The 142,478-nt window shown below is 39.8% G+C and overlaps 12 protein-coding genes, 2 long non-coding RNA genes and 1 pseudogene across 19 annotated transcripts; 6 read left to right on the top strand and 9 right to left on the bottom strand.

Annotated features, from left to right (window-relative positions):
- Positions 1-21,754: 21,754 nt before the first annotated feature.
- On the bottom strand, positions 21,755-30,138 carry LOC121794097. The gene is made up of 3 exons (XR_006049234.1): positions 30,005-30,138; positions 29,764-29,925; positions 21,755-22,004 (listed from the first exon to the last, which is right to left on the bottom strand). It is a non-coding gene; the product is annotated as an uncharacterized LOC121794097 (long non-coding RNA).
- An 11,635-nt stretch (positions 30,139-41,773) lies between these two features.
- On the top strand, positions 41,774-44,117 carry LOC121794807 (polyvinylalcohol dehydrogenase-like). The gene is made up of 4 exons (XM_042193152.1): positions 41,774-41,952; positions 42,040-42,485; positions 42,639-43,242; positions 43,428-44,117. The coding sequence occupies exons 1-4, from the start codon at positions 41,875-41,877 to the stop codon at positions 43,884-43,886; spliced, it is 1,587 nt and encodes a 528-aa protein (XP_042049086.1). The 5' UTR covers positions 41,774-41,874; the 3' UTR covers positions 43,887-44,117.
- A 120-nt stretch (positions 44,118-44,237) lies between these two features.
- LOC121794808 lies at positions 44,238-46,049 on the bottom strand. Of its 2 annotated transcripts, none has more exons than XR_006049361.1 (3): positions 45,911-46,049; positions 45,614-45,712; positions 44,238-45,387 (listed from the first exon to the last, which is right to left on the bottom strand). It is a non-coding gene; the product is annotated as an uncharacterized LOC121794808 (long non-coding RNA). The 2 variants fall into 2 exon arrangements; XR_006049360.1 differs by having other exon boundaries at positions 44,238-45,323.
- Positions 46,050-54,402: 8,353 nt separating this feature from the next.
- LOC121797222 (probable LRR receptor-like serine/threonine-protein kinase At1g14390) lies at positions 54,403-57,558 on the top strand. Its single transcript, XM_042195978.1, has 6 exons — positions 54,403-55,993; positions 56,079-56,203; positions 56,276-56,519; positions 56,619-56,803; positions 56,881-57,051; positions 57,127-57,558. The coding sequence occupies exons 1-6, from the start codon at positions 54,772-54,774 to the stop codon at positions 57,382-57,384; spliced, it is 2,205 nt and encodes a 734-aa protein (XP_042051912.1). The 5' UTR covers positions 54,403-54,771; the 3' UTR covers positions 57,385-57,558.
- A 516-nt stretch (positions 57,559-58,074) lies between these two features.
- On the top strand, positions 58,075-60,682 carry LOC121795602 (pentatricopeptide repeat-containing protein At2g02750-like). The gene is made up of 2 exons (XM_042194138.1): positions 58,075-60,178; positions 60,562-60,682. Exon 1 carries the CDS (start codon positions 58,196-58,198, stop codon positions 60,065-60,067), a length of 1,872 nt encoding a protein of 623 aa, XP_042050072.1. The 5' UTR covers positions 58,075-58,195; the 3' UTR covers positions 60,068-60,178; positions 60,562-60,682.
- LOC121795603 (probable WRKY transcription factor 72) lies at positions 60,399-62,956 on the bottom strand. Its single transcript, XM_042194139.1, has 4 exons — positions 62,842-62,956; positions 61,619-62,110; positions 61,422-61,535; positions 60,399-61,219 (listed from the first exon to the last, which is right to left on the bottom strand). The coding sequence occupies exons 1-4, from the start codon at positions 62,929-62,931 to the stop codon at positions 60,503-60,505; spliced, it is 1,413 nt and encodes a 470-aa protein (XP_042050073.1). The 5' UTR covers positions 62,932-62,956; the 3' UTR covers positions 60,399-60,502.
- A 1,315-nt stretch (positions 62,957-64,271) lies between these two features.
- LOC121797350 (single-stranded DNA-binding protein WHY1, chloroplastic-like) lies at positions 64,272-68,446 on the bottom strand. 2 transcript variants are annotated; one of them, XM_042196106.1, is made up of 8 exons: positions 68,115-68,446; positions 67,823-67,923; positions 67,646-67,738; positions 67,110-67,204; positions 66,910-66,983; positions 66,717-66,805; positions 66,414-66,571; positions 64,272-64,549 (listed from the first exon to the last, which is right to left on the bottom strand). In XM_042196106.1, exons 1-7 carry the CDS (start codon positions 68,374-68,376, stop codon positions 66,446-66,448), a joined length of 840 nt encoding a protein of 279 aa, XP_042052040.1. In that variant the 5' UTR covers positions 68,377-68,446; the 3' UTR covers positions 64,272-64,549; positions 66,414-66,445. The 2 variants fall into 2 exon arrangements, with proteins under 2 accessions (XP_042052040.1, XP_042052041.1); XM_042196107.1 differs by lacking the exon at positions 64,272-64,549 and having other exon boundaries at positions 66,453-66,587.
- A 2,758-nt stretch (positions 68,447-71,204) lies between these two features.
- On the bottom strand, positions 71,205-72,964 carry LOC121794805 (pectate lyase-like). Its single transcript, XM_042193151.1, has 4 exons — positions 72,658-72,964; positions 71,927-72,572; positions 71,606-71,848; positions 71,205-71,527 (listed from the first exon to the last, which is right to left on the bottom strand). The coding sequence occupies exons 1-4, from the start codon at positions 72,861-72,863 to the stop codon at positions 71,297-71,299; spliced, it is 1,326 nt and encodes a 441-aa protein (XP_042049085.1). The 5' UTR covers positions 72,864-72,964; the 3' UTR covers positions 71,205-71,296.
- A 2,595-nt stretch (positions 72,965-75,559) lies between these two features.
- Positions 75,560-77,640, bottom strand: LOC121794804 (splicing factor ESS-2 homolog). The gene has a single exon (XM_042193150.1). It carries the CDS (start codon positions 77,520-77,522, stop codon positions 75,966-75,968), a length of 1,557 nt encoding a protein of 518 aa, XP_042049084.1. The 5' UTR covers positions 77,523-77,640; the 3' UTR covers positions 75,560-75,965.
- A 6,799-nt stretch (positions 77,641-84,439) lies between these two features.
- On the top strand, positions 84,440-92,648 carry LOC121796533 (annotated as a pseudogene).
- A 60-nt stretch (positions 92,649-92,708) lies between these two features.
- Positions 92,709-98,666, bottom strand: LOC121794803 (alpha-amylase 3, chloroplastic-like). The gene is made up of 13 exons (XM_042193149.1): positions 98,290-98,666; positions 97,656-97,786; positions 97,509-97,563; positions 97,285-97,407; positions 97,059-97,164; positions 96,324-96,667; positions 95,213-95,907; positions 94,742-94,931; positions 94,378-94,484; positions 94,015-94,264; positions 93,785-93,907; positions 93,491-93,658; positions 92,709-93,283 (listed from the first exon to the last, which is right to left on the bottom strand). Exons 1-13 carry the CDS (start codon positions 98,572-98,574, stop codon positions 93,125-93,127), a joined length of 2,736 nt encoding a protein of 911 aa, XP_042049083.1. The 5' UTR covers positions 98,575-98,666; the 3' UTR covers positions 92,709-93,124.
- Positions 98,667-102,560: 3,894 nt separating this feature from the next.
- On the top strand, positions 102,561-105,514 carry LOC121794802 (mitochondrial outer membrane protein porin of 36 kDa-like). Its single transcript, XM_042193148.1, has 6 exons — positions 102,561-102,730; positions 102,863-102,930; positions 103,425-103,535; positions 104,272-104,358; positions 104,473-104,681; positions 104,985-105,514. The coding sequence occupies exons 1-6, from the start codon at positions 102,676-102,678 to the stop codon at positions 105,289-105,291; spliced, it is 837 nt and encodes a 278-aa protein (XP_042049082.1). The 5' UTR covers positions 102,561-102,675; the 3' UTR covers positions 105,292-105,514.
- A 380-nt stretch (positions 105,515-105,894) lies between these two features.
- On the top strand, positions 105,895-107,976 carry LOC121794801. The gene is made up of 7 exons (XM_042193147.1): positions 105,895-106,145; positions 106,300-106,449; positions 106,527-106,742; positions 106,869-106,990; positions 107,058-107,221; positions 107,369-107,523; positions 107,711-107,976. The coding sequence occupies exons 1-7, from the start codon at positions 105,951-105,953 to the stop codon at positions 107,807-107,809; spliced, it is 1,101 nt and encodes a 366-aa protein (XP_042049081.1). The 5' UTR covers positions 105,895-105,950; the 3' UTR covers positions 107,810-107,976.
- Positions 107,977-108,905: 929 nt separating this feature from the next.
- Positions 108,906-112,710, bottom strand: LOC121794800 (serine/threonine-protein kinase PBL34-like). The gene is made up of 6 exons (XM_042193146.1): positions 111,955-112,710; positions 110,707-111,041; positions 110,468-110,603; positions 110,067-110,203; positions 109,838-109,961; positions 108,906-109,704 (listed from the first exon to the last, which is right to left on the bottom strand). Exons 1-6 carry the CDS (start codon positions 112,148-112,150, stop codon positions 109,184-109,186), a joined length of 1,449 nt encoding a protein of 482 aa, XP_042049080.1. The 5' UTR covers positions 112,151-112,710; the 3' UTR covers positions 108,906-109,183.
- A 7,785-nt stretch (positions 112,711-120,495) lies between these two features.
- LOC121794799 lies at positions 120,496-128,306 on the bottom strand. 4 transcript variants are annotated; one of them, XM_042193142.1, is made up of 11 exons: positions 128,033-128,306; positions 127,280-127,571; positions 126,396-126,470; positions 125,704-126,278; positions 124,126-124,833; positions 123,802-123,956; positions 122,186-122,394; positions 121,962-122,089; positions 121,566-121,864; positions 121,387-121,490; positions 120,496-121,070 (listed from the first exon to the last, which is right to left on the bottom strand). In XM_042193142.1, exons 2-11 carry the CDS (start codon positions 127,551-127,553, stop codon positions 121,000-121,002), a joined length of 2,598 nt encoding a protein of 865 aa, XP_042049076.1. In that variant the 5' UTR covers positions 127,554-127,571; positions 128,033-128,306; the 3' UTR covers positions 120,496-120,999. The 4 variants fall into 4 exon arrangements, with proteins under 4 accessions (XP_042049076.1, XP_042049075.1, XP_042049077.1 ...); XM_042193141.1 differs by having other exon boundaries at positions 126,396-126,473; positions 128,033-128,305; XM_042193143.1 differs by lacking the exons at positions 127,280-127,571; positions 128,033-128,306 and adding an exon at positions 126,777-127,263 and having other exon boundaries at positions 126,396-126,473.
- Positions 128,307-142,478: the final 14,172 nt, after the last annotated feature.

The following is a 142,478-nucleotide window of genomic DNA, read 5'->3' as shown; positions in this document are numbered from 1 at the left end:
AGAAGACCGTTGCCCTAGGGATCCGAGCCATTCCTATAAATACCAGGAAAAAAAGGAGGAAAAAAACGAGGAAGACACTTAGTTAGAAATTTTCCTTGGTTATTTCGGCTCACTCTCTAAAATTCACTCACTTGGCTCACGCACTTGGTTCAATGGGAGATATGGGGTAGTTAGTTAGGTGTTTTTTTTTTGTTTTTTTATTTGAAAGGTGTAACACCACTCCGAGAAGGGGAGAAGAAACAATTTATTTTCTGCACGTACTCTTATTTGGAAGGTGTAACACCACTCCGATTTCCTTGCCGGAAATTTGGCGATTGTTTGTGACTCGTTTACAGTTTATGGTTAATCTAGTTTCGTTTTCAGTTTTCATTTGGTTCTGATGCTTACTGCTCTGATTTACTGTGTTGGATGCTTTTCGCAATTGATTTGTTGATCGGAGTTGAGATCGGTGTTGATCGGAGTTGATCTACTGAATTGAGATTGAATCGGAGTTGGAATGTTGTTGAAAGTTGTGGATCTGGTTTGTTTGGTGATGACTCTGGTGGATCTAGCTTAGATTTCTGTTAATTGTTCAACTCTGAAGTACGTGTGTTTGGATCTGCATGGAAAACTCTGTTGCTGTTTATTTACTTAGTCTAGTAGATTAGATCTGATAGCTGGTAGTTTAATTGAGGTATTTATCGTTCAATCTAAAGTATGCTCTGTTTTCATGTTCTGTTTATTTTCGTGCTTGCTTGTTGGAGAAGATGAAGTTGATCGGTAGTTATAATCGAGACGCTTTAGTTTGTTAATTGCTGCTTTCTGTCAGTAGCCAAATAGAGAAATCTGATCTTATCGTTTACTTTGCGCGTTATGTGTCTAACTATTTTAGGAAACTCTTTTACTTGACCCAGGAATTTGGTGAATACTCTCGAGTTGTTTTGGATACGAAACATGCATGCATTTAAGTTTTACGTACTTTCAGTTCTCCAGATCTGGTAGTTAGAATGGACTAGATTTCAATTCCCCGGCCTAGTAGTTAAAACTCAATCCTCGTGTTGCGTGGCAGCAGCCAACCATCCAAAAGTCCTCTCAATGCATTCCAATGCTTCCATCCTCGTGTATTCGATCCCGACTTCCCTATACTAGCCAATAGTGTAGAGGGTTGAGGTTTTGAAGCGGGATTTGCTGTGGCAACGACTGCATTATGAAAGTTCACGATCTCCTAGACCCTGTGCTCTAGCGAATTCTCTGGACCAACGAATTTGCATTAAAGAAAGAGATCTTAAAACACACATCCGATCTCAGCGAGCTTCAAATGGCGCCGTTGCCGGGGATGGATGACGTTGTTTATGTTTGCATCTAGAGATTTTTGGCGTACATAGTTTTAATTTGTTGTTTTTCATTTTCTTTTCAGTTTATGAGCAGAAGCTCAAGGTCTAGACACTGGAATAACTCATTTGGTTGGCAGATAAAGAAAATAGTCTCCCCTGTTACCACCCGATCTGGGTTTACAACAGGAGATCCGGTCCAGCTGAGTTCAGAAAGTGACGACGACCTAGTTCCACCCATCAAAGAGGAAGTTGAGTCTCCTGCAGACTCAGAAGAAGAAGAAACAGTTAGAATGGTGGCTGAACCAGACAATGATCCAGAGATCAGCTCGCTTAATGCTCATTTGAACGGCGAGCCGACACAAGCAATAGTGATCACCCCAACTCAGAGATTGATAGACATCAAGACCAATGTACTGGCGGTCATGCCACACTTCTACGGCCACAAGATAGAATGTCCCTACGAGTTCTTACACGAGTTTTGCAAACTCTGCAGCATTCAGAAGAGGCCACCTAACTCGACCGAAGAAGATTATAGGCTACGTGCTCTACCTTTCGCATTGAAGGGAGAGGCGATCACCTGGCTACTGAGGCTGCCGGCAAACTCTATAAGCTCATGGGCGGATTTCAGGCTACTATTCCTGGACTACTTTTTTCCGTCGAATAAGATAAATGCAATCAAGAAGGAGATTCTGGCGTGCCGCCAAGATTATGATGAGGCGCTGAGTCAATATTGGTCACGTTTCAAAGGATTGCTCGATTCATGCCCTAACAACCGGATGTGCGAAGCAGAGGTAGACAACATCTTCTATGAGGGGAAAAATCCGGAATCCAAGGATTTATTAAACTCTTCGAGCGGGGGAAATTTTAGCAAGAAACGAGTGAGCGAAGCCCGGGAAATTTTGGGCAGGCTAATCGATGCTAAGAAGGCCTATGACTCTCCTCGCACCATCCTTAAGAGGGGGAGTGTGGAGGCAGTAAATGCGCAGAGTGAAGACCGGATAGAAGCAAGGGTAGATAAGCTGGAGAAAGCAATTCTGATTACTTTAGGAAAGAATAATTCCTCAGACCCAGGAGAGAAGAGCAAACAAACGCCAGTTCCGGAGGAAGTGTACCAGTGTTATGGGCAGCAGAACGAGGGAGATATCCAAGCTCAGGCGAATGCCATAGGGAGTTGGAATCCTAATGGAAGTTGGAACCCGGGAAGGCAAAGGGATGCTCCCTGGAGGGATCACCCAAACTTCAGATGGTCTGACAATGATACGAATTTGCCACCTCAACAATAGAACAATAACTATTCAAACCCTCAGGAGAGACAACCGAACTGGGTAAACAGAAATCAGGAGGGGAACAGTTGGGGCAATCGGCAGCAAAATGGCTATCCCAACTGGGCGAACAGGAATCAGAACAACCCAACAAGTTCATACGTGCCGCCGCATCAGAGGAATTACCAAGGCAACACTCAGAACTCTCAGCCCATCAAGGTCAACAAGGACAGAATCCAAAGTACCACAACCTAGGAGGTCCAGGGAACTTCCGGCCGAATCAGGGACATGGCTCAAACCACCCTCAAGGGGCAAAACCAGCCAGTAGAGTTCCAGACAGCCGAAAAGCATTGACGAATTAGTGAATGATCTGGTGAACTCACAGCAGCACATTCAGAACAATATGCAATCCAATAATGACATGGTGCATAAGCTTCAAGATGCGCAAACTGAGCAGAAGGCAGCCATGGACATGTTAGCAAAACAGCTCTCTCAGATCGCAACTTCTTTGAGTGAGATGCTGGGGAACGAAGGAAGGATCCTTGCCTCGGTCAAACCACCAGATAGGGCGATCATCAGCCAGATAACCCTGAGATCGGGGCGAGAGTATGATGGTCCAAGTGTGAAGAAGGATGGAAAGTCCGCTCTAACTCCACTGGAGAAGGGAAATGGAACAGAGGAAACCGAAACAGGGGAAGTCAGAACAGAGGGTGATGACCAGAGTACAAACAGTGAGAAAGCAATACCCCGAGTAGTTGAGCAGCATTTCCCAAGTCCAGGAGTTGAGGCGGAGGTGGAAGAAATCAGGAGAGAAATGAGAGAATCTTCCAAGGGAAACGTTAGCAACAATGAAAGGCAAGTGAAACCCTTTCCTCACAGAGGTGAACCTAGGAAGAAAAAGGAGGATCCAACGGACTTCATGGAAATTTTTAGGAAGTTGGAAATAAATCTGCCGTTTCTCCAAGCTTTAAAGCTATCCATCTTCAGTAAGTTTATCAAAGAGTTCATCGTCGAGAAGACCAAACCCAACGGTAAAACTGTTATTGGGGAAACCGTATCGGCAGTGATTCAGAAAAGAAGAATGCCTTCTAAGCGTACTGATCCAGGTATGTTCACTCTCCTCATTTCAATTGGAACATTAAGGTCGAGCATGCCATGTGCGATCTAGGTGCATCAATAAATGGTTTACCGCTTTCGCTTTATAAGAAACTGGAAGGAGTAAGGATGGTTGATACGAAGGTGGTAATTCAATTAGCTGATAGGTCGTGCATCAGTCCTGAGGGCGTGTTGGAAAATATAATAGTTAAAGTGCATGATTTTTGGTACCCTGCTGATTTCCATGTTATTAAAATGAGTGAGTACCAGTCGGCTGAGTCAAGCAGAGTGCTTTTAGGAAGACCTTTTTGGTGCACCACTAAGACAATCAATGATGTGTTTGATGGAACCATTTGTTTAGATTATCATGGAGAGAAGTTTACTTTTAACATTGATGAGGCTATGAAGAAACCACTGGATATAGAAAATATGCATGCTATAGATGTGATTAACCCCCTGGTCCAAGAATTTCTTGGGACGGAATTAATGCAGGAACAAGTGGAAAATTCAGAATTGAGTCATTCCATCGACAAGGAAGTAGCCAATTGGTGTGAGGCAGTCAATACACTTGAAATGACAGATGCAGAGTTAGTAGAGACAATTCTGGAATTTTGTAAAGATCCTGAATCTGCCAGGTCTAAGGGATCAGCTTGTGTGGCCAAGATGGATAATTTGCCTGAACCTGAAGGATTAATCACCAAGGAGGTAAAGAAGAATCCATTGCCTCAGGAGACAAGCTCAGTGAAGAAGGAGTTGAAGACACTGCCCCCAGGCCTCAGATATGCTTATTTGGAAGAGAACGAAACGTTCTCAGTGATCGTGAACAGCAATCTGACCAGGGAGCAGGAAGAAGAACTACTGGAAGTGCTCAGAAAGAATAAGACAGCCATAGGATGGACTCTATCCGACCTGGTGAGAATAAGCCCTGACCTCTGCATGCATCACATTCGCTTAGAGGAAGGAGCAAAACCCCACCGAGACCCGCAGAGGAAGTTGAACCCGAATATGAGAGAAGAAGTCCTGAAGGAAGTGCTCAAGCTGCTGTCGTTGGGAATCATATACTCCATTCCCGACAGTAAATGGGTAAGCCCATCCATATGGTACCAAAGAAATAAAGATATATATATTATCAGGCCCAGAAAAAAAAAGAGAATGTAGAAAAATTTTAATGAAATTAAGTAAGGAAAATAAGGCTACGTAGACAAGAAACACCTCCATAAGGTTGGGAAAGATGAAATCATACACGGGAGGTTGTTACCAAGTTGTCCCTAAGTTCACATGTCCGCATCCTATTTTACCTATACTGTTGAACTTAGATCCCCTAGGATTCTCACCAGTATACACTGTAATCCCCTAGCCCCGTTACAACTCCAACGAAAGACCTTAAGGAACTATTCTGTGGCATCAATCTTAAGGCATCAATGATATGGCAGATTAAAGAGCGAATGATCCTTACGTCCCTGGTGAGGAATGAGTGATCGTGTGAATCTAACAGAGGCAAAATTTAGGCTATCTTGACGAACTGACAGCTTGACTGGATAGAAGAAGGAAGGGGGAAGAATCTGAGGCTGTAAATGCTTGGTTTGACCTTAAACTTGTGGGAATGACTGCTAGGAAAAAATACCAGTTTATGGGCTTATGTGTTTTCTTGTCTTTGTTTTGTGATTTCTGTGCGTTTGTGTCTAGGTCTAGGAGTTTTCAGTTTTTTTAGGATGGTTCAAAAGGGAGGATGTATTGAAACTTGCCTTATTTCTTTTTTTTTTCTTGTCTATCATACTTGAGGGCAAGTATAGTTTAAGTGTGAGCAGTTTGATAAGGCTCGTTTCATGCATCTATTTTATATATAAATTCTGTGTTTTCTACGGTGCTAACATGCATTTATAAGTCCAGGTGCGTGAATTATCTGCCAGACCCAAGAACAAAGAACAATTACTAGTGCAGAGGAATAGAAGAGAAAAAAGTGAAGAAAAATGAGCGAAATCCTCGAGGGCACAATCGTCAAATCAAGAAGACTGTTGCCCTCGGGATCCGAGCCACCCCTATAAATACCAGGAAAAAAGGAGGAAAAAAAAGAGGAAGACACTTAGTTAGAAATTTTCCTTGGTTATTTGGCTCACTCTCTAAAATTCACTCACTTAGCTCACGCACTTGGTTCAATGGGAGATCTGGGGTAGTTAGTTGGTGTTTTTTTTTGTTTTTTTTATTTGGAAGGTGTAACACCACTCCGAGAAGTGGTGAAGAAACAATTTATTTTCTGCACGTGCTCTTACCTCGCTGATTTCCTTGCCGAAAATTTGGCGATTGTTTGTGACTCGTTTAAAGTTTATGGTTAATCTAGTTTCGTTTTTAGTTTTCGTTTGATTTTTATGCTTACTGCTCTGATTTATTGTGTTGGATGCTTTTGACAATTGATTTATTGATCGGAGTTGAGATCGACGTTGATCGGAGTTGATCTACTGAATTGAGATTGAATCGGAGTTGGAATGTTGTTGAAAGTTGTGGATCTGGTTTGTTTGGTGATTACTCTGGTGGATCTAGCTTAGATTTCTGTTAATTGTTCAAATCTGAAGTATGTGTGTTTGGATCTGCATGGAAAACTATGTTGCTGTTTATTTACTTAGTCTAGTAGATTAGATCTGATAGCTGGTAGTTTAATTGAGGTGTTTATCGTTCAATCTAAAGTATGCTCTGTTTTCATGTTCTGTTCTGTTTATTTTCGTGCTTGCTTGTTGGAGAAGATGAAGTTGATCGGTAGTTATAGTCGAGACGCTTTAGTTTGTTAATTGCAGCTTTCTGTCAGTAGCCAAATAGAGAAATCCGATCTTGTCGTTTACTTTGCCTGCTGTGTGTCTAACTGTTTTAGGAAACTCTTTAACTTGACCCAGAAATTTGGTGAATACTCTCGAGTTGCTTTTGGATACGAAACATGCATGCATTTATGTTTTACGTACTTTCAGTTCTCCAGATTTGGTAGTTAAAATAGACTAGATTTCAATTCCCTAGCCTAGTAGTTAAAACTCAATCCTCGTGTTGCGTGGCAACAGCCAACCATCCAAAGTTCTCTCAATGCATTCCAATGCTTCCATCCTCGTGGATTCGATCCCGACTTCCCTATACTAGCCAATAGTGTAGAGGGTTGAGGTTTTGAAGCCGGATTTGCTGTGGAAACGACTGCATTCTGAAAGTTCATGATCTCCTAGACCATGTGCTCTAGAGAATCCTCTGGACCTAAGAATTTGCATTAAAGAAAGAGCTCTTAAAACACACATCTGATCTCAGCGAGCTTCAGAAAGCAACAAATTTGTTGCTAATTTTCTATCTGTCAAGAGCTCTTAAAACACTTTATTGTAAATATAAACACCAACTCAATCGATACAAATCAACATCTTGACTTGAATATTTTACCTAATCAACTGTGAAAATCACAAAAAAGCTTCAGCATTTTTGCATTATGGCTAACAATGAAAGTATTGCAGTCATTGTGTTGGCATTTTGTTTATTTTCATTTGTCGACAACTCAACTGCAGAGGTTCTTGTAGCTTAAAAATTTATATTTCCTGTTCATATATATTTTTAAAATTATTAATTTGCAGTGGTCAAACCATGGTGGAGGAGACCTGAGCAACAGAAGGAGTGAGATCGGAGGAACTATCAATCCCATCTTCGTTTGATTAGGGTTGTTGAGACAGAGATGGAAATTCTTGGCTGTATTCGACATAACGGCAACGCCGTCGGTTGCCAACGGAGTAGTATACTTCCAGTCGTAGAACGACAATCTTTATACCATTAATGCTGCCAACGGAGCACTGATATGGCAACGGAATATAGCGCAGTTGACATGGTTACCTCTACCAGGAACATTCGTCAACGTCACGGTGTCGCGGGCGACGCCTGTGGTGGCCTACGATCTTCTCATTGTTGGAATCTACTACCCGGCCTACATCATCGCTGTCACGCACTCGGCGGGAACACTTTTATGGTCTACTCGGCTGGATCCGGCCCCCTTGGGCCTTGTTACGGCGTCTGGAACGGTTTACAGAGGGTCAGAGGATTCCATGTTAAAACCAGTTGGTGATAGGAAAAATCATCTTAAAACTAATTGATGGATAGAAAAAAATAGTTATTTGAAATGTATATATTGTTTTTCGTTCTCTATTTATATTGACATTGAATTTTAATTCTATTTGCATATATGTATTCAGTGGATTCTATGTCGGGATAACGTCTCAGGAAGTGACAATACCGGCGACAAAATGTAGCACTTTCCGAGGAAGCATGGCGAAGATAGACGTAAAAATTGGAAAAATATTATGGCAAACGTATACCTTACCTGATAATGGCGGTAAACAGGGCAACTTTATATTGCTCCGACCGAGGTTCATCAGTGTCAGGATAGGCAGAACAATGGAACAAGGCCACCAAGCAAGCCCGACGAGTATTTCGGGCCGGATATACATTTTGATTCATTGTTGGCGTTTGATTTGAATAGTGGGAGAATTGTGTAGGCTAGGCATCTAGGTGGTTATGATGTTTTCTACTTCACTTGTTTGGTCCCCAATAACCCCGATTGTGCGACCGGCCCAACTTGAATGCCGACTTTGGTGAGGCTCCGATGTAGCTCACTATTTTCTCCAACGGAAGATTGCGTGACATTGTGGATGATACGCTTGGATTTTGCATTATTTTAAGGACATTTTTTGGTTCGTTTAATTGTCAAAGTTGCATTACATATCCATTATTTGCACATTTTATCCATTTTGGTATTTTGACGTGTTTTGTGAGAAATATGCAAAATAGAGCTGAAAAATGGCATAAAAATTTTAAATCTGGAAGCTGGAACTTAAGCGCAATCCAGCAGACGACTGGACCCATGCCAGCGGTCGCTGCAACGAGTCTAGAGGGTTCTGGAGCTGTCCAGCGGCCCGCTGGGCCCGGTCACGCACAACAGCCTGTGTTCAAACTCAATTTTCTGGAGATTTTGAAGTCTAATCAGAGCGTTCTATATATCATTCTCTTTGTCTTAGAAATAGCTTCATGGTGGTACCTTGATCATCTCAATCGGAGTTCTATGGAGATAGTTATGACTGTTCTACCAAAGTCGCGCAAAGCTGTCAAGTGCAGAATTTTAGGCGGAAATTCAAAGAAGGAAAGAAGACATTACCTTGTGAAGCCAAATTTTTTCCTTAACCTATGGGGCACAAAAATTCCATATTTATTATTACATGGAGGAAACTTTTTACCAAATTTAAATCATTTCCAAGCCTATATATACCCCATAACCTAATTCTTAATATTCACCAATTCATAGCCCCAAAAGGGGAGCCTTCATGGCTCCCCCTACATTCTCCAACCCTAATTCCTCCATCCATCATTCCATCACCATTCTTGGAGATTGGAGCAAGGAAAGAGAAGACTAAAGATTTCACAATAATTCATCCTTGGGTTTTATTTGCTTTTTCTTTATGTTTTGTACTTTAATTTGTAGTTTTTGCTATTTGTCTATAAGTAGCTAAACTATAAGATTTCTTTGGATGTGTTAGTAACTTTTATTGGTTTATATAATTCCGTTTTGTTCTTACTTCGTTTCTTCCCCAAGTTGTTCTATAATACTTCACGTTTGAGTGACACATTATGTGATGATTTAATATAACTTGCTACATAATCGTGAGAGGAGGTTGGCGAGTTAGATCCACTTAGTAGACACTACAATTAGCTTCCCTTAAAACGGCACTGTTAATTGAGAGTGAGGACTTTATAAGGGTTTTAGGAGCTTTTAGGAGTTACGGATCTAGGATTGACAACCCTAGTGTTAGTAATCCACGCTTGTGCCGCATGGGCAAAACTTATGTGACTCGTTCTATCGAAGTATGAACTGTGCTAGGGTGTTGTAGTTGGAATTTGTATAACCATATTTGTGAAACCACTATTCATGGAATTCCCCTATTTGCCTAAATTACATGCTTTATTTTATTTATTTTAATTATTTAAACCCAAAACTCTTGTTTCTCTAGATTGTATATGACACTTAGTACATGATAGTCAGTTGTAATTATATTCCCCGTGTTCGATATCCTGGTATTGACCTTTAGCTATATTAGATTTACTCCGTATACTTGCAGGTATTTATAGTGCTAATAAAAAGTGCATCAAGTTTTTGGCGTCGTTGCCAGGGAATATTCTTGCTTTAAGCTGATATTGTAGAAAGGTTGATAATATTAATTTAGAGTGTAACATTATTTAATTTTAGTTTTCTTTCTTTTGATTTTTTTGAGGAACTTGAGAAGAGAAAGGAGCGCAACAACGGAGGTGTTCCAATATTACTTTAATTTTTTTTAGGTTTTAGTTTTTGTTTTGGGGTTTCTAAAAAAAATTCTAATTTTTTTCTGTTTAGTTTATTTTTTTTTCTTTAAAAAAAATTACTGGAGCAGGGTCAGCGGTCCGCTAAGTTATTTTCAGCAGCCCGCCGAGAGAAGAACGATGAAGACACGACATTTTACTTGTATGTTTCCTCTTTTCCTTGTTTCATTCCTTTTCTTTCTAACCCTAGCATCCACTTCTCCTCTCTCTTTAAATTCTATATTTCCACATTATTCACACACCCACACTTCAAATTTTCTCACCTACTCAAATTCTTTGGATTATATCAAATTGTTCTTGTGCTCAACTGTCAACCAATGCAAGGTACGTTCATCTTGTACTTTCTGAGTATTGATCTTGAATTCTTCCATTGAATGACTTTGTTGTTGATATAAATTTTGGTAGTTTGAATTGGATTTGTTGGAATTAATCATTGTTGTGTATCATTGTTGGGTGTGCTTGAATTAGCTTCTTTTTGTAGATAAAAATTGAATACTCCATTGACTTGATTGTTGATACGCATAGTTCACGTTCATAGCATTGTGAGGCTATTTTATCTTGCATGACTTGTGTATATTTTTGAGCTTATATTGTTTTGCATGATCTTGGTCTATTATTGGAAATTCTTGTAAATTATTGGGGGATAGAGATCATGATGGGGGGATGATTGTTGAACCAAGGTAGATTGATTGGTCTTGCATGAGATTATTTTTACGCCTTGATTTGATTCGAGTTTGGGGGATTATCAAATATTGTGTTATATCCTACTATAATTTTTATTCTATGCTCACATTGCGAATTTGTAGGTACAAAGGCATCCCAACGGAATTCCCACGATGGGGGATAAGTCATGAACTTCAAAGAGCGTCAAACTAAAGACGAAAAATAAGCGCTTGTTGGGAGGCAACCCAACCATTTATTTCTAGTTTTTAAAGTACTTTTTGAGTATAATTTTCGTTTTTGTGTTGAATGAAAATTTTCACATGTTTCTGGACTCTCGCCAGTGACCGCTGCAGTGTTCGCAGCGGCCTGCTGGCCACCTTCTGGAAAGGTTCTGACATGTCGCAGCGACCGCTGGTGGACACCCAGTGACCGCTGCCCAATAACAGTTTTCCAGCGGCGATTTTTCAAATTTTCCGAATTTTCGCCCCGTCCAGCCACTTCGCGAAAAATTTCAAGGTATGTTTTCTTTTTAGTAGTTTACTCACGTCCCTACAGACTCTACAAACTTATTTTACACTTTGTTGTAAATAAGTTTGGGGGGATGAAGTGGTGGACCGTGAGTGTAGGTTTTTGTTTTAGGTTTTTTGTTTAAGTTTTTGTTTTTAAAAACCCGAAGGTGAATCCATGTCATAAACATAGCATGAAGAATTTAGAAACATGCATGTATATGGACACATTACACCGAGTTGCCAATGATATGAAGTTCTTTTCATCTTCGATTAAGTATGACTTGACGTTTTGATATGATGGTTTGGTGAAAAGGTGCATAATTAGTGAATTGGTTGTTCGCCTTGAATCATGCTTATACCTTGTGAGATTTGAGCCTAATTTCTTTCTTGTGTGATTTATCTGCATTCATGGATATGTTTCTAGAACTTGCTCCTAGTCTGCCTAAGTTTACATAATATTTAAGTTGATTTAGGAGGATGTTAAGCAATATTTTCTTAGTTACTTTTATACCTAAATTTTTGACCCTCTCTAAATTTAAATTTTTCCCTTTGGAGCCAATTTTGGGCCTTTAAGCCTATTCTTTGGAAGCCAAAATAAATGAGGACAATTCCTTGGGTTAGTATAGTTGTTATTATCTTTTGTAAATGAATTGGAGAGATAAGGAGAAAAGTTGCAAAAAAAAGTAGTGTGCTTAATGTAGAAAAAGTGTAAGTTGTGAAATAGAAAAATTCAAAATGTGTGTTTGATCTTAGAAATGATGCTTATGAAAAAGAAAGAAAAGAAAAAGAAAATAAAAGTTGTGAAAGGTTGTGAAAAGAAAAGAAAAAAATCAAAGGTTTGGAAAGTGAGACGAAGAAGAAAAATAAGCGTTAGAAGTGTCTTGAGTTTTTAGAAAAGTGGAGTCATTTTAACTCTACTTGGGATATTTTTTATTTTTAAGTCACTTCTTAGCTAAATTTTCTTCACCTACCAAAGCGCCTACATTACAACAAAAAATAAAGACCTTTCGGACTTTTGATGCTTAATTACATCTAGTAGAGGATGGATTAGACTTTGAGCAAGCCTATGGTAAACTTTGCATGATGCATGATTTGAGTGCTTATACACATTAACCTTATACACTTTCAGAGTGAGAGATAAATACACTTCCCATCTTTGGAAGTTTGCCACATGTGAGTGCATGAATTCAATGTGTTCCACGAGTTAGTAATGAAAGTGCACTAATACGTTTTGCTTGATTTGATTACGTTATTTCATGTTTAATCTATCTTTTCCATAATTTGAGGCAATTATGACGTCTAGCCTTTATGCCATCCGTGCGACTATTTATGTTTCTTTCTTATTTTGTTTGAGGACAAACAAATATTCAAGTTTGGGGGTATGATACGCTAAGATTTTGCACTATTTTAAGGCCATTTTTTGGTCCGTTTTGAGTGTCAAAGTTGCATTACATGTCCATTATTTGCATATTTTATCTATTTTGGTATTTTGACGTGTTTTGTGAGAAATGTGCAAAATAGAGCTGAAAAAGGGCGTAAAAACGTCAAATTTGGAAGCTGGAACTGAAGCGCTACCCAGCGGCCCGATGGACCCATGCCAGCGGTCGCTGCAACGAGTCCAGAGGGTTCTGGAGCTGTCCAGCGGCCCGCTGGGTCCGGTCGTGCATGACAGCCTGTGTTCAAACTCAATTTTCCAGAGACCATGAAGTCCGATCAGGGCGTTCTACATGTTATTCTCTTCGTCTTAGAAAGAGCTTCGCGGTGGGACCTTGATCATCTCAATCGAAGTTCTGTGAAGAAAGTTATTACTATTCTACCAAAGTCGCGCAAAGCTATCAAGTGTAGAATTTTAGGCGGAAATTCAAAGAAGGAAAGAAGACATTACCTTGTGAAGCCAAATCTTTTCCTTAACCTATAGGGCACGAAAATTCTATATTTACTATTACTTGGAGGAAACTTTTTACTAAATTTAAATCATTTTCAAGCATATATATACCACATAACCTAATTCTTAATATTCACCAATTCATAGCCCCAAAAGGGGAGCCTTCATGGCTCCCCCTCCATTCTCCAACTCTAATTCCTCCATCCATCATTCCATCACCATTCTTGGAGATTGGAGCAAGGCAAGAGAAGACTAAAGATTGCACAACAATTCATCCTTGGGTTTTGTTTGCTTTTTCTTTATGTTTTGTACTTTAATTTGCAGTTTTTGCTATTTGTCTATAAGTAGCTAAACTATAAGATTTCTTTGGATGTGTTAGTAACTTTTATTGGTTTATACAATTCTGTTTTGTTCTTACTTCGTTTCTTCCCTAAGTTGTTCTATAATACTTCACGTTTGAGTGACACATTCGGTGATGATTTAATATAACTTGCTACATAATCGTGAGAGGAGGTTGGCGAGTTAGATCCACTTACTAGACACTACAATTAGCTTCCCTTAAAACGACACTGTTAATTGAGAGTGGGGACTTTATAAGGGTTTTAGGAGCTTTTAGGAGTTACGGATCTAGAATTGACAACCCTAGTATCAGTAATCTACGCTTGTGCAGCATGGGAAAAACTTATGTGACTTGGTCTATCGAAGTATGAACTGCGCTAGGGTGTTGTAGTTGGAATTTGTATAACCATATTTGTGAAACCACAATTCTTGGAATTCCCTTATTTGCCTAATTTACTTGCTTTAATTTATTTATTTTAATTATTTAAACCCAAAACTCTTGTTTCTCAAGATAGTATATGACGCTTAGTACATGATAGTTAGTAGTAATTATATTTTCCCCGTGCTCGATATCCCGGTACTGACCTTTAGCTATACTAAATCTACTATGTATACTTGCAGGTATTTATAGTGCTAATAAAAAGTGCATTAGTGGCCGCAGTACAGAAAAGTGGCTTTGCTTGGGCTCTAGATCGCGACAATGGTGAGATAGTGTGGTCCACCGTGAGTCATTAATTGTGTTTGTGTTGATAAATGATTTTTGGTGTAAAATGATAACTGAAACTACGCGCTATAGATGTCTCATTATAGCTATTTCATTCATCACTGATATAGTACTACCTCCGTTCCTCAAATATTGTCTCATTTTGACCCGGCACAGATTTTAAGAAATGTAATGGAAGGTGAATTGAAAAATTAGTGGAATATGGGTCCTACTTTCATATATTATTTTTATAATAAAATGTGAGTAGGAATGAGTTAGAGGAATATGAGGTCAATTATAAAAAATGGTAAAAAGTGAAATATGACAAAATTTGGGGGACGGACGGAAATGAAAAAATGGGACAAACTTCCAGGCACGGAGGTAGTACTATTTTAAGATGGAACTAATAAACTTCTATAAGAGTGATGACCATATTTGTAATTTTTGCTTGTGTTTGGATATACAGAAAGCGGGTCCCGGAGGCCTAGAAGGAGGAGGGGTGTGGGGTGCAGCTAGTGATGGATTGCGTGTGTATACGAATATAGTGAATTCCAACAATGAGCCCTTCACTCTGAAGCCGTCTACCCGAAACACCACGGCTGGTGGATGGGTGGCGATGGACGCCAACACTGGGAAAATCTTGTGGACCACGGCTGACCCAAAGAACAAAACTGCCCACGGGCCGGTTACTATTGTCAACGGAGTCCTGTTTGCAGGGTCGGCGGTGCCAACATGCCCCGTTTATGCAATGGATGCAAGGACAGGGGCTATAATTTGGACATTCGAGACGGGAGCCACAGTGTATGGAGGAGTGTCATCGAGCTACGGATGCATCTTCATTGGGCAAGGCTATTCAATAGGTTTTGCGAAGTTCCACCCCACTTGGACCAGCGGCAAATATCTCTTTGCATTGTGCATTACCTAAAGAATCAGAATTAGATAGTAAACATAAAAAAGGAAATAGAAGGGTTAAGATATGTGTGAGGCGGCGCCCAAAGTTCCCCCAAACACTTCACTGTGAAAGGGAACTGTTTTAGTACTAGTGAAGTAGTTTGAGGAAACTTCAGTCGAAACCACACCAATCACCAATCACTAATCACAATGTATTATGTTGTAATAATAATTCAATAGCTTCTTGTTGCCTATATTTATATAGAGGGCCTACTAACTCCGTACCAAGAATCAGACATGTGAAGCATGATCTTTGTCCAAGACACCTAAATAAAATGGCAATTTCTGAACCTGGTCACAGATGTGGGTCAAATTATATGATTCAATAATCTTTGGAATTAGTCACTTTTCAAGCTTTGCTCTTACTATAATTATGTGTTCATCAAATTCAACTTCTTACACACTCTATTGATTTTACTCGGTTGATGCATGATATATTATGAATGTTAGTTAACTTAACAACATGATTAATTAATTCTTATGCGATTCAACAACATAATTCGTGTTAGATACAGAAGTTGATAATAAGGGAGCGAACCATAATAATAAGCCACAACACTTTCATTGATTCTTATGGACGACTTCTCAGGAAAACAAATGAAGAAATTACTAGTAAGGCATGTGGCATTTTAATTGCCCTGTGGAATACTACAATTATTAGCAAATTTGAATTGAAATCTTAAGTGATGAAAAAAAATACAAGTTTAGTAATCATTTTGAAACAAATTGAAGTTTAGTAATTTGGTAAAAATATCATAATTTAGCAATATTTTCTAAAATAAACCAAAAAACTAGTATAAATAAAACATTATATTACTATTAATTATCTTCCCATCCTAAAATAAAGCTTAAGATAGTGCGGAACTAAATAAAAGACTCGTTCTCCCTGTAAATAGGAAAACATTAGATTCCAACCAACCAAAACAGGGGCTGTTTTAATCAACACATGACATATATTGTCCACAAAATGAATTCAATCTTACCATTATTTAATGTACTGATAAGTTTCTCCCCCTTTTTAATTTCAGTAGTAGTACTAATTTGTTTATACAGAGTATCCAGTAAAGTAGTAGTGAGAGTCAGAACCTGGTCGAGAAAGTAGCCCATATACAAAAAAGGGTATCACCTTTTCCATCGTCCATGGAATCAAAAGACATTCTCCATTTCTTACAGTTTCACTTGGTATCTTTTCTTTTAGTCCAACATGGAAAAACACTTGAAATAAATTGCAAGTTTAGATAATTAATGTTGTGATATATGGTGTAAAATATTCGGGCCGGGCTGGGCTGCCAGCGCAGTACTACCGACCCAAAATGGTTATCATCTACAATTTACATGCAACAAACATTTCAAGAACAGTTCAACAAAGGAATTTGGCGGTGGGATTTACATCGAAAATAAAGCCTGAAAGAGCATTTTAGAGATGAAAAAATAAAGCCCAGATCAAGCAACTACAAATTTAAGTTCGTTGTTGGAATCGTGCTTGGTCAAATAATTTTTTACTAATAATAAATATTACAAGACATTTAATTTTATGAAATTAAATACAATAACGTCGATCTACGTTCCGAGTAGATGACCGTAGTATATTCATTTTCTCAAATCCGATTCCCGGTGAGTGAGAAATAATATATTAAAGTTGGTCACAATAAAACTAGAAATGAGCTATGTGAAAAGACTAAGGGATTAATTAACTAAGTGTTAATTATCCCACATTGGGGATGATAGACTTCTTTGATGAAGTATTTAATCAGAGGAATTATTATGTGTAATAATTATCGTGGAATAAGACGGGTAACAGAGCCCACACGCGCGCGCCGCCGCCCGCCCGCGAGCTGAGCACCGCGCACCGTGACCCGTGTCCCATGCCCCGTGCCCCGTGCCCCGTGCACCGGGTGCCTGGTGCCTTGTGCCTTGTGCCTTTCCACGTCATGGTCCCGTTGGACCCCGACGCATGACGGGAGACCAAAGGTTCCCGCTGGACCCCGACGCATGACGGGAAACAAAAGATCCCCGCTGGACCCCGACTCACACCGGGAGTCAAAAGGTCCCTGCTGGACCCCGATGTATAACGGGAGACAAAAGGTCCCCGATGGACCCCGACGGTCCATGGTGTATCCCGTCGTGTAGCATGTCCAGGTGCGTCGTGTCTCTTCAGCTCCCATTGGCTAGTGCACCAGTCAATAACCCTCGACGGTTACGGTCAAGCCATCATGGCACACATAATGGCTGTTGACTCCATCAATGCCCTGCAGGTGGACTTGGCCTATAAATAGGCATGCATCCATTGCATTCTAGACATAGAATACACAAGCATTCCTGCATACACGCTCTCTCCCTCTCTGCATATCTTCCCGTCGAAGCTCTGCCCCCGCCTTACTTCCGTTCACCGGAGCTCTGTTGCTAGCGGTGCTGCTACTTCAGAGACGAAACCGTTTTATCTTTGGGGACGACACACCAAACCGAGAGCACTACCGGGGCATATCTCGTCTTGCGGAAAGAGGACTCATCGACTCGGCTTACCACTTTCCACAGATATTTTCTCGTGTAATGGTTTCAGTTTTTTCGTGTAATTTTCCTTTGTTTATTTTCATTGTAATTTTCGCCCGGCAAGACTTGTATCTCATTTCGACAACAATCGCAAGACGAGATATTCCTGCCACTAAAGGACTTTACACACACCAACTAAACTGAAATCAACACCTTTGCTTGGAGATGTCGACTGACCCGTCTACCGCCGCTGCCACCTAGTGTTGCCCACGGTTCCAAAACCGGCGGTTCCGGTTCGGAACCGCCGGTTCCGGTTTATAGGAATTCGGAACCGGAACCGGACCGTGAGGCTATTTCACGGTTCCGGTTCCGGTTCGAAAACCGGCGGTTCCGGTTCCGGTTCGGAACCGCCGGTTTTCGGACGGTTTACACGGTTCCGGTTCGAAAACCGGCGGTTTCACGGTTCGGTTTTTTTTTCTATGTAATTTGAAATTTGGACTTATACAATAAATTGGAACAAGACAATGGATAATTTAAATTGAAATAAGACGAATAAGGTGAAAATGATATCAATTTTATTGAATTTGAGTTGTAACGGACAACTATACATTACAATTTACAATACATATACAACATACAACAATGTAATATAATTTACAAGTGTCGTCGGAACGTAAATAAAAAAAACATGAAATGAGGGATAATGGATGAATTTGAATTCAAAATCAAAATTTTAAAAAATTTGAATTTCGGAAAACCGGCGGTTTTGGCGGAAAACCGTCGGAACCGCCGGTTTCACCGCCAAAACCGCCGGTTCGGTCAACAAACCGTCTGCATCGTGTTCCGCACCGAAACCGAAAACCGCCGGTTTCACGGTTAACCGTCGGTTTTCGCGGTTAACCACCGGTTTTGGCCGACAAAACCGGCTGAAAAACTGCCCCCGCTGCCGCCTCGGTTTTCTCACCGGAACCGTAAAACTGCCGGTGAACCGGCGGTTCGGTGACGGTTCCGGTTCGAAAAATCTTGAACCAGAACCGGACCGCGGTTCCAAATGCGACGGTTCCGGTTCAAAAAAATTAACACAGTTCCGGTTCAGCGGTTAACCGCCGGAACCGGAACCGGTGGGCATCTCTACATCCACCGTTCCATCCACCGTGTCCCCCTTCGCTCCCGACAACACGTCGTCGGACATAACGATGATTCCGACTCCTGGCTTCTCAACCTCTCCATCAACAGCCCCTTGGGTGTTTGACAACCCATTTGGGACGGTTTCTAGATTCACCTCGAGTGGGTCGGTCGGTTCCACTTTCAGTGGTTCCATTGGATCCTTCATTGGGTCAAGTGTCGGGGCCTTCGGGCACGGCACGGTTGCTTGACCCTCCGGGGTCGGCACGGGTGCTGGACCCTTCGGGGGCAGCACGGGTGTTGGACCCTTTGGGGTCGGCACGGGTGCTGGATCCATCGGGGTCGGCACGGGAGCTGGATCCTTCGGGGTCGGCACAAATGCGGGGGCCTCCATGCTCCACGCAACTGTGGGGGGTACTGTGCCCCAACCAATTGTTAGCTCCTACGGGGGCAACGGATTTGGTCCATTCCATGGGACAAGCTCGACACCAATGGCACCAAGGATGATGCCACCCGCTGAGAAGCCGTCGAAGTTCACTGGAACGAACTTCAAGAGATGGCAACAGAAAATGTTGTTCTACCTAACAATGTTGGGCGTCGTTAACTTCCTCAAGGAGAACGAGCCAACCCCGCCAAGCGAGGATGAGGCACGTGTCGAGATGTACGTCGAGTATGACGCTTGGCGCAAAGGAGACTATCATTGTAAAAACTTTATTTTAAGTGCTTTAGATGATAGTCTCTATAACGTGTATTGTACTATTCCCACATCAAAACAAGTGTGGGAAATGCTAGATAAGAAGTACCGTAGTGATGATGCGGGTACTAAGAAATTTGTAATAGCTAAGTACTTGGACTACAAAATGGTCGACTCCCGACCAATCATGGACCAAGTGCAAGAGTTCCAGCTCATCATCCACGACCTCGCCGGCGAGGGAATGGCCCTGCCTGAAGCTTTCACGGCGGGCACGGTCATTGAAAAACTTCCACCTGGCTGGAAGGACTTCAAGAGCTACCTTAAGCACAAGCGAAAGGAGATGAATCTTGAAGACTTGATCGTGAAGTTGCGCATCGAGTCAGATGTGTGCAAACGCGATGGTTTGGCTAAGGGCCATGGCCCACCTGTTGCAAAGGCCAATCTGTTGGAGCGGGGCGGTTCCTCCAACAAACGCTCCCGTCCAATTGCAAAGGACAAGGGCAAGAAGAAGCAGCCTGCTAGGAAGGTTGAAGGCAACTGCTACAACTGTGGCAAACCTGGCCACTTTTCCAAGGACTGCCGCAAGCCGAAGAAGAAGCCGGCTGCCCACGTTGTTGAAAAAGAATTCAAGGACTGGGATGAAAGTGACCTTGTTGTTGTGGTCACGGAAGAAGTCAACCTTGTTGATAACAAAGGTGGCTGGTATATCGACACTGGAGCTACTGCCCACGTTTGTGCCGATAAGAGCAAGTTTACCTCCTACACCGCTGTTGAAGGGAGGAAGATCAATATGGGGAATCAAGCCTCGTCTCAAGTCCTCGGCATTGGAGACGTGATTCTCATGATGACGTCCGACGTCACCATCACTTTGAAAGATGTGTTGCACGTCCCGGACATCCGGAAGAACCTAGTGTCAGGATCAATACTAGTGAATAAGGGGTTTAAACTTGTATTTGAATTTGATAGGTTTTCTTTGTACAAGTTTGGGAAGTCACTCGGAAAAGGCTTTGTAACCGACAGACTTTTCAAGCTTAGTGTAGCTGTACGCCATATCCCTAAGTCGTTGGCTAATAATAAGAATGCATCTACTTCTTCTTACTTGGCTGAGTGTTCTAACTTGTGGCACAATAGATTGGGACATGTAAATCAAAATGCCATTAAAAGATTAGTAAGTTTAGATTTACTAAAGGCAAATGAAGTAGAAACTCAAAACAAATGTGAAACTTGTCTTGAGGCAAAAATGACAAAGTTACCGTTTCATTCGGTTGAACGGAACACGAAACCCCTTGAATTAATTCACACGGACGTATGTGACTTAAAATTGGTGCAAACGAGAGGTGGTAAAAATACTTTATCACATTCATAGATGATTGCACAAGATATTGTTATGTCTATCTTTTAAGAAGTAAAGATGAAGCAATAGAAGCGTTCAAAAATTATAAGAACGAAGTCGAGAATCAACTTGGATGTAAAATCAAAATGATTCGAAGTGATAGAGGAGGTGAATACGTAGCCCCATTTGAGGAAGTATGCAACACAAGTGGTATAATTCACCAAATGACTGCACCATATTCACCACAATCTAATGGTGTTGCAGAACGCAAGAATCGAACTCTCAAAGAGATAATGAATGCGTTACTGATCAGTTAGGGGATGCCCCAGAACATGTGGGGGAAGTTGTTTTGACAGCCAACTACATCCTAAATAAAATCACACTCAAAGGTAAGGACGTTACTCCTTATGAGTTGTGGAAGGGAAGGAAGCCATCCTATAAATACCTCAAAGTGTGGGGGTGTTTGGCTAAGGTGATGGTTCCTCCGCCCAAAGAAGTTACAATCGGTCCTAAAACGGTTGACTGCATCTTCATTGGGTATGCACTTAATAGTAGTGCATATCGATTTGTTGTCCACAAGTCTGAAATACCGACTGTGACCGTGGGAACAACAATCGAGTCAAGAAATGCTGTATTTCTTGAAAACATATTTCCTCGCAAAGATAAGGAAAATATTGTACCCAATTCTGAGACGAGAATTGAGGATGAAGCCACTAGTTCTAAATCAGCGGATGAAGAGCCAGAATCGCAAGCGAACAATGCCTGATCCAAACGATGCGGTACCAAGACGTGGTAGCAGGGTCAGAACATGTCATGACCGCCCATACTAGGGGTACTACAAATGCGGCGATTGTGATACAACATGCAAGGATAGCCTTTTATGAAAACTTAATCAACTTAAAGGATGAAAAACTTTTTTTTTCTTTTTTAAAGAAGCTTAAAGTTATAATTTTACTATTAAATAAAAACGACTTATGATAAACACTTTTAAAAGAAGCAGCGGAGAAACAATAAATATTAAAACTCAATCAACTCCTAAGAAAACATTTAGTTTAAAGAGCGGGAGACATCATTTTCAAGTAACATTGTAAATACTCGTTTCAAGCCTGACACAACCAAAACATACTCAAACATAGTACGGAAAAGATTGACGTAGTGAAACATAGTTCAAAAAAAAACATAGCAGCGGAAATAAGGTTTAAAGAGAGTCAAGGATAACGCCTATGTATGAAGACACAACGCATCCTAAGGCCAACTCAACATCCTCCGCAACATCCCGCTCAACCTGCACATAAGAAAAATAATATGCAGGGCTGAGTACTTGTTGTACTCAATGGGCTCATGCTGAAAACATTTTATATTAGTTATGTCATCCATACCAGTGATCTCGAGTTTTATATGTAGTAAGAAATATCACGAAAACACAAAAACATTTCAAGTCTGGCCAGACAATTTATCTCCCCACTTTTCACATCATTCCATCAATCACAATCATCATATCACAGTGCGACGAAAGTGTGGCCACACTATTCGCCCACAAGACCTGCCGACTAGCAAGGACGGCTCACGATCCCACCAGTGTACACAGCCTGATAGGGTTTGCGGCCCTACTCAGACTCGAATTCGTTTCACAACACAGCCCTATAGCCTAACGGAGCAAGCTCAGACGAACTAGGCATCAGGCAACAATCTCACAAACAAAAACATGGCATGACATAACAGTTAAACCACCCTTATAACACCACGTAATATTTTCGAAAAATAAAGAGGTTTGAAAAGAAAGCCCACCTCGATTGCTTAACAACACAATTCCAACTTATGCAACTCTCGTTCCTCGAGCTCACGTATACTCAATCACCCTTGCCAACGACAACACAATCAGCTTTCCATAAACTTATGTTATCATGCATGCCCTATTGTTCCTTTTTATCGTTTCCCTTAAATTACCCATCTCATCATTCATCGACATAAGGAAAAACATGCCATAATATTTCTCAACGTGTCACATATAATCACGTCATAGGATACTTTCCCAAATCATACATGCATCATATAGTTCATCAAACTTAGCAACAAGTGATATTTTCACATAACAACAAAACTGGCAGAACTGCGCGGTTGATTTGTAAAAAATCACCAAAAAATCATACGACCTCATTTGAAGCTAAAATTTTGTCACAACACAGTAGACACATTCAAGTTCATTCAGTTAAAGTTTCACACTCAAATCATGGCATTTGGTCAGTCAAAACATTTATACAACTCTCTGGTCAGAACATAAAAATTCTGGCAGCATTGCGCAGTTCATTTGAAAACTTCACCATAAATTCATCCGATGTCCAATGAGGCTGAAATTTTTACACGACTCAGAAGACACTTCAAATGTTCATTTAGTTCAAGAATCCCATCAAACGGTGGTCATTTGTTAGGTCAAACAGAATACGAAACTTTCTGGGCGAGAACACAAGTTTCTGGCAGAATTGCGCAGTCAACTTCAAACATTTATTAAAAATCCATTTTTTGACAAAAAGGGCTGGAATTCACACGAGACACAGAAAACACCTTGAAATTTACTAAGTAAAATTTTCACATCAAAATTCGATCGTTTGATAGGTCAATTACACATCAGAAACTGCTGTTCGAATGTCACAGATTTCAGGCTCACAAATTCGAAATTAGGGTTTCTTCCTCAATCATCCAAATACAATTTTTCATGCTTATAACACAAAATCATGCTCAAAAAGGTTCTCATAATCATGTTTGCACATAAACTCACATCATTCACCGAAGATTCAAATCAAACTTCACATAAACTCAATCAAAATAGCATAATTATCAAAGTTCTCATGCAAACACACTTTCCCACCGATTAATTTTGCGATCTATCATTCCTACACTCACTATATGCATGTAGGGTTCAAGAACAAGGATTATATGAAAAGATTGAGGGAAAGTGAATCAAATATACCTTTCTTGATGTAAACGAATCAGTAGAAACAAGAATTGATGCGATTCGTCGGAGACTCTTGAAAATTAACTTCAACGGATGCAAGAACAAGGATTGAATGGATAATTTTTGGAGAGAATGTGTGTGGGAGAGGAGAGGCACGAAAATTTTGAGGGAGAATGGGGGCTAGGGTTTAGTTTAGGTGATTATATAGTCCTAGGTTTAATCCCATAAATAAATTAATTAATAAATTGTGGAGGAATAAAATAGAGGCCAATAAATAAAATCCCTCAATTAAAAAGCCAAGAATTTCGAAATTGTGGCTGGAAAAATAATGAATTTATTTGGTATTTACTTGGAGAGAAATAGATTCACAATTTAGGAAATAAAATAATGAATATTCCATAAACAAGGGAACAAAATAAATTAAATCTCCAAGTAAGAAAAATAATGAGGGGGCCGAAAATTCCATGGAGTGTGCACAAGAAAATTATTTAAATCCTCAATTAAATAGAATAGGATTTAAATTTTGTAGTTTCTTTATAGGAAAAGATTCTCATAAATTAGGTAACAATTATAATCTCCTCTGCAAAATAGAGGGGGGGTGAAAATTGGCTTAATTAGCCACAAGGAATAATTCAACTCTTAATTTAATTTGGGTGAAGAAATAAAATGTGACATGATTTAATTGGATTTAATTAAAAAGAAGGGAATCAATAAGGCACCAATTAAATCAAGGAAAAATAATTCATCCTCCTATTAAATAGGGGATTTTTCGAAAACTCCAAAAGAATAGGTTAGAGTTCGGATTCCATGTTGTACAAATTAGGGATAATTTGGTTTGGATTTAATTTGGATAAATATCCCAAAATAATTAATTAAATCCAAGAAATGTAATACTATTTCCAAAAATTAGGAAGGGCCGAAAATTCCAAAGAATTGGCTCGGAAAAATATATGCATGATCCTATTAAATTATTTCCCCCCATTGGAAAATATAAAAAAAAATATCAACCACTTCATTCCACATCACCCACGACAATTATTTCACATAATTCACTTAATCGCATAGAAACAAAAGTTTCATAATTGAAATTTCAAATCAACTTATTAAATAAACATCACAAATTTTTGGGATGTTACCGAACACCAAAGACATTTGGTCCTGACTACATTGCATTCATGTTGGATGAAGAACTGTGACATCCCTAACCCGAAACATGCATTATTTTGCATATTAGCATAGTTGATTATCTTTGCATATGTATATTGTTATTTGTATTATAGAAATATTTATTTGTGCTACAAAGTATATATTTAATTTTTTTAATATGACTCAATATAGTCTAATGCTACAAATAGTCTTGATTCACGAGAGATTTTAAAATAAATCCATTCATACATATTTTGCATAGTATAAATTATATATATATATATGCAATAATCTATTTTATATGTGTGTCATTGTATACAATATAGTACTAGTTATATACTCCAACGTTATTATATGTATAAATATAATATTTATATGTGTATTTGGATAAATTAAAAGTTACATGCATTGAAGGAATTGATATATGTACGTTACTTATCAAATAAGCATTTATATACCATGCATTATTTTGCAGCTCAAGTTTTTCTATAAAATTACACGTTTCTAGTTTTACTATTTTACGTGTTTTTCTTTTAAAGTGGGTAAAGTGAGTCAACAAAGTTTTAACCGACATATATATAATAAGAGATTACACGGAGTGTATTTTTGCATAGTACATTTTTGCATTGGAAAAATTAGGGAGAAGAGGCTATGGTGAAGAATAAAATTTTACATAGTGATAAGTGAAGAAATCACTCTCTCGGACTCAAGTAGAAGCATAAGTGGTAGATTAGGAGACAATTTGGGAGTTTGGCTAGATTATTTATCATAATCAGGTGTGTGTATAAATCACACTTTTAATTTTACATGTTTTATGTGCTTCTTTGCTATGCATTTATATAAAGTGAATAGTTGGATTATATGATGTGACTCTGATATGATTATGTGTTATTTGATATCAATGGTTGAATGTGATAGGAATATGTAATTGTTGCAATTGATAAGTTTGCACCAGGTTTGGAATTATTTGAATCATTGGATTAAAGTGGATCTGTGACAGTCATGCCATGTGTCTGATATCAATGGCAATAGACCTACGGGTCATATATATGTATACAATAGCAATGAGACCTACGGGTCATATATACAATGGCAATGGACCTTTGGGTCATTTACAATGGAATCCCGGGCAGATACTAGGCTTGGTTTGTCACAGAATAATAAACTGAACAAAGTGGCATGTGCATATGTATATGAATTTGGATTGAATATTTGCTGGTTATTGCTATATATTTTGGTTTAAGAATATGGCTGACTATTGGACTGTGGAATTAAAGGTAAGGTTTATATACACAGAGTTGTGGCTCATATAAACCACTAATATTTTTTAGGAATAAGATATCAGTGAAGTTTTGGTTGACGTGGGTCATAGGAATTGCACGTGTTATCAGGTCGGCGGCTAACGCGTTTAGGCAACCTTCTCCTCCTCATCATTTTTGCATGTAGATAAACGTGTAGTATATAGAGTGGTGAGAGGGTCCCACTACAGTTCATAATGTTTTAAATTGTGTACTTGAATAATGTTGGTTTTGAAGTTATATGATATTTGTGTTTCATTTACTTGATAGATGGATTGACTATTTTGAATTTTTGAATTTATTAATTGTAAGTAACTACGTCAGCAAGGGTTGGGTGTGACAAGAACCAACATCGATAAAAGTAGCCTTTGCTGGCCAAGACGGGTTGCATTGGAAAGAAGCTGATCAAAGCGAAATTGAGTCAATTTTGCTAAACCACACGTGGGTGTTGGTTGATCTACCTGAAGGTGTTAAACCTTTAGGATGCAAATGGGTCCTTAAAAGAAAGTTTAAGGCCGATGGAACAGTGGACAAGTATAAAGCTCGAAGGCTTTAAACAAAAGGAATGGTACGATTTCTTCGATACATACTCACCTGTAACGAGGATTACATCAATTCGAGTGCTTCTCGCGATTGCTGTTGTGCACAATCTTGAGATTCATCAAATGGATGTTAAGACTGTGTTTCTAAATGGTGACCTTGAAGATGAAATTTATATGGAACAACCTGAAGGTTTTGTAGTACCTGGACAAGAGAAAAAGGTATGCACGCTGGTTAAATCCCTCTATGGATTGAAACAAGCGTCATTGCAGTGGCACTTGAAATTTGATAACGTGATGTTATCAAATGGATTTAAAATCAACAAATGTGACAAATGTGTCTACATTAAGAACACTGATAATGGATACGTTATAGTGTGTCTATACGTTGATGATATGTTAATCATGGGTAGTAACACTCAAGTGATTAACGACACGAAAGCCATGTTGAAGAAAAACTTCGACATGAAGGATATGAGTCTAGCCGATGTAATTCTTGGAATGAAAATTCTAAGAACATCCGAATGAATCACCTTAACACAATCTTATTATGTTGAGAAAGTATTAAAGATATTCAATGCCTATGATGGCATCCCGGCTAAGACGCCTATAGAGCTCAATGTTCACTTGAGCAAGAACAGGGGTGAGCCCGTTGCACAAGAAGATTATGCACGGGTCATTGGATGCATTATGTATCTTACTAATTGCACTCGACCTAACATTGCTTGCGCCGTGAACAAGTTGAGTCGTTATACGAACAATCCAAGCAAAGAGCATTGGAAAGCTCTTGTAAGAGTTTTGAGATATCTCAAGTATACTCAAAATCATTGGCTACATTTTTCGAGATACCCTCCGGTACTTGAAGGGTACTGCGATGCAAATTGGATATCCGATAACAAAGACTCACTTTCAACAAGTGGATATGTCTTTACTATTGGGGGTGGTGCTGTCTCGTGGAAATCCACGAAACAGACATGTATAGCCCGATCCACCATGGAATCTGAATTCATATCTTTAGATAAAGCCGCGGAAGAAGCCAAATGGCTTAAAAACTTCCTTGAAGATATTCCATGTTTGTCAAAGCCCGTGCCTCCAGTGTTAATTCACTGTGATAGCCAAGCCGCTATTGGGAGGGCAAACAGTGGCTTGTACAATGGTGTCTCGACACATTCGTCGACGACACAATACCGTGAGACATTTGATCACAACAGGGGTGATTACAATTGACTACGTGAAGTCATTGGATAATCTAGCGGATCCGCTAACCAAAGGGTTAAATCGTGATCAAATGAATAAATTGCTAGAGGGAATGGGTTTGAAATCCACAAACTAAAGAATTGTCATAGTGGTAACCCAACCATGATGACTGGAGATCCCAAAAACTTGGTTCAATGGGAAAACTAAGCTATGAGAGTTCGTGTGAAACACTCATCTATATATATTCCCTAGAGAGCAATAGAGTGTTTGAAAAACTTGCCTAGTGGTGAGGTTAAGTCTATGACTTTTAATGATTCCTAAAGGATCTCGTTGAGATGAAGTTCTCAAGGAGACTAAGTATGGCAAGATACTTAACGAGGAATCACCTATGTAAGTGTGAAGTGGGGCCGCTTCAAACTATACACTTATGAATCCAAAGTGGTGTCCAAGGCCTGAAATGGACACAAAACGTGAGAACGGATGAGGTTGAGGTGTTTAAGTGTTAACATCATTGTCTCGGTGCACGCCGTGGAGGAATAGTTCAAAGCATCGCGCTACTAGTCCGCCTGTGTATCCGATGGTGTTAACTATGGATGGTTCAAAGCAAAAACCGAGAGCTCTGCCCCCGCCTTACTCCCGTTCAAAGCATATCTTCCCGTCGAAGCTCTCTCCCTCTCTGCATATCTTCCCGCCCTACTATGGATAGTTCAAAGCATCACGCTCTCTCCCTCTCTGCATATCTTCCCGTCGAAGCTCTGCCCCCGCCTTACTCCCGTTCGCCGGAGCTCTGTTGCTAGCGGTGCTGCTACTTCAGAGACGAAGCCGTTTTATCTTTGGGGACGACACGCCAAACTGAGAGCACTACCGGGGCGTATCTCGTCTTGCGGAAAGAGGACTCCTCGACTCGGCTTACCGCTTTCCACAGATATTTTCCCGTGTAATTGTTTCTGTTTTTCCGTATAATTTTCCTTTGTTTATTTTCATTGTAATTTTCGTCCGGCAAGACTTGTATCTCATTTCGACAACATTCGTCATATCGAAAGTCAACTCATGTAGCAATCAGTCAAATTCTTTACATGGTTTTCTTGAAATCTGACGCCTCATGATTCCAATGCATAAGCTGGCAAAAATGGCCCTTCGCTTAAGCCTATGGTTGGTTCATTTGGATTGAAGGACTTGATCGTGTAGTTTTAGGGATGAATCCTACGATAGCATAGGACCACTTGTCAACCATGAAAACAAGGTAAATACATGGGAGATATTGAACCTGGTTAACAATGTAGGTTATGTTATGTTATGCCATGGAATCTTTTTCACAACTGAATCTGCATAATTGATCCTATCATCCTTTTCCAACTTACTTTCACCAAAACTAAATCATATTCCGAGGACTGATACTCTGATTCACCAAGTGTCTGATTTTATCATAAAAACATTTTGCAGCATTTGATGATTCGGAAACGCATGGAATCGTAATATTCTGACCTTTTATGATACCGAATATGATCTGAATGGTTTACACTTACTACAAAGACTATGCTCCTCTGTTCCATTTCCCACTATATATATATAGGTGTCAGTTTGAGTTTAGTTATCAAGCAAGTGGAAACTAATCATCGGTTTTTTCCCCTAGAGTTCCCTCCAACGCTTCATTGCATAGTTTCTCAAGAAAGGATAGGCACTGAAGTGTTTGGGGGAACTCCTGGGGCAATCTGATATATATAAGACAACAGCATCAGTGCCACAATGGAAACGACTAATAAATCATCAGCTCTCGACCGGAGTCCTCCCAATCACTTCATTGAGTATGTTTGTGGGATGAGTAATGCTCGCTGAAGTGTTTGGGGGAACTCCGGGGGCGATCTGATATCAGGAATGAAGAGTGCACAGATTTTATGCATTTGGGGATACCTGAAAAGGGTCATCTTAGGAAAAAAAGAAAGAAAACAGGCAATTCAAGTCCGATGCATCAGCATAGTAATAATGCCGGTGCCGGAATGGACTCAGCTTCAAACAACTGATAAATCATCAGGTCTCGACCAGAGTCCTCCCAATCGCTTCATTGAGTATTTTCTGGGAGGAGTAAAAACAAGAATTTATGCTAAGAAAACAAGAGAAATAATTGAAGCTTATTAGGGGAAATGGGACAAACCCTTCTTAGCAAGGGAAACCAAGGACTTGCCCAAAAGAGGCAAGTCAAACCTGTCATTTTTCCCCTCCTGCAACAGCCACCACACTCTCTTCATACTCCATGCAAGAACAAGACAAGAAGCTTAAATGCCAAGTACCAAGTACTACAACATAACACCAAAACAATTGAATGTAAAGTGCTGCAAATCATAGAAAAGGAGATATGTTATGGCATAAAAACAAAGAAGATCAGCTTTCATTTAATTCCCCTAAGGTACACCAAGTTTTGCCTATATAAACCCATTTGCACCTATCAAATTTCTCTCCTGCACACCCTAAGTTTCTCCAGCCACTATAGCAAGGTGATTAGAGAGATAGAGAGCTCGAGTGAAGCTGCTGCAAGGTCTGGCAGGCAGCTCCTACACTCATAGCTCTTGAGAATGAAATTCTGGGGAAGAAGAGGCAGCGAGCAAGCAAGAAGAACCTCCTTTCTTTTTCTCTTCACCACAAAGTATGAGGAGGCTAGCATGAGGAGCAAGGAGTAACAACAAGCTTAGGATCAGCCACAATCATCAAGGATTCACCCAAGTCAAGGTAAAACACTAGCACACCCTCTGCTTTTGTTTCAAGACATCATGCTAGGCTCTAGAACTTAGTTGGCCGTCGAGAGGGAGAAAGGAGAAGAGGTGGATTGCCCTGATTTTGATAGTGAGGGAGAAAGGGGCGATGGAGTAGTATACTAGTATGTACTACACTCTTTCCACTTGTTGGCCATACCTTAATTTATTTGTTTGGCCACCATTTAATTAGTTGGTGATTTGGCCAGTGAGCATAATTAAAATCTTGGGTCAAGGGAATTATTTTTAGCTGGGTCAGATTAATTAGAAGCTTGGATCATTTAATTCAGTGAGAATGAGAAGTGAATTTCAGCTGTGGTAATTGATCAGTGTGCCAAGATAAATCAAAGAAGGAGAAGAGAAGTTGGGCTTAGAATTAATTCTAGTTTGGATCCGTTATTTTGCGATGGGTCGGAGATAGAATTAATTAGTTCTCTTGGGCCGGGATTTAAATTGTGGAAATTTTGGAGACGCAAGAAAAGGGAAACGGCGTTCTCTAAGTCACGAAAATAATCAAGTTTATGAAAGAATTGTTGTTAATTAAATTTCCGATTGAAATTTAATTAATATGCAAGTTTATGAAAAAAATCTCTAAAAGGGAACAAATGATAAATAATTTATTAGGGGCATGCATTCCTATAAGTATAAGAATTTCTCGAGTCTTATTAGTACGTTGTTGTTTTCAAAAGGCTATCTCCGCGAGTTAAGGGTGGAGTCAGGAGAATTCAAGTTAAGGAGTTTAAGCAAACGAGGTGGGCATTCTTTTCAAAACGTGATTTTAGTATGGAAATGTAAATCGTTTCTAAACATGTTCGTCATGTCATGTTTTGCTTTTATGATTACCTATCTGCTTGGCTATGCCAATCATGTTAAATCGAATTCGGGTCCCAGTAGGGCCGCAATCCCTACTCGGACTAGTGTACACATATAGGGATCGTGAGCTAGCTTTCGAGTTGGCCGATCCAGTGACCGTCGTGGAATATGGCCACATTCCCGGTTCACATACGTTCAGATATGGTATCTATGTTTATGTGATTGCGCAATCAATTTTATGAAATGAAAGGAATTTAGTGACTCGGGTCTTTTAAGATGAAAACCCCGTGTTCACTCAATTGTGGCTGACAAATTAAAAGGAACTTATTTTTGGCATTATGCTCATTGAGTATATCAAGTACTCAGCCTTGCATGTTTCTTTTTTTTAACATGCAGGTTGAACGTGAACGAGGAGGCGAAGGTGTTGGGAAATGACTATTAATAAGTAGTTAGGTAACTTAAAGTAGTATGTCTTCATACATATTATTTTGTCTAGGACTCTTCAGCTGCAGTAGAACTATGTTCTAGAAATTTGTGAATTTAGTCTTGACGCTCTGATTCTCTTTTGACTATGTACCCTTTCGCCTTCGAAACTATTACCTCGAGTTGATTTAATGCTCTTATGTTTATTTCATGATCGATGAGATTATTTTAGTCACGAAATAGCTATGCTCACTAGTATTAGGGAGTTGTGGTCGTGACAACTCCTGTGGCGATATGATATAAAACAAAACGGAGAATTAGCATCATACCTTGCTGAGCCTAAAAAATCAGGTATTCAGCTATTGATTTGAGTTTACATTAACTGCATTTGACTGTATGGGATTGCATATTTAATCCAGATCATCAACCAAGCACTTTGAGCAGATGGATTGGGAACAGAAAGATGAATACAATCATGTGTTGCAGCAAAGCAAAAAATAAACAAATAAAGGTTTAGCAAGACTAAAATTGACTACAGAGTCCCCTCCACCATCAGTGATCATCACCAGATGTCCAGAAGTCCAGAACTATTTGAAAAGAATATAAGCAAGAAAATTCTAACTTACAAACAATAGCTTCAATCATTTGTGGAGCCACTTTAGTAGGATGTCCACTGAGAGAGATCCCAAAATTTTACATCTACAAATAAACATGTCGAAACCGTTCTCCGCGTACCAAGATTTTAATGTATAATTTATTAACACATTAATTAATCACAAAACTCTCATATTTAAGTCACAAACTTTAATTCCATAATTCCCACTCATAGATAGTCGACATAGAGATAATGGATATATCATGATTATCTGATTATCTAATTGAAATGTAGATTGATACTATATGTTATAAAATCAAGACGTATCAGGAATGAACAAGCCACAATTACAAGAATGAATGAAGAACTTGATTTGTGATAAGTATGGAGTAACACACGATATTGAGAAAACAATGAAAAACTCTTATTGAATATTGATCTTGATACAATGGATTACTCTCTCTTCAAGTAGAAGTAGAGTATATGTAGCTGAGCTAGACTACTACAAAAAACCGCGCTCAACAGCTCACTAACTACACACTGCAGTTACAAACTAACTCTAACCGAAAATTAACTAATACTTCAACGGCTATGACTGAGCAACGGCTACTTCACAACGGCTACTTCGCCGATCTTGATTAAGCTCGGCTAATCACCGAACTCGATGAAGCTCGGCTAATCACCGAACTCGATTCAGTTCGGCTAACAACCGATATGTAATACCGAACTTGTCATGCAGCGCCGAGCTCGTGGATTCCATCTTCACAATTCTCCACCTGAATCCACAGCTCCTCCACTGCTCAAACTTATAAGATCCTTGCAATACTCAAACTTGTCTTTGCCAAGACATTTTGTTAGCATATCAGCCGGGTTGTCCAAAGTGCTTATCTTCAACACTTTCACTCTTCCTCTCTCAACCTCGTCTCTGATGAAGTGAAGACGAACGTCTATATGTTTGCTACGCTCATGGAAATACTGATGCCGAGCTAAGCAAATTGCAGAACTACTATCACAGAAAATTACCATAGTTCTTTGATTTATCCCAAAATCAGAGATCACACCTTGTATCCAAAAACTCTCTTGCACAGCTGATGTGAGTGCAATGTACTCTGCTTCGGTCGTGGATAAAGCCACAACACTTTGTAAGCCGGACTTCCAACTTATAACAGAACCATACAAAGTAAACAAATATCCAGACTGAGACTTGCGGTTGTCCAGATTAGTCGCATAATCAGAGTCGCAATACCCTTGAACAGCTTCCTCACCCTCCTTATGACTTCCCTTGAACAAGATCCCACAGCTCCTAGAACTCTTCAAGTACCTGAGAGTCCACTTGAGTGCATTCCAGTGCTCCTTTCCCGGATCAGCCATGTATCTACTTGTGACTGAGATGGCATGTGCAAGGTCTGGCCTTGTACAAATCATGGTATACATGACGCTTCCAACAATATTCGAGTAAGGAATTTGCTTCATCTCCAAAACTTCTTGCTCAGTTCTCGGAGACTGCTCCTTTGACAGTTTGAAGCTTTGTGACAGAGGAGTGGAGGCTGCCTTAGTATTTTCCATGTTAAACTTCTTCAAGATCTTCTCAATATACTCTGACTGAGATAGCAACAGTAACTTCTTGCTCCTATCTCTCAAGATATTCATCCCCAAAATCCTTCTAGCTTCACCCAAGTCTTTCATTTCAAAACTTTTCTGTAAATCAGCTTTGATCTTCTGGATTTCAGCCACAGATGGACCAGCTAGTAACATGTCATCTACGTAGAGCAAGAGGTATGCTACAGGAGTATCTCCAGCCTTCTTGATGTATATACAATCATCATACTCAGACCTGAGAAAACCATGAATAACCATCTGCTCATTGAACTTCTTGTTCCACTGCCTTGGGCTTTGTTTCAAGCCATATAAACTCTTCTTCAACAAGCAGACTTTGTTCTCCTCTCCCTTCTTTATAAATCCCTCAGGCTGACTCATGAAGACGGTTTCCTCAAGGTCCCCATTAAGGAATGCAGTCTTGACATCAAGCTGCTGCAATTCCCAGTTTCTGTGGTTCACAACAGCAAGTAAAATCCTTATTGAGGTGTGCTTTACCACTGGAGCAAATACTTCTGTGAAATCAATACCTTCTTCTTGTGTAAAGCCTCTAGCTACCAACCGAGCCTTAAACCTGATCCTACCTTTATCTGTTGTCTCCACCTTTTTCTTGAAGATCCACTTACAACTTATGAGTTTTCTATCCTTAGATTCTTGCTTCAAGCTGCTTTTATCCACAAGAACCCAAGTGTTATTCTTGAGTAAAGAGTTCATCTCCTCATTCATAGCCTCTATCCATCTTTCTCTGTCCTTGCTCACCATTGCTTCTTTGTAAGACTGAGGATCCGCATACTCCAGATTTTCAGCAGCACACAATGCATAGTATACCACATCTGCTTCAGCATACCGAGCTGGCTTCCTTATATTTTCTCTCCTTACTCTGTCTCTAGCAAGTTGGTAATTCCTTAGGTTGCCATCAGCAGACTGCGGATTTACTCCACCTTGATCAGAAATGGAGTCTCCTTGTTGCTCATCACTGAGCTCATCACTCTCTGAATCACTGTCACGCGCAGATGGATTCAGGCTTAGCTTCCCTAGCTCCACCTCAAACATATCATAGGGAATTTGATCTTTCTGTTTTCCCTTGCTCAAGTAAGGCATCTGGTCTTCAATGAAAACCACATCCCTACTCAATACAACCTTCTGATTACCAGGCTCAACACTCCATAGCCTATAACCTTTCACCCCCTTCTGATACCCCAGCATCACACACTTTATTGCCCGAGGCTCAAGCTTACTCTTTCTGTCATGTGCATATGCTGCACATCCGAAAACCCTGAACTTTGAGTAGTCACCATGAGTCCCATACCACCTATAATCTGGTGTATCTGACTTTAGGCTAGAAGAGGGACATTTGTTGATAAGATATGCAGCAGTACAAACTGCTTCTCCCCAGAATTTACTGCTCAGACCAGAAGCGAAAAGGAGACACCGAACTCTTTCCAAGATTGTTCGATTCATTCTTTCAACAACCCCATTTTGTTGGGGATTTGTGGGTACTGTCCTATGACGCTTGATCCCTTTCTCCTTACAAAACTCATCAAAATCTCTAGAAAGAAACTCCATTCCATTGTCTGTTCTAAGACACTTCACCTTGCTGTCTTTCTCAAGCTCTACCTCCAAGCACCAATTCTTGAACTTAGAGAAAGTGTCTGATTTTTCTTTTAGGATATAAACCCATAGCTTCCTTGAATAATCATCTACAATTGCCAGATAGTACTTCCCTCCACCAAGAGTGGTTACTGGAGCTGGCCCCCATAAGTCAGCATGGATATACTCTAAAGGAGATGTAGATAAATGCATACCAGATGGATATGGCTTCTTCTTTGATTTGCTCAAGATGCACTGTTCACAGGAACCAAGGTTGCTTGATGTGTTTCCAGAAATAAGACCTTTCTTGGCTAGTTCTTTGAGGCTTCCTTCAGCTGGATGTCCCATCCGTAGATGCCATAGATTCAAGTTTTCAGCAGCCACAGCATTTGAATCACCAATCACAACCTCTCCAATCAGATAGTACAGGCTGTTTCTCCTTTCTGCAGTCATAACCATCTGATCTCCTTTCTTGATCATCATCTTGCCTTCATGAGATGAGAATGAAAACCCCTTTACTTCCAACAAGCCTAATGATATGAGATTCCTCTTAATCTCAGGAATGTACCTCACATCACTGAGCAATTTCACAGATCCATCCATCATTTTGAATTTTATCTTTCCTATTCCTCTAACATTGCAGACTTGGTTGTTCCCTAAGAGCACCGTTCCAGTAGCAGGACTTAGATCTTGGAACCAATGTTCATGTGGGCACATATGAAAACTACACCCCGAATCCATTATCCAAGATCCGCTAACTCCACCATCCATTACATTCATGATTTCTGGAAGCTCTACTCGCTCAACACAATCCGCATTGTTCAGTTTCTTCCCCTCAGATGCTTGCTTCTTTTTCCAAGCAAAGCAATCGTTCTTGAGGTGTCCTGGTTTCTTACACCAGAAACAGGATCTTGACTCCTTTACTTCAGAGCTTGAAGGCTTAGAAATCTCAAATTTCTTCTTGAATTTTGGCTTCTTGAACTTCTTGATGTGTAGGCTCTCAGCTGCACTCTCTTGAGATCTTGAAGCACCTTTCTGCAATTCCTTTGCTCTCAATGCGGCCTTTACTTCAGATAAGGTGATGGTTTTCTCCCTCCCATACACCATCGCATCTCGAAGATGATCAAAATTCTTTGGCAACGCGTTGAGCAGCAGGATAGCTTGGTCTTCATCTCCTATAGTGACATCTATGTTTTCAAGATCATCAGTCATCTTCGAAAACTCCTCCATTTGTTCACAAATGCCTTTATCTTCCTGGAATCTATAGGCGTATAACCTCTGCTTCATGCACAACCTGTTAGCAAGAGAGCGAGTCAAATAAAGACTCTCCAATTTTGCTATCACGCCTGCTGCAGTGGTTTCTTTTGCCACTTCTCGTAGCACCTTATCGCCTAAACAAAGGATCACAACACTGTGAGCCTTAGCTTGAATTTCTGCCAACTTGGCCGCAGCCTTCTCATCCAACTCGGCCTTCCCTTCATCACCTTCCTTTTTCTTTTCAAGGGCAGCAGACAACCCCTGCTGGATCAACATTGCACGAATCTTCATTCGCCAAAGTCCAAAGTCGTTGGAACCGGTGAATTTTTCAGCCTCTAGCCTTGCAGTAGCCATTCTTCAAACGGATGATGTGCAGTAGCAGAAATAACCTCAAAACAGCCAGGAAACAATTTCAATTGCCTAAGCTTTGTTCTTCGTTCCCACAGACGGCGCCACTTGTTATAAAATCAAGACGTATCAGGAATGAACAAGCCACAATTGCAAGAATGAATGAAGAACTTGATTTGTGATAAGTATGGAGTAACACACGATATTGAGAAAACAATGAAAAACTCTTATTGAATATTGATCTTGATACAATGGATTACTCTCTCTTCAAGTAGAAGTAGAGTATATGTAGCTGAGCTAGACTACTACAAAAAACCGCGCTCAACAGCTCACTAACTACACACTGCAGTTACAAACTAACTCTAACCGAAAATTAACTAATACTTCAACGGCTATGACTGAGCAACGGCTACTTCACAACGGCTACTTCGCCGATCTTGATTAAGCTCGGCTAATCACCGAACTCGATGAAGCTCGGCTAATCACCGAACTCGATTCAGTTCGGCTAACAACCGATATGTAATACCGAACTTGTCATGCAGCGCCGAGCTCGTGGATTCCATCTTCACACTATATATAGTACTAGTATTTTATTTCACAAAATTAAACATTTTGTCACTCGTGGTGTTAACCGGGCACGTTTACAACACGCAGTTCTCCACCAAGAAAATCAAGCGAATTTTCAAAATGAAGTGTATACGAGCAAAGATCCATTGTATACCACCAACAAAAAAGCAAAGACATTTTTGAAGAAATTAAAGTTGGAACGAGATATGCTCGGAAGGCACTTCAAAGTGCACATGTATAATCTTTTAATCCCATTTCAACTAGGTAAGTCCAAAAAATCTAAACACTCTCTAGAAGTCGATAATTTAATTAGATAATTTTGTTATTTTTATTATATAAATTATTGATTTTAACGAAATTTGTACTTTTCTTGTGTATGAATTTAATTAGATAATTTTGTATGCATTATATTATTGAATAGTGCCAAGTAAAAAATAAATAAAAATTGAAGTCTGTGATTTATAAATATTTATAGACTCCCTGTATCCCACAATAAGAGTCTTGTTTTGTCATTTCGGTCCGTCCCATAATAAGAGTCATATTTCACTTTTAGCATAAATGATAAGTAGACCTTATATTCCACCAATTTATTCTATATAAATGAGACTCATGATTCACTAACTTTTCTTTACATTTCTTAAATTCGTGCCATAATTAAATAGTACCCCCTCCGTCCCGCACTACTCGCACTTATTTCCTTTTTGGGCGTCCCAAGTTACTTGCACTCTTTCCATTTTTAGTAAAAATTTTCACATACAGCCGTAATTTTTGACTTTCCTATACACTCATTCCTTAATCTCCGTGCCGAAGTGAAAAGGGGCGAGTAGCCCGGGACGGAGGGAGTACTTCTATTAAGACGGATAGAGTACTTAGATAAAAAAAAAAGGTGACGTGTGATTAATAAATCTTTAAAGTCGCAAGTCAGATTTATTTATGTCAACTTTTTAGGCTTGGGAGAAAGTAGGCTTTCATAGGAGCTGTATTTTTTAACAATTAATAATTCAATTTTTCCCATTAGAAAACTTCAACATTATACAAAAAAATACTCCCCCGTATCATAATAATTATCACTCTTTTTGTGGATACGAGTTTTAAGAAATGTAAAGAAAAGTTAGTGGAATATGAGACCCATTTTTTTATATTGATTTTATAATAAAATGTGAGTGAAATGAGTTAGTGGAATGTGAGACCTACTTACCATTTATAGTAAAAATGAAGTGTGACAATTATTGTAGGACAGATCAAAATGAAAAATAATGATAATTATTGAGGGACGGAGGGAGTTGATCAAGCGACGAAAGAGTACACGTTTGTACTGTACTTTCCCTAATCAAAGAGGCAAAGAACAGTAGTCAAAGGCCGAAAGCCATTAGGTCATCTGCAACGTTGTCTCTTATCCGTCCCTTAACCGTCCTTTAAATTACTATTCATGGGCCCCACTGTACTTGTTTACTCCATCTCTTAACTAAGGGACGGAACCTGCAACCCTCCATCTCTTATCCGTCCCTTAACCGTCTCTTAAATTACTATTCATTCAATTTCATTTTTTATTTTTATTTCCAACCAAATTCAATTAATAAAAACACACTTCATTAAATAAAATAAAATTACAACATAAAATAAAAATACAGTACAACTTAAAATTCAAAAAAACAGAAAAAATACATAATTAAAATCCTAAAAAATAAAAATTACATAATTTAAAATACAATTTTATAGAAAATAAAAAACTACTCCGCCGGTGAATCATCCCTCGAAGACGGTGGAGGTGCACTGAAGCCACCTGGAGGCGAAATACCAAGTTGTCTTGCCATAAACTCAATTCCGGCAAGATAGGCTTGGTATTGGGGAGGCGTCATGCGGGAAGTGTCCGTCATTGTGGCGGTCATGTACATGGACATTAGGAAGTTCGAGGGTGCCCCCGAGCCCGAGCCGCCCTGGCTTGATTCGGCTCAACCCCTCCTCCCTCTAGCCGCCTTCGCCGCATTTCTCCCTTGCGGCCGACGGCGCCCACGGGAGGACCCCCCGGCATCGTCTGTCGTGCCCTCAACCTCCTGCAGGCAAACTCTTGTGCGGCGCTGCCCGAACCGCCCTCACTAGACGAGTATTGGCCACCAGCCGTGTGCTTCGTGCGCTTCGAGGTCGAGCCCGAGCTGGACCAGACACCGCCGGCCCACCTTTCCTCGTCTTTGACGACCTCTCAAACATCGACATGTTTGAATTGTTTGGCGGTGTCGTCGAAGTAGACTCACAAAGCCGACCTCAGAATGTCGGCTCTCGTGGCTCCGCTTTGGTAATGAGACGTTTCACTCTTGTAGATGGCGCAGAATTTTTTGACCTCTCTATCGACTCGGTCAAAGTGAGCCCGGAGCATCTTATATGTGCGGCGGCAGGACCCCTTCGGCTTAATCTCGTGGTAGGCCTCAGTGGCCTTTTCCCAGAAGCACTTTCGGGATTGTTGATTCCCGACGATGGGATCGTACGAGACGTTGGTCCAGGTGTTGTACACCGCCAACGTTTCTTTGGGACTGCACGGATGCCGGCCTAGATCCTCCTCCTCCTCCTCGTCCGCCTCCGCCCTGGAGCTTCCACCGCCTCGGCCTTCTTCCAGAGTGGGTTCAACAGAATAATCCTCCCTAATCTGGGATAATCCCTGCGAATACCTCGGGGCGGAGGGACGGGCGTATGCATCCACATCAAAATGGGGTGGTTGGTATCCCCCTGCGTCGACGAACCCTGGGTGTCCGGCGTCGACGAACCGGAACCACCACCCAGGACATTGTACATGCCCCCAGTCGCCGAACGCGTTGATGTCGAACCCGCCGGAGCTGCCACCGCCAAAGTTTTCGTCGCCGGACATTTTGTGATGAGAGGTTAGATGAAAATTGGAGAGGAAATGGAGATGATTTGGGAAGAATAGATGTGTATTTGTGTGTGAAATGAGGAGAAATTATGAGTATTTATAGAGTAAAAAATAAATAAAAAATAAAAAGAAAAAACGGTAATATTATCGTTTTTCGTTTTTAAATTTTTTTTTTATTCGAATTTTTAAAAAAATGATTTATTGCGTCAGCGTGACGATGTCCACTCGCGGGCCGACGAGTGGGCGTCACACATGGCGCCGGAGCGCGCCACGTCGTGTTGGCGCGTGGCGAGACGTCTCGCCATCCGTCTCGGCGGGACGGAACGCTCGGCGGGCTGGGGACGAGACGGGGCGCTGCAACTCGTCACGCCGTCGTCTCGTCCCCACGTGACGGATTACGGGCCACCCGCGTGACGCGTTGTGGGTGGCCTTAATTACTTTGTCAACTTTGAGAGATGAAAACTTTTTAGTATTTATTGTTTTTAAAATAATCAGCACATTAACATGAAAAAAAAACTAATTTGACTAAAGAAAATTGATGCTAAATCTCGAGTAATAATTTGCCTCAAATAATTTTTCTTGACGTTCTCTATGATATCCATGAAGGATTTCTGTTTGTTTTGCGACTTTATCACAAATTATGAGGCGAAATCTCGCTGGTTTTCTCAAGATTACATCACAATATTTTACTCATCCGTCCGTGAATAGGGGTCTCATTCTCTTCCGGCATGGATTTTAATAAATGATAAAAAAAATGGGTGGAAGAAAGTTAGTAAAATATGAGTCACACTTGTATATATTAGTTTTAAATGATATGTGAATGAAATGAGTTGGTGAATGTGATGTTTTTTTTTCATTTATGGTAATTATGAAACGAGACTCCTATTCTTAGATGGAACAAAATGGAAAAATGAGATTTCTATTCGCAGATTGAGTGAGTATAATTTTAAAGTTCTTACTTCGGTCACTTTCTCAATTGAAACAAGTTTTGCCGTTTCGTTCTAAAGATAGCAACTAATCTGTTGGTGAGTTGCTATCTAGCAAGAAAAACACTTTATTAGAAAGAAAATTTTCCTGTATATTTATCAAAAATAGTATATAAACACCAACTCAATTGGGAAAATCAACTTCTTGACTTGAATATTTCACCTAATTATTTATCAACTGTATTAATTGCAAAAAAAAAAACTTCTAACATTGTAGGCCTTTCCAGTCGCCAAATTATGGCTAACCATGGAAGGAATGCAATTTTTGTGTTGGCATTGTGTTTCATTTCATTTGCCGACAACTCAACTGCGGAGGTTATTATAGCTAACTTTTAAATTTTATTGTTTTAATATGTATACTTCGTTTTTTTTGAAAGTGAAGCTTTGGCAAATTATTTGCAGTGGTTAACCCATGGAAGAGACATCAGCAACAGAAGGAGTGAGATTGGAGGAAGTATCAATCCCATCTCCGTTCGATTAGGGCTGTTGAGACAGAGATGGAAATTCTTGGCCGGATTCGACATAACGGCAACGCCGTCGGTGGCCAACGGAGTAGTCTACTTCCCGTCGTGGAACGGAAATCTTTACGCCGTTAACGCTGCCAACGGAGTGCTGATATGGCAACGGAGTTTAGGGCAGTTGACAGGGATACCTCCGACAGGAACATACGTCAACGTCACGGTGTCGCGGTCGACGCCTGTGGTGGCCGACGATCTCCTCATTGTTGGAATCTATGGCCCGGCCTACGTAGTCGCCGTCACGCGCTCTACGGGAACACTTGTCTGGTCTACTCGGGTCGATCCGGCCCCCTTGGGCCTTGTTACGGCGTCTGGAACGGTTTATAAAGGGTTTGTTCAATTCCAACTCCATTTCACGGATTTCTATCTTAAAACCAATTAGTGATAGATTGATAGTAAGAATAGCTTGGAATTTATATATTGGTTTCATTTCTTTGTTTGTATTGATAGAGGATTTTTTTTATATTTACGTACATATTTCAGTGGATTTTATGTGGGGGTATCGTCTCTGGAAGTAACATTACCGGCATCGAGGTGTTGCACTTTCCGAGGAAGCCTAGTGAAGATAGATGTAAAAAGTGGAAAAATATTATGGCAAACGTATACCTTACCTGACAACGGCGGGAAACTAGGAGGATATGCCGGCGCTGCCATTTGGGGCAGCAGCCCCTCCATTGACACAAGGCGTGGCCTCGTGTACGTGGGAACCGGGCAACTGTATATTGCTCCGACTGAGGTTCTTCAGTGTCAAGCTAGGCAGAACAACAGAACAACACCGCCAAGCAAGCCCGATGAGTGTTTCGGGCCGGATATACATTTTGATTCATTGATGGCGTTTGATTTGAATAGTGGGAGAATCGTGTGGGCTAGGCAATTGGGTGGTTATGATGTTTTCTACTTCACATGTTTGGTCCCCAATAACCCGGATTGTCCGACTGGCCCCAACTTGGATGCCGACTTTGGAGAGGCTCCGATGCAGCTCACCATTTTGTCCAATGGAAGATTGCGTGATGTTGTGGTCGCAGTACAAAAAAGCGGCTTTGCTTGGGCTCTAGATCGCGACAATGGTGACATAGTGTGGTCCATTGTAAGTCATTATTGAGTATTTGTGTTGATAAATGATAATTGGTGTAAAAAGATAACTGAAACTACTATATACTCGAGTCTCATGAGTTACTTCATTCATCACCTACTGATTTTAAGATGAAACCTCATAAGCTTCTATCAAAGTGACTATATTTATAATTTTTGCTTGTATTTTTAAATATACAGAGAGCTGGACCCGGAGGACTAGAAGGAGGAGGGGTGTGGGGTGCAGCTAGTGATGGATTGCGCGTGTATACGAATATAGTGAATTCCAACAATGAGCCCTTCACCCTGAAGCCGTCTACCCGAAACACCACGGCGGGTGGATGGGTAGCGATGGATGCCAACACTGGGAAAATCCTATGGACCACAGCTAATCCGAGCAACGAAACTGCCCATGGGCCAGTCACCATTGTCAACGGAGTCCTATTTGCAGGGTCGGTGGCACCAACAGGGCCCGTCTATGCAATGGATGCAAGGACAGGGGCTATAATCTGGACATTCGAGACGGGAGCCACTGTGTATGGAGGAGCGTCGTCGAGCTACGGCTGCATCTTCATCGGGCACGGCTATACAATAGGTCTCGCGAGGTTCCACCCCACTTGGACCAGCGGCAAGTATCTCTTTGCCTTGTGCATTCCCTAAAGAATTAGAATTAGATAATAAAGAATAAAAAAGAAAATAAATACTCAAACTATATGTGTGGTGGCGCCCAAAGTTCCCCAAACACTTCACTTGGAAATGGAACTGTTTTATTACTAGTGAAGTAGTTTGAGGAGACTTCAGTCGAAACCTCACCAATCACCAATCACCAATCACAATGTATGTGTTGTTATAATAGTAATACAAAGGCCTCTTGTTGCCTATATTTATATATATAGATGGCCTAACTCCGTACCAAGAATCAAACATGTGAAGCTTTTTTCTTTGTCCTAATTAAAATGGCAGTTTCTGAACCTGGTCACAAATATGGGTCAAATTATAGTATGATTTAACAATCTATTTGAATTAGTCCCTTCAAAGAATCTTCGATCCTTCAGTTTTCTAGCTCTGTCGCCAACTATTTCCATGTGTTCATCAAACTCAACATCATACACACTCTACTGAGGAACGATGCACGCTTTTACTCGATCGTGTGATGCATGATTATAAATTATACTAGTAAACCTTTCAACATCATTAATTCTCATACTACTACAATTTAACAATGGTTCCCCATCTAAACCCGTGATGACTCGAATCATTGACCTCTTAGAGGAGAAACGTCTTACCAACTAAGCCGGACTTCATCGTCCATTAGTTTAGTACTCCACTTTAGTTCATAATATAATGGAACTTTGACGTAAGGGGTTTCCATGAATAGAATGCTAGTACTATAAGTATTACTCAGTAACATAGTAGACATGATACTAAAAGGAATTCAATCTTACCATTATTTAATGTACTGATAAGTTTCTCCCCCTTTTTAATTTCAGTAGTAGTACTAATTTGTTTATACAGAGTATCCAGTAAAGTAGTAGTGAGAGTCAGAACCTGGTCGAGAAAGTAGCCCATATACAAAAAAGGGTATCACCTTTTCCATCGTCCATGGAATCAAAAGACATTCTCCATTTCTTACAGTTTCACTTGGTATCTTTTCTTTTAGTCCAACATGGAAAAACACTTGAAATAAATTGCAAGTTTAGATAATTAATGTTGTGATTTATGGTGTAAAATATTCGGGCTGGGCTGCCAGCGCAGTACTACCGACCCAAAATGGTTATCATCTACAATTTACATGCAACAAACATTTCAAGAACAGTTCAACAAAGGAATTTGGCGGTGGGATTTACATCGAAAATAAAGCCTGAAAGAGCATTTTAGAGATGAAAAAATGAAGCCCAGATCAAGTAACTACAAATATAAGTTGGTCATATCGAAAGTCAACTCATGTAGCAATCAGTCAAATTCTTTACATGGTTTTCTTGAAATCTGACGCCTCATGATTCCAAAGCATAAGCTGGCAAAAATGGCCCTTCGCTTAAGCCTATGGCTGGTTCATTTCGATTGAAGGACTTGATCGTGTAGTTTTAGGGATGAATCCTACGATAGCATAGGACCACTTGTCAACCATGAAAACAAGGTAAATACATAGGAGATATTGAACCTGGTTAACAATGTAGGTTATGTTATGTTATGCCATGGAATCATTTTCACAACTGAATCTGCATAATTGATCCTATCATCCTTTTCCAACTTACTTTCACCAAAACTAAATCATATTCCGAGGACTGATACTCTGATTCACCAAGTGTCTGATTTTATCATAAAAACATTTTGCGCATTTGATGATATTACAAGTTGGGAGATGCAAGGAATCATAATATTCTGACCTTTTGTGATACCAACCAAATATGCTCTGGACCTTCTGGGTACTTCTGTGTCTGATATGCATTTCCTACAAAGACTCCGCTCCTCTGCTCCATTGCCAACTATATATAGAGGTATCAGTTTTGAGTTCAGTCATCAAACAACTAGAAAGTACTCATCAGTTTTCCCCTAGAGTTCCCTTCAATGCTTCATTGCATAGTTTCTTGAGAAAGGATGGGCACTGAAGTGTTTGGGGGAACTCCGGGGGCGATCTGATATCAGGAATGAAGAGTGCACAGATTTTATGCATTTGGGGATACCTGAAAAGGGTCATCTTAGGAAAAAAGAAAGAAAACAGGCAATTCAAGTCCGATGCATCAGCATAGTAATAATGCCGGTGCCAGAATGGACTCAGCTTCAAACAACTGATAAATCATCAGGTCTCGACCAGAGTCCTCCCAATCGCTTCATTGAGTATTTTCTGGGAGGAGTTATGCTCGCTGAAGTGTTTGGGGGAACTCTTGTGGCGATCTGATATAAGACAACATAGAATTAGCATTATACCTTGTCGAGCCTCAAGGTGCACTAAAATCAGGTATTCGGCTTGTGATTTTACATTAACTGCATTTGACTGTTGCACAGTTTCTCACTGTCTAAATGAGATTGCGTATATATCCCACCTTTATCAGGTCATCTACCAAGCACTTTGAGCCGAAAGATTGGGAGCAGAAAGAAGGTAACCACAGATGCAGTGTAACATGTGAGTCGTGACATTGCCAAAAATGGTTAACTCCCTTGTCATGGTCAAATTTGTTCTCAAGTCCAACAGACAAAATCTCAAATAGATCGCTCAGGTAAAAAAATTCAGTTAAAGCACAACTGACGGATAAGTTTGTCTTGTAGAGACGCTACCGTTTTCAATCTACATGATTTGCCATACTTGATAAACAAGAGAACTATGAGAAGCTATTAAATGCAAAATGTGTATAATGTTAGACAACGGTCAAACATGAGAAAAGAAAACCAAAGGAAAGGATATGTAGAAAAAAAGCACCTAAAAATGCTATGATTGCTCTTACTTCAGAGGCACTTATTATAATGAGAGAAATCCAAGAAATAAAATAAAAAATACTAAAGCTAGTGTAAGCTGGGAATGTCTCATTGTATGAATTTGTCCTGTTTGCAGCAAAGGTTATTGTCAAAAAATATGGATTTCTGGAAAAATGCTAGTATTTCATACTGTCGAAACAGTAACTACTCAGCATCGTATGTTGAGCTAAATCTTCAAATAGAGGTAAACAAAGTAATGGGATGGAACAAAGTAATGTAGATCTTAAAGGCTTCCTTTAATGTCTTCTGGTTTTGCTTACGTAAGTTTCTTCAATACATATATCACCTATGGTTTCTTGAACTTTGACACCGCGCTTAGCTCTTCTGTTGTCAAATTGTGGATGCTCCTGAGCACAAACTTTAGCTGGCTTCTTTCTACAAGTACAATTTACAGCAGAAACACCTTCCACACTTAAAATAGAAAACATAGTAAGATTCTTATATTATGTTAATATACAGAGGTACTACTACATATACCTCAAAAATGTTATTCAGAACCAAAAATACACACAACATAGACAGTGCAGAGTTTAAGATTCTTTCAATAGAGGAAACAAAAGCTGATGCATCTGGTTTGTATAATCAGATCCTCCAAAACCCAAATGATCACACCTAGGAACATTACTGTACACATATATGTCTCACAAATGATATGTGAGATTAGGGGGAGTGGGAACGCGAATATACATATTGAAATTTACAGGAAGCTCTCTTCCTGTCAACAGACTAGAATTGGATCCTTTTTTTACCAATAGTAATGCCCTTAATCCATGTTCCAGGAGACTTTCCCATCTTGAGGAGGCTGATATCCTCTGTACTAATTCAAAATTTTGAGCTATAAAACATGTACTTCATTGATTACGGATTTACACGGAACGTAGCCATAATAAATTGCATCCTATTGCACATGATGTAGAAAATGAAGGTTTAGCAAAACCAAAACTGACTACGGAGGCCACCACCATCAGAGAACATAATTAACAAAGCATGATCATATAAGCAAGAATATTACTCCACTTAACAGTTCAAATATTGCAAGAAAATCCCTAACTAACAAACAAAAGCTTCAATCAGTTGTGGAGCTACTTTAGTAACATGTCAACTGAGACTAGAGAGATCCCAAGATTTTACGTCTACAAATGAGTTCATGTTGATGAAACATTTCTCCATATAGCCGACAAAATATGTTCTCCTTTAATCATACAAGCACCCACCAAATAAAAACGAAAAAGGAAGTGGGGAAAGTGAAAGCAAATTACATCCCACCAAAATTGTACATGAAGAATCAAGCTACATTCACTATTCCTAGTAACCCATGCAGGCATTTAACTCCAATTTTCAATTTAAACATCAAACTTGCAAAATATCCGAGCTAAACACAATAATTGCCACAAATTACCATTTAAATTGATCTTCAACACACCTCAAACCTCAAGGAGAAATAAATAAACTTGCCATAAAAATAAATTAATAGTAATAAAATGAATGAGAGAATAGGAAGACCATGGCCCAAATCAATGGCACACATTATTTATTTTTCGACCAAATAAATCCAAGTTCAACTATATTTGATGAGAATTGGGTTATAAAAATATGAAATCAAACAATAAATACCTAATTACGTGCTAGTATTTGTTAAATTTCGGATTAGAAAAAAACTAATTTATAAGTGTAGGATTAAAACATCAATAAAAAGTACACAACTATCGATTTGAGAGAACATGTTTGATCAACTAAGGTATATTTTATCGTCAAAATGCATTACTCCATCCATCCGCGAATAGGAGTCCCGTTTTGTCATTTTAGTCTGTCCGTGAATAGGAGTCACGGTTCACTTTTACCATAAATGATAATAGGGTCTCACCTTCTACTAACTCACTTCACTCACATTTCATTTAAAACTAATATATATAAGTGGGACCCTTATTCCACAAACTTTTTTCCACCCACTTTTCTTAACATTTCTTAAAACTCGTACCGCCAAGAAAAGAGACTCCTAATAGCGGACGGGGGAGTACATGTGATTAGAACTTGCAATTAATCCTAAGAATGGGTATTAGGTTGCTCTTTCGTAACTCGAACACTGCGTAGGAGCGATAGATTAATTTAGATCCAATCGTGAAATTACTTCCGACTAAGTTGTGTTTTAATGCCCACTAACTACAAAGTACATAAATTTATATTGCCAGCTGCGTTTCATATTCATTGTAGGTTTTATTAGGCATATAGTATATATTTTTAGACAGACATATAGCTGAGATTTTTATATCTAGGTATCCATATACATGGAAAATTCATTTCCAGGGAAAAATCGTTCATATTTTTTTCCTTGAAAGCAAACCGATAGTGGTGGTACAGGTACACTATATCAAAACCTTTGTTTTTTAGAAAGATAACCTCACATTAATTTACTACGTTTTAATCTTTTATGTCATATAATTTGATTATAATTGAAGCATTAGAGCATTTGAGAACGCCTCAGAAATTTAAATCTTTAAAATTTGATTTGTGAATTTTAGAACGTCGTTCCTAATCATAAAGTTTGACTGGCTTCAACAAGTAGTAGCAAAGCTACCCTGCTATTTAAAGAAAGAACAAAATAGTCTGCTTAATTAATTTAATAAGAAAATTACCTGAGAAATCAAAAAATAAATTAACAAATTGTCAATAAGATACGGAATCCATATGCACGACAATTTAAGCTTAATTGACTTGGTCAATGACTAATTTTTAAGCAATAAATTGACAACTCATTTTCCAAATCCATACCAAATTCTATACAAACAAAGCGACGAAGATTAAACAATAGTATAATTATAACGAAATTTCCACATTAATAAAAAAAGAAGTTTAATACCGAAAAACAATATGATATTCAGCTACTAGATATATATGCAAGTATTTCAAATGGTTTAAATTTTGCTTTATATTGTTTGATAATATAAAGAATAATTGCAGCTATAACAAAACAGAGAGACAAAAACAAATAGCCATGCATATTCGAAATTAGGTGAGACTAACACATCAAACCAAGATCTGTGAGGTTGATATATTAGGCCATCCGCAACGCTCTCACTTAACCGTCTCATCCATTAACTACTTATGGGCTCCTTTGTACTTTTCACTCCATCTTTTAACTAAGAGACAGAACCTGCAACCCTCCATCTCCTATCCGTCTCTTAACCATCTCTTAACTTACTATTCATTCAATTTCATTTTTTATTTTTTTTTCAACAAATTCAATTAATAAAACACACACTTCATTAAATAAAATAAAAATAACTTAAAATCCTAAAAAAATACATAATTAAATTTGTGGCAAAATAAAAAAATATAATTTAAAATACAATTTTATAGAAATTAAAAAAACTACTCCGTCGGCGAATCATCTCCCGAAAGCGGTGGCGGTGCACTCAAGCTACCTGGAGGCGGAATACCAATTTGTCTTGCCATATACTCAATTCTGGCAAGATGGGCTTGGTATTGTGGAGTCGACATGCGGGAAGTGTCTGCCATCGTGGCGGTCAAGTACATGGACAATGGGGTGTTCGAGCCCGAGCCCGCCTGGCTTGATTCGCCTCGGCCCCTCCTCCCTCTAGGCGCCTTCGCCGCCTTGGTCCCTTGCGGCCGACGGCGCACACGGGAGGACCCCCCGACATCGTCTGCCCTGCCCTCAACCTCCTGCGAGGCAGCCTCTTGTGCGGCGATGCCCGAACCGCTCCTACTAGACGAGTATTGGCCACCCGCCGTGTGCTTCGTGCGCTTTGAGGTCGAGCCCGAGCTGGACCGCACACCGCTGGCCCACCTTTCCTCGTCTTTGACGGCCTCCCAGACATCGACATGTCTGAATTCTTTGCCGGTGTCGTCGAAGTAGACTCGCAAAGCCGATCTCAGAATGTCGGCTCTCGTGGCTCCACTTTGGTAATGAGGCGTTTCGTTCTTGTAGATGCCGCAGAATTTTTTGACCTCCCTGTCGACTCGGTCAAAGTGAGCGCGGAGCATCTTCAATGTGCGGCGGCGGGACCCTCTTGGCTTGATCTCGTTGTAGGCCTCGGTGACCTTTTCCCAGAAGCACTTCCGGGATTGTTGATTCCCGACGATGGGATCGTACGAGACGTTGATCCAGGCGTTGTACACCACCATCGTGTCCTTGCGGCTGTACGGATGCCGACCTACATCCTCATCCTCCTCGGCCGCCTCCACCACTTCTTCCACGGCGTCGAATGCCCTGGAGCTACCACCACCTCGTCCTCCTTCCGGATGGGGTTCATCCAGATAATCCTCCCGAATTTGGGATAATCCCTGTGAATACCTCGGTGCGGAGGAACGAGCGTATGCATCCACATCAAAATAGGGTGGTTGGTACCCCCGGCGTCGACGAGCCCTGGGTGCTCGACGTAGACGAACCGGAACCGGAACCACCAAACACGTTGTACATGCCTCCCCCAGTCGCCAAACGCGTTGATGTCAAACCCGCCGGAGCCTCCACAGTCAGAGTTTCCGTCACCGGACATTTTGTGATGAGAGGGTTAGATGAAAATTGGAGAGGAAATGGAGATGATTTGGAGGATTTGATGTGTATTTGTTTGTGAAATGAGGATGAAATAGGAGTATTTATAGAGTAAAAAAAATAAAAATAAAATAAAAATAAAGGAAAACGGTCGAAAAACGGCAATATTACCGTTTTTGATTTTTTTTATTTATTTATTTTAATTAAATTCTAATTTTTAAAAAAATGATTTATTGCGTCAGCGTGACGAAGCCCACTCGTGGGCCGGCGAGTGGGCGTCACGCATGGCGAGACAGCCCGCGAGGTGTCTCGGTGGGACGGGCGTCTCGGCGAGACCGGGACGAGACGAGGCGCTGCAACGCGTCTCGCCGCCGTTTCGTCTCGGCGGGATGAGATACGAGCCACCCGCGAGACGCGTTGCGGGTGGCCTTATACTCTTTCGGTCTTTTGCCTTTTGATTTTAGACACCACCGACAAAATTTTAAATATGAAATTATACAAATTTCACATGGGAATTAGGTAACATGGATTGCTTACTTAGTTCTACTTCTAGTAACTATTGTATCAATCGGGATATTAACTACTCCATATTTTAAAGGATCCGCAATTAATGCTTAAGGCTGATAAATTTTATTTCTAGCGGTGTTAATTCAGGGATTAATTTGATAATATTATTATCATCATGAATTAACTGTTATAACTAAATACGAGTATTATATAGTACTATGTGAAATTGTGATTAGTGTTTCATTGACAAAGACTAGTACTCCTACTACACACAAAAAAAAAAGCAAGAAAAGTTACTTTTCACTTGTAATTATTGTGGAAATCCACTGGACAATATGAAAAATATGCAGAATTATAGTAAGATTTGGAGGTTTTAGACTTCAAAAATATGACATTTACTTCTAAAAATCATTTTAAAATATGTCACTTGGTCTCGAATATCATTGAATACGATCAGCGTTGAATTTATTGTGTAAATGAAATACACGAGTGCTAATTACTATTTACTACTGTACTATCCAAATGCAAAGAAAAAAACTCCAAATATAGTTTTTAAGTTTAAGATTTTACTCGTTGCGTGTATATACATACATACATTATTGCCATTATTTCCATTTATCATTTATGTACTTAGTAGAATATGCAGTCCTAGAATCACTAGAATTATTGAATTTTGTAACTTGCATATTTAACTACATGACATCATATAACATCTAGAATCACTGAAATTCGGCCCTTTTTTCCTATGTTTCTCAGTGTGCAGCATTAATTGTTGTCTCGATGAATCTGTCACATTATTCTGTAATCAATAGTTAGGATTTAAGAGTTTAGTATACTGTTAGGACTTAGAAAGTCAGAATTAAGTATGTCTATTGATTTAAGTTGAAATTTACCATGTTGATCAAAATTCACTCCGTTGTCACCTCTGCCCAAGTCAAAAGAACAAAAATCATGTACGCAAATACTTTAGGATGTGGTACTAAAAATTGGAAAAGCATATACAACCGAGCTTTCTTTGAAGCACTTATTGATAATGATTAGAACGCATATATAATAATGATAGAAAATCATGCACAATCACTAAATGTAATTATGCACATAGAACTCGGCACGGATTTTAAAAAATTATTTGATTCTGTAAAGAAGAGTAAATAGAGAAAGTGAGTGGAATGTAGGGCCTATTTAAAGTACTCTATCTGTCTCTGAAATTTTGTCACATTTTACTTTTTACCATTTTTTACAGTAGACCTCACATTTCACTAACTTATTTACATTCAAATTTTATTATAAAACTACTAATACTTTAAAAGCAGGACCCACACTCTACGAGCTTTTTCAACCCACTTTCCATTACATTTCTTAAAACCCGTGCCCAGTCAAACTGTGACAAAATTTGGGGGACGGAGGAGTATTAGTTTTATACTCCCTCCGTCCCCAAAGAATATGCACTTTGGGTTCGACAAGAGTTTTAATGTAAAAATTGATAAAGTAAGAGAAAGGTAGAGAGAAAAAGTAATTAAAGTATTGTTATTGGAGAATGAGATAGACTAAAAAAGAAAGAGTGCATATTTTTATGGAACGGAAGGAGTATTAGATTGTGAGTGTAAAAAGTTGGTAGAATGTGGGTTCCACATACTAAAAGTAGAATAAAGCAAATGGTTTTATAAATTGTGGATGAATCAAAATGACATAAGGGCTCTTTAAATGGTGAACGGGGAGCAATAATACTCTTCCTCTAACATAGTAGGTGACTTAAGGTATATATACCAATAATCCAGCTAGCTATAAATCTATGTTATAAATCATTATTTTATGTTTTCATGTAGTGCGAGTAATCAACAAATTTATGTGAATTATTATGGAAAATTCTCCTTCAATTATTACATCAATTTGTAAATAAATTACTATAACTTTTAAAATTTTGAAACTTTACACTTATAAGTTACTACTCCATCCGTCCCACTTTAAAAGTCCTAGATGAATTTGATACGAGTTTTAAGAAATATAAAGGAAAGGTGGTGAAAAAATATTGAAATGTGGGTCCTACTTTTTTATATTAGTTTTATAATAAAATGTGAGTAGAAAAATATTAGTGAAATGTGGGCCTAATACTATTTATAGAATATTCCAATCGGAACATCCAAAAATAGTAAATCGAGACTTCTAAAGTGAGACGGAGGAGGGAGTATAACTTATACTACAAGTCCTTTTGTGTTGAATGGTCGTGTCGGTCACGAAGCCTAGAGGGCGACAATTTAATCTTATTACAAATAAATCACCCACATACTATAATTTAGAATGGACGTAAAGATCTACTAATTGAAATTGAAAACGACAATTTGAGATCTCGACATCTCTAACTAATTGTTCTTCTATCACATTCCCACCCACCCTAAAACCTTCCACGCCAGCCCCCACCCCCACCCATCACGAGAAGCCCACGTGCCCTGTCCCATTCGACGGCGAATACTCTTCCCCTGCATGCAGCTCCACCAAACCCCGCAGTCAAACCCCACCAACGACGCCGTTTAATTCCGAGCTCCCTTGACTTCCACATTACTTCACGGCTGCGCTTCCTTATCGTAGCCCGCGCCGCGCTGGACCACCGAATATATACTCATATAGTTAAATTAAATGCATGGCCTCCTCTATATTTTTATAACCAATACGAAAAAACTAAATAAAAAATGAAATTACTGAATCTTGTGTGAAATTGAAGACATCTGACTTGACTTTGGCTTACTTTAGGAAATTGTCAGCTTCAGATCTCAAGACTGAACATGAATTTAATTCTAAATCCTTTGCATTGAATCATCCTCAACTTCCACCAGTTTCCTGACATTTTTCCCTCTCATAGTCACTTTTCTCTTTTCATTGTACAACTAGCACCCAAAAAAGGGAAGTCACTTTATTACAAAGCTCTTTCTTGAATCTAATTGCACACTTTTTCCAACTTTTATGAGATGTTCAGGTGAAATCGCAGCCACCCTTTTCCTTTTATGATTGTTTCATCCCCTCATTTGTGATTGATTTGATAGAGAGAGTGATTCAACAATGGAGAAGTATTCATGGATTCCACTCTGTTTCTTGATCCTCGCCACATTCCCTTTTTCGAATGCTCAATTAGTCCCAACAGAGAGCAGAATCCTGTTCCAAATCCAGCAGCTTCTAGAATACCCACAATCTCTACAGACATGGAACAACTGGACCAACTTCTGCTTCCTCCCTCCCACCCCAACCCTCACAATCGTCTGTTCCGACAATCACATCACTGAGCTCACCATTGTCGGAAACAGAACCTCCCCTTCCCACATCCCCAACCTATCCCCTTTAAGCACCGCCGCCGCTTCTCAGCACACTCTCTCCCCCAGATTCTCCACCGATTCATTCTTCACCGTCTTGACAAAGCTCTCAAACCTCAAGAAACTCTCTCTAGTCTCACTAGGCCTGTGGGGCCCGCTTCCCCCCAAAGTCAACCGCTTCCGCTCTCTTGAACTTCTCAACATCAGCTCCAACTTCATCTCCGGCGAACTGCCCACCTCTGTTTCGACTTATCTGACGTTGAAAAGCCTAGTCTTGAGTGATAATCTGCTCAATGGGAGTGTTCCTGATCTAGCTACTTTATCCTCTCTTGAAGAGCTTGATTTGAGAAACAACTATTTTGGGCCTAAGTTTCCATCACTAGGAAGCAATCTTGCATTCATCAATCTTGCTAACAACTCTCTGAGATCTGAAATCCCTCAAGATTTGAAGAAGTTGAGCAAGCTTGAATATCTCGATGCTTCGTCTAATAAGCTCGTTGGCCCGATTCCTTTGTTTTTGTTTTCATTGCCATTGATTGAGTACATTGGCCTTGCCAAGAATCAGTTGAGTGGGGCATTCCCACCCAATGCTTCTTGCAGTAGCAATCTTAGTTTTGTGGATGTTTCGAGTAATCTTTTGATTGGGAGGTTGCCTTCTTGTCTTGCTGCCAATGTCCGGAACAGAACGGTTGTGATAATGTGGAACTGTCTGTCGAATACGACGTCCAAGTATCAGAGACCGACTGCTTTCTGCCGAAAAGATGCACTTGCAGTTATGCCTACTTTGAAGAGGAAGGAAGAGGAAGAATCTACCTTGAAATTAGGCATTGTGCTTGGAGTGATTGGTGCAATTGTAGCGATATTGGGTGTTTTGGGGCTGTTGATTATTGTTATTTACAGAAGGCTGCAGAGGAAAGGGCTTAATGAATTCAGAAGTGAGAGTTTTGTGATGGAGAAAGGCTCTCCTTTGGGAAGTAAGCATCAATTATAGTAAAATGAATTGTGTTTTAGGCCTTTTTTTATCTATGAAATGAGTTTGGTGTTTGCACCTTTGATCAGGGCATGTTCCGCAGCCGATGAGGATGACTTCGATAGGGCTACCCCCGTACCACGTGTTCACACTCGAGGATATGGAGGAGGCGACGAATGACTTCGATCCATCCAATCTAGTGGGAGAAGGACAGGTATGTGTATATATTGCTCTGTTTCTATCTGTTTTTGTGTTGATTAATAGTGTTTGAAATGTGGGTGATCAGCTATACAAAGGAAGGCTGAGAGATGGGTCTGTGGTGCTTGTGAAATGCCTGAAGCTGAAACAGAAGCATTCTCCTCAAGCTCTGCAGCACCACATGGAGGTGATATCCAAGCTGAGGCACCGGCATTTGGTGAGCGTGCTAGGCCACTGCATCGTCCCTTACCACGACCATCCCAGCTCAGCCACCACTGTCTTCATCGTGCTTGAAAACATGTCCAATGCCTCACTACGAGACCACCTCATCGGTACACCATCTATAATTGCCACTATGTGCCCTACCACGAGACTTATACAGTGGTTCCAGTTCTTGCTCATCAACTAACTTCGTTTTTTCTCAATAACAGATTGGAGAAAGAGAGAAGCGCTGACATGGCCACAGAGAATGGGCATCACGATGGGAGTAGCGAGAGGTATACAATACCTGCACACGGGCGGGATTGTTGGGAACGACATCAAAATCGACACCATTCTGTTAGACGAGAGCCTCACTGCAAGAATCAGTAGCTACAACATAACCATACCATCTAAGGTAAAAAAGACAGAATGATGCATCATGCATTATACAAATTCAAGAATCAAACTAACACAACTTCTTGCTTTCATCAGGTGGGCGCGGAAAGCCCTCTGCATGGATCAGATGAGTCGAACACGAACACAGAAAGCAGCAGCCAAAATCCAGAAAAGGAAGATATATATAGGCTGGGAGCTATTCTTGTTGCGGTCATCACCGGTAGACCTATAGACTCTCAGAGTGAACTACAAGACCTTAAATTTCAGGTATACATATTTAGCATTCTTACTACATTACCTTAAACTGAACACAATGTTACTTACATAAATTGATGGTTGCAGTTGGAGAGGAGCCTGGCAGAGTCACCATCGAAGCTACGAGACCTGATCGATCCGTCGATGAGGGGAACCTTTGCGTATGAATCATTGAAAACAGTGGTGCAGATAACAGTAAACTGCTTGAGCAAAGACGCGATGGGGCGACCGACGGTGGAGGATGTGCTGTGGCATATGCAGTATTCTGTGCAGGTTCAAGATGGATGGACTAACAGTGGCAACCTTAGTGGCAATCTTAGTGGAAACCTTACGAACAGAATCTGATTTATGCCAATCATTGCTTTGATGCTTCTCATAATCAGATCTCAACTAGCAACTTTGATGATCAAACTTTGTAAAAATTTCTCTGTTTTTCCCATCATGAGTTCATGACTAAAACTTACTAGTATAATGCAAAATTGAGGGGTAAATTGTCACCTCTCTATATATACTGCACAATTAGCTTGCTGAGACTAAACTCAATTCACAACTTCGGGAAATTTTAACTTATTTAATCTCATTACTTGAATTTCCACCTTCAAGCATTATGTTTCGATGTTGCATACATAAAAACACAACTTTTGTCTGAACGCATTTTGGATGCGATTATAGTAGCTGCTGAGAGTATGTATAAATATATATAGAAAAGATTATGAACGAATTGTCTTTTTTTAAGTACTTGACAAAATAATTTGGGCATTAATAAGGGTAAAATAGTTCGATTTGCCTATATTTCAATTTTCACTTTGAAACTGTTTTAATCATATTTAGCTACTTTAATACTCTTCTGTGTACTCCTAAATGTAAAGAGAATAATATCTACATTTTGAATTATATAAGGGATTAATTAAGTTAAAATATATTGGCATAACAAATTTTATGTACATCTTGATCTTGTTATTTGTTTTACATTGATCTCACACTAAATACAACTGTATTTATTTTACCAAAACTTTTAAATTCGGAGACCAAGTCAATTTACCACGGATAATAATTAAGTTCACCCTACACTAAATCGCTACTTCAAAAACACAAAAAGATCCGATTTTGGAGCTCTTAGCAATTTCCGTCTTACAAAGGACTAGTTTTTCCGGCAATGCAGTGGATGGCCGCCGGCAAGCAAAAAATAGCACACCTAGTAAAAGATGGGCTGTACAAAGAAGCCATTGCGCTCTACGCGCATAACCACGCCGCCTCCATCCCGCCGACGAATTTCACCTTTCCCTACATCCTCAAAGCCTGCGCCGCTCTCAAGGCTGTTTCCGGCTGCCAAATGCTCCACGCTAACCTCCTCAAATTTGGGTTTATGAATAAGCACACGACTACCGACCTCACCAACATGTATATGAAACTGGGCTCAGTCGACAGTGCAGCCAAACTGTTCGACGTAATTCCCCATCCAAGTATGTCTATACTTAACGTTGTTATTTCCGGTTTTTTACAAAATGGGCTTTCAGAAGAAGTTTTTAGAGTGTTTCGACAATTTAGTGTCCCTAACCTTAGTATCGATTCCTTTACGGTAGCGAGCGTGTTGTCTGCATGTGAGAATGTTGCGGTTGGGATGCAATTGCATTGTTTAGCCGTCAAGATTGGCTTAGAAAGCGATGATTATGCAGCAACATCACTTATGTCGATGTATTTAGATTGTGGGGAGTTGGGTTTTGCTTCGAGTTTGTTTAAGTGGATTGAGAAGAAAGGCGTGGTTTTCTACAATGCTTATATATCAGGGCTTGCGGAGAAAGGGATTGTGGAAATGGTCTTGTGTGTGTTTAAGGAAATGAAGCTGTTATCTGTGAAACTTACTATAGCTACCATGGTTTCTGTGCTGTCTGCTTGTGGAACTGGTAGGTGTGTGAGATTTGGTAGGCAGCTTCATGGGCTTACAGTTAAAATTGGATTAGAGTTCGACACTAACGTTGGGACTGCCCTTGTAGATATGTATTCAAAATGCGGTTCTTGGCAATGTGCATATGGTGTATTCAGTGACATGGGTGGTAACAGAAATCTGATAACATGGAATTCGATGATATCTGGAATGATGCTAAATGGTGAATGTGAACAGGCTGTAGATCTTTTTTCCCAATTAGAGACTGAAGGAGGAGGGTTAGAAGCTGACTCTGCGACATGGAATTCTATGATCAGTGGTTTCACTCAGCTAGGCAAGGCTGATGAAGCTTTTCTCTTGTTCAGAAAGATGCTATCTTGCGGTGCAATACCTAGTGTGCGATGCATCACTAGCTTGCTAGCAGCTTGTTCATCCCTATCGATGCAAAGCTATGGAAAGGAGATTCATGCATTTGCTGCAAGAAGGGAAGTCACTGGTGATGCATTCTTGGCAACTGCAGTCATCGACATGTATATGAAGTGTGGACAACCTGGTTTAGCCTGCAACGTTTTTAATCAGTTTGATGTAAAGCCAAACGATCCAGCGTTCTGGAATGCCATGATTTCTGGGCATGGAAAACATGGGCAGAGTGAAGCAGCATTTGATGTTTTCAATCAAATGGTTGAGCAAGATGTTGAGCCAAATTTAGTTACTCTGAGTTGCCTTTTGTCTGTATGCAGCCACAGTGGCCATGTCGACAAGGGCTTCCAGATTTTTAGATTATTCACTGTGGGATATGGTTTTTATCCTACTTCGAAGCATATGAGTATCTTGATTGATCTCCTTAGTCGTTCTGGAAGGCTAGATGAAGCCTTGGAACTTCTAAGAGCAACAGATGAAACGTTTGCTTTCGTTTCAGCTTCTCTGCTTGGCGCTTCCGAGCAACATATGGATAATAGGTTAAGAGAAGAGATGGCTCGGAGAGTTGTAGAATTAGAGCCTGAAAACCCGATTCCGTTTGTGGTTTTGTCCAACATATATGCCAGACAAGATAGGTGGAAAGATGTCCACAAGATAAGAAAGTTGATGGACAAGAAGGGACTGAGAAAACTGCCTGGGCTTAGTTCAGTTGCAAGCGCCTAGAAAAAGGATTATTTGCTTAGAGTCAATGTTATAGTATCAAAATTTGTAGCGCTCTTCAACACCACAAATCTGCTCACAAACAGTCAACTTCTGTATTAGTCACATGTAAAAGTAAAACCTCCATTTCTTTTTTTCTTTTACTTTTTGATAATAAATTACACATGGTTTGTGACTATCCATGCATTCACATCCATATGATTTTATGACATTTGTATACTTGATTTGTTAATTTGTATATTGAGTTTTAGCTAGCTAGGCCTTGAGGCAGGATGATAGAAAATGAAGGTTACACTTGGCAATTAATATATATTATCCATTCCTTAATTTACACTGTATGTGAGAATTCTTTCCTACTCGAAATCAATGAAAAAAGAGTAAACTGTGTTTAAAACAATGGAAATATAATCTGGGTTTCAGTTCTGGAACTTGGAAACCTCATAAGCTGAGGTGTTCTCCCTCATCTGCCAATGACATAGCTCGGGTTTTTGATGCAGCCAATGTCAAGTTATGCTGTTGGGAATTCATTGGTTGCCCAAATCTGCTCATGAAGCTCGCTGCGCAACCTACGCTTGCATTACTCGTTGTCTGCGCGAAATTCTGATGATGAAAATTCATTCCAGAACTTCTAGCTCCATTCACATTGTTGTTCTTCGCAACAATTGATGCGAAAGCGGCAGCCAACGCTGACTGGAAACTCAGATCGTGGGCGATCGCTGCAGCAATATTCTGATCATTCCCGGCTTGCTTTTGGACACCAGAGAACAAGGGATGCTGAGAATGAGGTGGCGCCATCGTGGTGGTGGTGTTTATGGTGGGAAAATTGGATGAGAAGTTGAGGGAAGTTGGGGAAGAGCGAGTGTTGGAAAATAGGGTTGATGATAATCTGTTGCTGTGGTGATTTGGTGGGGTGAGGTCGAGTACGACTGTGGGGTGTGATTGTGATGAGGAGAAGGTGGCTCGTGGGAAATTTGAAGCGGTGCTGAAATTGTATCCGGTTAGACAGCTGGTGCTTGTGGTGGAGCCGCAGCTGAGCATGGCCACGGCTGAGGAGGTGGTGGAAGCCATGGCAGCGGCCGAAGGCTGGAGAGGGTGGTTGTGAGCTCCTTTGTAGGTGGTGATCAGAACGCTCATGTCATCTATACATCTTTGCACCTGCATATTGTAAGACCATTTATTAGTTCCATTTCTTTATTTAGGTGAATGTTGAAAGAAAAAATCAGTACTTCCTTCGTCCCATGTTAGTAGTCCTTTCTTTTAAGCTCGAGAAATGTGACAATTATGTTTCTTGAGAGATTATATTGGAATACAACTCAAGTAACTTGGAACTGCATAAGTACTAATTAATAGCACAAACCTGTTTTCTGACCGGGCAGGACGGGGAGACAGTGCAACGGTAGTAAGCCCGGGGGCATGGATTTCCTTTAGCTATTTTTTGTCCATATTTCCTCCATTGACACCCATCATGCATCTAATCAAGAGAGTATTATTCAGACTAATGAAATTAATGATGCAAAGATTCAAACAAAATAGAATATAATGTAGTATTAGTACCGTTTGAGTGTTGCATTGAGCTCTTACAGAAACCCTAGGTTTCTTCATAGGGTTGTTCTGCTGCAAAATCTCATCATCTCCGATTCTAGAATGTTTGGTGGATGATCGGACGTCGTTGCTCCCTTCTTCCTTAGATTCATCTAAGTTGTTTCTCGAAACTTCGATAGAATTGTCCGGGTGACATGAGTTGAGCCCTAGTTCGATTCCGTCAAGTTTATTTCCATTTTCTAGGGTTTTTCTTTTGTTCATCATCTTCTTCTCCTCCCTAGGGCCTGAGAATCTCCCTAGACTCAAACAAACCAGCTCCGATTCCTCATCAGAACCGGCCATCGAAGCGAGATTTGTTGCTTTCTTAGATTGATCAGTTATGCCGTTGAACTGATTTTTAAGAAAACTGTAATCTTCCATAATTTGTGACAATGTGACTTTTAATCTCTCATTTTCTTTTCTAACTTCCTCCATCTTCACTTTTGCTCTAGTCACATATGCCTCCTGCATGCAAATATATATAAATGATTAAATCTTGAATTACTATTAGTTACCAATTATTTATTCAGCAGATCTGGTGACCAATGCATGTTTACTAGCTGAAGCTAACTTTTCTTCTTCTTTTTTCCCCTTAATTTCATGCTTGGATTTGTTTCACATTTGTCTTGTTTTATTTGTTTTGATAAGATGCATTATCTATTGTTGATAAAATATATGATGATGAACTAACAGGAGACATCTAGCTGCATGCATTAATTTAATTAACCAATTAATGACAGGGTACTAACGCAACTCATGGAAAATAAATAATTGTATGTAATATATATCTCCAAATTTATATAAATAATTAATGACAGTATTAACAGCTGGATTAATTATTGGGATGATGCATCAAATGATAGATCACATATCACATATATTTACCCAATTAAATTGAGTTTGACCAGATCTATACAACAAAGAATTATCTATATTATATTACCAACTGCAGTTCAAGAATTTATTCACGATAAGATAGAGAAAAGGGGGAATTTTTTTCCTAGAGCTTTAATTTCTACTTTTATTATATATCCATATTTAATCAATCGATGATCTTCTTAAAACTTCGGATGATATCTTAAACTAAACAGATGGCAACTAATTTTCTCTTTAATTTCAAGAACGATCAAAATGAAATTAGAGTAGTACTACAAAAAGGATCCAAAATAAAGATATTAAAAAATAAAAATGGTTACCTCCATCGATAACGTTTCTGTATTTAGGGTTTCTTCAATTTCATCATTATTTGAAGACATATTTATCATCGCTTCTCCCTCAAAAATCATGCTTCTAGTTCTAGCTTTAGAAACTTTCTTTATCTGAATTTCGTTTGTGATTTTTTCTTCTTCTTAAAATTGATTTCATTAGTCTTCTATTTATAGACAAGCCCAAAAGATTTGACTTGTATATTAAAAAACTATGCATTATGAGGAAATGAAGGATTCAGAGCTGACCTCTTCCATGTTACGAAATTAAATGTCAACTGTCAAGTGTGTCAACTTTCCTAGCTATATACTTATGATCTATTCACTGCATATTGATAAATATTTATCAACTGTAGGAATTAATTTTATTTCAAAATTAAATGTATATGCACTTTGTAAATTAGTATTACATGGTGGAAATAAAATTGACAACGAAGCAGCATGAAACTGGGTCCTCCGCCGCCGCCCTTTGAACACAATTACGGCGTACGTACGAACACCGGCAGTTCTACGTTTGACCGTTTGACTATGTTGACCATAATAATTTGATTTTTTTTATCTTAATTCATTTTAAGCAACAAATATAATTTATTAAGGGTTTGAATCCCATTAAAACACCCTATCTACATACATAATCCGTTTGTAAAAATAAAGAAATAGTATGATTAGGACTTACAAGTAGAGGATTCCTAATTTTACCGTTAATTCAGAGGTAGATATCCGCCTCTTTTATTTAATTCACGGTAGATCTTGTTTTATTTTGGTTTTTTTCTACTTTCGTCAACCTTATCATAAATATTTTAAACACTGACCAAAATTTTTTTCAACCTTATCATAATCATAAATATTTTTAAAACACACCATTTTGCAGAATGGTCGCTATAATTAGAAATATAATGAAAAAATACAATCTCATCCAAAAATAGTTATTTTTACATTTTTGTTTGTCTAGTTTACTAAATCTAGTATCTATCTATTTATAGTAAGTATATATTTATTTATAATAAACTTCTCTCTTAAGATAAATTTCATTTTTCTATTAAGAATACTTTAACTATTTTTAATTCTTATCTTTTATTTTACTAATTTTGTGTTAATAATATCAATAGTATTTTATTTACAAGAAATATAGTTTGCACATCCATGTTTTGAGGTGTCCCACAGTAGTAAATGCGTCTTGACTTTTCTCTTTTGACATCTTTCATTTGTACTTCGCCCTCATTTTACACTTCTATTTATAGAAAATCACACATGGTACAGTATGAAATACATAAAAGTGGGAAATTTGTCAACCCACATAATCCAATATCTAGCTTTATTACAACTCATGCAACACCAAGATGTACACTACATTTTTTATGTAGAGGGAAGTGTATAATACTTGATGAAAAAATATAAAAACCCAAAATCATGCATAGTAGTTATGCCAACCATAATATAATTCTCATTTCTCAACAACGTTTTAGAGACATAAATCAAGATTGGCCAAATTGAAAATGGTCACAATATACAATGAAACAAGATCCTAGTCAACTTCAGTAGCAGCAAAGCAATACTAGATGAGTAGCAAAAAACACAAACTATGCAACTCAAACTATGCAACTCAAACCCTAAAATAAGCGATGCATGAAACAACCCCCTCTCAGAAAGATCTAGAACATCGATATCTGCTCAGAGCTTACTCCCTGCTTTCAGGAACCTGCATTCAAACATGTGCAGATTCAGCTTAAAATAAGTCTTCAGAGATCTCAAATTCTACAAATGCGATTTGAATATGCACACATTTTGCCAGTCATTGACTATGATACCAACTTGTCACATTTCTTAAGCATTATGGCAGGAAGAAAGAAAAAAAAGAGTTAAATATACATAATAAGATCACCAACTCATCAATCAAGCAACAACTAAGAATTGACAGCTTTGATCAAGTACATTCCTAACTTATTTAATCATAAATATATAGGATTCTTTAGTAGATGAAAGCAACTACTTGTTAATCTATTGAAACAGGTCAATGGATGCAGATTAAGTACAAGAACCGACTACTATGAGGTGCTGATGCTGCCGATTTAAAATTGGCTTGACCCGAGAATGTACCTTTGGGAACCTAAACGGCGACTTGATGAATGTGAACGGATATGTTTCTTAAATTATCACCTACTTGTGCTGCATGACTTCATTTGATTATTTATACACCGATTTCCAACTAGTCGACAGATATTCATGCATAACATGCGATAAAGTCATAAAACTAAACCCTCCAGCCACCTTCCTACAGGTCAATGAAAATAATTAATAAATGCTAATTGAGCGATTGATTAATACAAATAAATCAAATAAAAAAGCAATGCTTGTCCTTTCCTCTAAGTTGCTACAGAACTACTAAATGTTTCCTTGTCCCTTCAGAGAACTTTTAACTAAATGGCCATTTGAGGAGATTCAATATGATAGATTGAAGCAGCAAGTGCAGACATCAATTTTGGTAAACAAAGGCAATAAGCTCAGTGCCAACTTGGCTTTTAACATGCTGTTCTTGGCACTTCCATGAAACTTGGTCAAAGAATATAGTATAAATTTCAGAAATGCAGAAATGCAGAATTAATTTAGTCATTGCTGAATACATATAGATAGACAAGTAGACCTAAAAACACAACTCCTAACGAACTTTTGATGAAGTCTAACCTACTCAGCTGCTCCTGGCGAACACACATTATCTTTCATAAATAAAGAGAAATAGAAGTTTTCATGACAACCTAATGACAGTGAGGAGACGGATAGATGTCGACTTATCTATAGGTTAATATAGGGCGTAAAACATTAATAATTCTGTTATTGGAAAGTTGATTACTAACTGACTTCTTCAATGATTTTTCAGCCTCATGATAAATTCATCCAAACCGTGAGAATCATAATATCTACCCATTAGTGAAGTAAGTACCAGCTAGATCTTCACTACTACGTTGTTTCTCCAAGATAAGTTCTCAGATTAGTTGAAAGTTGAAACTAATCACTTTCTAATCTATGTAAGAAACTAAAGCAGCTAACTTGATTGACTAAATCCATGACATAATTCCAAATTCAAAAATCATCCAAGATTATGGCCTATGGAGTATTAAAGGTTATATTCCATAATCAAAGCTTGACTTCTCAATTGTATTCCATCACTACGTTGATCTAAAATATAGCAATTAATACTACTCACTCAGAGATAATATGAGATGGATATCATATCATTATAATCTGTCAACTAAACAAAGGACTTTCCAACCATTTTATTTTTTAGATTCTCTGGTCGGGGTTTTCTTTGAATATATAAGAAGGTGGGACTTAAAATACAATAGACATCTGCAATGAGGAGGGAATTTCCAAAGTTATATCAATATTATCATACATGCATCTCAAAAGTGTTAATACATCGATGCTTCTTCCTCCCAATGACAAGGAAGTAATAGATTTATATGACAAAAACAATTCTTATCAATATAACAGAGAGCATACATAAAGCAAATAAACCGTGACAGTATATAAGCATTCTTAGGAAGAAAGCCAAATCAGTTTCTTACCCAGGAAATGGGAAACCTCAAAAATCTTTATGCTATCTGGTCCATTCGAAGTCTGCAGATCTGGGGTTAGTGGCATTAGAGCTGTTTTGACAATTTGCATCTTCAGGCTTTATGGAGTTCGCAAAGGTATGCCAGCCCAATAGATATGGTAGAACAAACTGTAATTTAAATAGGCTACCATGACCATCTTAGCAGGATTTAAAAAGAAAGTATTTTCTTATTATTCCTTCTCCATCACTAGAAGAAACATAAATATTGCAACAAAATCTCACATTTCTTGCATTGAATTGAATTGTGGCTTACATTAAAAGATGATACAAGAACAGTAAACTCCGCCTTTGTGATGGGGATATAAATGTTCTCGTCCACGTTGGTGATCTTGTTTTGAACACCTTCAAGAATCCCATAACCCAAGCATTAAAAAGATTTAAAGTATATAGTATATACCTGCCCCAAAAAGCTACAATCAAAATCTTATGAGGCTTGAAGGGGTTACTTAGATTGAAGAAGTGGCCAGAACCATCAGGCAGTGGCTCCACCTTCAACACTTTCCTCACTCTGCCTTCATCGCTGCACGAGTCAAACTCAATAGTTTAGGGATAAAAATCTCTCCCCACGGCTAAGGAAACCTAACACTATCCCACAATATGAACAATGACAGGATCTGCTAACAAGCTCACTAAAAAGTGAGAGTACCTCTTTCCTTTATTTGGGTCATGGAAAAACTCACAAGAGCCTCTTGCACCAAGGCTGATTATGTGTCCAATTTCAGTCACTGATAACGAGAATACCTGGAGACACAATCAAATACGATTATATGACATTAGGAGAAAATTGAGGTTGAGGGGGAGTCACATGCCAAGCTTAATGGCACGCTTACTTCCAGTTTCTATCTCAACAATGGCTCAACAATGAAGGCAACTATCATATTCATTTGCCTCAAAAAGATGGCTTTATATGAGCCACGTTTCAGAAATTTCCATAATCTTTGAGAATGAAAATATCAATATCCAGATCTAGTGTACTTAATACTTATTTGTTAAATCTAGCGCACGAACTTTTCCACCATGCAAATACCTTTCATATTCATTAATCCATATCAAATCAAGACTGAAATCTAGCTACAGGGATCAAATACACTCAAACATCTCAATTCTCACACATACAATTGTTATACAGAAAAATAATTCCTTGTGCATCAGAAAACTGAATAGAGCAAAAGGAAGATTAACCTGTTTCCGACTCCAATCATATTGACGAACACCAGATGCCGGAGCAAACTGGAGCAGAATATAGCCCTCTTTCGACAGCTTAAAGGCCCCAGACTGATCCACAAAACAAACATACAATCACCATTGTGTAATTCAATTCCCCAAGACCAACCCAAACGCATTCTACAACAAACATACCTCTAAAGGAGAGAACTCCGGTGCACGAGGTTCCACTGTAAGAGCAGCTTTTCCTTTATACACAGAGTATCCCACATAAACCCTTGGTGGAAACTGCCCTCCTATACAACCAATTGGAGATTAAATGCTTCCATTGTCGATTGGGACATTAATTCTCATTAAAATATACCAAAACGGATTCATTAGACGCTAGCTATAATCTCCTTATTTCCGAAGTTAACAAAAAGAAACTGACAGCTGCACTAAAATGTTTTTGATAATCCAAGAACCACACAGTCAGAGGAGAACTAACCAGGCTGCGATTGGGAAGGAGAGTCATAAGGGGAAAACTTCTGCTGCTGGTGACTTTGTTCTTGAGGAGTCGAGTACTGATTTTTCACACAAAATGTTGCATTTTTAGAGCGATATCGAAGTGGGGAGCGGAAAAGTGAAGAACTTTTCCTTGTGGAAACAAAATTGGTGGGTATAGCGAAATTAAAAGCGGACAATTTCTGGGGTTGTTGAGTTGAAATCGCCACGCCTCCTCTGGGTGGAAATAAACTGTGGATTACCATACTGGGTGGCCTTTTTTTCTTTTTCCTTGAAGATAGAATTCCGTTTGAGGGTTTAGCAAAGGTTTTTACTTTTTCGAGTGGTGTAAGCATGAGGGAATCAGAGCATGGTTCTGATGCAATAGCCCTCTCATAGCCTTGCCACTGCCACATCATCAGTACTAAAATCCTCCTGCCACATCATCTGGACATGCAACTGGACAAGCAACTGGACATGCAATAGCCCTCCCATAGCCTATCCACATCACTAATAACAATTATATAATTTAATTTACAATCGTAGCAACATACGGAATTTAATTTACGAGACAAATACAGGAAAATTGAATAATACTATTAAAATTTTAAAAAGTACATTAATTTATAAAAAAGTACAAAAATTTAAAAGTACAATAAAAAAAATTACATAAAAAATCACTCCTCGCCGTCGTCCTCGCCCAGCCCTTCGTCGTCGCCGCCGCCGCCGCCTCCGTCGCCACCAACCCCGCGGCTACTCCCTCCGGTATCCCTCTGCAACCCCTCCAATTCTTCACTCATGCTCCGGAGCAATACGCGAAGATAAGCCTTCTCCCCGGGGTCCACCGCCGTCCGGAAGTCGGCTAACGTCTTCACCATTTGAGCGCGCGTTTGTTGACGCGCGAAGAATTTGAGCTACTCGGTGGACCTGCCGAGGGGGGATGCCGACTGGACCTCCTGGGAACTCGGGGTGCCCCCCTCGCATCCCGTTGCGCCCGCCTTTGGCCAACCGGGCGAGGTCGGCGACCGAACGAACGAGGGGTCGGGACCTCCTGGGCCGTCTCGGGGAGGTCGTGGGAACCACCGCTGCTGCCGCTATAATCACCGGTATAGTTCAGTTTCTACTTCTTCGTCCAGCCAGCGTCGACACCTGCCCGGAATTTCTCCGACTCGTTGAGCACAAGGTAGCAGTTCCAGTAGGTGAACTCATAGTACTTCCCGGGATCCGGGTAGGCTATCTCCGCAATCCTCCTACAATCTTCCTCTGTTTGGCCACTGGTCCGCATGCGGAGGGCGTTGGCGTACAAACCCGAAAATCGAGAGACGATAGACCTGATTCGGTCCCAGCACTTTCGGCACTCCTCCCCGGTGCGCGGTCTCCATTCAGGGCAAAATGCCTGTAGGCTGCGGCTATCTTGGCCCACAAGTTGACGATCCTCTGGTTGTTCGAAACGAGAGGATCATCGCAGACACTCACCCACGCCTTGGCCACCGCAACGTTCTCAGCGTCCGTCCACTTCCTCCGGACCCGGCTATCCTCACCCGGCTGCGACGACTCGCCGACCTTCTTGGCCTTGCCCTTCTTCTTTGGGACGCTCCGACCTCGCCCTACTCCCCGGCTTTGAATGGGAGTTTCCGGAACCTCGTTAATATCAAAACCTAACTCCTCTAAGGAGAAGGTCTCATACTGCGTGTACTATGCATCCGTTGGGGTCGATGTGTGCGAAGAACTGGTGGAAAAATCAAAAGCCGGCCGATAGACGTTTTCCCCCCCGGGCGTCCCCTGCGGCGGTGGCATCATCAGCTGCGCCGGTGGCTGCATCCCGGGTGCCCACCCCGGCATCATCTGCATAGGGGGTTGCATCGGCGGTACCCCTGCCAAGCAGCACACTTCCCCCGACGGCCATCGGTGGCATCATCTGCTGCCACGAGTGCATGTTGTAGTACCCGGTCATCGGAGGCCAACCACCTCCCACGGGAGCCGGGGGAGTCTGAGACCCGGTCGTCACTGGAGTACCTTCGTATTGTTCTCCATTTCTCGTTGTTGATCTTGTACAGAAATTAAGATAGAGAGAGTACTCGTCAAAACAAGTGGTGCGAATGAAAATGACGTCCAAAGCGCGTATGTATAGTGTTTCGAAAAATTAAAAAAAAATAAAAATCTGACGTCGGTCTGACGCTGATCCGGGGCCTACAATGGCGCCGTGAGGATCGGCGTGAGAATCGCCGTCAGCCCAAGAATCGGCGTGGGCACGCCGATTTCGCCGACGCCGCTCGCAATGGTTCGGCGTCAGCACCGGTGTCCGTGAAAAATCGGCGTGCCGGTGACGACGCCGCCATTGGAGATGCTCTCAATAAGGGATGTGTTTGGCAGTAGAAAGGGTCAATAATCCACACAATCTTCAACTCGATATAATAATAATATTATTAGAATCAATAAAATCAATTACTAGTATTATAATTCCACGTGTTAATATTGTTGGTCGGGTTTCGACCATGCCTCTTTGTGCGATTTGGAGTACTCAATTTTATGAATTTGAGATGTGAACTTAATAAAGTTGCCATCTTTTTGCTTGATTAACTTGGCTGATTTTGTGGGAAAACTTCTGAAAAAAATCATAATCATAATGTTAAAAAGAGTTTTTTGGTAGGGGATGCTTGAGCTCACCCAATGACAAAATGTGCCTAAAAGTAAGACGCTATAGGGAAATAAGGAGGAGAGCAGATCCTATGCTTGCTGCAATAACAAAGTCTTTTTATTGTAGGTTTGAGTGTTCTATCCTAAAACCTCGATTTCAAAATCATAAATGCGTTTGATTGCAGAAAACCAAAGGAACTACTGCTGCAGCAAGGAATCATGCTTCTGCGGTTATGAAGAACTACTTCTCGGATCCACCGCAAGAGAAGCATTGCTATGAAAGGTTTATCCAAATTCTAATTGTTGTTTCAGTCAAGTCGCTTAGTTTGTTAACGAAAAAGGTGTTGCTGCTGCAATGTTTGCGTTTAAAGGGCATAACAGAAGGACTTTCCCATCAAGTTTTTGATTATTAGTAATCCGTGACAGATCATATTGTAGTATTAAAAGTGTACCATTGTTTGATAAACAAAGTTAGCGTTTATTGAAATATTTTTCAGACGTCATACATGTGATGGATGCAGATGTACAATTCTCCTACTACCTCCCCGATCAACACAGTTTCCCTGCAACGCACTTGAGGACACCTGCATATCGCGATAGCCTGCCTGCATATGAGCCTGGCCTGAACTTCATCATGTGCCTCTTTGTAGCAACACTCCAATGGTTGTGTTTGATCTTCGGACCAGAAGCTTTGAAGTAGGCTCCGTTGACAAACACGTCCCCTTCGGATTGCCATTGCCAATTCTGCCACTCCTCAGAAGAGTACTCCCTCTTGGTCACCTGCAAGCAACAAGTTAATCGTCTTGCTCAATACTCTGCATATATATACAAATGTGCTTGCGCATTTGTGTTTCGTACCTGCTTGGTGTTGGAGTCGTCTGAAGCCTTGTATCGATTGCCCTGGCTGATAATAGTGGGGTTTGCGCTGCCACCGATGGCATACATTTGCCAGTGGGAATAGTAGTTGTTGATGATGTGGAATAGACCCCATCTGCACCTCGGCATTCTCTGCACCAAACCTTCACCAAAACGGTTGAATGCAATTGTTGTTTGCATCAGTTTGTCTTCAGTAGTACTATCATGTGCTCCAAGAAGCATCACCTGTACCAGTTTTAGCAAACAATCTTCAATTCTTGTTCTTGTTCTTGATAGTGATTAGTGATGATGTCCAAAACTTACAGCATTATGGTTGTTGAATTTGCAGTTGGAGATGGTGATGGCAGTGGATCCCTCGATGGCGTCGATGAGGCCGTCGGTGGCTTTGGAGAGGGAGACGTGGTCGATCCAGATGTTGTTGGAGCCGTAGATGGAGATGGCGTCGCCGTCGCTTATGGTGCGGAGGCCGATGTGGTCGACAGCGTCCCTGATCAGACCTCCGAAGGCTGGGACGATGTTGTGCATCCGGATGTTGTGGATGATCACATTGTGGACGAACTGGATCGTGAAGCCGGCCCCGTACGCGATGCGGACTTTGGCGCCACGGCCGTCGATGGTCTTGTCGCTGGCGAAGATGAGCTCCTGCTTGAGGCTGATGAGCATGTCGCGTTCGAAGATGATCCACAGGGGCTCCATCTGGATGACCGCGTGCCGGAGGGTGCCCGGCCTAGGGTTGTCCACGTCGTCGTCGGAGCTGTCGGTAACGACGTAGAAATCCCCAGCCTTTCCTCCCGTGGTGTGGCGGCCGAAGCCGAGGACGCAGTCCACAAGCCTCTTCCGGTTCTGGTCCCAGTTGCGGTCGCCGCGCCAGCAACGGTCGATGGGGTTTGTAGCCTTGTTGCCATCTTCCAGGAGGTGCCTCCTCTTGGCGATATGGTGCACCATTGTCCTATGCAAATGCAAAACAAACATGCATGAGAAAGAGAAAGGGAGGAGGAGATATATATATATATATAGAGAGAGAGAGGAATTACTCGCCAACTTCTTTACTGATTTCTTCAGCAACAGCCTCAGGGTTGGGAACATAAGCCTTGATATATTCAACATGGGATTGCTCAGCCTTTTTTCTGAGATAATCATCCATTTCTGCAATTTTTGCGTTGGATTTAGGCAGCAATGCAACTAAATATAACAGAGAGAGGAGGAGAATTGACATCTTGATGCTATAAATGGACGCCATGAAAGATGTATGTATTCCAACAAGGAATGGAAAACAAGAATCACTGGAGGACCAGTGATTCGGTTTTCGTTTCCTTGAAAAGATATGAATGTACAGAGTCTGAGAGAGACTTGTACATGGAAAAAGATGAAAATGAAGTGGATAAATAAACATATGTAGCCAGGAGAGGACGATGGATGTTTGTGCGACAAGAATGGATTACCAGTGAGGATGGAGGTACTAAAATTGACGTTTGTATTAATGAGAGGTGAATCTATTTAAAGAAAAGTGTGAAATAGATCGCCCATTTATTAGGAATATGTTTTCCCCTTTACATTGCCAAGTAGTCAGGTATTTGCACCACCGCAAACTAGTACTATTATTCTATTCAACTCTTAGCATCTTTGACATATAGAACTAACAAATTCAGACATTGGATTCCAAAATTTAAATATTTTCTTGCGTACACCGAATCTTAAAAGAAAATTGGATAAATAAACTTAGGACCTAGGGTATTAAGCTTCAATATCAAACAAAAGGTAACACAGGAGCTGTTTATATTCAAATGTAATTTTTATCTCAATGAGGAAGAAGAGCTTCATTATAATGGCAGATTGAATGACCCTTTAGAGCATCTCCAGTGGTCGGCGAGCGAGCGGCTCGCCGATTTTTGGCGCTCGCCAAAGTATTGCAGCCTGCGAGCGCCAAATCGGCGAGGCTACGCCGATTCCCGGGCGCTCGCCGATTCTCTCGCCGATCGGCTAGCCGCTATTGCAGCCTCCCGATCAGCGAGGAACCGGCGAGCGAATTTTTTTTTTATTTTCGAAACACTATATATACGCGATTTGCACGACATTTTCATTCGCACCACTTATTTTAACGAGTACTCTCTCTATCTTAATTTTTGTACAAGATCAACAACAACGCGAAATGAGTAACGCGGGCGGTAGTAGTAGTGGTAGTGGTGGGGATGCTGAGGAGTACGAACGGCGTTTGAACGAACATTTGGATGCCTATACGTCCCGAGAGATAGACCGGCTGCTACAACGGGCCTCGCAGCCGGCGGTACCTCAACCTCGACCCATTGTCCACCGCCGAGCAGTGATTGACCGGGATCACGTAGCTGCACATCAGCGGTTATACGAAGACTACTTCGCACCGGAGCCGCGGTTTAACGCCAACCTTTTCAGGTGGCGTTTTAGGATGAGCAGGGCACTGTTTATGCGTATTGTCGACGCTTTGGAGCGTCGATATCTGTGTTTCCGCTTCAGGCACGATGCGGCTGGCAGACCCGGCCACACACCTATTCAAAAGTGCACTGCGGCAGACATGTGGGACGAGTACCTCCACATCGGCGAGACGACTGCCCTTGAATGTATGAAGTATTTTTCTCAGGGCGTGGTTGAAATATTCGGTGAGCAGTACCTTCGAAGCCCAACCCCCGAAGACTGCCAGGAGCTGATGCAGATGCACGGGGAGAAGCATGGGCTCTCGGGTATGTTAGGCAGCATAGATTGTATGCATTGGGAGTGAAAGAACTGCCCTGCTACCTGGAAAGGGTTCTACACGACCGGCTACAAGGGAAAGAATCCCACGATGATCCTCGAGGCCGTAGCTGATTACCGGCTGTGGATTTGGCATGCGTATTTTGGGGTAGCCTGTTCGAACAACGACCTCAACTCGTCGGTCCAACGAGCAGTGCCTGGGCGTCGGTCCGGCCATCAGTTTTGTCGCCAACGACAACCAACATGATATGGGCTACTACTTGGCGGATGGGATATACCCTAGGTGGCCCGTCTTAGTGAAGACGATCCGATGCGCATCAGATGAGAGGAAGGCCTACTTTGCGGCACGACAGGAGTCGGCCCGCAAGGACGTGGAGCGCGCATTTGGTGTGCTCCAGTCTCGATGGGCGGCAGTTAGGGGTCCAACGCGTTTGTGGCATGTCGACTGCATTGCTGATATAATGTACGTCTGTATTATCATGCACAACATGATTGTCGAAGATGAAGGTGTACAACTGACTAGTTGGGCCAACGACGATAATGAAGCCGGTCCAAGCCACGGCGCGGTCGCCCCCAACGTACGAAGCGGGGTACCTCACGATGAAGCCGACCGCCTCCAGGAACATGCCGACATGCGCCAAGTGGATGCTCATATTCGACTCCAAAAGGATTTAATTGAAGAGTTGTGGGCGCGGAGGATTGCACGACGATAGGTTTTTTTTAATTATGTAATTTTGTTAAATTATGTAATTTTTTTTATTATGTAATTTTGTTAAATTAGGTACCTTTTTTAAATTTAAATGAAATTTTCGAATTTTCCCGTATATGTGGCGTGAATTTAATTCTGTATTTTGTGTGATTGTTAATTATTTATTTTTAGTGATGATGATGTGGCAAGGCTGTGGCTGGGCTATTGCTTGTCCAGTTGCTTGTCCAGTTACTTGTCCTGGCTGGGCTATTGCTTGTCCGCGACCACGGTGGATGCTCTTATACAATAATAAACCCAGTGAATATAGAACTCCGGCAGAATGGTGCTTGTGATTATTATAAGTATATTATACTATAGAACTAAAAACAAGATCTCATGAGCTCTATCATTCCTTTATGACAGCAAGCACCTTATAGGCTTTCGATCATTCCTTGGATATAATGCATTTGTTTCCCATGAATCTATGGGAATATCATACTAGTATAAATCAATAATAAAGCAAATACCCACAACAAGAATAATAGTAGTCCTAAACAATAAATAAATGCTTCAAAGGACCTTGTACACTCAATCTCAATCTCAATCTCAATCTCAATCTCAATCTCAATCTCAATCTCAATCTCAATCTCAATCTCAATCTCAATCTCAATCTCAATCTCAATCTCAATCTCAATCTCAATCTCATTTTGGCAATCAAGGTTATTGCATTGCATAACATTCACCATTTTACAACATGAAAGGCAATAATAGTAAAGACAGAAACTTATGAAATAAACATAGAGAAAGAACTATATCTTCTTCGCCATCTGAACATTCTGAAATGAATGCCCCATAAATTTGTAGACAACAACTGGATGATTGCCTCTGGTAAGGATAGAATAACTCAAGAACTGACAATGTAGAGACCGATCACCAAGGTAGATCAGAGCCTTCTCTCACAGAAGGCGACTTGGAACCTACGCTGCCATCTCTTCCCAACCGAGACATACTCCTCCCAGCTTTTGGAGTGCTCAGTCCGGGGCTCCCACTGCGATAACTTGCTCTGAGGGATTCATTAATAGAATTTGAAGACTTGGCAATTGCTTTCCTCATAAACTTCTGGGCAGCAGGTGAAAGTATCTGTCGACTTGGACTTGCGCTTCCTCCTCTAACTGGCGAATGCAGTGGTGGTTTCTGAAACATCTTTGACCTCTCCCTGAGCTTCCTTGCAGCCTCCCTCGACAAAGAATGCGCCTTCATATCCCTTGAAGGAGGCATCGGAATTTTAAACTGTGGCCCATTCCCACTGCCGCCAATATCAATTGGTGTATCCTCTGCCTCCAACCTCAGCGGAGTCCCCTCAATTTCACCCCAGGTTATTAAAGGTGACTCATCAACCCCAGGAGCAGGGGAAGGCGTCTTCACAAAACTATATCCATTATCTGCCTTCTTCTCAGACTCTGCATAGAATTTATTTGGGGTCTTCCTCAAATCCTCCAAATCATATCTCTTCACCTTATCAATATCTCTACTGCTTATTGCAATAGGAGTAGCCCCAGCAACAGGTGGATAGAGCAAAACAGCAGAGTCATCATCCTGCGCTTCATCAGCATCCAAAGCTTTGGCATGGAATCTCGTATTAGGTCTGCTAATTTCCTTTGTCATTGCTTTCAACCTCAACGTTCTCTCCTCCTCAGTCAAAGGCACTTCGCCATTATCAGCAGGATGATACATCAGGAAGTTCTTGGCTGTATATTTCCACCCGTCCAATGTACTCACCGGCTGATCCGATGTTCCATAGCCGTCGGTACTACTTTTCTCCCGTTTATTCCCTTCCTCAATCAAATTGTTCCCGGAATTCCCCTCAGCTGAATCAGCTCCCAGCAAATACCCATACTTTTCCTTCTTCTTCCGATTCACTTTCTCTACAAGCTTCGAAAAGCTCTCATTATCCTCACTCGTGTACCTTCTAAAAAACTCATCAAGCGACAACGAAACATCCACTTGCCCTTCCCGTCCGTCATCACCGCCGTCAATTTTATCGCCAACAAAATTCTCTTTATGCTCATTGTAAAACGACGGAGTAACCGAACTATTTCGTAAAAAGGACGAACCAGGGGTTGCAGTGGCGGAGCGGAGCGAAGCATCAGCAGCGGACTTTTCACCCTTCCGGATGCGGCGGCGCTCGAGAATCTTGAGCTGGGCGTCGCGGATAAGCACGGGATCATGGCTGCGAATTGCCTGCAGCCAATCGAGACGATCGCGCAGCTTGGGGATGTCAGGGAAAAAGTCTCGCTCGATTATCTTCTCGATTGCGGCCACGTAGGCGTCTTCGTCCAGAACATCGGGCCCACGACGGCGCTTTCGGTTGGCGAAATCGGGAGTTGAAGAGGTGGCATGGGAGGAATTAGGGTTATCGGAGGAAGCGGAAGGGGCGGGCGAAGGCGTAGAGAGGTGGCGGGGTGAGTGGCCTGGGGATAACAACATGATTTTGGGAGGGAGGAGAAGCAGCAGAAATTGAAGGAATTAGGGTTTCAGAATTTGGGTGAAATCAGATCAGAATTCTGGTCTTCAGTTGTGGAACACGTCGATGACTAACCCTTTTAAGGGAAAATTTACCACTGACTTTTGGCAATATTTCGATCGATCTAACAACAGTAAAACATACTGTAAATAAATCCAATTTGAGACAAAAATAATTCTAGAATAATAATTAAAATGGATAAACTATTGTTATTTGTTATATTATTAATTCAATATCTAATGACTAGCTATAATTAAATAATAATAATTAGATATTTAAATCAAGGGCCTAGATCATCCCCGAAATGTCAATACGATCAACAAAAAAGTCAATAGGGGTATTAAAGTCAATTTACAACAAATTAGTTGTACATAACTTTTGAAAAATATCTCATAACTTTAAAACATATATAACTTTCTCGATTTAAATTATTTTTTCACACAATATATATCAAATTAAAGATAATTTCATAAGGATTGTAACGAGATCTCACTTGCATATGTTTCGATGTCAAAATTTGAAAAAAATTTCAAAAAATTTTCATAAATTTCGTTAACAGATTTATGTCAACACACGTCATTTAATATGTCAATACAATACTTGTACAATGTCAATATGAAATTGTATTGACATTGTCATGTCTTTGTATTGATGTATTTCATACACTATATTGACATTGTATTTCTAAACCCTAAATTTGATAGTTATTATTATCTTTTTAATATTAAAAAATGAAAAACAAAATTACACATGGCAAATTGTAGATCACAAGATTTCTAAAATCTTATGATCTTAAATTAGCTGTAGTTAGCAATTAAATGATGAGTTAGCAATTCATCACTTCTCTTACTCATTATCGATGGAATTTAATTTTTTTTTAACAACATAAATGAGCGTGAAACTATTTTATTGGTGAAAAGACATAAAAGGAACTCAAATAAAATCAAGAGGTTGTTCTTTTTTTTTTGCTTTGCTGATCCTCTGAATTCATACACAAAATAAGAATGGGATTAATAATAGAATCATGTCCTTGATCAGTATCTCATTAAATCAAGTGTATTAATACCTCACTGTATAGTAGTACTACTAATTTTTCTATCTGCATAAATAGTTTTATGCTATTCTTGGCTGCAAAAATATACTCCCTCCGTTCCATAGTAATAGAGTCATTTTGCCATTTTGGTACGTTCCATAGTAATAGAGTCATTTCCTTTTTTAGTAAAAGTCAACACATTTTTCCACACCTACTTTACTCTCTCTTACTTTTTTCTCTCTTCATCTCTCTACCTTTTTCATTTTCCACTTTATTCTCTCTTTACTTAACTCACCTAACACAATTTTTCTTAATCTCCGTGCCGAAAAGAAACGCCTCCATTACTATGGAACGGAGGGAGTAGTATATGTTGGGATTTACGCACACAAGGCTTTCACACACTCAATAAGATCACACACACACTCACTGTTGTATGAGATCACACAATGCAGAAAACACACACACTCACACTTTGAGTATTGAAGATGATAATCTTGGAGAGAAAACTGGAAAACTCTTTATTGATTAAACTCTACTCTAAACTACATACACGGTGAGCTATTTAAAGCTCCATAATCACGTAGCAACTGCTACTAACTAACTACAAGAAGAATCAAGAAAGCAAGAAGAATAACCGCTACATCTCAGCTAACTAACTGCTGCTCCAACGGCTAGTTCGGCTAGGTTGCTTCTACCTTCTCGGTTCAAGACCGAACTCCTTCTTCGGCTCAATACCGAACTCCTTCTCGGCTTACAACCGAACTCTTCCTTCTCGGCTCATTCCAGCTCAACGCCGAGCTTCCTTACCGAGCTTCCATACCGAGCTTCCATACCGAGCTTCTTTACCGCTGAGCTTACCGACTTCTGCCTTCTTCTTCTTCTCGGCTAGTTCCAGGCTAGTTCCAGCTCGGTAAGCCGAGCTTACCGAACTCCTTTCTAACCGAGCTTCTTCCAACTGAAATGAGCACTCCATTATTACAATTCTCCACCTGAGGGCTCATCTCAGTTCTTGCACAAACATTGATCCATTTCTTGCAATGATCAAACTTGTCTCTACCTAGAGACTTTGTTAGCATGTCAGCCGGATTGTGCAAGGTGTTAATCTTAATCACCTTCACTCTCCCCTTTTCAATCTCATCTCTAATGAAATGCAACTTTATGTCTATGTGCTTGCTCCTTTCATGAAAACCCGGATGTTTAGCCAAGCACATAGCTGAGCTGCTGTCACAATGAATCACCATTGTCTTTTGGTCAAAACCAAAGTCAGAAATCACTCCCTGAATCCAAAAACTCTCCTGTACAGCTGCAGTGAGAGCTATATACTCTGATTCTGTTGTTGAGAGAGCAACAACACTTTGCAACCCTGACTTCCAGCTGATTACAGTTCCAAACATGGTGAAAAGATAACCTGTTTGGGACTTTCTGTTGTCCAGGTTTGCAGCATAGTCTGCATCACAATAGCCCTGCACAACCTCCTCAGATTCACCTTCCCAGCCATTGAACACAATCCCCCAGTCCTTAGTTGACTTCATGTACCTCAATATCCACTTAAGAGCATTCCAATGCTCCTTCCCCGGGTCTGCCATGTATCTGCTAGTCACTGAGATAGCATGAGCCAAATCTGGTCTTGTACAAATCATAGTGTACATAACACTTCCAACCACACTAGCATAAGGGATAGCCTCCATCTCACCAGCCTCTTGCTTAGTTTTAGGGGCTTGTTCCTTTGATAGCTTAAAACTCTGGGACAGAGGAGTTGATGCAGCTTTTGCATTTTCCATTTTGAATCTCTGCAAAACTTTCTCAATATAGTCAGCTTGCAGCATCCACAGCTTCTTGCAGCCTCTATCTCTCTGAATATGTATGCCTAGGATCTTCCTTGACTCTCCTAGATCCTTCATTTCAAAGCTTGACTTCAGATCTTGTTTAACTTTCTGAATTTCTGTCATAGAAGGCCCTGCAAGTAGCATATCATCCACATAGAGTAATAGGTAGGCAATGGGAGTCTTGCCTGCCTTCTTGATGTAGATGCAATCATCATATTCTGACTTGGAGAAGCCAATCTTCTTCATCTGTGCATCAAACTTCTTATTCCACTGTCTAGGACTTTGCTTAAGTCCATAAAGACTTTTCTGTAACAGGCACACCTTGCCTTCTTCTCCAATCTTCACATAGCCCTCTGGCTGTTCCATGAAGATAGTTTCCTCTAGATCTCCATTGAGGAAGGCTGTCTTCACATCAAGCTGTTGTAGCTCCCAGTCAAGCTGATTCACCACAGCCAATAGAATCCTAATCGAAGTGTGCTTCACAACAGGTGCAAACACTTCATTTAAATCGATTCCCTCCTGCTGTGTAAAGCCTCTAGCCACCAGCCTTGCCTTGAACCTGATTCTGTCTTTATCAGTGGTTTCTACCTTCTTTTTAAACAACCACTTGCAACTGATCAGCTTCCTCTCCTTTCCATCTGTATTCAGCTTGGATTTGTCCACCAAAATCCATGTTTTGTTCTTGAGTAAAGACTCTATTTCCTCATTCATGGCTTCAATCCATCTTTCTCTATCTTTACTCTGCATAGCTTCTTTATATGTGAGTGGATCTGCACCATCAATACCTTCAGCTGCACACAGAGCATAATACACAACATCAGAGAACTTTGTTGGTGGCCTTGTTTCTCTTCTAACTCTGTCCCTTGCAAGCTGATAGTCCCTGATAGAGTCTGATATAGACTCACCAGCCTGGTTGCCCTGAGTTGGAGCCTCTTCTTTATCTGAATCAGACTCACTCCCCGAGTCAATGACTCCACCTGCTCCTAGGCCAACCCCCACAGGCTCCACCTTGAAGAAATCACCCTCATCTTCATTGGAGTCCGACTTATCTTTCAGGAATGGCATCTGATCCTCCAAGAACACCACATCCCTACTCACCAAGACCTTCTGCTTACCGGGCTCAATACACCAGAGCCTATACCCCTTAACACCTCTCTGATACCCCAGCAAGATACATTTCAGAGCCCTAGCTTCAAGCTTACTTTGCCTAGCATGAGCATAGGCTGCACACCCAAACACCTTGTATTTTGAGTAGTCACTGTGAGCTCCATACCACATGTAATCAGGAGTTTCAGATTTCAGGGCAGTAGATGGGCATTTATTGATGAGATAGGCTGCTGTATACACAGCCTCACCCCAGAATCTGCTGCTCAAACCAGACCCAAGAAGTAGGCACCTCACCCTCTCTAGGATTGTCCTATTCATCCTCTCCACAACACCATTTTGCTGAGGATTACCAGGAACAGTCCGGTGCCTCTTCATACCCTTCTCTTTACAAAACAGATCAAACTCAGCAGACAAGAACTCTAGGCCATTGTCTGTCCTTAAGCATTTAACACTTCTACCCTTCTCTAGCTCAACCTCCTTACACCATATCTTGAACTTTGTGAGTGTTTCAGATTTTTCTTTAAGAATATATACCCACAACTTTCTTGTATAGTCATCAATGATAGCTAGATAATACTTTCCTCCACCAATTGAACACACCGGTGAAGGCCCCCAAAGATCACTATGTATGTAGTCTAAAGGGGCTGTAGAAGAGTGAATACCTGTAGGATAGGGTGCCTTCTTAGCCTTTCCAAGTATACATTGCTCACAGGGGTCCATCTTGTTGAAATCTCCAGAGATCAGACCCTTCTTGATGAGTTCTTTCAAGCTTCCTTCGGCTGGGTGGCCCAATCTCTTGTGCCATAGCATTATGGAATCATCTGACACTGCATTGCTTTCTCCATCAACAGCCCTAGCCTTCAGATAATAGAGAATATGCTCTCTGTCAGCCTCCATCATCACTGCATCTCCAGATTTCACAAACAATTTTCCTTGACTCATCAATATGGTGAACCCTTTCTGTTCCAGCATTCCCAATGAGATGAGGTTCCTCTTTACTTCTGGAATATACCTCACCCCAGTTAGGATCTTTATAGAGCCATCTTGTAGGCTTAGCTTTACCTTCCCTATTCCTTTGATCTGACAAATGTGGTTATTACCAAGAACAACCGTATCCGATGCTTCTTGAAGATCATGAAACCAGCTTCTATTGGGGCACATATGGAAGCTGCACCCCGAATCCATAATCCACCTATGACTGACCCCACTATCACTGATATTCATGAGTTGAGCCGGGGGATCAGCACTCTCCACACAATCAGATTGATTGTGTCCCTCTGAGGCCATCTTTCTCTTCCATGCATGACAATCTTTCTTCAAATGTCTAGGTTTCTTGCACCAATAGCAAGCTCTGGTTTCCTTCTGAGCATCTGAACTTGAGGGTTTAGGGCCCTCAAACTTCTTCTTGAAGTTTTTTTTTTTTTTTTTTTTTTTTTTTTTTTTAAATTAACTTCATATATTTATATCATATATATGAAGGAGGAAATTACAAATCAACTCCTATAACAAGGAGGAAAGACAAATTACGCCACCCAGGGTTCGAACTCGAGACCTCCAGGATGGACGCGGTATCCAGCACCCTTTACCGCTAGGCCAAGGGGCTTGGATAAACTTCTTCTTGAAGTTCTGCTTCTTGAACTTCTTCACATTCAAGGCCTCTGCAGCTTGAACATTGGAGCTTGCAGAGCCTCTGTTGGCTGTCTTCTGGAGTTCTTTGGCCATCAAGGCTGAATAGACTTCTGCATAGGTGATAGGTTTATCTCTTCCATAGATAATTGCATCACTTAGCTGGTCATACGAGCTAGGTAAGGCATTCAATGTGAGAATGGCCTTATCCTCATCTGAGATCTTGACATCAACAGATCCCAGGTCATCAATGATCTTGTTGAACTCCTCTAGCTGCTCAATGATGGACCTATCTCCAAAAAAACTATAGGCATACAGCCTCTTCTTGAGATACAGCCGGTTAGCCAAGGATTTGGCCAAGTAAACTTCATCTAACTTGTCCAAGATCTCCACCGCAGTCTTGGCTTCTTGAACTTCCCTCAAGACCTTATCTCCAAGGCACAGAATCACTGCAGAATGTGCCTTGAGCTGCATCTCCTCCATCTTTGCCTGAGCTTTTTCATCAAGCACTGGAGCCTTTCCTTTCTCATCTGGTTTTGCAAGAACTGCCGCCAAGCCTTGTTGAATTAAAACCGCCTTCATCTTCATCTTCCACAGGCCATAATCATTCTTGCCTGTGAACTTCTCTGCATCAAGCCTTGCTGCCATCTCTGAAACCGTTTGATCCTCTGCAAATCAGCTTCAATATCCCTTTCCCACAGACGGCGCCACTTGTTGGGATTTACGCACACAAGGCTTTCACACACTCAATAAGATCACACACACACTCACTGTTGTATGAGATCACACAATGCAGAAAACACACACACTCACACTTTGAGTATTGAAGATGATAATCTTGGAGAGAAAACTGGAAAACTCTTTATTGATTAAACTCTACTCTAAACTACATACACGGTGAGCTATTTAAAGCTCCATAATCACGTAGCAACTGCTACTAACTAACTACAAGAAGAATCAAGAAAGCAAGAAGAATAACCGCTACATCTCAGCTAACTAACTGCTGCTCCAACGGCTAGTTCGGCTAGGTTGCTTCTACCTTCTCGGTTCAAGACCGAACTCCTTCTTCGGCTCAATACCGAACTCCTTCTCGGCTTACAACCGAACTCTTCCTTCTCGGCTCATTCCAGCTCAACGCCGAGCTTCCTTACCGAGCTTCCATACCGAGCTTCCATACCGAGCTTCTTTACCGCTGAGCTTACCGACTTCTGCCTTCTTCTTCTTCTCGGCTAGTTCCAGGCTAGTTCCAGCTCGGTAAGCCGAGCTTACCGAACTCCTTTCTAACCGAGCTTCTTCCAACTGAAATGAGCACTCCATTATTACAGTATATAATGGCTGGCGCCTGGTATATGTAACCAACACCAATATACGTAGTAGCTTTGTGGAGAAATCTTTGGTGAGAAGTTATAAGAGGAGTTTCAATGGATTTGCAGCCTACCTTACATATCAAGAGAGGGTGAAGTTGGCCAGTAAAATTTCTGCTTTAATTAATTCTTGCATAAGATCTATCTATGCTTGTCTCCAAGAGATTTTCGAGGAAACTACTCACTAAATTGCTATGCATATCATGGAAAGGTGGTGTCGATTTTCCCTAGCATAACTTACAATCCTCAAACAACAAGATCTTGGGATTTCATGGGATTTGCTGAAAATGTTCACCGCAGCCCCTCTGTTGAAACCATCATAATCAATGGTGTTATCGACACTGGCGCTTGGCCTGAATCGGGGAGTTTCAGTTATGAAGGCTTCGGGCCTCCTCCGAACAAATGGAGAGGGGCCTGCAATGGTGGAATGAACTTCACTTGCAACAAGTACGATCTCGATGTGTTTTTTTGTGTTGACTCTTAATTCTTGATTTGCAGTAAGCTTTACTATAACTCGAATTCATCATCGAACACCAATTCAGCCAGAGACATCACTGGCCATGGAACTCACACTGCATCTACAATAGCAGGAAACCATGTGAGAGATGCTAGTTTCTATGGCATTGCAAGAGGAGGAGCACCTTCTGCAAGAATCGCAGCATACAGCGTGTGTACCTTGATCCGGTGAGAGCACTGATAAAAATATTTCAAGGAAACTTCACCTGTCCAACTTGGAGCTCCAGTGGCACTTGTTCATAAAGATATCAACTACCCTTCAATGACTAGTCACATTGCTATTGACGCTGTGAATTTCTCCCAGCGAGTGTGCCATCACAGTAAGACCTGGAATCCTATCATTTAGAGCATCTACTGAGAGAAAATCATTTGAAGTGGTTATCAGTGGTAAGATCAGCAGGAATATGGTGTCGGCCTCACTCGAATGGTCTGATGGGGCTCACAGAGTTTGCAGTCCAGTCGTTGTTGACAGTGTATGAACTGAATGCTTTGCTATTGTGAGAAAACTACGTAACAATACTGAAAAGTAGTGATTGATACATATCAGCTGTTCTTACATTGCAATCAATATGATTTATTTCTAGGTGAGCCGTCCAAATAGAGTTATAACTTTCTTCTTCACGTCCTATTATTAAGTGCATATAATGTGAATTATTGAAATGAAACACGAGTAAAGGAAATACCTTCTGTAATTATCAACCCACCAGAGTAGCAGATAGTTGATTCAATGATTCACCTCCAATATGGAAGTTAATTTAATGGGGTAGTAATTAGTGACTTAAAAGTATAGGTTAACATTGGAATGAGGTTGAGTATATCTTGTCTCACAATCATGCAAATTTTCTTCTCTCTTCGAACTTCCTGCATTTTACTTGTTCTTGTTCTGATTTTGAGCAACGCCCTTCAACCTTTCGCAGCAGAGGATGATAGACAGGTAAGTTCTGTCCAAGTTTCTTAAGGAGTACATTTATTTGACTGTCTGAACTCACTCTGAAAGTAGGTATACATTGTGTACATGGGAAATCTTGTTGAAAGAGATCATTCTCTTTCATCGCATCATTTTAACATGCTTCAACAAGTTGTTGACAGCAGGTAACAGAAGTACTTGCTATATTACATATAGCTTTATGCATATATAAATAACAGTGAATAGTGATATATGTTTTCTTCTAAAAGGTTTTTGGGACAGTCCTTGCTTAGAAGTTACACAAGAAGTTTCAACGGGTTTGTAGCCTATCTCACGGCTCAAGAGCACGAAAAGTTGGCAAGTAAAGTTCCACTCATGCATATTTTCAGTCCTATCACATAACCTTTTGCTGATCTTCAGCATAATGTAATTTCATATCTGAGTTAGCATCTATTTTTTTCTCTGAATATCATGCAGGTCATGAAGGAGTAGTATCAATATTTCCAAGTTTACGTTTTTACCCCAAAACTACAAGATCTTGGGATTTCATGAAAATGTTGACCGGAATCCCACAGTTGAGAGTGACACGATTATTGGTGTCATCGGCACTGGAATTTGGCCGGAGTCGGAGAGTTTCAGTGACAAAGGCTTCAGCCTTCCTCCCAAGAAATGGAAAGGTGCTTGCAGTGGTGGAAAGAACTTCACCTGCAACAAGTGTAACTTCTTTTCTTACTAAATATATCAAATGCTTCTTATCCAGATCACCTAGTATTTCTTATTATCCAGCAAAGTGATAGGGGCTCGTCACTACACCTCGCTGCCTCTACCCGATGATTCTGCCAGAGATGTACAGGGCCATGGCACTCACACCGCTTCGACAGCAGCGGGAAACTCTGTAACACATGCTAGTTTCTATGGAATTGCCAAAGGAACAGCCCGAGGAGGGGTTCCCTTGTCACGAATGCAGTATACAAAGTTTGTAATCCATGTGGTTGCCAATCGGCAGATATACTAGCTGCATTCGATGATGCCATAGCTGATGGAGTTGATATCATCTCAATCTCCATCGGGGCCACAACAGCATCTCGACCGATGCATGATCCCATCTCAGTTGGCGCTCTTCATGCATCGCTTAAGGGAATTTTAGTGGTGCAAGCTGCAGGGAACACAGGGTTAAAGAAATCAACTTCCAGCATCGTCCCGTGGATTTTATCAGTTGCTGCAAGCAGTACTGATAGGAGGATCATCACCAAAGTTGCTCTTGGAAATGGGAGTATATTGACAGTATGCATCAGAAACTCAACACTTTCTTGATCAAGTTTGTTATCTTATAACATGTTTTGCAGGGAAAGGGAGTGAATACCTTCAGCGCGAAGCAGAATAGACTAAACTCCAACATCCCTTCTCTTATAGAATGACTCAGAAAGAGCCTAATTCCTTGCTACACAGTTAGGTACTGTTTTCCAGGGTGTTTAGAGCCAACTTTAGTGAAGGGAAAAATCGTCGCCTGCTACTCCACATCATAGGCATAGCAGAAGCCATCATTGCACGAGCTATTGGCACCGTTGCCTTGTCGGATATTTTTGGTGATGTTTTCATCGTTTTTCCAATTCCAGCCTCCAGTTTGCAGGAGCATGACTTCCACGTCATCCAGAGCTACCTCAAATCCACAGAGTAAAATCATCTTATCTTTTATTTAGCATTTTTTTGTGTTCTAAATGAGTCAAACTCAAACCTCACTACAGATCCCCCAAAGTAGAAATAATGACCAGTGAATCAGTGAAACATCTTGATGCCCCTCTAGTTGCTAGCTTTTCCTCAAGAGGTCCGAATATCATCATCCCAGATATTTTAAAGGTGCAATCTTCTTCACTTATCCAAAGTCAGCGTTGAAGAACAAGTTAACATGATATGTTATGGTAACGCATCTGATTCGTTTTACATATACAGCCAGATGTAACAGCACCTGGAATAGAAATCCTGGCAGCTTTTTCACCTCTGGCATCGCTATCAGATATCTATGTAGACGTCACCACGGTTCGGGAACCGGCGGTTCACGGTTCGGAACCGCCGGTTCCGGTTCAAGATTTGGATGAATCTGAACCGGCCCGGCCAAGGTTCGGCGGTTCCGGTTCGTGAACCGTGAACCGCCGGAACCGCCGTGCAAATCCGATTCCTGGCCGGTCGTCCGGTTCGGCGGTTCGATTTTTTTTTTTTAATTGTAAATTTGAAATTCAAGTAAAAAATGTAAATATATTTGCATAAATAAAATTAGAATAAAACGATGTACAAATGCAATTTTATTGATACACATTACAATTTCAAAATTACAAATTACAACTTTAAAATTGCAAATTACAACTTAAAATTTACAAATTACAACTTAAAAATTATAAATTACAAAAGACCTAAAGCCTTGATTACAATTTAAAAATTACATATTCGAAACAAAGGGGAGAAAAAAAATAAAGGAAAAGGACTCGAGCTCAACTTAAATTTAAAATTTAAGTTGAGATGCCTACGTATCCTCAATGCTCAATTGCATTTTGGAATCAAAGTCCACGTAGTTCTCTTACCTTGCTTACCTATTTGGCTTGATCGGAGGAATTGGCGGCGCGCCTACTCTTCTTCGTCGGGGAAGTAGTCTTGGTCGGGTTGTACTACTTGATTGTTCCAATCCGGTTCTTGGTCTCTAATTTCAGCGGAGCACCAATCATCAAGTAACATGGTGGCTTCCATGTTTTGCCCGGTGAGTCTACTTCTTCTGTCGTCCAAGACGTTGCCTCCAACACTAAAGGCGGACTCGACGGCGACAGTGGAAGCCGAAACCGAAAAGATATCCTTGGCCATTGATGCAAGGATGGGAAAATCTTTCTCGTGTGATCCCCACCAATCTAGGACGTCGATTTGTTGGGGAACGGGACCTCCTTCTTCCTCATTGAATGAAAAGTGTGAGTCAAAATATAAGTCTAACTCACTTGTCGAATTTGCCGTCCTTCCTCCGCTGCTGAAGCCGTATAGGTCCGCCAATTGGGATTGGGCGTCGGGGTCATCAACTTGGAAGAAGCCAAAGTTATGTGTTTGACGGGGGGGGGGTCTAGGTCTCACTCGGTGGGTACGGTTGTACTTGGCTTCGTAATCGTGAAAGAGAGCCCGCAAGTCGAACTCAAAACTTCTTTGGAGGCTTGGGAGGTGGGGGATGTTTATTTGGAATGTTTGGGCTAGGTTTATGTAGTTGTCGTCCTCGTCAGTTTGCAAAGCTCGGAGTGGTTCAAGATCAATACAAGCCAAATTGTTGTAATAAAATTCTAAAATTTTGAAAGTACCAACTAGTTTCCACTTTGGATCCAAAACTTTGGCAAGCAAAAAAACCGTGGGGATCTCGTTGAAATACTTGAGCCATTTTTCAACCATATAATATAAAACACACATTAACTCAAGATTGTTTGTGGAATTTTTCATTGCAGTTTTAAAACCAAGTGATATGATCATGCAATGTTCTAAAACACGAACGGATGTGCAATAATACATACCCGATAACTCAATAGTGGCATTTCGAAAACCTTTGAATAACTTAAACAAGCTCATGCTTTGATCCCAACAAGAAGATGTTAGATATAAATCATCAACAAGGTAAGTTCTATAAAAATCAACTAAATATTCTATATGCTCCAATGTAGATTGCAACATATCATATGTGGAGTTCCATCTAGTAGACACGTCTAAAGTAAAAGTTGTGTACCTTATTTTCTTCGAATGGCAATACTTCTTCCACGCCTTGCCAATTTGAGGCTTCCAGTGGATCAAGGATACAGCTGTAGTAATAGGTTGAATATGTCTTTACCATAAAGGCAAAACATCTTGTACACATAAGTTTAAAATATGACAAATACATCGTTGGTGAAAATACTTAACACTTATTACCGGGGAGCAAGCCGCAATTAAATCGGCTATACTTGCGGTGTTAGCGGTTGCGTTATCAAAACCAACCGAAAATATCTTGTTGTATAACTTATACTCATTCAAAACTTGAATAATTAAAGATGCAATTGCTTGTGCGGTGTGTGAGGAAGGAAATTGTCTAAAACCAATTAAACGTTTATTTAAAGACCAACTATTATCTATAAAATGACATGAAATTCCCATGTAAGAATTTCGTTGGAAAGAATCCGTCCACACATCGGAGCAAATATTAACTTTGTGCCCCAAGGTGGAGAGGAATTTTCCAACCTCTCGTTTTTTGTCAAAAAACTGACGGTTGTTAGATCTTTGAGCAGTAGAGAGGGGAATTCTCTTTGTAGCAACATTAAAAGCGGTTTGCATAGTAACTTCATATTTTTTGTCATTAAAAAAATTGAACGGCAAATGTTTCATTGCCGCCCATCTTACCATAGCATCGGTAACATTTTTCGGACCATATTTAAATAGCGGCGTACCTGTTTGAGACGATGAGCCGGCGGGGAAGTTTATTTGGCTTTGGGACTTAGTATGCCCATATTCCACGGGGTGTTTTGACTTCAAATGGCGATGGAGAGTACCATATCCCCCACCGATAACAAATGGATAGACTTTATCGCAATATTTGCAATATGCTTTGAACTCACTTGTCTCCACGGTAGTGGTCGGATCATTAGGATTTGAAATTACCACCGGGACCTTCTTGAAATATTTGGTGAAAATCTCGGATTTCAACTTGGGAGGCATCTTTTTCTTTTGTCGTCCTGCGGAAGGAGAAGGGTCGGCCTCCTCATCATCATTGTCGCCAACTTGGCCGGTGCTAGAAGGGGAGAATTGATGCGATCCATCATCGCCTTCGTCCGACGATAGATTCACATCGTACTCGAAACGCGAAGCCGAATGTGAATGCCCCCTTGTTGGTCGTCGTCGGCGAGGGCAAGTAACAAGACCGCATTTCGATCTTCTTCCTCCTACGAAAATTATACAACTAAGTAAAAATACTAACACAAAAATAAAACACATAGACACATAGATGTTGAAAAATGAAATTATGAATTTAATAAAAATGAATTAACAAAAAATTAAAACATATTATAACTTACTTGAGCTCGAAGAGCGGCTAGCCTTCCCACCTCCTTCGCAACTTGTGCTCTAGAAGGGGCACGTCGACGACGAGTATCACTTTGACTTTGATCTTGGGCAATTCCCTTGCCCCGATCACCACCACGACGAGATGAAGACATGATATAAATATTTATGGAAATTGAAAGTGAAGAATAGAGAGTAGTGTGATTGTGTGAAGATGATAACGTGAACAACGTGAGAGTAAAGTATGAGCGCAAATAACGTAAACAACTTGAGAGAATGAGGATGGAGAATAGAGAAATTGAGATTGAGAGAGAAATTCTTATTAACACAAGAATGTGGTGAGTAGAAATGAAGAGGAGGGGGGTATTTATACAGGAAAATTGTGATTAAAAAAAAATCATATTTGAAAAAAAACGGCCGAACCGGCGGTTTACCGCCGGTTTTCGGTTGGAACCTGCGGTTTTTCGTCAAATTCAAAATTCAAATTTTAAAAAAAGCCGTTTGAACCGCCGGTTTACCGCCGGAACCGGCGGTTTTTTCGGCCGAAACCGGCGGTTTCCGTCAACGGTTTCTGACCAAACCGGCGGCCGTGAGAGCGGTTTCTGAAAAGGCTAGGAAGTAGGCCTGAAAAGGTGTCGGGAGGTGTCGGGAACCGCGGAACCAGCGGTTCCGGCGAGACCGGCGGTTCGGAACCGCCGGTTACGGTTCTTCAAATTCTGCAAACCTGAACCGGCCCGGCGGTTCGGGCGGTTCCAGTCCCGGTTCGAACCGCCGCCGACGGTTCTAGTTGCGGTTCGAAACCGCCGGTGACGGTTCCGGGCCGGTTCGTCCGGTTCGGTTCGGTTCGGTTCGGTTTGGAGACCTCTATGTCTATGGAGACGATAGATCTATTAAATACAACATACTTTCTGGAACATCGATGTCTTATCCACACGTTTCTGGAGTAGCTGCTTATCTAAAATCATTGCATCCTAGCTGGTCCCCTTCAGCAATCAAATCAGCTCTTATGACAACTGGTAACAATCAGTGATTAGTGATTAGCCGAAAGGAAAAAAAAGAACTCATTTTAGCTACCCTTTTCTCAGCTTGGAGAATGGATGCCACTAAAGATCCACTAGCACTAGCAGGATTCTCGTATGGCGCTGAGCATATTGATCCAGTGAGAGCTGCAGATGCCGGCCTCATTTATGAGACAGTTGCAGAGGATTATGTTAAGATGCTGGGCAGTGTGGGTTACAAACCTGCAAAACTGGGAAAGATATTTGGAGGGAAGCGCAGCTGCCTTACTCGAGGGCGAATCACACCAAAGGACCTTAACTACCCTTCCATGACTGCCTGCATTAAGGCTAATGGTAACAAAGTTTGTGACTTTTTCTGAGATATTTACTAGAGTAGTTACAAATGTTGGACTTGGGAACTCAACATACAAGGTCACAACGACTAAAAGCTCAGACTACATCGTTTCAGTGGAGCCTAGCATCCTTGCATTTGAAGCTATGAACGAGAAAAAGTCATTTAAAGTGGTCATTAGTGGGAAGACTAAAGAGAAAATGGTGTCAGCCTCTTTGGAATGGTCCGATGGCATTCACAGAGTCCGGAGTCCAGTTGTTCCATACAGGGACGATTTGTAGCTTGACATATTTATAGGTTATTCATTATGAAAACTAAAGATACCCAAATTTAGTTGAATTGATACCACAGATCTACTTTGCTAAATTATAGCGTACACAAATTTATTTTCTTAGTATTAAATAACCAGTGTAACAGTATCTGGTCACAATGATACAATCAACACATACAAGATGAGAATCCACTTGGATTCTCTACCTGTTCTACCAATATATATTATTCATCGCAGTAGCTGTTTCGTGAACATGGCTGCTGAAGTATACATACAGTACACATAAAGCCGTGAATTCCATTCCGCCATCCACAATCTGGAAGCGCACTTATTAGTATAACTTAATAGTCAATTATCTGTTAGCGAAGGCCTGAGGGGGGAAAACTGATGCAGCAACTCCAAGGGCCATGACGGTGTTCTGGAGAAGTACAGGCAGCAATCAACCAATGTCAGAATCTTCTTATTTGGCAGTGTCAGTGATATATTTGTCGATAGACTTGTATTGCAGTGCCTCCGGATTTATGATGCTTCCCAGACCTTGTAATCTCTGCCCTCCGTGGCCAAAGACCAGTTTTTTGCACCTTTATCGGGTTCATAGTGTCCAGGTCCAATCTTCATTGCAACCTTATCATCAATTACTGCTGCATAAACATCTCTCTCTGACTTTACTATTTTAACCTAAATCCAGATAAGAGCATGTGGTCAGAGCTCTGCATATGAAAAACAACCTCACATTCGGTATGCTGCTCAAAATTCATAAAAGTTGAATGTCATAATCATTGCAGAGGCCTGAGTCGCATATGACGCCATGGAAACTCCAGTGAAACCTTAAACTTACAATCGCAAAAAGGAGAAAAAATCAAAGACAAAACTTCAGAAGCTTACTGTGCTCCGACAGTGGATCTTTTTGCGCTTCCGGATAGAGATGAGTTCTTTGATTTGAGATTTATAATCCGAGAAAATGTGATCATAGAAGACAGATGGTGTGCCGGGGTGTGTTAGGATATATGCATAACCTTGCATTTCTTTACCACCTGGGAATCTCCAATGACCCTTTGAAACAGAAGAGTAAATTTAGCAAACATAATGTTTCACGCTTAGTTATCACTGATAAACCAGCTCAGAAGTTGAAAGATCTGACTATAAACGGAAGAAATCAAGGATAGAATGAGGTCCAACCTGAGTGGAACCGGTATCATGATTCTCAATAAAAGTAACAGCCCTAGATGGCCACCATCCCATCACCCCAGGAGGTTTTCCTTTCTCATCAGATAATCGCCAATATTCACATCTTTCAAGTGCCTATATGACGCGGATCAGGAGAGACAAGAAAACAGCAGTTGGCCAATTTAACTAGAGCACAATAAATAATTACTATATTATTGAGAAATTTAAAATCATATGCTTACAGAATGAAGAATTCCCTTGGTTGTGACATCAAATGCACCAGCAGTTCCACTTGTGGCATTAATCCAATCTACTATTCTCTGCCGATGTGCGTCTTGATTATGATCCATCTCACCATAACTATAACTTAGTGAATCCCAGAACTCCCCTACGGCAAAATAAGGCTCACTTGCTTCTAAGTAGTCCTTGAAATAGCCACCCCAAAATCCCCGTGCAAAATCAAGCCTCCATCCATCATAACCGATTTCTTTTCTGCACATCAAAGTACCAGCCAATCTCATGTAACATCACATTTACACAGAAATGTTTTGTGTACTTCTCTTTCAGTTAGTCGAAAATAACAGAATTTTAAACTAATAACTAACCGCAACCAGCATAGCCATTCCTTAATGTCCTTTCTGACAAACTCTTGAGAGTGGTCAATGTTTGGAGCTGCATGGAAGTTATCTCCACTACTTTTGTTACCCCTTCCCTGTGAGTGATCAAACAGAGACAATACTTAGAGTTGCAGCATACCCAATGCACAGACTGCTACATCAAAAAAGACACAGGACACAAGGTTTCACCAAACATGGTTCATACTTCATAGACGATAAGATTACTCAGCTACTTTTGTAAACCAAGATGAATGTCCTTATTGGGTTAGTAACACTATCTTATTGACATACTTGATGGATGTTACTAAAAATACAAATTTACACATGGAAATCAAGTCGAAGGATTTGAAACCTGAAAATGGGGATCATCAGAAACAACTGCATGGTCATCCCAATTCAAGCGACCTCCAAATATATTCCAGACACCATTTTGATTTCGGAACTGCGCACATCGGTGGTTTAAGACAACATCTCCGAGAACCTTTAATCCCACTTCATGCAGTTTCTTCACAACATTCTTTAACTGATCAATATCTCCATACCTAACAAAAACTATTTCTCGTCATCATTTTTGCAGCAATTATAATCATCACAAAGTACTGGTGTTGATTCTAACAGTAACAACAACACTGTGAGTAACTTCATGACCAATGAGAAGAGTAAAGGTTCTATCGTAAATAATGCTATTCTGTGCCATAGTTCACACTTGATCATTTATCAGTTAATTGACTTTGTAGTCAGATAGGCCTAAAATACTATCCACTCTTTCTGTTTCTATTAATGTAGGGCATGTGAATCAGTAATGGTGTATATTAAATGATACCTGGAGTTTAAATTGTACAAATCCCTTGGCATGTAGCCTTCAGGTGAAACAGAATCAGTAGGCGGAGGTAACCATATAACAGTAAAACCAAGTGATGCTAATTCTGAAGCTTTTTCCTGAATCTCCAGATACCATCTTCCTGATTTATGGGAATCCCAATTAAATCCCTGGCAGAGGATTTCATACCCAGAACCAGTCCCTGAAGATATTGTTATACGGGGTGGTGAATCATCTTCCACCTCAGCCAGTTCAACTTCTGTAAATATAGGTGTAGAACTTCGGAAGATACTATAGGCTTCTGCAGCAAGCTTCTCAATTTCTTGGAGAATGGTCTCTTGGGCTTGTCTGCTTTTTGTTTTCCTACTCTTTTCCGTGGAAATACCATTCATTAGTTTAGTTATCTCATTAATGATACCACCAGCATAAGCAGAAACTACTTCTTTTGACTCAGATGTGTCATCAAATGTATCATCAGACGTCGCTTGGGAATCAAGAGCCACAGGTTGTTCCTCACCACTAGAATGGGTAGAACCAGAGAGTTCAGCTTTGGTTGCATTACTTGAGAAGGGTATGTAAAAGTCATCTCCTTTGCAATTCAACCATGTATTACTGCCCAGCTTCAACACAAAAACAAATGCGGAGAATTCATCACCCAATGTAAATGCCCCCCAAGAACCTGTTCCGTCTGTTTTTTGCTGCAATGAAGAATAATGATAATATTAACTTAATGACTGAAAGTATACAGGGTAAGTAACCTAAAATTTCTTCAAGATATAGAATGTTATTACTAAAACTTTTGATTTCAAACACAAAAGGCTCATTCTTGACAATTACTATTGCCATTAGCAGTGATAAGGAGTAAGGACATTGCGAAACAAACATTACTCTTACTAGTGCTTCAAAGAATCACAGCAGTACGTAAATATAAGTGGAATAAAGGAGAGATGTAAAAGATGCCACATCTGAAACTTCTTACCATGTAAGCCTTTCATGACTGACTAATCAAATTGACGTCAGTGAATATATTCGGAGAGCACCGGTTGGCTAAGTATGCAATAAAATTGAAGTCATTCATAACATACTTCCATACAGATCTAATTCTTTGGTATACCTGCAACCGCGTTTGCAAAGCCTTGTTCTTGAATGTGATTGTTTCAGGAGGGTACGGTTCTACCGGCACTTCCCAATTTTTACCTTCATCTCTCCAAACACCCCAGTGTGCGACTACATCTCCAGGTAGATCAGTTTCTATACGCACCACATTTTTAGCTTTCTCCGTGCAGTGACTCACTGACACACTCATTGAGTTATCGATACAAATTTCTTTAAAGACAGATTGCTCTACGTAAAAACCTTGAAGAGGCCTCTGTTTCAAGCTAGATTCTTTAATGCCATCTACTTGAGCATCAGCAGATTCAGTTTCCTGAGGCAAGTTGGATATTTTTCCCAAGTCACCTGCCACAACAAAAATACTAACAATTTTCAAACATTGAGAAGACTGAATGTAAAGTCGACGGGCAAGAAGCTATGAAGAACAGAAAAATTATGCATTTATCTTTCCAACACTCGATGGATGGGACACAGTAACATTAAGAAGAAAAAAATAATATAACGTAGAAAAAGCCAAGTTAAATCAATCTTAACCAACATATATCACTATGTGTTACTTAACCAACCACTGGAATTAAAAAGTTAGCAGTATCAATAAATCCCTAGCGCACAGGATACTCGTCAGCAGAGCATCTAAAGTACCAAAATAGAAAGAGAAAATAAAAAGAAGAACATGTGAGAATGAAACATTTTAGAACTATAGAGCAAACATATCCAAAGCAACCTGGCCACACACCCAAGCTCTTTGCTTCAACAACATTGCCATCATCTTGAAGGGAACCGATAAGAGGAACTTTAAAATCTCTTCCTCTATGCTGATACCAACACCCAGTTTCCTCATCCTAGACCACCAAAAAGTCACAAAAAGTCCAAGGATACATCCAAGATAGAATATTTGTGGAGACTTAAACCATGAACCAGTCAGAGAAAAAACATTTGCCCAGCAACACAGCAGAACACACCTTCAGCACAAAATTTATGGCAGCAATAGAACTGTTTGTGTTGAAATCAATCTTCACTTCAACAAAAGAATCTCCTAGAGATGAAGCAGGTGATCTTTCGAAAGGAGTTTCAATTGCATAGCCCTGGAAAAAGCAATTGATACCAGTATCCACATAAGAACATAAGAGGCATGAAAAAAAATGGAATGCTTTCGTTAGCTCCAGCTAAACGAATCCATATTTACCTTAACGGGGACGGATCCTGGAGGTCTCATATCCTCAAGAGGTTGATCCCATTCGCTGCAACAATGAAAATAAACATATTCATTTGTCATGACCATGTAACTATGATGTGCATACTTCAGTATTTCCATCACTAAAATATTGTATACCTGCCAGTATCGCCAATATAATTGACTCCCCAGTGAAGAACCCATTTTCCGGGTAAACTGCACCCCACAGTAAGGCTCCAGTGATCTTCACCTTTTCCACTTTCTAATCTGATTGTTATCTTTCCTTCCAGCTGTCACAATAAGCAAAATAGGCTTTGAAAAAAGCATACTGTATTAAATTTACTTTGAGGCATAGAATTAGAAACACATTCAACAGCAAGTAACTACAGTTATCAGTGAAAAAGTGATTAGAGCTGAAGGAAAACAAAGACTAAAGCTTTGGGGTATTTTCTCCCACTTCCTTTATTTCAGCTACTATTAAGCAACAAAATTTTCAGAAATTCCTTCAAGATTCCAAAATAATTTATTGCTAATCTTACGATTGATCTCATGAAGAAACACAACATGCAAACAATTTCAGGAAACCAAAATTCGAAATCCAAGTTTCCAATTAAACAAACAGTTTAACAGAAAGGCCTTCACAAAATGATCACACTTGCACAATCAAGGTTAACATCCTAAAATCCCAAATTTACACTTACATTACGTTTAAATTGATCTCACCGAGAAACGCGCTAGCCACACAACTCAACAAACATACGAATTCCACGAGCTATAAATACAAAAATTCTACCTTTTCACGCCGCTTCAACTCGAAAGTTTCAGAAAAGGTGACATCTGTAGCTTCGGGCGTCTCAACGACGGCGGTGCCGGAGGAGCTGAGAGCTTTGGGAGGGCAGTAATGACGACGGGAGCGAAAATTGGCGCGGCGGTTGGGCGTGTGCGTGCAATTGCGGTTGAAAGAAATGGGATTTTTGGAAACAAGCTGCAACTTTTCGACGGGTTTGAAATCAGTATTGCGGCGGCGATGGTGGCGGTGGTGGAGATTGAAGAGTGAGTCCGCCGTAACTACAGACATTGTGATCAGATGCAGAAGAGATTCAGGAGAAGAAATGTGGAGATGTTCGCAGATATTTGTATCACATCCGTGTATATGATTATTGATGAATGTATTGATTTTATATTTCGCTTAAATATCTGTGTGTAAATTACGACCATTTACATATATCACCCCCTTTTCACTAAAATCCTCAAATATCTAAGCCAAGTTGCAATAATAGCCAGAAACACCATAAACAAATTTGGAAATACACTTGAATTAAAATAAAAGTTAGACAAAAAAAGAAGGAAATACATATTTTACTCAGGCGTACCCAAGCGACATACAATTTGAAAAGACTCGCTCAAGAGTTGTAGTCGGGATTTGCTAAGGGCATGCGCTGCAGCGTGCTCAAAGGCTGAGCTTGCATGCTTATTTGCCAAAGCATGACGTTGCGCAACGTTGAGCATGTTGGATTCTCGGGTAATACGCTCTCACGTGTTGCATGAATGTTGCGTCATTATAACTTTTATATAGAATCAAATTTTATAAAAATAAAATAAAATATCCAATTGCATTCTCCATCTACAATAACATTTTCTTCTTTTTTTCATCTGTAAATACATTTTCCCACACTTCCTTCTTTATCTATCTTCTTCATATTCTCCATTTTTTATTCCAATTATGTGTTTTCTTGAATTATTTGATTTTTTTTAAAATTTTAATCATATACTAGTTTTGTTGTTTTGATGTGAATATAATATTTATATTTATTAGTGAATCAATTTAGAATACACACAAAAGAATTAAAAAAAATGAAATTAGAAATAAATAATGTAAGTATCCAACATCTTAATACTAAAAATATATAAATAGTGTAAAGGTTCAACATATTAAACGTTGAACACTAATGCATAAAAAATTTCACAACACGCCGAATAAGTTTACTTATACTGTGTAGTTTGTCCCAAGATTATAGCCTCGACAACCTCTCTCTCCACACCAAATAAAAGAACAAAAAATGAAACTACGATTATGGGAAATTTTCAAAATTCTTTCATATATGTCCCATTTCAAATTCTCAAAATTTATCCGCATATACTTTTGCTCCTTCGAAGTTAAATTCGTAGCTTTACCCAGAGTTATATGAAGTCCTAATACCTACTACTATTTGTTTGTTTTTTTATGTGCTGAACTCTGGCAACTTTGGGTTTGAGCATTTTCTGCTCGTGGAATTAATTAACATATACGGAAATACCTAAAATGTGATGGTGATCTTGTAATTTGAAGAAAGCTGATGGTGGGGACTGTAAATAGGTGTACTTTTCGTGGAAAGGGGATTTTTGGCACATGATGAGGAGATTTATGCCTCACATGCCATTTAACGTGGATCCAACACACAAAAGGCTCACACACTCATACTCCCCATTTTTTGTGGTGATAATATGCCAAACTCAATCTTATTATAAATAGAAAATTAAAAATAAGGAGGTTATTTTCAAATGTCACAAATTTCTTTGTTAATTTATTTTTAGATCATTTTAAAAGGGTGATCTAAAATAATCTAAAACGATTTCAAATTCAAATTTTTTAAAATGACTTAATAATAACATTAGTATAAGATGCATAATTTTTTACCATCAGATTGGCAAATCCCAACGTAATTTTATACTATCATATTGGAAAATTCCAGTATAATTTTATACCATATTGGCAAATCTTACTATCAGGATTTGGCCTTTTGTATCAAGATTGATTCTTGTTTCGATCAAAATCATCCGTCAAACTTTCTCTCATTTCTTTTCGTTTCCATTAACATTTCAAAGCAGATCAAAACTATATTAATTTAGAAATTAGATCTTATGTTTTCCATTAACATTTCAAGGCAGATCAAAACTATATTAATTTAGAAATTAGATCAATATTTTCATATGTCGAGTTTCAAAATTCAAAACCCTCAGTCAAATACAATTCTTAAATTATAAAGCTTGTGATGAAATTTACTAGAATAATTTTAACACCATTAGTCCTAGGGTAAATTTTCAAGAGTTGGGAGAGATCGCAATATGAAAGCCCAACTAATTGGGCCCATTTTTGTCCCAAGATGGAGAGCATGCTAAAGAATTTTAAAAAGCATATACTATCATTATTTGCAGCATATTCTTAGCGCATATCATTTTCTAATTTCATTATCTATTATAAAAAATATTCATTGGCAACAACTGGCCATTGGCACTGCCCGATTTGATTTTTCGTAGGGCTGGCAAATCGTGCGAATTGGGTCGTTATCGGGTCAACCTGATAATGACCCAACCCAATAAGGTCTAACCTGAACCCGACCTGTTAAGGAAACTGCAAATCCGAACACGAACCCAACCTGCTACCTTCAAATCCGAACACGACCTGCACCCGACACGAACCCGTTATCGACACGATATAATATGGGTTGACACGACACGATAACAACCCGAACCTGATATTACACGATTAAAACATAATATTACACGATTAAACCTTAATTTTTAACCTAATTTACACAATTAAAATTCATTTTATACTATTTAAACCTAATTGATAAGAAATTAAAACATTAAAGTAATATATATTTTTTTAAATAATAATAAAATTAATAATATTATTTCTTAATGGGTTATCCGTATCCGACCCGCATCCGACCCGAACCCAACCCGAAATTATCGGGTTCTTAATGGGTCAACCCAGTAAGGACACGGATCCATTAAGACTTGACCCCAACCCAATAATTTCGCGCGGATTCGTGTCGGATTATCGTGTCGTGTCGAAAATTGCCAACCCTAATTTTTCGGCCAATTTAATTATTTTTTACCTTATTTCCTTTACCCTCGAACGGTAAGACGAAATATTACGACTTCATTAAGGTATAAATAGACTAATATCAAATACTAGCTTGAATTTTATTAGATTTAACTATTTTCGTTCTAGAAATATTTCTTAAGAATTTCGTGGATAAGGAGTCATAATTTTATTTTCTGTAGACTTCTTCTTTCACAATAATCTTCTATAAGAGCATCTCCAATGGCGGCGAGCGGATAGGCTAGCCGATTCCCGGCGCTGGCCGGTCCGCTAGCCGAACCATTGGACCCGACGCCGATTTTCGGGCGCTGGCCGATCCGTTCGCCAGTCGGCTGGCCGCCATTGCAGGCTCCCGATCGGTCAGCTCAAATTTTTTTTTCGAAACACTATATATACGCGATTTGCACGTCATTTTCATTCGCACCACTTATTTTAACGAGTTTTCTCTCCATCTTAATTTCTGTACAAAAGCAACAACGTGAAATGAGTAATGCGGTGGTAGTAGTGGTGGTGATGTTGAGGAGTACGGACGAAAAATGAACGAAGAGTTGGAGGCCTATACGTCCCGCGAGATAAACCGGTTGAAACAAAGGGCCTTGCAGCCGGAGCTACCTCGACCTCCACCCGTTGTCCACCGACGAGCAGTGATTGATCGGGATCACATAGCTGCACATCAGCGGAGGGCTGCACGTCGTTAGATTTTTTTAATTAATGAAATTTTTTTAATTAATGTATTTTTTTAATTTAAATATTATTATTGAATTTTCCCGTATCTGTGTCGTAAATTTAATTCCGTATTTTGTGTGATTGTTAATTATTTATTTTTTATAATTTTATTTATTGTGGCTAGCCTATTGCTTGTTCAGTTGCTTGTCCTGATGATGTGACATGAAGAGTTTTTAGTGCTGATAATGTAATAGGAGGAGTTTGTGGCTAGCCTATGGCTGACCTATTACCATGGAGATCTCTAAAAAATGCATCCATTGAAATATTTTTATGCATCCATTTGAAATATTTGTATACTCCATATTTATATGGATGAGGTAAGCTTACCAACTCCTACTTCATCATTTATTTAATCAAAGATCCACGGCCAAAAATTGACCCAAACAGATATTGACGGTCTAGATAATTGAGAGCAGTAAATGAGGGTCAAAATAATTAAATAAACATTTTCCAGCAACATATCGATACACGATATGCATTAAGCCAACGAAGCATATTCGGACACCACCGTTTCCCCTCTCTCTAGAAATTCTTCCTTTCTCTCCCTTCCAAACTCTTCCGACTATCCAAGGAGAACAGAATATGGTTTTTGTCAAGGGTCCCGGCCTTTACACTGATATTGGCAAGAAAGCCAGAGGCGAGTGATGTTTTCTCTTTACGGATTTTGTGTTTCTATTTGCTCAGCTAATTTCTGCATTTCTTCTGATTTTTTTGAGCTTGTCATTATTATCTCAAAATGTTTTTTTTTAATGTTTTTGGTGTGTTTTAGATCTTCTTTACAAGGATTATCAGGGCGACCAGAAGTTTACTCTTACTACTTACACTGCTAATGGCGTGGTTAGTGTTTCTACTTCATTTCCTGTATTGAATCACTCATGCATTTTTATGTGTTGTGCTGTGTGCAAGAGAATCAACGGTTAAGGTTGGGCTGTTTGAATTTCTGTGTACAAATTGGAAGGAATGAAAACTTAATTTGCCCTGTATCTGCTATTTAGGGTTTCTCCACATTTTCTTCTAAATTGGAATGGATTTATGCAATTATATTTGCAGTGCATTTCCATTGAGGAATGTTTTGTGATTAACCTGTCTTGGGAGTTTAGATGGTGCCTGTGTAGTTCTATCGATTCAGTAATGTATAAAAGGATAATGTGGAAATTCGTGTTTTGATTAAAGTATTGATTCACATACCGAATAGTGATGCGCGGATAGCACTGTAGTTGTAGTCTGCTTTGCGCACATTCCTGTATTAATGGTTTTCATCACATAATAAGTTGGTCGTTTCATATTTGATTTGTTTTAGCTGTGTTGTTAATATGGTTATTGCTCTACAGGCCATTACTTCATCTGGGACAAAGAAAGGCGACCTGTTTTTGGCTGACGTTAACACCCAGCTGAAGAACAAGAACATCACAACTGACGTGAAAGTGGATACCCACTCCAATGTTAGTAATCTAATTAACCTCCACTATATATACAACTGTTGTGTAATATACAAACTTAACATGCTTGTATTTGTCATGGAAAAATGTACTGAAATGAGTTGTCCAAGTATCAGTAGCAATAGGCTGAACGATGACCACGGTTAACTAAGAGCAAAGATATCCTCAATTGCTCTTTACTTCAACTCGATGCAATGCAAAATTCGGGGCATTTCATTGTTTGGGAAAAAAAGAATTTTGCGATAACTTCAGAAAATGGAATTTTACTCTTATTGATACTTCAGCTACGTGAAACAAACAATTTGATTTCTTCCAGTCCAGAGAATCACATTTACTTCTTTTTGTTATCCCTTTACCCTTTTTTTAATCTGATATAGGAGTATTATTTTTACTGATGTTTCTTGAATTTGCATCTGAATGAAATTGATATTAGTTCCTGATCTGCAAGACGTCTGCCCTTGAAGTTAGTTTGATGTTCCCTCCACCCGATTTGGATTCTCTCCAACAAACTGACACTGGCAGTGGATTTCTGAATCATATTGATTATCATGTATCTGTCTAGATAGTCTCCTTATTGTACTGTATCCTTTGCTCTATCTGTTTTAATATTCTTAAAGATTTGATGTCCTTTTGCCGTTGAACTTATCCCAATTCATGGTGTGTTATATGTTTGATAAAACAGCCTTTTACTTAAAGATTTAATGTTTTACTTTTAATAAAACATTAACTGCCTATTTAGGTATACACAACGATCACTGTTGATGAGCCTGCTCCTGGAGTGAAGGCTATTTTCCGCTTTATTGCTCCTGACCAAAAGTCAGGCAAGGTAATTATATTTCTTTCCTACATTACATAATCAATCAGTTTTCATATCTAAATTGCGATTGTCAAGTATTATTGCTGTGATTGAATCTTATGTCATTGATGGTTGGGTTGACAGGTGGAACTTCAATATTTGCATGAGTATGCTGGAATTAGCACCAGCCTTGGACTGACTGCTAAACCCATCGTCAACTTCTCTGGTGTTGCTGGGAGTAACAACGCTACTTTTGGGACTGATGTCTCGTTCGACACAGCCTCTGGAAACTTTGTGAAATACAATGCTGGAATCAGTTATACCACGACTGACCTTGTCGCGTCCTTGATTCTGTAAGTATACTTTAAGTTGAAAAAAAGTAAAATGAAAGAAAAGTTGATTCTGTAAGTATACTTTAAGTTGAAAAAAAGTAAAATGAAAGAAAAGTAAATGAAAGAACGTAAATTTTCCATTTGGGATTAATGAAATCTCAGCATCTTTGTCTGCTGAAGCCTCTAATAGGAGTATATCTTTATCATCATATTTTAGTCCTACTGTTAGATATCTAGCTCGGGATCCCGGATGTCATGTTTGCTAGAAAGCAAAGCCAAACCTGGTTTAAATGTAGTTGTCTTTTGCTCTTGGTTTATACACAGGAATGACAAAGGTGAAACGATCACAGCTTCCTACTTCCACACAGTGAGTCCATTGACCAACACAGCTGTTGGGGCCGAGCTGACTCACAGCTTCACGACCAATGAGAACACACTCACTATTGGGACACAGCATGCACTGGATCCCCTGACCTCTTTGAAAGGTCGAGTGAACAACTATGGCAAAGCGAGTGCTCTCATGCAGCACGAGTGGCGCCCCAAATCTCTCGTCACCATTTCGGGTGAAGTTGACACAAGGGCTATAGAGAAAAGCGCTAAGATTGGACTGGCCATAGCTCTTAAACCATGATCCTCGAAGCTCGGGACACAAGGCTGCCAATGCACATTTTTTTTGAGAAACCGAGCAAGCAATAAGGTAGAAGAATATGATCATATGATTCGATGCCCCATTTTGTCTACCAAGTTTTGAGCTCGAAACATGCCTGAATTTGCTTGTATGGATACGGTTTGGTTTTGGGTTGTAAAAATAGTTCTTGCTGGAGTGACATTTGGACTCGGAATTTTTAGCTCAATCGCCAGTCTATATTTAAGTGATTGGATAAAGATGTGGTTGAGATAAAGTTGATGTCGTGTTGAATAATTAGGACGGCTTTCTAAAACCAGATAACTATATGCCAACACGCTATCGAATCATCTAGATTGAGATTTATGTATTCCAAATCGTGTAGAGGCATATCTAAAAGGTCAAATATACTACTCCCTATATCCCAAGATAAGCTATGTTTTTTTTTTGCACTCGTTTAGGAAAAATGACTCAACTATGAAGGAACGGAGGGAGCACTAGTTTAGGAAAAATGACTCAATTATAAAGGAACGGAGGGTGCAATTAAATACGCCATAGAGATATATATAATGGGACCTGTGACGTGGCACCAGGTATCTGAAAAGAAGGATTAATACTTATAAAGGGATGAATGATGATATCAAATTCTGCACTCACAGACAACAATGCTCAAATTTCCTCCTCCTCCTCTCCCTCTCCGATCTTGCGTTTCTCTCTCGCCATCCCCATCTCTCTCATATTCCTCCTCTCTTCCCCTCCGCACAATCAATATGATTTTCCATGGCAGTAAAACAAATCATTTTTCTAGCATCTCAGCTTCGAGCGATTACCATGGTCATCCACAAGATTCTTCCTTTCTGGTATTTCCTCATTCTTATCATTCAAATTCCGTACCCACTTATTCTTACAGATGGTTTTCAAAATTATTACTATTGTTTTCTGATATGGAAAGTTGAGCTTAATTTTGTGTGTGTTTGTGGAACTTGAAACCTCAGCTTTGATTGAAATCTGCAGGGAGGGGAATCTTTTTTCAGGAATACACTGTCAGCTATGGAGGATGTTTATCTAAACAGGAATCCGACGGCTAAAAAGATCTTGGAGCTTGTTCATTCATATGAAAAGGATCATATATGTTATGATCATTTTGCTTTTCGGACGTTTGGGGTGAAGTTTTTGTGTTTAATTTTCTCATTTTTACTAAAGACCATGTTTTTTATGGATTGATTGTTGCTGATCTTTAGGTGAATGATCATGGGATTGATTCCATAGCTAGATTCTTTATGGATTTTGGTTATGTGCAAAGGGAAGAGTTGAGCTTCCCAGCTAAGAAGCTGAAAGCCTATTGGTTTTCGCCTCCCTCTGAGGTTCGTGCTGGTCCCGGCGCAGGCGTTAATGGCCCGTTGCCACGGATATTTATATCACAACTTCTTGTTGATCAAATGACCTCAGAAGCTCAGGTTAATTTCAAGTTTGGTTTTGTTGAAGTTCATTCTATTGAAATGCTACTAGTTGTTGCAGAGTATGTATGTGCTTATGAAATCAATGCTCATTTAGTATCAAATTGTTTGTTTCTTCATATGTAGAAAATCATCAGAAAATACACTGCAATGTCTGGGAATGGATATATGCATTCTGCTTTGGCCAGTGCACTGGGATGTTTGACATGGGAAACCCCCTCATTCTCCGAGTTCCAACAGTTGGCCCGGTATGTGATAGAAAGACTCCGCATTTTGAAATAGATATGATGGTGCAAGGACTTACAAATTTTGCAGGGAAAGTGAGTATGCTGCATGGACCCTTGTCAATGGGTACGCGTTGAATCATGTCACTGTTTCTGCTCATCGCCTCAAATCAAATTTACGAAAGATCGATAATCTTAATAAGTTCATTGAGGAGAATGGTTTCAGATTGAACTCTGAAGGAGGCATTCTCAAGGGTCAGTATTTGGGACCTTGGTCACATTGTTACAGTCTTACAAATACATCTCCAATATGAATAACTTCAAGCACAGATTCCATTTGTTATACCATGATGTATTATTGAATTTCTCAAATGATTTACTAAGCTGGTTTTGTCATCCCAGTGAGCCCTGATGGTCTCTTGCTACAAAGCTCAACCGTGGCAGATTCATCTTCTTTCCACTTCTCTGAAGGAATCACGGAATCAATACCACGCTGTTATATTGAATTTGCTGAACGCCTCGTGCTTCCTCAGTTCAAAAATGTAGCCGAGGACAAGGTCTCCTAACTTAATATTTTGCTCTTGTATATGATTCAGTCTTAGATTTTTTTTCTTTTTTTTGTATGAATTGACAACAGTATTCCCAAGTATTTTCCTCCAGTGGTGAACATGCCTATCTTGTTTTTAGAAGTTTTGCCATCTTGCTTGTTTGTATGTATTTAATTTTTCTGCATTACTTGCGCAGGTTGAAGAGTTCCACAGACGAGATGGTTTTGAGGTTGGGAACGCGGATAAGATATTCGAGAGCACATCTAAGGATCAGCTTAGCAGGAAGGCTGCGTGAGGCACGAGACAACAGCGTGTGCGAGGAAACACTATGCTGTCTGAATCATTGCAGAAAGCAAGGTTGTTAAATTTCAGTGTTGAAGCAGTTGCCTTGTCGATGTTGATGGATTCAGTGACTTTGGATTGTATCCATTTCTTCGTTATTACCTTTTTATCTTTTCTGAATGCTCTGCAAATTGTTGCCGTACTTTTTTTTTATATCTCAAATGTGTGTTTAAGGAGTGAGAACTGGGAATTGAGAATCACTAAACCGTTGATTTCATGAAGAGAACACAATTACGCTATGTATAGTAGTACTATCGAATTGGAACTGGAGCCTTCAATTTCAAATTCAAAGTTTGGTACCACAAAAATATTTGAATTTGGAAATGAATTGCAATTCTAAATCTTTCAATTCAACGATTTGAATTCCATATTAAAAGTAGAAAATTAGAATTCCAAGTAGTCATAAAATTAAATAACTTCACACTATATCCACAACACACACTTCTCACTTCACACACTACATGCACTACACACATTGTACACGTTTCACACATTGCACACATTTTAAGCTTCCGATTTTTGGATTTTTTTTTTCTTTTAGTTTTTAGATTTTTTTTCGATTGGAACCAAAACAAATTGAAAATTGAAATTTGCCAAATGTCTAAACTGAACTAAACAAAAAAACTGAAATACGTACTAAACCAAATTTGAAATTTCAATTTGTGAATACAGTGTGTGCAGTGTGTGTAGTGTGCAATGTGTGGAGTGTGCTTTTTTTAAGTGGTGTGTAGTGTGTGTATGTTGTGTATAGTGTGTGTATTTTGTGTAGCGTGTGGAATTTGTGTTTTTTTTTGTGTAGTGTGTGTATATTGTATAGTATGTGGAATGTGTGTATTTGGTATGTATAGTATGTGTATTTTGTGTAAAGCGTGTGTACACAAATTCCTCAAATTCAATTTCATATCAATTCCTTCATTTTACCAAACATAAGATTTAGAATTGAATTAGAATTCAATTTCTTCCAACTCAATTCCAATTCCAATTCCAATTCCAATTCCAATTCCATATACCAAACACAACCTAGACTAATTTCTGGTGACATTCTGCCATAAGAAACACCAACATTTAGCAATGAGAATGGAAGATGGAATAGCAGAACTCAGAAGTTCCCATCTTCAAGAATACTTACATAACAAAATGCACTGTTAAAATCTCAATTCTATGTTACAACGGGAGGGTAGGCGGAGGAAGAGGGGAGGCATTCCAACGCGTAACCATTAACCTATCAAACCTAATATCTGGCCCTGCATCGCGTTGCTCCCATCACTTAAGTTGCTCAGAGGTCGAGTAGACTACCGGATAAGAAGAATTTAGTACCCAAGTGATACTATGCTTTACCATTTGGTTTTGGAGAATTCTGAGCTAAGTTCTGATGATATGGTGAGGCATGTGTCCCCTTTCGAATCGAGACGCTTCTAGGTTGCTGCTGCCCGTTTTTGGTGAAGGACCCCTGCGTCCGAAACACATTCTTGCTGTTTGGGTTGGGGCTGCTTCGGTCAGCTTGCATCGTCTGAAAGAAGTAGGATGTGGTGGCCATGTCCTTAAGGTTCGGCAAAGGCTTCAAAGCTTCAACAACTTCACTCATCAGAGGCCTGGCTTTTGGGTCCCGGCTAAGGCAGTGTGCTGCCAACTGGGCAGCTTTCTGGGCGCCTTTGATTGAAAAATGACCTTCAAGACGAGGATCTATCAGGCGGTAGAAGCGCCTTCTCTCGAGCAGATGGGGCCTGGCCCACTCCACAAGGTTATGCTCACCATTGGGGCGGTTCTTGTCCATTGATCTTCTGCCTGTCAGCATCTCGAGCAGAACAACACCAAAGCTGTAGACATCGCTCTTTGATGTCAGGTGCCCTGCAACAACCGGAATAGAAGGAAAGCCATAAAATGTTTGACGCCAAAGTGAAACCATGTTTTTCTTTAATGGGGAACTCAAAACAGAAGTTGACTCGGACGAAATTCAGAATTGAAATGACACAGAATTTACCTGTCATGACATACTCCGGAGCTGCATAACCATACGTTCCCATCACACGCGTAGAAACATGAGTTTTGCCTTCATCTGGAGCATCTTTAGCGAGTCCAAAATCAGAAAGTTTGGCATTGTATTCCTGCAAGAGTATCCTTTTAAAGTCAGGTAAATTTTGAAAGAGTCGATACATAATCAGACCAATTGTACTTTAGAAGGATGTGTTTACAATAAGTCGAGAACTTACAGCATCCAAGAGGATGTTAGAAGTCTTGAAATCACGATATATGACTGGCCTTTCCGCCTCCTCATGCAGAAAAGCAAGCCCCTTTGCAGCACCTAGAGCTATTTTCATCCTAATGGGCCAAGGAAGTGGCAGAGATCCTACAATCCCAAAATGTATTCAAAATCTACAGAAAACTAAAAAAGCGAAACTAACACTGCCTTCACTTTCAGAATGTCGTAAATTCGTACTCACTTTTCTAACAAATAAATTTAATAAATAGGAGGAGAAGAAAGGATTTGAAAGGTATATCCTCAATCCTGGTCCTAGACAGGCTTGCTGCTCTATAAAACTGATAAGTACTCGCTATAAACTTGAATCTCAATAATTCATAATGCAAGACTGAAAGAAACGAAGGTGCATACTTCTGAAAAGGTGGTTCTCCAAGCTTCCTCTAGGCATGAACTCATAAGCGAGCAGCCTCTGATCATCTTCGATGCAATAGCCGATTAAATTAACCAAATTAAGATGAATAAGGTCCCCCAGAAAATTCACTTCAGCCTGTCAATTTTATACGAAGTCAGAACAACCCAGTCACAAGGTAATACAACAAAGAGAAAGCAGCATATGGCTTCAAGCGAAAAGTATTAAGTATGAAGCAAACCATCCATTCTTTGTGGCCCTGAAGTCCGTCGTGATTCAGCGTTTTTACTGCAACGGTAAGTCCTGTCCCAGGTTTGACTGGTGCTGTACCATTCTCTTCGATCCACCCCTTGAACACACACCCAAATCCCCCTTCACCAAGAAGCGACTCTGGCCTGAAATTTCTCGTCGCCAACTTAAGGTCGTTGAATGTGAACTTCCGCAGCCGAGAATTGACTTTAAGCTCCTCTTCGAGTTTGGAGCTGGAAGAACTGCTTTCAGCATTGCTTGTGGTGGTGGATGGTATAACAGCACCAACTGGTTGATCTCTGCTAGCACCGTTTGTTGATTTAATTTCTGAGCACATGCAAAACAATACAACAGATAAGAACGTATATGAGCTACTTCCATGATATGGAACCTCAAGATATCTACCAGTGTAGTAATAGGAGCATGATTTGGTAATGAGCTAAATCGACCACAATTTGTCTATAAATTTTTTCTGCAGATGTTATGAAAAATTACCATTGACTAAGAACATGAGTATCTCTTAAAACAATGCATCAGTGATGGTCATAAAACTAGGAGTTCAATCAATATTACATACAGTGAAGCTTCAAAACCTCTTCTATAGTTTGACTCGGTATAAAAGACAGGGTGTCATCAGGAAACTTAACATTTCAAGAAGAAAATGCTTTCACGCTTAAAACAAATTTCCTTGGGGAGGCGAAGCTAATGAAATCATTTTCCGTTTCATATCCAATGATTCATTAACTGGGGCTTCCACTGTCCACTCACCAACACTTCCAATCTCTCAGCCAATTTACAGACAACACTTTCTCCATTGCTTCACCTTTTCTACCCCTCTTCCATTCCACAAAAATTATAAGATTTGAAGATCAAAACTGTAAAAAGAATATCCTTAACCATCCTTTTTTGACATGCTTGTTCGATTTCTAAATCAGAGGCCACTGCCCTTTTCCATTTGCATCAATTAGCAATCATATAGCTCACCAAATCATATTCATAAGGAAGGATAATCATAACTGCTGACTTACAAATTTGACAGCCGCAAAATACCTCACACCACACATAATCACAGAAGAGGAGAAGAAAAAGGAAAGAAAATCAACTTATTTAATCAAAAGAAGAAGTAAAAATGGAGCACATATCAATCCAAACTGAGAATTAAAACCAATACTAAACATAACATAAGCAGAAGAAGAAAAATAATCAAAAGTTGAAACTCAAATCCAAATGAGGACATTACCCTGAGTGCTGATGCTACTCACAGAGCTATCTACTTTAGATCTTGAAGCAGCACAGCAGCCAATAAACCTCAAACTGATGCAGCATCCAGTCTCCTTCACTGCACCATCATCATCAACAACTATTTTCTTCTTCCTCCCCTTCGATATCTTGACATCCAAAGAATCCACTTTTATAGCGTCATTACCAAGTCCCATCTTCAGCAGACCTCAAAAAATCATTAAAACCCCAGGAAAGCAGTAGAATTTTCAACCACCCTCTTCTGTTAAATATCCTAAATAAGCCCTTCGAGTCAAGCCACTAATTTTACAACAAATCTCCACACAACCATCTAAAAGAAATCAAACCCGCCTCATAGAATTAACCAAAACATGAAAAGGTGAAACCTTTCCCACACTTCCAGGAAACCCAAATCGCAAACAGCACCTTTCCTCCTTTCAAGGACCGACTTTTTATTCAAGAAAATTTGAAGACGAAAAGGAAAGCTAAGAAAGATCAGCTGCTCAACATCTCAAAAGACGACAAAACATAATTTTCCCACTCAAAAAAAAGTTTCCAATTAAAACCCTGAAAATTTTGATGAAACAACTCGGACCCAATTGGAGATTGTATCAGATATTCACACTGAGATGGGTAGAAGGAACTCAGTGATTGCAGATCACTTGCTTTACCTTCACACACACAACTTTTCCCCCTTGATACTGTGCAACAAGCAAAGCTGGAATCAGATAATAAAGATCACTCTTGTTATTAGTATACTATTATTTTTATATATAAATGAAAGCAAAGCTGGAATCAGATAATAACAATCACTCTTGTTATTATTATTTTATTATATAAATGATACTTATACTAATATACACCTATGTGACACCCCCCAGAAATGCCTCTCTACAAGACTACTATTATCTTTTTCTATGAAAAATAATTTCATTTATGGACAATGCAAATTTTAATGAAAATTAATAAAGTAAGAGAAATAAAAGACAAAATAGATAAAATAAGAAAGGAAAACAAAAAAAATAAAACAAAATTTTCCATTATTGAAATGAGATTATTTTCATGAGCATCTCAACATAACAAAATGAAACTAAGTAGTATTTTTCATGGATGAATGGAGTATTGAATTGAGATCTAAAACATAAGGTGGAGTATGTTGTGAGTGACCAGTTCAATACTCAAGAAATATATAAATATTGCTTGAGAAAATTAGAAGGCAGTTTTAGGGTGTTTCTACTGTGTGTATGGAGTATGATATACTAATTCCTAACAGTTTTATCAGTATTTTTCCATGTTATTACCAAATCTCATACATATTGACTAAGATATGTTGTAGGCAATCACAATATAACAAATTAATTGATACTCATATTTACTAATTTCGAACTATAGCAAAAGGAGTAGTTTAGAATAAGGATACACATAACACTTTTGGCTTTCTTACTTAAAAAATAATGTGAATCATACTATTAATAAGATAGTAAACTGATTTTGCCTGATAAATTTGGTAGTCCAAAATATGAATAAACCTTCTTAACTACAGTACAATGTTTGCTCCTAATAAGGATTGATAACTTCCACTACCCTTTATGCATAAATCAATTCTGGTCGTTATAGTTTTTTCTCTTTGTCTTTATTAGATTTTAAAATTTACGTGTAGAAGATGATCGGTAGCATAGGAAAACACTCAAAAAATACATGTTTTGGACCTTTCTTATAAAGAAATAATATTGTGATTTGTGATTGTGAGTATTCTCATTCCTCTTCTTTTAAAACTCATCAATTCGGGCGACGTAGAAACAGAAATGGCAAAACCAGTATAGTAGTATAAAATTAATGTATATAGCCATCCCATTTTTATTTTATAATTGATCAGATGCTAAGAGCATTAGCACTGGGCCGCCCTAAGAGACACCTTAAAGCCCGCTCTATGTACCGCTACGTCAACATTTTATCCTTCTATCATTTCACCTGCAGTGGGGCGCCCTATAAGCCGCCCTAAAGGCCATCCTATAGGTTTCACTATTATGTTGTTAATTAATTTAAATATTTTTAAATATGTCAATGCAAAATAATTAAAAATATCACGATTAATTAAAAACGGCAAATCCTACATTGCATCCTAATTTGAGTGTGGAAAAGTGAATGGAAATGTTACAAATGAAGGTGGGGTAGGGGTATTTATATAAATAAATTTTTGGAAATTAAAAAAAAAAAAACGCGTTGCATCGTCTGCGCCATCGTCCGCGTCGCCCACATATCTATAGGGCGCGGACGATGCATCGGGCATCATCCGCGCACCCACTGTGGGCGGACGATGGCGCGCCCGAGACATCGGGCGGCCTATCGTCCGTGCCATTGCGGGTTCTTTAATCCTTTTTATGCCTCGGACGGCCTATCGTACGCCCCATTGCGGATGCTTTAGACCATCCGCAATGGGCGGACGATGGCACGCCCGATGGCGCGCATCGTCCGCGCCATTCATCGTCCGCCCCCACTGTGGGTGTGTGGCATAGGCCGCGGACGATAGTCGCGGCCTACGCTTCGGGCGCGACTTAAACCGCGGACGATGGCCATCGTCCGCGCCATTGCGAACGTCGCGGACGATGGTCGCGGACGATGGCCATCATCTGCGACATCGTCCGCCCCATTGTGAAGGCCGCGGACGATGGCACGCGGTTTCGTTTTTTTATATAAATCTCGTTTCTCATTCAATTGTGCATACGACACATATCGACTATCTCTCAACATATTCTCTCTCAACATCCAACGAAAATGAATCCCGGCGAAGACACCAATAGTTCTAGTTCGTCTGATTCCGGTCGTTCGATTGACGAAGCATTAGATGCAGCCGTTGAAGAGGCCATGGCGGCATGCTATTCACAAATGCAGCGCGAGAAGGCGGCGGCTGCAGCGGCGGCTGAGCAAGTCCATCGTCCTATTCGACATAGGACGTATGTCCGACGCAACCACGAGGAAGCTCACAGGCGTCTGGTTGAAGACTATTTTGCCGATCAACCACGTTGGGGCCCGACTGTGTTCCGCCGCCGGTTTCGAATGTCGAGGTACCTTTTTCTCAGCATTGTTCGTACATTGTCTTCACGTGAAGAATACTTCACGTTTCGGGAGGACGGCATCGGGAAACCCGGCCTTACACCATTGCAAAAGTGCACGACTGCTATTTATCAGTTGGCATACAGCACCACGGCGGACCTTTTTGACGAGTACCTCCACTGTGGGGAGACTACAGGCCGCGAGTGTCTGAAGTACTTTTGTCGGGGGGTAGTAAAGGCCTATGGCGACACATATTTGCGCAAGCCGACAGCCACTGATTGCCAGGGTCTTATGCAGATGCACGAGAGGGCGCATGGGTTTCCTGGGATGCTCGGGAGCATCGACTGTATGCACTGGCAATGGAAGAACTGTCCGACGGCGTGGAGAGGCCAATTCACAAGTGGATACAAGGGCAGCCACCCGACGATGATCCTCGAAGCCGTCGCTGACTATCGGCTTTGGATCTGGCATGCTTACTTCGGCGTAGCCGGGTCGAACAACGACATCAACGTCCTCAACTCGTCCACCCTCTTCACCGACCAATGTAACGGCAACGGCCCGGCCATAGAGTTCACTGCCAACAGACGCCAATACTATATGGGGTACTACTTGGCCGACGGCATCTACCCACGGTGGCCAGTTTTCCTAAAGACGGTCAGCTGCCCGATTGGTGTGAAGAGGGTTTTATTTGCGCAAAAGCAAGAGGCGGCGCGGAAGGATGTAGAGCGGGCATTTGGGGTGCTCCAATCACGGTGGGCAATTGTGAAAGGGTCGGCTCGTTTCTGGTATAAGGAAATCATCGCCGATGTCATATATGCGTGCATAATCATGCACAACATGATAGTCGAGAGTGAAGGCGGAAGCATCACCGATTGGAATGACGACGACCGTGCATCTAGCTCTGCCGGCACATCAACCGAGACACCCGATAGAGGGTTACCGTTAGGTTTCGATGAGGTTTTATCTAGGCAGGCCTCAATGCGCAACCAACAGGAGCATGCGCAGCTCATGAGCGACATGATTGAAGAAGTGTGGGCTCGTAACCGCCGTCGCTGAGTTTGCGTTTTTTATTATTTCGCATTGTAATGTATTAATTTTTATTAAATGAATGAAGTTTTTAAAATTCGTATTTTAAATGTATTTTAGTTTTTTTTAATTCGTATGTATTTTGTAAATATTATAAAATTGATGATGTGGCGCGCCATAGGGCGCGCCTTAGGGCGCCCCACTGCAGGTGGAGAAGGAGGAGGATAAAAATGCTGACGTGGCGCGACATAGGACGCGCCTTAGGGCGCCCCACTGCGGATGGCCTTAATCTTTTTATATTAATGAATAGAGTTAGTTACGTGGGGAGATATTTAGACACTATACTAATAAAGTGCCACGTAAATAAGTGGGATGCGATATTTTTGTGTTAAGAGCATCCACATCCGTGCTCTTGCCAACGAACAAGGATGTGGGTCCGGCCCCACTTTTTATGCCTGCTCTTAGGCAAGAGCACGACACCTACATCCGTGCTCTTCCGCAAAGACAAGCACAATGGTCCCACCATTTCATTATTTAATTTAAATAAAAACATTTCCAAAAAATTAAAATACATTAACAATTCCCGGAATAATATTACAAATTACAAAAAATTTAAAATTACATAATTAAATTCCTAAAAAAATAAAAATTGCATAATTAAAATATAAAAAAATAAAAATTGCATACTTGAAATCCTAAAAAATAAAAATTATATAATTAAACTCCTAAAAATGTAATTTAAGCCTAAAAATGCCCCCGGTGGAAGATTAGTCATCATCCGGCAATACCCCCAACGTTCTTTAGAGACCCCGTATCATCACCACATGCGATCGAAGTTGCTCGGGGGTCATATTTGACCTATCGGCCAAATTAAGTTGGGCCAAAACCCCCACAACGAGTTGGTGGGGGGTTGAGGTGGCACATAGGGAGCGGGGGTGGATGGAGTCGCGGCGCGACGGCGGTTGGCAGCCGCCTTCTTCCTTCCTTGCGGTCGGCGTTGGGAACCGCTCGGGCTGGTGTCGGGGCTACCCAAGTTAGCTCCGGCAAGTTGGCTAGCCACGTCTTCGGAGCCGGCGTCAGATAGGAATACCAACCTTGACCGTTTGGAGGAGCCACTAGAGGAGGATGTTACGCCTCCCCTATACTTCAGATGCGACTGCGTCTCCTGCCAAATGTTGAGGTACTTGAACGGCTTGTAGTTCATGGATTGGTAGGTCGACAAGGCGGAACTGATGATGTCAACCTCGCTCCGGGCGCTCCCCGTCGACCGCTCTTCCTGGAGGTAATACCCCTAGAACTTTTGGATTTCTTCGTTGGCTCTGTATATGGCATTGCGCACCATACTCTCGTTGTGCTCGATTGTTCCAGCCGGCCGGTTTTCATTGTACCGGCGATAGATGCGCCGCCAATAATGATCGCCGGATTGGTTCGTGCCAACCTCCGGATCTTCGGAGATTGACAAGAACGCTTTGAACAATTGCTCCATCTCCGTCGGAGTGTACGGTGTGCGGACACCGCGAGTAGGAGGAGTCGGAGTTTGGGAGGGGCCGCTCGACCTCGCTCTAGGCTCAGGTGTCCACCCGAATTGCCCTTCAGGGGCATCTTGTCGTCGATCGGGTAAGGCCGGTAGCCACTTGGAACTTCCGAACCTTGGGTTTGAGGAGGGGCCGAATATTCTGTTTCCGGACTAGGAAACGGTTGTGAACCGAACCAATCGAGGTTCCAATCGTGGGAGCCGGAGAGGTGATCGCTGTGGCCGGGCATTGTTTTGTTGTAAGAGTGAAAGAAAGATTGAGAATTGAGAATGGAAATGAGAGAATTTAGATGAGAATTGTGTAGTGTGGTGTGAATATTTGGTGTGGAAGTGTGGGTATTTTTAGATGAAAATATGTATTTTTGGGGAAAAAAATTGAAAAATAAATTAAAAGTGGGTAGAAAACGGATAATTTTTTTGGGAAGTGGGAAAATATATTTTTTTTATTTTTAATCAAAATTTTAATTAAAATCCTATTTTTTTTTTAAAAAATTTAGATTGCCGACGGCTATGCCGTTGGCCAATAGGAAGCTGCCACGTCGCCTGCTCACTGGCACGGACGTGCTCGATGCATCGAACAGCGCCATGCCAGCGGCAAGAGCGCAGCAGCGGACAGCTCATCCGCGCCGCTGGCACGGACGGACGAACGAGCTTGTGCTCGCCGATGTGGATGCTCTAAACATCGAGCAGCGCCGTGCCAGCGGCAAGAGCGCAGCGGCGAACAGCTCATCGCACTGCTAGTACGGACGAACGGACGAGCTTGTGCTCGCCGATGTGGATGCTCTAAACCCTATTTTATAGAGCTTCTATATTCATGCTATTGAAATGGGTAGGTCTGGTTTAGTTGGACAGAGTCGTGGGTGTAATCAAATTCATTGAATTTTGGCATTAAATTAAATAATTCTAAAAGGCGACTAAAATATTAAGGAAAAAAATATGGCACCTTATATTGTTTTTACAATTCATCCTCGTAGGTTGATAATTTAGAGTAACCAGTTGACTTATAATTATTATTTTACTCACAAATTAAACAGTCAAGGTACATAAATTATTAAAAGAAAATGAGGCGAAATTGCTTTAAAAAGGGAAAATTATTTAAATTTTTTAATGGAAAATTGACATTGTTTCGACTTTTGAGCGGTCAGTTTTCAACAAAATAGAATGGAAGTGGAAACCGCGGGCAAGGCCGGCATGAGAGAGAATAATTAGGTGGGACCCACCATCTCGGTGACGTGTCGTTGTTGTGCGTTCAAACGCACTCTCGATATAATTATGGAATTTCGGCAAAGGGAAATTTTTTTTTTATTAGTCGCTAATTATTTCTTTGGATTTCACTTTTTATGATTGGTCTAATCAAGAAGATTTTATTATATAGCGATTATGTTTAATTTTGTATCTATACAATTAAATCCGCTATTTTATCAACACGCTAGCGATATTTTAGATCGTAAGAATAAGATCAAGAAATCAAATTGCAAATTTGCAATCATAAAAGAATGATAATTAAAATTGGGATAGTCCTAATTAGTGATGGGAGGAGACATGGAATTATAAATATGAGAGCATGCATGTATTTAGCCTTAGTTTACTAAGGTGGTTTGGTAAATCGTTGAATAAAATATTAATCTAGATTTAAAATATTATTGTTGAATGATTTATTTATATTCTGTTGTCTAATATTATTTGACACGAATCATGCACTAATAATAGAGTGGATATGGAAAATGTGATTTAATCATTAGATCAACGTGGCGCATAAAATTGAAATGGTGAAACACAAGAGGTAGGTGCGGTCATAATTTAGGCTACGGTGTGAAAACTAGTTATCACTTTCATGTAAAAATCCTCTATTTATGATTCCTTTCATCTCTATCTTTGATACTTTTCATTCAACTAGTATTATAAAATTAGTACTACTATTTTTTTTCATTCAAATTGTAAGTTTATCGGAACACGTAATATAGGATAAAATAGAAGATAAATACACAAAACGAATCATTACAATATATTTATATGCAAATGTATAATCCATTAGTGAGATACATGCGTAAAAACATCTTACACGAACTAATCTCAAAGCAAATTATATATTTATTGCATTTGTTATTAATGTAAAATCATGCGCAGAGTTTAAAAACGATTCTCATCTTCTCACAAAAAAAAAGATTTTAACTTGCAATTAAAATAGTAATATTGCCTTTGTCTACAACTCTACATGTTAAAATCTTACCTTTAACTCAATGTGAATTTTTCCCAAAAAGCATTTTAAAAAACAGGAAGAAAAGTAAATGAAAATATTAAGAGAATACAAGTGCCACTTTATATAGCAGGAGTACTATTAATTTTATACTAATATAATATTAGTATAATAAGTTAATGGAAAGTGTGATCTACTTACCAATTTTTTTTTTAAAAAAAGGAGATTTAAATCGTTAATGAACCGAAATAACAAATACATATCAATATTCTTTCGTTCGTTGATGAAGGAGTATATATTACTTATAAGAAGTTTATTAAATGAAAAACTCTGCTTATTATAAGAAATGTTACGAGGAAACACTGATTTGAAATCCCAAAAAGAATGTTATGCTGCGGCAGCTAACATGTGGTAATAAATAAGTTGAAAAGATATGATAAATCCGCAGATAATCATACCATTTCCACTTCAGCGGTAGACACATATGCTACAATTATAAGCTGAACATTAACCTGACATTAAATCATAATATAATCCAAAGCTGAAGATTTGCACATCAAGCTGCAAATTCATTTTGCTCTGCTACGTGTTACAATTATTTGGTGACGAAAGTGAAATATACAGTTAAAATATCAATATATATTTAATGACCTAATCAAGTGTCAAGACCAAGGATATAAGGGGAGTGATAAATAAAATTTTCCTACAAGCATGAAAATAGCAATTCCTGATAAACACAGCAACAGTTTCGTTGTCTATAAATTGTAACATTTCAAGGATTACAAGAAAATCAGATACAAAATATGCTTACATGTTTCACACTGATGGAGGAGACTATAGTTGACAACAACAATATAATCTCAAACGCAAAGCAATTCTTCGCACAAATCTAAGGCTGAAAGAAATGCGCAATAGTTCCCGCTAAGTCTACCTCAACTACATAGCTACATCTCAAATCAAATCAAAACATGTATGAAATGATTCCTATAATAAGGAGCACAACGAACTCTTTACGGGGATGTATGGACCTGTACTCTCTAAATGCATGAAAATTAGACCGGTTGAGGTTTACACATAAGAGATTGTTCGGGCGCTGGCTTAGGTAGAGAAACTCACCCGACCAGATTTTAAAGCTAATATCAACAGAGAAACTGGCAACAAGCCAGAGCCATCTTGCAATTTGTGTCTTCGTGCCAGAATGATGAAAACAAATGAACTTGAACAAAAAAGGCACCTCAAAGTATACCAGTTGCAATGCTCGAGGTTGAATTTATCTTTAGGGATTGCTCAGGAACATAAGTAAGACCTATCACCCAAAAAGCATCATGTGATTTAAAATGAAGAAAGCAACTAGAAACTTTTACTGCCATCAAATCAATAGCATCATACGATTTTTGTCATCTCTACCACAATCCACACCTCAGTCAATACATGTACTCAGTAATCAGAAAGTTCATATACTGAGTATTTTTTATATACTAGCTCTTCCTATCAGCAGCGAAATTTTTAATCATAATTGATAAAAATATGTACCAATCAAATACTTCGTTGTTCTTTTTATTTTTCCCTATTTTCAAAAAAATCAAATGTGTGAATTCAGGTGCAATGGATCTGCTTTTTACCTTTTGCCCTAACCTCTACTTGAAGAGAATCAAGAGTGATTATTCCATCAGTCAATGGAAGAACTTCAAGCTTAACAGTTGCTGTAGATTGGGAAGGGACACATCTGGTTCAAGAAGAAAGATAAATCTTAAGGGGCGAAGTTGAAAGAAAAACAAACAGAAAATTAACTATAACATACCCTAGAGGAACTCTACTCTGTAACCATAAATGGCTGCAACCCATATCAGTGTTTTGGACCACGTCAGACATGGGTACAGTTTGTTCATTGCCAGATACAGATTGTGAACCGTCTTCCATTTTGTGCCCATAAAAACCATCTGCCCGCCTATCACTTGCTAACTCGATGGAATCTGAAACTGGACTCAGAGGAGAATTGCTCAAGGACACTACAGAAGGAGGAGAAGTAAATGACGCTGGTGCAAGAACTGTTAAAGTCAGGTCCTCTGAAGTCATATTTGATGCTTGAAGAGTTAAAACCTGAAAGTTAAACAATTAATATTGCAGTAGTAGGTGTTAACTCTTAGCTAATTAAATGAAAATGAAAAAAAGGAACACAGCTGAATTTGTATATAACCTGAACTGGAAGCTGGGTTCCATCAGATCCAAGAGCTTGCCCAGACATCTCAGATGCCACAGAAACCATAAGATCCCTTGAAATACGAGGCCTCCAGCTTGTCGGCTGCTTAAAAAACAACTTTGATTCTACAATATTCAACCGACAGAATGAGAATTAACACATACATAAGGTTATCCACACTAAGTTATTATCGAACTTATCCAAATTATACATCACTGTACCAGTATAATTGCATCGACATGAAACAAGAACAGCAAATTGATCGGTAGATGATCCATTATTCTTTGCACCAGAATTCAAGTGAGGCAAGCTTGATGAAGCAGATGCTGCTGATACGCGTGACAGTCGTGGATTACCATCACTGTTACCCTTTCCATGCTTCCACATTGTAGTCGCTGGTTTCAGAATAAAAGAATGTTCTTCACCTCTCCTATCAATTATACACCATATTAACTGCTTAGATGATTGAGATTAAGGAAGAACAGAAAACCAACAGGAAAAAAGATAAGGTCCCTGTGTAGGACATGACGATTCCGGTTATATCTGCAATATCAAGTGACAAATGAACAAATTCTCAAAACAGATCAGGTGATGTTTCTTTTATATTTGGATGAGTAATTCCATTTAAAGAATAGAAACTGTTCAAGACTAAACATTATTTACTTTATATCTTTCAAACCAACTCTTAATACTACGTCCCAAAAAACAGACTAATTTTACCATTTTTGGCCGTCCACCAAAATTAGACCAATTCCAAATATGAAAACTTTTAAACAAATACTAACCCTACACATCATTCTAAATGTGGATCCCACAATCCACTAACACTACTTCTACCACCTTTTTCCTCCTCTCTTACTTTACCAATTACGCATTAAAACCCGTGTCATTTACAACTTTGTCTATTTTTTGTGGACGGAGGTAGTATGCAAAAGCTTGATGTACCGTTGAATAAGCCACTCTGTCATTTTTATTAGATCAACTAACAGCAGCATAATCTTGGACATAGCAACATAATTACTTAGCTGATCATTTGGACATATTAGTGATTTCATTGTTGTTGTCTTAATGGCTTTTGGCAAGAACTAACAGTCAACTATAAAATTCTTACTTGCCTAAGAGACAGAACAATATTTAACCTAGTACAGGCAGTTATATATAATTTATGTTGTACTTTGAAACCACATAACTGATACGAGTCTTTTATGTACTTTTGGCTGGTCACTTGGAATATGGAAATATTAGGGATTTCATTGCTGTCTTGATGGCTTTTGGCAAGAACTAACAGTCTAACTATAAATTTCTTACTTGCCTAAGAAGTAAGAGGCAGAATGATATTTAACCTAGGACAGGCAGTTGCACATAATATATGTTGTACTCGAAACCACAGATCTGATTCGGCTGCCAAAAGAGTAATTTGCAGTTTACTGATTGTGTTCTAATAAAGCCAAGCACAGATAACGAAAATTTTGTAAGTGTACTGAAAGCAAAACACCAGCAGCACAACATTCCTGGCTTCAATCATGCATGGTGAAACAATAAAATATCTAAATATTTTTCTGTGCACCAGGAACAAGACCAGTTTGTGTAGGGAGTAAGATACTGACAACATGTTATCATTAAAAAGGATAGCCTCCATGTTGTCAATGAAGATGGTTCTCAAAAAAATTTGAAAAAGAGAAGAAATAACTTCTCCGGGGTTATTCCAAATAAAACATAAGAAAATGCAGAGCAAAAGCCTTTAAGCTGCAAACATGTTCTTAGCAGATCAACAACCAAAATTTCATTATCAGGACTGATGACACAAGACTTAAATAACTGATGCACATGACAATACCTCAATTCTAGATTTGGTAAACTGTAGTTGTTCCCAGATTCAATGCAAGCAATCAGTAAAAATAATGGTGGTCCACCTTTTGATGCCTCTTCAAAAATTATCATTATGGAATCTATGAACACCACTATATCTTGTGCATGAACGGGGGAAACATTCTGCACAAATAAGCTTATCATTATTTAATGCATTAAAATCCTAAACCAAAAAAAATCAATACTTTTAGTAAGGGCATCTCATGTTTTCTTTTTGAAAGGAAGCATACATTTCATAACACCTAGAGGAATGGCAAAGGAAGTAGGATAGAGGAAATAAAAGAAACTGTACCTTCACATGTACACAGAGAAGATCATCTGTGTTGCAATCAACAGAAAAGGAATTAATTTCAACAGGTTGAATCAACTCAATTTTTCTTCTCCACCTTCTTCCAGGTGTAAATATACCTTCCAAACCACACCGAACAGAAAATCTTTCTTGTTGCAGTGGCACACCACGAAAAGATAATAGTCCCTCATCTCCACTTTTTCCACTTCCGACAAACTTCTTGAACGAGAACTGATTCCAGTCTTCTGGGTCGATCGTAGGTTTAGTTTCAGGAGTGGTGACAACTGCGGGTGGAGTAGCTGATTGAAATGTAGCTGCAGGTGGAGTAGCTGATTGCAATGTAGCTGCAGAAGGTGTAGCTACAGGTGGTGTAGCATTTGGAGGGAATGAGGACATAGAATAACTTCTAAAATGTCCAAAAGAAAAGAGCTGGGAACTTGAAGAGCTAGGTACAGCAGGTTTCACAGTTGCGCTACGAATACTTGAACTGGAACTCAGTGTTGGAGGAGGTGAAGGACGAGATGGAGGAGGAATAGAATTATCCAATGGAAGTAACCATTTTAATAATTCCCCATAAGGATCTCGAATGAAAGAAGTAGGAATATCCTGATTCTGAATGCTCGGATTTCTGTCTTGATGCTTCTCAAATTGTATAATCTCCAGGATTGGATCCATAAAAAACTGAGTGCCAATATTTAATTGTAAAAGCACCTGCATCCTTCCAAAAAAAAGTGAAATTCAAATCAGTAGTAACACATACAACTCAAGGTTACGACTGATTAAACAAAATCTGGATATAACAAGTATTTCATGTCAGCCATAGTGCAATAAAGCCTCCTTGTATATGGGCAGGAACGCTATTTTTGAACCTGGATAGGAGATTCCCCCCTAGCCACATGTACAGGTGGCCAGCCTATGCACAGGACTTAAAACACGGTATTGTCTATATCCAGTAACACAGCTGTAGATTAAGGCGGGTTCAAAAGCAAAATGCAAATATACTTTCTAAACATAAATTACTGGCGCATGCGACCACAAATACAAAGTTAGAGAGATCCTCATTGCAGCGTGATTCTGTCATAAACCTTAGATGCATTTTTAAACCGGAGGCATAGCATTTTAAATTGAGAGACTGACTATATGTCAAGTAAGAAAGTACAAAATGCCTATTGACATTGTTATGTATGGACCTTCCACTTTGTTATAAATCAAATCGGTAGTAAGACAACAAATTGGCACAGCTAGCTTAATGGATGTAGCAAGACTTCTGCAAAAAAACATAACTGATAGAGCAGCAACCTTCTCCAAAACAGCATTAGCAACTGGGACATAACTATCACAAAAGAAATTATAGCTCACACTTGTCTATTTTTAAATATTCCAAACCACATAACAAGAAGCATGGTATAACAAATGTCACACCTTCAATGTTTTTTATGATAACCTTCAACCCACTAAGATGGGCTAATTAAATCAGAGAAGAAGAGGTAGATGTTTTTTCAATCTTTATGAACACACACATAACGATAAAAAAGTAAACATGAGCCTACAAACTTTTCCCAAGTTAATTTTAAAACACACCACTATGTCTCCATTTGGAAGTGAGCAGCACTTGGCAACACCTCTTGCCAGTCCCCCAGATGTGCGTGAATCAAAATTTCCTTTGTCGATCGAGGCACTAGCGGGATTCTTCTTCTTTCGGGCAGTTGCAGTTTCTAAAGAATCTCCTAGAAGTTGTTCTTCAAATGCAGTGGAAGATTCGGAACAGTTTTCTCCTGCTCTTCTCTTGGACCACAGCGGTTCATTTGACTCAGCAATTCGCACAAAAAAATGTGAATTTTCAAATCTTCGAAGCAATTGTTCAGTCTGTCTTTTGTGATCTTCCATCCTAAGGAGAGACTCACCGGTTGAAACATCCTTGCATGAATCAATCTTCTCTTCTGTTATGATTTCATCAGTTTGATTATCTTTATCACCAGAACTTTTGACAATGGTCTCAGGGACTGGGCTTGCTTCTCCTTCAATGTTCCCATTTTGTTTTTTGAAGTTTTTCCCAATTCCAGTTTTATTCATGACAGCAGCAACTTTAAAAGGTGTAATTATTTCCATATCCTGCTTATAGGCAGACAAACATGCAAGAATTCGGATTTTTTCACCTAAGATGATGACATACGCAAATTGTAAGAGTTAAATATTCAGATCTATAAATATTCAAGCTAAAAAGGGGCAAATATATTGGCTCAGAAAAAATGCAGACAAACACAAACAGATACCAGGAAAAACAAAGCTGCGGTCCAGGGAGCGTAATGAAAGTATATCTGATGCCTCATTCCAATTGTCTGGAACTTCTTCTGGGGTAAGAAGAAAAATCCACAAGTTAAATTAGTTCAGATAAAGCTTCAAACATAGCAATATGAACAACTCCAGTTAAGCTAGTTTCAAAAACTGAAAATAAAATAAGTAACTCTGACAAGCTCTAGGTCAACTATCAGCAAATCAAAGCCACTATAACACTTCAAATAAAGCTTCAAATATATGCTGGCAGAGGTGAATGCTTCAAGCAATTCAGACACTGGAAGTTATACTGGCCAAGAATTCATCATCCCTAATGGTAATTAAAGCATCATCGACAATCATTCTTATGCCACATCTACCTTTCTTTCCTGTCAGCCATATTCCTCTTCCACTTGCATCCATCTTAGATATTTGCCTTAGCTATCACCACCGTTCACAGAGATGGCAGCCTTAACTTATCTAGTGGGTTATTTATACATGAGAAAATAGAATAGGATAGGCATTATTTTACTGGTATTGCAAAATGACAAAATAACATGTCTAGAGAGCTTAAGCAATATCTAATGTGACTACTCAAAGGAGAAGCTGCAGCCTGGTGGTCTAATCTTGTTTTCAAGTTTCAACCAAGGGTTTCAAGGCTGGCAACGTGGAGCTCAAACTTTATAAGAGAACCTTCGGCTCAAATGTATTAGCAGCACTAACAGATCTTTGATAATTCCGCATGATTATGAAAATGCTTCATAAAAATTACTACTCCACTATTTATCTTTTTCACAGAAAGGCCACAATTATCTCTAGAAGGTTAGAACAATTTTACAGAATCAAATGGCGCCAGTAATAAAGAGCAAGAGTGTGGTCATACTGCATGGAATAACTATCAACCCATCATCTTCTGTGACATCTATATGGCTGTCTACGTGATTATTCTTTCCACTTGAATCTGCTTCCATGCCATTCTCATTCCCAAATTCTTCACTTTCTGAGTACCTTGGCTCAGAAGGTGTGCTTTCTCCAAATGGATCTTCAGCAATCAGACCCTCCAATGTACTAGCAGCTTTTGACACATAATTTGCATCTACCTGGGTCTCTTTAACAGATGGCTGACTGTTGCTGGACCTCAGCTTCAAAAAATTCATTTTCCACTATAATTATTACTGCGACATCAGGAAACATAAAATCTTCAGGATCTAACTGTTTCATAGCTTCATAAGGAAATTGAAAAATAATACTAAAAGGAAGTGAAAACTCATCACTCCAGATTCCTTGATCGATCACTAACCAAAAGACCCCAAATCCAATTTCCCCATTTCTAATGTCACATGCACGTAGATCAATCAAAAGGCTTAAAATCGAACGATATCAGCACAACTCGAATCCACGCACACACAAAAAGCCTAAATTCAAACAAATTCACGCATCACAAATTCAGAACATAACACAAATAACTTGGCCACATCCAAACCCACTGATTCCGCAACCAAACTAATCCTCACACTTCAAACAGTCAGCTGCATCAATAACTCGCGTAATTCTCACTATAACGCAATACCACGCGACTCAATTGGATGCAAACGACAATTCGAACTGAGAATTAAAAAGTGATCCGAAAATTGACCTGATCGGAAAATGGCGGTTCGCCCGAGCAGCGCGGAGCGGTTCGCGACGAATCCGATTGCGGTGAGATGGAATCACGGCAGATCTGGCGATGAACCGAGAGCAGTTGAAGTGGAGTAAGGCTGCCACAGTTAATAGTAATACAGTCTTCTTCCTCGTATTAGTGTGGTCTGTAGTACTAATAAGATCTTTCAAAAGTCTCAATTTTGAGGGGAAAAGGGAAATTAAAATGACTGCTAAGCTCGATTTTTTTAACCAAATACATATAAATATAATTTCTAGGGTTTAAACTCTAATATCTATTGTTTTAAGCACTTAATTTCTGGATTCATTTCCACTTGAAAATTCATAAATTATGTGGGTTGCCTTGAATAAATACATAGTCGTTAATCGTTATTTCAGGTATCTTTATTCTCTTATTCATACTCTCATTTTTTTTAAAATTCAATAAGTGATTAGTGAGTGATATTTTATTTAACACATCAACATTAATGTCATTCAGTTTTTGTTTTTATTTTGTGTTAGGTCATGAGATGAAGTGCTCGTCCGATTGGTATAACGTAGGATAAATAAGGATGTGCTATGATAAAATTAGTATGCAATTTAATGCTATTGTTTGATTGGATAGATTATATTCAAAATATTTTTAATAAAATATTTGGTTGGTAAGACTTATAGTAATCACATTTTTATAAAAATATTTAAAATGATTTATAAATGTTTATTCTTATTTATTTATACTCCCTTCGTCCCATGAAAATATGAACATATAATATAATATGAGGATTAAGATAAAATTGGTAAAGTAAGAGAGAAGATTGGAAGGATAGTTAAACTAGGGGATGAGATCCATGCGGTGCAAAATGTCACAGCAGTGGATGCTGTGGTGATCCACAACCATTAATTTCTTAAACGAAAAAAAATAATAGAAGTATGTGAAATTAATAGAAGGTGTAGATCACCACAATATCCCCTGTTGTGGCATTTTGCACAGCAGGGAATTCTAGCCCGTTAAAATAGTGTTAATGAATAGTGAGATCTACATTATTATTAGTGTATTGATGGTGGTATAAGTTGTAAATAACTTTATGTGTATGAGTAATAAATTGGGATAACTTTGCATAAATGAAAATGCTCATACTTTTATGGGATGGACAAAATAGAAAATATTCAATGGTCTAGACACATCACGAGGCATGATGACGTGGTATATCCCTCTAATTAGAAGTTGACAAATGGAAGTAGTAAAAATATATAAATTAAACTATATAAAGTATTTAGGTCTTATAAATAGAATGAAATCCTCAAACTCAAAAACTTTCCAAATTACAACAATATAAACTATTAATACATACAATAATAATAATAATAGTAATATATTTCATTTTTTCATTTTCTATTCACATCACTGTAAGACTAATTTATATACACTACGTAATTTTTTATTTTTTGTAATGGTAAAACAAAATTATATAAATATTTTCAATTTCATGCCTATAGTACTAATACGATTAATTATGATTTACCTAGTTTATTATTATATTTTTATTTGTAAATTTTTCAAATATAAATATAAAATGAAAAAATACTAAATTTAGGTTAATGTATTGTGATTATTTGAGATACATACAATACTAAGTAAAAAAATTTAGTGCAATGGTAAAATAAAATTATATAAAATAATATTAATTTTGTGCTTATAGTACTAACACGATTAATTATGATTTAGCTTATCATTAGATTTTAATTTTTTTTCATGTATAAATACAAAATGGAAAAATTGTTAATTTACGTTAACGTATTGTGATTTTGAGATACATATTATACCTATATATAATAGGTGTATACTCCAACAAATGAAAAAAAGAGAGAATAGTATAATCAAATTTTAAATAAATTACCTAGAATAATGTGAATAGATAATGAAAAAAAGATGAAATATAATATTATATATGTGTATTAATAGTTTACATTGTAATTTGTAAAGTTTTTATATTTCAAATGTTATTCTATTTATAATAACCAAATACCTTAATAGTGTAATTTCTATATTTCTACTACTTCCATTTGTCAACTTCTTATTAGTGGGAGATTTAGACTTCGGTCTCGTGATTTTTTCCGATTTGGGTTTTCCATGTAAAATTTTCGTCCCACACTTTTATTCTGGACCAAATTTGTTTTCTTGGTTTGGTTTCATTATTTAATTCAGCATGAAGGAAAATAATTATCCTGGTCCCGTTGACCAAGCAATCAAACTTGCAAACCCTGAATGGCGAATCCTTAAATTCTTATGAAAAACTAGGAAATAAAATTCTTATGAAAAACTAGGAAATTAAAAAAAAAGGTCCTCAATTGATTAAAATTATGGAAACAACGTCATTTCAAGTTTGCGACAATAACGATTTGAGAAATGACAGTATATTTACATTGTAAATTCGATTTCCACATCACTACCAGTTTTACCGAAAAATAGTCTTTTGGAACAATTATGAATGATAATAAAAATTATTATTTAATTCGCATGATTTGAAAGTTACAGGATTTACCACAAATCAACAAAAAGTTGCACTCCATCCGTTCGTCATTAGAAGTCCTATTTGAGTTCGATACGAGTTTTAAGAAATATAGAAAAGTGGGTGGGAAAAGACAGTGGAATGTAAGACCCATTTTTATATATTAGTTTGTGAGAACCATTTTTAGGCCATCCGCAATGGGGCGGACGCCCGATGGCGCGCATCGTCCGCCCCATTGCGGGTGCGTGACATAGGCCGCGGACGATCGTCGCGCCATATACTAAGGGCGCGGAGTATAGCGCTGACGATGTCCATCGTCCGCGCCATCGTCCGCCCCATTGCGGCCTACGCGGACGATGGCCGCGGACGATAGGCCATCGGCCGCGCCATCGTCCGCCCCACTGTGGGCTATGCGGACGATGGCCGCGGACGTTGAAGAGGCCATGGTGGCATGCTATGCAGCTGTTCGACGTCAGAAGCATTAGATGCAGCTGTTGAAGAGGCCATGGTGGCATGCTATGCGGCAATGCAGCGCGAGAAGGAGGCGGCGGCAGCGGCGGCTGAGCAAGTCCATAGGCCTATTCGACATAGGACGTATGTCCGACGCGACCACCCGGAAGCTCACAAACGTCTGGTTGAAGACTATTTTGCCGATCAACCACGATGGGGCCCGACTGTTTTCCGCCGCCGGTTTAGAATGTCGCGGTACCTTTTTCTCAGCATTGTTCGGACATTGTCTTCACCTGATGAATACTTCACGTTTTGAGAGGACGACATCGGCAAACCCGGCCTTACACCATTGCAAAAGTGCACGACTGCTATTCGTCAGTTGGCATACGGCACCACGGCGGACCTTTTTGACGAGTACCTCCACTGCGGGGATTCTACAGGCCGCGAGTGTCTGAAGCGCTTTTGTCGGGGGATAGTAGAGGTTTATGGCGACACATATTTGCGCAAGCCGACTGCCACTGATTGCCAGGGTCTGATGCAGATGCACGAGACGGCGCACGAGTTTCCTGGGATGCTCGGGAGCATCGACTGTATGCACTGGCAGTGGAAGAATTGTCCGACGGCGTGGAGAGGCTAATTCATAAGTGGATACAAGGGCAGCCACCCGACGAAGATCCTCGAAGCCGTCGCTGACCATCGATTCTGGATCTGGCATCTTACTTCGGCCTAGCCGGGTCGAACAACGACATTAACGTCCTCAACTCGTCCACCCTCTTCACCGAGCAATGTAACGGCAACGGCCCGGCCATCGAGTTCACTGCCAACAGACGCCAATACCATATGGGGTACTACTTGGCCGATGGCATCTACCCACGGTGGCCAGTTTTCCTAAAGACGATCAGCTGCCCAATTGGTAAGAAGAGGGTTTTATTTGCGCAAAAGCAGGAGTCGGCGCGGAAGGATGTCGAGCGGGCATTTGGTGTGCTCCAATCACGGTGGGCAATTGTGAAAGGGTCGGCTCGTTCCTGGTACAAGGAAGTCATCGCCATGTCATATATGCGTGCATAATCATGCACAACATGATAGTCGAGAATGAAGGCGGAAGCATCTCCGATTGGAATGAAGATGACCGTGCATCTAGCTCGTCTGGCACGTCGACCGAGACACCCGAGAGAGGGTAACCGTTAGGCTTCAATGAGGTTCTATCTAGACATGCCTCAATGCGCAACCAACAGGATCATGCGCAGCTCATGAGCGACTTGATTGAAGAAATGTGGGCTCGTAACCGCCGTCGCTGAGTTTGCGTTTTTTTAATTCGTATTGTAATGTATTAATTTTTATTAAATGAAATGAAGTTTATAAATTCGTATTTTAATTTATTAAGTTTTTATAAATTCGTATGGATTTTGTAAATATTAAAAAAATGATGATGTGTCGCGCCATAGGGCGCGCCTTAGGGCGCCCCACTGCGGGTGGGGAGGTAGGAGGATAAAACTGATGACGTGGCGCCTTAGGGCGCCCAACTGCTGATGCCCTTATATATTAGTTTGTGAGACCCATTTTTATATATTAGTTTTATAATAAAATATGAGTGAAATGAATTAGTGGAAAGTGAGATCTATCTACCATTTATAATAAAATTTGAACTGGGTCTCCTATGACAAACTAAAATGATTAATAGGGACTCTTAATGGCTGACGGAGTGAATAGTACTCCCTCTGTCCCCCAAATTTTGTCACAGTTTGACCGGGCACGAGTTTTAAAAAATGTAATGGAAAGTGAGTTGAAAAAGTAGATAAAATGTGGGTCATACTTTTAAAGTATTAGTTTTATAATAAAATATGAATGAGAATAAGTTAGTGGAATGTGATGTCCATTAAAAAAATGATAAAATGTGAAATGTGACAAATTTTGTAGGACGGACGAAAATAAAAAAAATGTGACAAAATTTCAGAACGAAGAAGTACTACTTAAAATGACAAGCCTTTCGTAATAATAGGTTTTTGAGCTTCGCACAAAGTATGGTTAGCTATTGAATATGTGGTGTGATTGTCAATGTAAACAAAATGATATTCTCTCTCAAATATAGTCCATTTTTGCTTTTTTGGGCCACCCTGACAAATAGTCCATTTTTAAAATTTTAGGTCCATCTTAAAAAATTAGTTCACATTCTTTATTGTTAAGGTTTATTTTTAATGAGATGTATCTTACAATTCACTTAAAAATTAAAATACTTCAATAGTATTACTTTCTATATATCTCTACTCTAATTTTATACTAAATCTATGCCATTTTCAAATTCTCTATTTTTATGACGGAGCTCAAACAAAAAATTACCTCAAACGAAGAATAACGTCATTTTTGTTTACGTTGGCAACCACATGCTATCTCTAAACTAAAAATATTACAAATCCAATTAGTTAAGCTTAGTAATAATTTAATATGCTTAAATTACAATTTACGACTACACCTCATACTTCCAGCCGTGCTAGTATGTTGGTCTTAAAAATGCAATTTGTGGGGCAAAACTTCTTCGAAAGGAGGAACATAATATAGTTGTACGAATAATAAGGCCATCCACAACGCTGTCTCTATACCGTCTCTTAAACCGTCTCTTAACTACTATTTGGGCACTATTTGAGGGCCCCACTGTCCTTTTTGCCTCCATCTCTTAACTAAGAGACGGAACCTGCAACGCTCCGTCTCTTAACCGTCTCTATACCGTCTCTTAATTACTATTCATTCAATTTAATTTATAATTTTTTTTAAAACCCAATTCAATTTAAACAAACACACTTTATTAAAATTAAAACAAAATAAAAAAACACACAAAATAAAAAAACACACAAAATAAAAAAAAACACACAAAATAAAAAACACACAAAATAAAAAAAATTAATCGGAAGGGCTAATCATCCTCCGGAGGCGGTCGAGGTTGAGGGGGAGTCGGAAGGCCAAGTTGTGCTGCCATATGCACAATTCCGTTCCACCAGGCCGCGTATTGGGAGTGCGAGAAGCGGGAAGTGTCCGCCATTGTGGCGGTCATGTACGCCACCATAAGTGTGTCCGAGCCTCCTCGCGAGCCAGATCCTGAGGCCGGCTGGCTTGATTCGCCTCGGCCCTTCCTTGCTCTAGCCGCTTTCGCCGCCTTCGTCCCTTGCGGCCGACGGCGCCTACTCGCGGATCCTCCTGCATCGCCGACCGTACCCGCAAACTCCTGGGATTCAGCATCATGTTGGCTGATGCCTTCAGCAGTGTCACCACCAGACGCACCAGCACTAGACGAGTATTGGCCACTCGCCGTATGCTTCGTGCGCTTCGAGTTTGAGCCCGAGCTGGAGCGGAAACCGCCGGCCCATCGTTCCTCGTCCTTGACGGCGCGCCAAACATCAACAAATCTGAATTGATGTCCCTCGTCCTGGTAGTAGGCGCGCAAAGCGGACGTCAAAATGTCGGTGGCCGTGGCGCCGCTTTGGTAGCGCGCCTCTTCCGCCGAGTAGATGCCGCAGAATTTTTTGACCTGTCGGTCGACTCGGTCAAAGTGACAGCGGATCATTTTAACTGTGCGCTTGCGGGAGCGGTTCGGCTTTATTTGGTGGTAGACCTCGACAACCTTTTCCCAGAAACACTTCCGGGTTTGTTGATTCCCGACGATGGGATCGTACGAGACCGTGATCCAGGCGTTGTACACCGCCATCGTTTCGAGGTTGTTGTACGGATGTCGGCCAAGATCCTCTTCCTCTTCCTCTTCTTCCTCCTCGTCCTCGCCCGTCTGGGGTTGTACACTGCCTCGGCCACCTCCACCGCCTCGCCCACCTCCACCGCCTCGGCCTACTCCCGGCGTGGGATCAACTGGAAAATCCTCCCGGATCTGGGATAATCCCTGCGAAAACCGCGGGACGTTGGGACGAACATATGCATCAAGGTCAAAATTGGGTGGTTGGTACCCCCCCGGCGTCGCCGAACCCTGGGTCCCCGGCGTTGACGAACCTCCACCGCCCAATGTGTTGATCATGTTCTCCCAATCGCCGAATGAGTTGAGATCCCACCCGCCGGAGCCGGAGCCGCCATAGTTGCCCTCGCCGTCGCCGGACATCTTGAGTTGGGTTATGAAAATTTCAGCGAAAATTTGAGAGAAAATTTAGATGATATGAAGAATAGATGTGTAGTTGTGTGTAAATGAGGATGGGTTTAGGAGTATTTATAGAGTAAAAAATTTAATAAAAAACAAAAAAAATATAAAAAAAAACAAAAAAACGGTAATAATACCGTTACAAAATTTTTTTTTTTATTTAAATTCGATTTTTTTTAAAAAAAAAATATTTATTGCGTCAGCACGTGACGACGCCCACTCGCGGGCCGGCGAGTGGGCGTCACGCACGACGCCGGGCTGCGCCACGTCGCCTAGGCGCGTGGCGAGACAGCTAGTCTCGTGGCTCGGCGAGTCGAGACGCGCGACGAGACGCGGGACGAGACGGGACGAGATGGAGGCTGCAACGCGTCTCGCCGGGGTCTCGTCTCGCTGAGACGAGACGCGAGACGCCGGTGAGTCCCGTTGTGGATGGTCTAACTTTTTTCCATTATATTGCAAGTGTATTTTAAAAAATGAAAAAGATTTTTCTTATTTTCATCTTGGATCGGGTACGGAGCGGGGAGGCATTGGCAGAGTGTATATAGAATTTTTTTTAAAGTTGATGTGAAGTACGTTTAGGGCTTGTTTGGTAGCTATGTTATGTTTCGACTAGACATGATACCATTATGATAATAATCATAGTTTCGATTAGTTAATTTACATATACTGGGTGTTTGGTAGATTAAGATAATTGTGCGTTATCTTATTATAGTGTTTGGTACAATAAGTCACAAGCAAGGATTAAAATTATGATTGCCAAAATTATCCTCATTAATTTAAGTTAATAACTAAACTATCCTCATTTTGCCCTAATAATTCCTATAAAATCGTATATTTTTGTTTAAAATTAGCATCTTTTCAAGCTATAACTCCTTACAAAAGTTAGCATCTTTTCAAGCTAAAATCCTTACAAAAATTAGCATATTTTCAAGCAAAACTCCTTATAAAAAATGTATATTTATTTTGGTATTCTATTTTTGTGAGCATTGATAATTTTGGACAAAATAATCACTGATTATTTTGGACAAATTCTATATGAAAATATTTTATCAAGTGCCAAATTTTATACGTTCAAATTTTTTGAAGTTTAAAGCGTTTATGGATTGAATAAAATCGTATATTTTTGTTTAAAACAAAAACAATTGCCTTCAAGTAGTACGTAATTATAAGTATAATATAATATAATGTAAATAAAGTGAGAACAACAAATTGACATCAACAAAAATCATAACATGATTTAATAGGAATATGATGTCTTTCAATACAACAACTAAGTAAAATTGATGGGTTAGAAATTTTGATGGGTAAAATTGTATTTTGCTAAATTAACTAGGCTTCCATGATAAATAATATAGGATTTTGGGTAGTTACAAATATGATTAAAACATAAGATTTTCAGTGGGCTTTGTACGGGCCGCATACAAAACACGGGCTACTATGTTTGGTAACATAACTACCAAACATACAAATAAACTCAGATTAATCTCTTATCTAGGCAAAACATAGCTACCAAACAGTCCCTTAGGATATTACCATCTACGAGGCTAAAGGTGGCAAATCAAAATAATATGTTATATTCAGTTGTCTAATGTCTTGAAAAATTTAGATAGGTTATGAATTAAGATATTTGTGATATTTGTATTTCCAATTTCATTTGATCAGAATGATGATTGTTTCCATTTGTACTCCCTTCGTCTGCCACTAAGAGTCTCATTTGAGTTTGACACAATTTTTTAAAAAATATAAAGAAAAGTGGGTGAGAAAAGATAGTGGAATGCGAGACACAATTTTATGTACTCCTTAGTTTTATAATAGAATGTGAGTGGAATGAGTTAGTGGAAAGTAATGTATGCATACCATTTATAGTAAAGATGATCCAGGACTCCTAATGACGGACAGAGGGAGTATATTCTAATTTTTTTATTTTCATGATTTAAATGATTATGTAAAAATTTACATCTACTCATATTTTATTTTGATTATATAATTATTTTTATTTAAATGATGCTTAAAAATGTTCTTGAAATGGAGTAGGATTATTATTTTAGAAAATTCAGTCTCCATAAATTTTGATATATATAAATTAATATTCACATCTAAATTTAAAAATTGTTGGCATTAAATGATTTAGAAAAAATCTATTGCTGGGGAAAAAAGATAAATTTTCAAAGTTTAGGGGAAATTCTAGAAAATCTCAAAGTTCGAGGGAAATTCTAGAAACCAACGAAAGTTTGTGTATTTTTCAGCTTCAATACTCATCGCTTTTTGCCACGTTGGCACATCCGACGTACGCGCTAGCTTTAATTTTTTAAAAATTTATTTTTGGGAAAAATCAGAAAAATGAAAGTTCATATATTTAGATTCAAAAACAAATGTTTGAGGGAAAAACAGAAAATGCTGAAAGTTTGTGCATTTATAGGCAAATAACTCTATTTATATTGCACAAAGTTGGGTATTTTATACATATAGTATTAGGTTTGAAATTCTTTTAATCATATACTCATTTGCGATGAAAATAATTGACTGGAAAACGAGATCTAGATTAATAGTTGAGCATTTAAACACAACATACACCTTATTGAACTTTCTTATTGTAATGTTATATTATAGTACAATTAATTAAATCCTTAATTCAAATCCATTATTTTCAGTATCCAATGTAATACCAAAATAATAATAGTACACATTTCAATTCGAGAAAGCTAAGTAATTTTGATTGAGCATGGAGTATATTATTTTAGTATATTTAACAAAAGAGTAAATCTACGTTTTAAACTTATCAATTTCTAACATAAACTTATCAATTTCTGACATACTTCTCTGTATAATATTAAATACGAATTACGAAGTACTATACATTAATCGTACTATGGACTTTGAAATTATGGACCGATATACTCTCCCGAATTAAGCAGTTAAGTTATAACTATAACTAATTATATTTGATATTCTAATCTATGACATATAGCTTTCGTATTTGATAAGGCCTATTTCATGCATCGATTTAAGGGTAAAATGTATGTTACTTTATCAGTTTATCGCGCAAAGCAAGTGTTAATTGTGCAAGAATGCCGCTTGACCAAAGGCAACAAGGCCAAACTGATCAAGCTGGCGCAGATGGCGAAAAAGGACAAAAATCGGGAGAGTTGATCAAGGGGGTAATCAAGCCGTTAGACGGGGGACCACTGCATTCCAGAAGAAAGACACGTGGGGCTGATGCGCTGGATGGCGATCAACAAGTACTGCATTCTAGAAGGGGGCACGTATTGATGCGTAAGACGCAAGGACGAAGCCGAATCCCCATTCCGTTATTGAAGAACCGCTGCATTCTAGAAGAAGGGCACGTATCAATCGATGAGGCGCTCAATCCCAGCAAGGACGAATATTCGCTGCCAAATTGTTATCCTAGCTGGAGATTGCTGCGAGGAGCTTATAAATAGAGGATGCAGCACCATTAAGATCATCTTTCTTCCGCATCTAGTTTAGCTTTTCTTTTTAGTCTAGTTTCCAGTTCCAAGTTTTCGCCAGTTCCAAAGATAGCTTAGTTAGATAATCGCAATGGTTAGTTAGAAGAGAGCAACCGAAGGGAGCGCGACAGCGAAATCAATATCTATTCGGCGTTGTCTCAAGTTCCGACCGATAGCTTCTCGGCTTTAATCACTTTCCTACCTTTCTTGTTTTCTGAACTTGTTAGCTTAGTTAAATTTTATTTTGTTTCGTAGACTCTTGCTTGTATTCCGCACTCTCCAGTTCCAAGTTTGAAATCTTTTATAAAAATTGAAGTTATTTTGTTTCCGAATCTTGTATACTGTTCCAGTTTAGCTTTAACTTTAAAATTCTCGTTCTTGTGTTTAACTATGTTGAATGACAAAGTGATTAGTAGTGCCAAAGAATCTTTAGGTAGTTAGGTATTTATTTGAGATTATCGCTTACTTGATCCGTCAGTTATTTTCCAGCATGATGAGTCTCTTGATCCAGTAGTTAGTTTACTTTCCGCTTAGTTTAATCCAATAGTTAAAACTCTCAATTTAAAGCGTGGCAGCAGCCGACCCCTGTTCACTATTCACACACTCAACGGACCGGTTTCTCTGTGGGATCGACCCCATACTTGCCACTTTATTGTTAAAGTAGTGCACGTCTGGGAGTTATAAATATATTTAGGTGAACGAGAGAGAACGCCTTGATCAAGTGGCAACGACATTTGCTAACTGATCCACTCGGAATGGTTATCTTATATATAGCTTGATCCATCTGCGTGTACTACCAACCTCCCGTGCCACCAAAATGGCGCCGTTGCCGGGGAAACATGGTGTTATTACGTGGATGTGTTTAGTGCATAGGTGTAAATAGTTTTATTTCCTTCTATTCTAATTTGTTTTACTTTCCTTTTATGAGAAGGTACCACCGCGGAGGACACTTGAATCATCCTCTCATATACAGAGATACAAACGCTCATTGGCGAGTCCAGGAAGCCGGTGTTGTTACCACTCGATACAGAGCCGCGTTAGAAGCAGCAGCAGCCGCTGAGCAATTGACCAGTGAGGAAGAAGGAGAACAGAACGCGCCATCTAAACCACCACCACCACTTGAGCAAGCAGAAGCAGAGATGGCCCTCGTGGACAACGATTCAGGAATTGGATCCCTACATGCCCACGACGAGAAGGAGCCCACCCATGCCATCGCTATTACTCCAGGAATGCGGACGATCGCGATCAAATCAGGGGTGCTTGCCTTGTTGTCAAATTTCTATGGCCTCTCGAAGGAATGTCCTTACGCCTTTCTGGAAGAATTTTGCAGATACTGTGATATTCAGCCCGTGCTGGCTGGATCCACATCCGAAGATTATAGGCTCAAGGCTATACCCTTCGTCTTGAAGGGCGACGCAGGAGTCTGGCTGTAGAGGCTTGTCACGCCCGCCCACCCCAGGGGTGTTACAAACGAGGCGATCGTGACCAAGGGACAAACATTAAGAATATCATTTAAGGATAACAGTTCATAAGAAAGGCTCAATTAGCTTAAAAGAATAATATATATCAGAGTGTATGATACACAGAGTGCAAACTCGACTTTAGGTCCAAACAAATGGGAAAAGCTCGAATAAAATCAGAGTGTCTTTTCAACAATCAGCAACTCGAGATAAAATTATCTCAACAATACTTGGCGGAAGCATTCGAGAGTAGAATACTATTATGTATGAAGACATAATATATTCAGAAAGTTTTATTTACAATCTTCTTCACTTTCATGCTCAACACCCACCGCGCTCGTCACCGCTCAACCTGCACATAGAGAAAACATATGCAGGGCTGAGTACTTAGTGTACTCAGTGGACACGTGCCAAAATATATTTTATAAAAATAGATTTTGTCAAGCCACTCTTTGAGTGAACTCGGGATTTTAGGAAAAGTCCGAGAACACTAAACATTTTTCTTTTCCTTTTTCAAAAGCGATCTTTCGATCTATTTTCCTGGAACATATGCCGTATCTGACAAACCCGATTTCACTATCTCTTGTTCATTCATCAGTCCATTCATCATTCATCATTCCTTTAATCATTCATCATATCTTAACATTCAAGTGCCGGGGAAGTGGTACCTCCCACGGTCTCCCATCAATCCATTCTATTCATCGTTGCAGTCAGAGAGGCATAGTTCCAAAACAAAATATGGCTTGACATAATCTTTTCCACTTTATTTTCCTCAAAACATTTTTGAAACATAAATCATTTTTTTGTTCCGTCAAGATCGAGCATCATCTCATATCACATCAACAAGTCGAGCAAATCACAAATCACTCGATAAATCAACACATAGCACAACATAACATGCGCAACAACACTTTCACTTTGATCACATATAACATGATGCTCAAACCGATATATGAAAGTTCTTGGAAACACTTTAGTTCGAAAGCCCACGTAAAAACTTCTCGTAAAAACTGTACGGTAACTAGAAAGCCCACGAAAAACTTAGTTAGAAAGCCCTACCTCGTTCGTTTAAAGCCTTCACGCCGTGCTCCTCTCTTTCTCCTCTTCTCTTTCTCGGCTATGCTCACGCCGCCACCACGCTACCGCCACCGCTGCTGTACGCGCGGCGGCTCGCCGTCGCAGTCCGCCTCAGCCACCGTCGCCGAGGATCTCCCCCAGCCGCCGACGCCGTTCCCGACAGGTAGGTGGTCGGAAATTCGTTCCTCCATCCCCTCTCTCTTCTCTCTCTCGGATTTCTCAATTCTTTGGTAGTGAAGTAAAGGATTTGAAGTGGAGGGAGGTTGTATATATAGAAAATTTTTTCATAAAAGACAAAATTTCACGTCTTTTCGTTTTGATGCGACGAGTAATTAATGCGGCCATCGTTGGAAAACGTGCCTGATGCGACGTGGTTCTTATCCAACTTTTCGTCTTGATGTGACGCGGTTCTTATCCAACTTTTCATCTTGATTTGTTGTCGAAAGTGTATTTGATACGTGGTCTATTCTTTCGTGTAGGTATCATTTTGGGCTCGTAACAATTGGGTTTCAAATTGGGCTACGAAAGAATAATTGTTTGGCCCCAAAAGTGAAATACTTCTCTCGATAAAAGAAATAAGGTCGAAAAATTTTCAAGTGCACAAACGACGGTCCTTTCAAGAACACAATAAAAAGGTAGAAAAAGTCGGGGTGTTACAAGGCTGCCAGAGTGATCGATCAGAACATGGGCCGAGTTTCGCATGCTATTCTTAGACCGCTTCTTCCCAGCGTCAAAGACGAGCGCCCTGAAGAGAGAGATCACAGAGGCGAGACAGGAGTATGATGAACCTCTGGGCCAATACTGGGATAGATTCTTGGGACTACTTCAAGCGTGCCCTGATGCGAATCAAATTGTACATTTTTATTCCCCTAACTTTACATGATTTATATAGTTTGATGCTTGCAAAAGTATGTTTTATGGTATAGGAAGAGGAATGAATGGTGAAACGAAACAAGGAATGAAGCTCGGATGGTGAAAAAGTTGTGCATTGACAGACTGCCCAGAAAGCTCTCAATATGAGGCACCCGGCCGGGTGTATTTTATGCCTAATAATTCCACTCGGCCGGGTGAAATATTTAATGCATGCGAAGTCCAGACGAAAACGCCCGGTCGGGCGATGTTCCCTTTTAATTTCGCCCGAGCGGGTGAATCAATTTCCAACTGCAAATTGGCAGTTTCTCGGCAGTTTTGCTGGAAAAAGAAGAGAAGGGGGATATGAGAGAAAAGAAGGGAAAAGAGGAAGAAGAAGGGAGGAGGATCCGGCATCCAATCTTCATCATCTCGGAGACGGACTACCGCCGGCTATCGGAGAACACTATTAGTCTTACTGTTTTTCTTCTTTAGCATG

This window comes from Salvia splendens, chromosome 3 (assembly GCF_004379255.2).
Source record: "Salvia splendens isolate huo1 chromosome 3, SspV2, whole genome shotgun sequence".
NCBI classification, from domain to species: Eukaryota; Viridiplantae; Streptophyta; class Magnoliopsida; order Lamiales; family Lamiaceae; genus Salvia; species Salvia splendens.
This window is presented reverse-complemented; position numbering and strand designations above follow the sequence as displayed.

Coding starts and splice junctions, on each gene's coding strand:
- LOC121794803 (XM_042193149.1), bottom strand. CDS start 98,574: ATGTCTGTAGTTACGGCGGACTCACTCTTCAATCTCCACCACCGCCAC. Junction 97,165..97,284: donor CCATAAATTTTGTGCTGAAG/GTGTGTTCTGCT, acceptor TTGGTGGTCTAG/GATGAGGAAACTGGGTGTTG. Junction 93,284..93,490: donor AGATCCACTGTCGGAGCACA/GTAAGCTTCTGA, acceptor ATCTGGATTTAG/GTTAAAATAGTAAAGTCAGA.
- LOC121797222 (XM_042195978.1), top strand. CDS start 54,772: ATGGAGAAGTATTCATGGATTCCACTCTGTTTCTTGATCCTCGCCACA. Junction 55,994..56,078: donor GAAAGGCTCTCCTTTGGGAA/GTAAGCATCAAT, acceptor ACCTTTGATCAG/GGCATGTTCCGCAGCCGATG. Junction 56,204..56,275: donor ATCTAGTGGGAGAAGGACAG/GTATGTGTATAT, acceptor GTGGGTGATCAG/CTATACAAAGGAAGGCTGAG.
- LOC121794800 (XM_042193146.1), bottom strand. CDS start 112,150: ATGGGACTTGGTAATGACGCTATAAAAGTGGATTCTTTGGATGTCAAG. Junction 110,604..110,706: donor AGGGCCACAAAGAATGGATG/GTTTGCTTCATA, acceptor TAAAATTGACAG/GCTGAAGTGAATTTTCTGGG. Junction 110,204..110,467: donor GGAGAACCACCTTTTCAGAA/GTATGCACCTTC, acceptor TTGGGATTGTAG/GATCTCTGCCACTTCCTTGG.
- LOC121794799 (XM_042193141.1), bottom strand. CDS start 127,553: ATGAATTTTTTGAAGCTGAGGTCCAGCAACAGTCAGCCATCTGTTAAA. Junction 126,474..127,279: donor GTTGATAGTTATTCCATGCA/GTATGACCACAC, acceptor TTCTTACCCCAG/AAGAAGTTCCAGACAATTGG. Junction 123,957..124,125: donor TTCTCTGTGTACATGTGAAG/GTACAGTTTCTT, acceptor TTATTTGTGCAG/AATGTTTCCCCCGTTCATGC.
- LOC121795602 (XM_042194138.1), top strand. CDS start 58,196: ATGCAGTGGATGGCCGCCGGCAAGCAAAAAATAGCACACCTAGTAAAA.
- LOC121797350 (XM_042196106.1), bottom strand. CDS start 68,376: ATGGTAATCCACAGTTTATTTCCACCCAGAGGAGGCGTGGCGATTTCA. Junction 67,739..67,822: donor CGGAGTTCTCTCCTTTAGAG/GTATGTTTGTTG, acceptor TTTGTGGATCAG/TCTGGGGCCTTTAAGCTGTC. Junction 66,572..66,716: donor TTCTTGTATCATCTTTTAAT/GTAAGCCACAAT, acceptor TTTAAATTACAG/TTTGTTCTACCATATCTATT.
- LOC121794807 (XM_042193152.1), top strand. CDS start 41,875: ATGGCTAACCATGGAAGGAATGCAATTTTTGTGTTGGCATTGTGTTTC. Junction 42,486..42,638: donor TCTGGAACGGTTTATAAAGG/GTTTGTTCAATT, acceptor TACATATTTCAG/TGGATTTTATGTGGGGGTAT. Junction 43,243..43,427: donor GTGACATAGTGTGGTCCATT/GTAAGTCATTAT, acceptor TTAAATATACAG/AGAGCTGGACCCGGAGGACT.
- LOC121794801 (XM_042193147.1), top strand. CDS start 105,951: ATGCTCAAATTTCCTCCTCCTCCTCTCCCTCTCCGATCTTGCGTTTCT. Junction 106,450..106,526: donor TTGCTTTTCGGACGTTTGGG/GTGAAGTTTTTG, acceptor GCTGATCTTTAG/GTGAATGATCATGGGATTGA. Junction 107,524..107,710: donor AAAATGTAGCCGAGGACAAG/GTCTCCTAACTT, acceptor TTACTTGCGCAG/GTTGAAGAGTTCCACAGACG.
- LOC121795603 (XM_042194139.1), bottom strand. CDS start 62,931: ATGATTTTTGAGGGAGAAGCGATGATAAATATGTCTTCAAATAATGAT. Junction 62,111..62,841: donor CAGAAACGTTATCGATGGAG/GTAACCATTTTT, acceptor ATTTGCATGCAG/GAGGCATATGTGACTAGAGC. Junction 61,220..61,421: donor CCTGCCCGGTCAGAAAACAG/GTTTGTGCTATT, acceptor TACAATATGCAG/GTGCAAAGATGTATAGATGA.
- LOC121794802 (XM_042193148.1), top strand. CDS start 102,676: ATGGTTTTTGTCAAGGGTCCCGGCCTTTACACTGATATTGGCAAGAAA. Junction 102,931..103,424: donor CTTACACTGCTAATGGCGTG/GTTAGTGTTTCT, acceptor ATTGCTCTACAG/GCCATTACTTCATCTGGGAC. Junction 103,536..104,271: donor AAGTGGATACCCACTCCAAT/GTTAGTAATCTA, acceptor CTGCCTATTTAG/GTATACACAACGATCACTGT.
- LOC121794805 (XM_042193151.1), bottom strand. CDS start 72,863: ATGGCGTCCATTTATAGCATCAAGATGTCAATTCTCCTCCTCTCTCTG. Junction 71,849..71,926: donor AATTCAACAACCATAATGCT/GTAAGTTTTGGA, acceptor AAACTGGTACAG/GTGATGCTTCTTGGAGCACA. Junction 71,528..71,605: donor ACGACTCCAACACCAAGCAG/GTACGAAACACA, acceptor TGTTGCTTGCAG/GTGACCAAGAGGGAGTACTC.
- LOC121794804 (XM_042193150.1), bottom strand. CDS start 77,522: ATGTTGTTATCCCCAGGCCACTCACCCCGCCACCTCTCTACGCCTTCG.